Source organism: Hipposideros armiger, unplaced genomic scaffold, assembly GCF_001890085.2.
Source record: "Hipposideros armiger isolate ML-2016 unplaced genomic scaffold, ASM189008v1 scaffold_241, whole genome shotgun sequence".
NCBI lineage: Eukaryota > Metazoa > Chordata > Mammalia > Chiroptera > Hipposideridae > Hipposideros > Hipposideros armiger.
In genome coordinates, this window is record NW_017731591.1 from 181,222 (window position 1) to 325,400 (window position 144,179).

General features: G+C 52.0%; 2 protein-coding genes across 2 annotated transcripts in view; both read right to left on the reverse strand.

Moving 5' to 3' along the window:
- Positions 1-30,283: 30,283 nt before the first annotated feature.
- CNTN3 (contactin 3) lies at positions 30,284-94,619 on the reverse strand. Its single transcript, XM_019655510.1, has 18 exons — positions 94,420-94,619; positions 92,945-93,047; positions 91,955-92,139; positions 88,587-88,723; positions 87,560-87,689; positions 86,438-86,588; positions 69,761-69,888; positions 67,300-67,475; positions 57,030-57,147; positions 54,969-55,127; positions 54,722-54,871; positions 52,740-52,810; positions 51,310-51,544; positions 48,938-49,053; positions 41,024-41,207; positions 34,833-34,945; positions 34,124-34,292; positions 30,284-32,176 (listed from the first exon to the last, which is right to left on the reverse strand). Exons 2-18 carry the CDS (start codon positions 93,040-93,042, stop codon positions 32,076-32,078), a joined length of 2,421 nt encoding a protein of 806 aa, XP_019511055.1. The 5' UTR covers positions 93,043-93,047; positions 94,420-94,619; the 3' UTR covers positions 30,284-32,075.
- Positions 94,620-118,938: 24,319 nt separating this feature from the next.
- The window catches only part of LOC109389722 (uncharacterized), a 108,285-nt gene continuing 83,044 nt past the window's right edge, over positions 118,939-144,179 (reverse strand). The window contains exons 6-9 of the mRNA XM_019655506.1: positions 133,224-133,399; positions 131,842-132,011; positions 119,231-119,340; positions 118,939-119,119 (exon numbers count right to left, since the gene is read on the reverse strand). Of these exons, the coding sequence (XP_019511051.1) occupies positions 118,939-119,119; positions 119,231-119,340; positions 131,842-132,011; positions 133,224-133,399 (637 nt within the window). The remainder of the gene's footprint in view (positions 119,120-119,230; positions 119,341-131,841; positions 132,012-133,223; positions 133,400-144,179) is intronic.

The window sequence follows — 144,179 nt, forward strand, 5'->3', positions numbered from 1 at the left end:
CTGCAAAGTCCCAGTTCCCGGACCACAGCCAAGGGCCAGCGTTGCCAGTGGCCCTTTCTACGGACAGTGGTCTCAGGGCCACTCTGCGACTGTTTCCTCCACGGGCACATTTCCACGCATCCCGCAAACGTGGGGCGCCTCAACTTCTCTATTTGGCCCCTTCCTTTCATTCTAACAGAGCCTCGTGGGAAATCCCGTGAGTAGCCGGCGTCGTAGGTTGTCAGCAAATGCATTTTAACACTAAGCAGTGTAACTACTACTCTTGGGTGGAAACTGAGACGAGACCCACAGTGGATGGAACAAAACAAACACAAAACGTCCATTTCCCTATCAGACGTCTGCATGTTATGACTTATTGTGGTGCTGATCCTGGGAGGACTCATTTTTCTAGTTTCAAATAATTTGAAAAGGCAGAGACGCTGTCCTATTCACATTTTGGCCCTTGAAGCACTTAGTCTTGTTATAAATGATCAGTGCCACAGGTATTTGTTGAATAAATGAATAAAGTTCATGTATTTATATGTTTATGAATACATTTCATAAATTTATGAATACATTTATTTATTAAACAAATTTTAGCCAGTTGCAAAATGTACCTTTTGCTATTGGTTGAAATTTTAATACTCAACAATTGTTTTAAAATATTATTTTGGGGCCTCCTAGGTAACTTGTTCTGGTTAAGGACATAGATATTTTTCTTAATGAATTAATAAAAATGGGCCTTAGCTTCAAATGGAAAATGTTAAGAAGAGAGCTGGAACCGGGAAATTACTGTCTTCTGCTGGGACGATGGGTGTTTACTTTGTACGCCATTTGACTGGTAATCAGTCATCGAAAAGCCATTGAGACAAATTATGCACATTTTACTGAGTTACCAGGAGAGTTTGTCACAATACTGATCCCTTATGGCAACTAGAGGCGGATGCCAGGCATTTCCAGAAAATGGCATTTAGCTTTGGAAATAGTTTTCTTTGGACCCGTCAAAACCAAAACGTGAGAGATATTTCACGAGGGCCATTTTAAGATAGGGTTAAGTCATTCTAAGTTGGGCATTAAAAGTTAATTAGATGTCACTTTATATTCAGCGTCTACAGGAATCTCGACGCCCTGGTTAACCTCTATTCTTCCATTTAAATTTTGGTCCATCTTGTGTCCCACCCTGTCCTGGAGTCTGGCGTCCTCTGCAGCCAGACGGGGCACAGGAAGGAGGTGACAAACGCGTACACAAGCTCCTTTTAAGGACCAGGCCTCACGTCCCACTTCCTTGGAGCTTCCGTTGGTGGGATGAGGGGCCCAAGGCGGCTGGGATGTGTGGTTCCCGCTGTGCAGCCGCCAGCCAGCAGCAGCTCCACACCATGGACATGAACTCAGATGGTAGCCGGCACCTGCCTGGCTGACGAACTGCGTCACCCGGAGACACCAGCCCAGGCCGTGAGGCCACAGCGCTGAGCAGGCACCGCCAGGGTGACCGATGCAATGAGCTTGGTGGCCTCATGCACCGTCTCTGTCCTGCAGTGGTGACACGGCTGCCACGAGTGCGCTCATGGCTTTCACCGAGTGACTGCTGCACGTCCACAGCTGGCCCACAGCTGGCTCTGTGACATGGGGACTGCCCGTGTCCCCGGGTGGCACAGGGGACACTGAGGTTTATCATCATTGAGTGACTTGCCCAAGGTCACCGATCTGTTAGGCACTGCAGTCAGGATTCACGCCCAAGTCTGTGTGACTCAACAGCTGGGATGTTTAAAGGCGTTTGGGGTCCGTCAGTCTCAGCCCAGGGGCACGTGGACGCATGACGTGAGGCTGTCGTGTGTGGACAGCACTTTCCCAGTTATCACAAGCTCGTGGGGACCCTCTGAATCTTTGATGATTTTTTTCCCTAGCATCACCCCTCCCCCCACAGCTAACACAAACGTCATCTGTTCAATCTATCTCGAAACACCGAAAAACAAAAAAAAAATTGAATCATTCTTTCCATGTTGCAAATTCAGTCCGTTTTGGTATATTCGAGGTATATATTACAGTACGGATATATAATAGTATAGATGACAGTAAGCAAATACTGTTAATGCAAATCAAATTGTCACCCATTTTCCTGTTGTATCACTTGGTTTCAAATTAGGGCTTAGAAACAAAATGGAAAAGATTCATTGAGACAAGATTTTGAGTCTGTTTTCAGGGAAGAAACATATCCAAGTGCCCCAGGTTACAAGCTGAAGGGACGTGTGGCCACAGAGCAGACTTCCCGGCGACCTGAACACGTGCCTCGAAGGGCAAACACAGGCGTGAGTCCATCCCGGTAGCTCAGCCCAGCAGTCAGGAGGGAAACCGTGACAGGTTTCGGCTACGACCCTGGGAAACCTCTCTCTACAAAAGTAAAACACATGGATTATTGTCGTCAACAGAAAACTAATGCTGACGTAGTTTTCTTGAATTATACATCATTGATTTTGAGCAATTAAAGGCTTTTATATTGAAGGTAGTGAGGGATTTTCCCATCTTTCACCCAAAACTGATAAATTGTGTCTGGGAAAATTCAGCGTGAGTGACACTCTGCTATAATCAATTATCTGTAAGGTCACGTCGGAGTTTTATCTTTGACAGCGTGAACCAACTTATTCCAAAGTTCTTGGGCTGGCAAAATACTAAAATTTGGGCTTATTAAATATTTTCGTAAGAATTTTATATTTGAGATAAGCAGATAGTTGACCTTCCTGTAAAAATTAAATAAGAATAGAATCCATGTGGTCTGTTCTTGGTGTCAGTAAATAATTAAAGTTTGCTTCCACATCAGAGAAACCTGTGAGGCCCTGGAGGCTTCTGGGAGCCTGTCCCTCTGCCCTGATGTGTAAGGAGGCAGGGGCCCCGTCCCTGGCCAGTCACACTCTCTGTGGCACCTAAGGCCACGCAGACAAGGAAAGGGGACACAGGGGCTGCGCCCGCAATGTCCTGGCCCCTAGCTGACACGTCTCTTCTGACCACGGCCCACTGGCCAGAACTGGCCACGCGACCCCAGCCCCACTGCGGCAGCTGCTTTCGGTGGGGAAACAGGGTGGACGAAGGAGACAGGCTCACTCTCCACATCCCTTTTATAACCTGGAATTCTGAACCAGGTGCCAGAGTGAGGCAGTACGCGGGCCCACCTTGGGAATAATTATTATTTCCACGCAGCACTCAGCTTCCCGAGGTTTGCATTTTTTGTGGAAAGAGGCTGGAATGGCTGGGTCCTTCCACTGGCTGTTGTGAGACGAAAACCTAACACAGCTCGTCAAGGGCCTGGCATGCCCGCCGGCCGCCACACGCCACGTTTCCTCCCGCTCGGCTGCAGGCAGGTGCGCCTGGCAATGAGGGCCGTGTGCGAGCCGGCGGGGAAACCAGCCTGAACACGTCAATTACCTGCCCTCTTCCCACCTGTGCGTTCAAATAACTCCAACTCCAAACGGTGCGGAGCCAGAGTAACTGAGACAGCAAGTCCGGCCACCTGGAAACCCGTCGTGGAAGTCAAAGTCCCAGATGGCAATCCACTTTTAATAATTCACACTATTGTTTTCTTAAATCTATGTCATTTACTAGGAAAAAAATTGAGATAAGGAACGTGTCTTCCTTTTACCTTTTTTTTTTTTAAGCTTTCTGAGTCCCTCCTGGGCCCCGAGCTGCTGACACTGACAGTCTCTGCAAATGTGACACGACTGGAAGTGGCTGGAATCAGAATAATGACCCCAGGCAACAAAAACCTCAGACACTAGGATTTAACTAAATCATGTCAAATACATTATGATAAAGCAAGAAAATAGAAAAAGCTATTTTAAAACCACTTTCACCAATAAATCCTAAAACTAAAAGAAATTTCTGGTTAACCAACTTAAACAATGTCGTTTCATTACATATGGATTTATTGAGATTTCTTTCAGGGCAAATCTGGAAGAGTTTGGGACTATATCCTCTCTGGGGGCTGTTTCTAATCGTGGGAATGGATAAGTAGGAGATGGAAACATTTTAAGAGACGCGAAGTGAGTCAACATAACGGAATAAAGCGCTGTTTACAGAAAACATCAGCGCAGCCTTCAGCGATGTGACACAGAAAGCACCGCTCAGGAACTGGTGAGACGTACACTTTATAATTGCCCTGAAACCCCCTCGAAAGTTTGAAAAGATTTGGGGCTCCTTTAAGGCTACTTCAGCTACCAACTCGACAAAGGAACGAAAGCTCGAGACGCCAGGGGTTCTTCTGAGTAGTTTTCCCAACAATGACCCCAGTGGAGAAGAAGGTGCCACCTGTGTGTCAGACGGAGGTGAGGCGGCGACAACTAAAACACGGGCAGCGTGCCATCTGACCGTGAGAAGTGCTGAGCCGGGCGGGGAAGTGCGTTCCAAGGAGCAGACGGCTGGCGGCCGGAGACCAAAGATGGTCCTGAGTTCAAACAGGCGCCACAGGGAGACCTGCCCACGGGCTGGAGCCGGTGAAGCCTCTGGGAGGCGGTTCCGAGGCGTGGGGCACCGAGAGCAAATACCTAGGGGACAGTTTCAGAGTCGTGCCCTACGGAAGAAAGAAATGAACCAAAAGGAAAACTTTCCAGCTGAGAAGTGGAGCGCACACAGCCATCGCTGCGGGACTCTTGCTTAAGCAGGGGGGTGATAGGAACTAGAATAGCAGGCGTTTCTGCTAATTAATTACCAGCATAATAACCAGGCTGTCTGTGTTCCAGAAATGAGAGTTCTGACACCAAAAGCAGTTCCAACCTTATCTCGTGAGAGCAGAGTCTGGTGAGGGGTCTCAGCAGCGCCAGCTGTGGGAACATCCACAGCTCCTGCCCCGGGGGGAGAATCGTAGGGCTCAAGCCGGACGAGCTGGGGCTTGTCACTGAGTTAAAAAAAAAATTACTAGCACAAAACTAAGTATAAGAGATTTGCAATGAGGAAACAGATCTCAACCCGTCATGAATGTTAAAAAGCTGACAAACACACATGACCCAGAAAAAAGCACAGCACTTAACGGATACTTTACACAAGTCTGACTGTGCAACTTGGGCTCGAGTTGTGAGGGAGTGTGGCCGCAGGGACCCCACGGAGCCAGGCCACAGCCAGACGGCGAGTGACAGGGTGCGACACTGCACCCCACTTAGGTCACTCAGCGCAGAGCCACAGAGTGGCCCAGGGTCAGTCCAGGAGTGTCAGGAGGCGACTCCCAGGTGGTCGACAGTGGCCTCTAACAGCTGAAGTGAGAATGTCTTATTTTTGCAAATTTTACAGAAACGTGTGATGGGGACACTTAGCCAGACTGCTCCCAGGCAGGAGCCCCCAGCTCAGCTCAGCCTGGGTTTGTCTCTGCACAGCCGCTGCGGCGTCCCCACTGGACACAAGCTGCCACCCGTGGGAGGTGACAGCAGTGCAGACCAGTGTCCTGTCAGCGCCTGGCATCCATTTCAAGGACACTTATTCCGAATAAACTCAGCGCCAGCTGCATGCCATGGCCACCAGCTTTCGGGACGCCCTGGGGGGCCTAGAAAACTGACCACTGAGTGACGCTGCTTTCCCCCCTCCCTTCAGCTCCAATAAAGAGTGAACCCGAAAGCCCTAGGCCCCCACCCTCACCCCAACACCCAGAGCCCCTCTCTATGCGGAGCCTCGCGTGTGGCCCTGGGCGTGCCGCGGACACCCCGGGACCTGTGAGCAATAGGTCTGGCGCTGAGGGGACGAGGGACAGGTGCCCATGCAGGTGACCGTGTGTCACCAGCGTTTCCCAAAGGGAAGTCCATGCACCGCCTGCTATGTGGAGGCTGTGGCTTCAGGGGCCACTTCTGCTGAGCACGTTTATGTTGCATTTTATTTATCTAAATGTGGTAACGAAAAAAATATACCCCCTCCCCCCGTGAGCAGCAGAAACTGTACACTCCCTCTCTACATTAATTACATCAAAACAAAAGTGGGTCAATTTAGAAAAGATAATTCATAGCATTGGACTGGACGACACGTAGATGTGACGAGAACTATGAAGGTGGAATGAAAATAAGGAACCTGGACGTCAAGTCCTGTCTAAGCCTCTCCCCCCGAGGGCCCGAGAAGAGGCTTTTTTGCAACAGACTTGAAGAGACAGGCACAGGCTGCGTCACAGGAGACCCATCCCTCAAATTGCTAAACTATCACCGAGTTATATGGATGTGGAAACACAGCGAGTGGAAAAGCCAAGATGTGACTAAGCCTTTAACTTTTGAACGCGAGCAGGGAGCGCAGACCCCTCTGCCCCCTGAGGAGCCCAAGGTCCTGAGAAGATTAACCCCTGAGGCCCAAGGGCAGAGGGAAGGTCAGGACGGCCGGTCCCTGCAACGCCCGAGGTCACAGCCCGTCAGGCCAGGACGGGGTTGAGGCGGAGACTCACGTGGCAGGTGGGCGCGGAGGTGTCAGGCACAACCAGAAGCGCTCCTCCTGGCTAGTGTCACCGGTTCCCAGAGAGGACTGTCACCACGAAGGCCACACCACGGCCGGGACGCTCAGCCAGAAAATTATAAGAACGGCGCTCGTGAGAGATGACGTGTGTACGCGCGTGTGCGACGCGGGAGTCGGCTGATGACAGCGGCATTGCCCAGTGCTGCAGAGGTGACAGTGACAGCTCTGCAGCCTCACCTCCTGGATTCTGACTTTGGGCGTCTTTCAGTTTCTCTAAGCCTCAGTTTCCTCAAAACTACGGTACTAGTAGCTGCCTTGAAGGTTGGCTGAGAACATTAACGGAGGCGATACACCAATGTGCCAAAAGCTGTGCCCGAAACGTGATAATAAATGATAAGAAGCTGTGACATTATTATTATCCGTCTCATGGTACATTTGTTTAAAATGCACGCACCTTTCGTTGCTGACACAATAGTGGATGTGCTGCAATCACAGGTCTACGTATGAAACAGGACCCTGATTCTCACATCAGCATCTGATGAAAAGTTGAAACACGTGTCGGAATAGTTTTGAAATACGGGCACTTACTATTTGGAGGGACCCTGGTCGGGACTCTTGCCAGAGCCAGAGGAGGCGGGGGTCAGTGTTCCCGGAGGCCGCGGCCTTCGGACATCTGCCCGTCCTGCCTGTCCACTCACGAGCCTGCACAGAGGTCCTTGGGAGGCAGGATGGAAGGGAGTCCAGGTCCTACGGGGTGACGAGCGTGTGACCATCACACAGGAGGGTGGCGGCAGGGCTTGTCCTTGGAGGGGGTGAGCGCCCCCCAGGGGCCCAGGAGGCACTGCTCCGTCTTGTAGGCTCTGAGCTTGAAGTCTGAGACGGGAGCTCGGCAGGTGGCCCCTTGGCTGTCGTGGGTGTGGGGGTCCTGCTGAGGCCTCAGACTTCCTCCCCAGGGAGCTGGGAGCAGCTGACGGCTGTGAACTGTGGACACGTCCTCCCTGCTCGGAGGCGACCGGGGTCTAGGTGACGGGAGTCCACGGACGCCCCTGAAAACCAGCGGGTCTGTGAGCTTAATTAGCAAAAAGAAAATAATGTTTGTATTTACTATGCAATTTAATGTGTTCCTGAGGGAGCACATATTCTACATCACCCGTGTGTGGGTGACACTGAAACTGCTTTGATATGATCGGTTTTCTCCACCGTCCTGTGCATTTTATTTGGTGTTGTTAACATTATTCAGAGAAGGGGTGCAGGGGTTCCCTCAGACCCCAGCGGGGTCTCCGGCCCAGGAAGAGAGGGTCTGCAGGCTTTTCCCGGCTCGGGCAGCGCAGCGGCCGGGGCTCAGGCACAAACCGTGGCTCTAATGGGCCAACGAAACGGTGAATAGCAGCTGCAAACACACACAGCGCCAGCACCTTTCTCTGCGGGGCTCCCAGCCAGCGGCCCGGCCACCGAGCATCCCTTCAGTGGCCGCTGGCTCCTTACACTGCTCGACTCTCAGCCTCCGCGTGATTTGGGTTTTTTTCTGGGCTATGGGCGAGCGTCCCTGCGCACCCAGCAGCGTGTGCTCACGTCCTTAGGAGACCACACTCCCCTCGAAGGAAGGGCGCTTAGCTTGTCCTCAAATCAGGACGCGTGGCTCACTGGCGTGTCCCCAGCAGTGAGCCCGCCCTGCAGGAGGAATTCATGCGGCTGGCGCTCTGCTCACACTGAATTATTCAGTCCGTTTAATAGCCCTAAGAGGTAAGTACTATTTTGATTCCCTTTTAAAGCCAAGGAAATGATGCACTTAACAAATCGCAGAGTGGCTATTGACCGGTTCCTGGAAATTAGTTTTGATGTGCTTATGAAAAACAAGACGCTGTAGCCCAGGAAACAGCCAAATTTCCCCAAACTGACCAGATCTTCGCATACCAAGCACAGCTATGCACCGAGGCCAACCCTGTGAGCCAGGGGCTGGGTACGCGATCAGGCAGCGCCCGGCCACACACAGCTGTCAGTCAGGCTCAAAACCACAGACAGGAACCCGAGATGAGAGGACGCTGCCCAGAGTGGGGGACCCTCAGCTCACCGAAGTGTCTGAGTGGACATGGTCCCCAGTCACCTAATGCTTCCTGATGACCGACGAGGAATTCCGGCCTGGATTTCTGATGAGAAGTCCACAGTTAAACTTATGAAAATCCCTTGTATTTCACGAGTCACTTCTCGTTGCTGCTTTGAACTCTGAATTTGGTTTTGCGTTTAAGATTTTATTTTTCAGCGTTTTAGGTTCACAGCAAAATTTAGAGGAAGGCGCAGGCTGTCACACACTTGGGCTCCCCTAGCATCAACCTCACTCCCCAGACGGCACAATTATCACAACTGAGGGACCTACGTGACGCGTCACATTCGCCAAAGCCCACAGTTTAATGAGGGTCACTCTTGTTGTGCATGCTGTGGGTTTGTACAAATGTAACGACACGTATCCATCTACATAAAGAGTGTTTTCACCGCCATAAAAGCCCTCCGAGCTCTGCCCGCTCGTCCTCCCCCACATTTTATAACGCACACCATCATGCGATAACTGGCGTGCAGCCCATTTTGAGCTAAAACACGAGCGTGTGCCCCATCGTGACCGGTGTCTAGAGGCCAGCTCAGGTCTCGGCACGAGAGCAGCTTTGCGAGTGATGGTTAAATGCGTGAACGCTGGAGGGGGAGAGGTGCCCTTTGAGGAGGGGGTGCTGTCCCCTGGGCACTGCCCGCTGCCTGACACACGTTAGAACAATTAACCCTTAATCACCACGTGGTGGCAGAACCCCATTTTGCCGATAAGAAAACTGACATTTAGTTCAAGGTCGCACGACGAGCGAGGGACTGAAGCGAGGTTCAGGGCGTGACCTCCCAGGCGCGCCATACTCTGTGTCCATCTGCTCTCCTGTCGCTCAGATGAGCGGCCCTAGAATGACTGGAGTCACCGATCGCAGCATCAGCCTTTGGGACCTGTTCCCCAAGATCATACAGACACCGTGGAAAGCTTTAGATCCAAATACACGCAACAGAGGCTCACGGAGGCATGTGAGCGTGACCCTGAAAGCCACTTATGGCGTGAGGCGGGGAGAGCAGGCGCTTGTCACCCGCCTGGCCCATGTGACACGCGTCTCGTCACCTCTACTCGTGCATTTGAGGACGGAATGGTCACAGGAAAACCTGATCTCCAATCAGCCAGGAACACACTGAACCTGCTGGCTCAGCTGCCTCAGTCCCATCTCCCCGAAGCCCTGAGCCCCGAGTGTGTCCAGCTTGGGCTTTGGGCACACAAGGTCACGCACGCTGACCGAGCCCCATCTGGAGAAGTGACACTGCCGGCGACAGAGCCAGGGGCGGGGGAGTTCTGAGGCAACTACTGGGAAGCACTCGGGGGTCCACCGTTTGTGCCTTTTACGGATGCCAACGTGAAGGCTTGTCCTGCAGCACGCAAGACGCCACCACAGGAAGAAAAGAGAGAAGTCCCGGTCACTTGATCGGCACAGCCTGTGCCCCCGAGGACGGGAATGTCGCCTGGCTCTTTTGAAGTCTGTGCTGGGACCCCAGTCACCTGCTCACTGGTGAAGGGAAGCGACCCCGGCGTCCCTGTCCCCCCTCACCCCGTGTTGATCTGTCATCGATTGAGGGGGCAGCACATAGGACTTGGGGCCAGTTTATCTCCAGCATTAAACAGTAAACCTCTTCGTGGACAGGCTGGCATGTGGCACACGTGTTAACCTTCCTGTGTTAACGGGGGTTTTTGTTTCAGGCTGCAGTTTCGCACGGATGCACATCCTACGACGCTCTGGTGACCCTTAGAGATGCTTCTGATTAAGCGCTGTTGCGCTTCATTATGACGTTCCTCTCCTTAAACTACCAGATTTGATGTGTACGGCTTAATAACGCAAGCAGACACGGATGTGAGTAACTCCACAATTCATTGCTTTGCTGTTTTTTAATGCACATGAAATTTAGCACCAGTTTTGCTGGCTGGAGTCTTACATGAATCATATAAATTAGAGGGTAACAAAAGAACATATTAGCATTTGTCAGCCTAGACGCCTGAATTTCGCACTAACCATTTTAATATGTACTACAACTTTTCCACCCTCAAGTTACAAAGCCTTTCCATTTTTCAACCAACATCATAATTGAATCGGTTCTCCTTCTGCCCAAGGATAACAATTTCACAGTGACGGAGTCTTTATTAGATTCTAAGGATTATATGGTGGTTATTGGTTTTTAAAGTCACACAGCTCCATCCAGGGAAAGGGGTACTTCGATGAAACCATCAACAAAAGAAAGTTACATTTCTCTTTTGGGGGAAAATGCTTATCTAATTATTATTGCAGAATCAGCTGCACAGGCGCCTGATATGTGGTTCGCAGGAGACATGGCCACACCCTGAGGACGCTGAGTCCTGACACCTCCCAGAGCAAAACTGGCCACAAACAACGGCCCAGCTCGGTGGTGTTCTGTAGGTTTTCTGATGAATGCATTTTTAGTTAGTGTTTCAAATAGGAGTTCAGAAGTCTCAAGATAGAACCCTTTTTTTATAGCTGAAAGCCTTGGTCTGTGTCACCTTAATAATATTTTTTGAGATGGGATTGAGATCAACAACCCTGTATCATGTTTTGAATAAGTTGCATTTGATTTTTGAGGCCTGAGCAGCGTTTGGACTGTGGCCTGAAAGGAAAGCTGCAGATGCTCCAAAGCGAAGCCCTCAGGCCACACAGGACAAGCGGGGTCAGCCCCGGGTTTGAGCAGCGGATCGGAAATCGGGAAAAAGGGCACAGGTGGGTCACTCTGATGGGTCGTGTGTGTTATCAGGTCTTTCTGCTGCCTTTGGTTTCTGGCTTAAATATAGGAGCGTGAAAACAAGGGCTTCGGATCATAAAGGAAGGACTGAGGGTAAAGGGGACTCTGGAGGAAGGGCAGTCAGGTGACCTGGGGACTGCAGGCCCTGGAAAGACGGCCCAGCTGATAAGGGCGTGCAGGTGTGCGTGCCCACAACACACACACGCCCACACATGCACACAGAGTCACACACACACACTCACACGCCCACACGCACATGCACACAGTCACACACACACACACTCACACGCCCACACGCACACACAGTTACACAGACATAGTCACACGCACACATATACACACACTCATGCTCACAATCACACACACGTCAATTGGAAGGAAATAGGAAAATTAGCAGAATCAAAAGAGCAACCTCCTCTATGACAGGAGAGGTCCAGGACGGTTCTGGGTTTCCAGAGCCACTAAATGGGCTATGCTCTCACTTTCCCGTGTTAATACAATTTTCTTCTGGAAAGTGTCCCTGGATTTTTCTCAGCATCCAGCTCTTTCCACACGTAGCCCATCAGAACGTGACATTGTCTCAGCTTTGGCAACTGTCCAGGTAAGCACGTGACTCAAAAATCCACCTTTCTGAGACTTCTACAAACTACGCTTATTCCTGACACTCCAAAATCTGAACCTTAGAGATTGTATTTTCAGAGCTATGATAATAATTTATTACTATGGAAAACAAGTCCCTGAAAGTTAGCAAATATTTTGGGGGGAAAAGAGCAAAAAACCATTATGTGATAAAGTAACTCATACAGCAAACCCCAGCCACGCGCGTAGGCGTAAGCCTCACAACCAGTGTAATTTTAACAGTGAGAACACGCAGTAGCCGAAGCTGCCACCACTCAGGGTTTAACTGCACGGAAGGTCCCCACGGGAGGCCAAGCTGAGCAAAGGTCCCACCTGCCTCTCCGCAACGCGAGCCGCCTAACCTTCCGTCCCCGGCGAGCGGGGAGCTTTCCTCACATGGAAATGACCGCAGAAGCAGCGCCGGGAGCTGACACGAGCTAAGCAGTGGGGCGCTGAACTGACGTGGTCCCCGCAGGACAGGATCGACCCAGGCCTTTGACAAGGTGGCTTTCAGAGGCTGGGAGCCACACGCTGTCGTCACAGGGAGCCAGACGAGACGGCCAAGAGCGGAAGCAGCCCTGGCTGCAGGCCACGGGGACAAGCCCAGGGTTGTGGGGGCCGGGAAGGGACAGTGGCAGCTCAGGAGAGCCTGGCCAGCCAGTCACAGGAGACGTGTGGTGCGTGGAGGTGGGTCTCCAGCACCCTGTGCCACGAGGGACGCACGTGTCACCGCCCAGCAGGCCTCAGGCCTGGGCCCCAGCACAGCCTCGGCGCAGCACCCTCAAGGCTGTCAGTCACCTCAGTGTCCTTAACGCCGTGGGGCCCAGCGGCAAGGGGACGCAGGTCAGGACAGGACCACGGGCGCGGGCACGTCTGTGTGGGGTGAGCGGAGCCCGGGGGAAGGCAGTGACGTCGGGTACAGAGCGCGCCTGACAGACGTTCCCTGAAGGAGATTGGTGGCTGTTTAGTGTGACCTTGAAGGGAGCTGGGACAGGAGTCGGACTCCGGAGCGTCCGTCTGAGGGGCCAAAGCGGCCAGTGCAGCCGAGGAACTCAGGGCCGGTTATCACCGGCCAGTGTGGTTCCTACCTGTGGGCGTTTGGCTTAATGGGCGTGATGCCACCACGTCAGGCAGCCGCCTTCAGCCTCGTCTTGTGCTTGGCGTGTGCTGCCCACGCTCGTCGAGCCCAGAGCCCTCACCCCGTTTTCCTGGATGAAGGCTGAGTTGTGTATTTTGAAAATGTGATGAGCTGAAAGCCAGAGGTCAGAGGGAGGCAAGTCGCTGGAACTCGCTGGAACGAAGCCTCCAGCTCGTCGGCAACTGACCCTAATGTTCCACATCCTGTGGCTGCAGCCAATTTCACTCTACGAATAGGTGAGGGAGAGGGAGGCCCTGTTATTTTCCAGGCGCTACACCAGGAACCGGCACAAAAGTGCATGGACGTGGCCTGTCCTGGCCTCTCACGGGAACGTGTCCCTACGGAGGAGCCACTCACAGATCCGGCCGACGGAAAAGTGCTTCTTACGGAGCAAGAGGAGAGTGACTTTAAAATGGCCTCTGCTCTCTATCAAATACGCTGTCCTGAAAGCGCTTCGCGATCCTCGACGGGGAGCGTGCAGAAACCTATTCTTTCGTTGCTCTTTATTCCCTTTTGTGACGATCCGTATTACGGTCTGCGAATGCCTGATGCATCCCCTCCCCAACCCAGGCGGACATCACTATCGGGTCCCAGACCCCTCCCCAAACGAACCCCAGTGTCGTTCCAAAATCAGGGCCAGTGAGGTGAGCGAGGCTGCGTTGCAGAATCCAGCTGGTAAATTTTCTGGCGTTCCCCCTCGTGTCATCTGTGTGTGAACCTGTCAGTTCAGCACGCTAGGATTATAACCACAAAATCCAAAGCTGTTAAAAAGACCACCTGTGAGGTGACGTGTTCAGTTCCGTGTTGGCAGCTTGTCTTTGCTAATGACGGACGCCGCGGGGTGTGTGGTCCCGCTCCTGGCTGAGGCGGCTTGGTCGGGGCTGCCGGGCTCGGGGAGGGGTGTTTTCTGCTAAGAAAGAAACTGTGGGGAAGGTGGGGTTTTTCTGCACTGACTACAATTGCTGGGCGGCAGCAGCGAATGTGAGACAGTCGGTGAAAACCGAAACTCACCAGCTCCATCGTTATTTGACTGTGATAAATAAGCTAGTGACTAGTCATGGTTTTGGAATGCACGTAATCTGGGCTGCGGGACAGGATATTCAGAATTAGAGTAATGAGCCATCGTGACGGAGAGAAAAATGGAGCCTCCGAGGGCCTCAAAGATGTGATTGATCTGTGGACACGGCCTCCCTGAAGCTGGACTTCTCCGTAGGTGGAATCATAAACGAACTCATTTTAAACCAGGATTTCCCCCGAGTTATACCAGGAAAGGTGGAAACACCTTGCGTCCTGTCAGGCATCCCCAGGTGCTCAGCGGGGTGTCCCAGCATGACGGGTGCCCAGCAATTCCTTGCGCAGTTCAGTTTGGGCTCTCAGCTCTTCAACGCCGTCTGTGCGACAGCGAGTGTTTCTACATCCTTTGCCACCAACAACTTCAGGAGAAAAATTATATGACGTTTAAGTTCATTTAAAGTGGCTTGATCGGATTACTGTCATTAGTTTAAACGTACACTAACTTCCCCCTGAGGCGAGGCCGCCTTTCGGAGGCGGGGGCGCCTCCACCTCGGCTGAGAGGACACGTGCCGGACTCGCTCATTACTTCCCGTCGCCGAGACATGGAGACAACTTAAGTCCATCAGCGATGAACGGGTCCAGTGCACATGCGATGACCGTGATTCAGCCGTGAGGAAGAAGTGTGTCCGGCCGTTGGCGACAACATGGAAGGACCCTGAGGGTAGCTTATGCCGAGTGAGGCGAGCCAGGCAGAGAACCACAGGCACGGCAAGGTCTCACTTTTGGAATCTGAAATCACCAAACTCATAGAAACAGAGACGAGTGAGGGGAGCGGGGGTTCCGGGGGGCCGGGGTGGGGGAGAGGCCGGTGGCCGTCAGAGCGCGGATGTCCAGCCACAAGACGAGGCATGCCGCATGGTGACTGAGCCAACGACACTGCGCTGGGCACTTGGAAGCTGCCAAGAGTGGAGATCTTCAATGGTATCGCTGCCGCCAAGCGGTAATGATGGGAAGTGAAGGCGGCGCTGACCAAGCTGATGGTGGGTTAGCCTCTGCTTATCACGTCGTCACGTTTTCCACCTGAAACTTGCAAGTTACACGTCGACTGCATCTCACTTAAGCTGGAAAAAAACAAATGAAAAACATACACGTGCTACAGGAGACCTAATTATGGCTGAATTTCTACCCAGGACTGCGTGTGGTGGGGCGGAGGTGACGGGGGTGCGGAGGCCTCCCGGGGATTGCTAAGCATCTTCCTGACACCAGGTGACATAACCGGCTCATCCTGTTAACTAGCAAAGTGCTCTTCTTCACCACACAGTGAGTAGAATTGACAAATATAAATATTTACACGTTTACGTTCTCATATACAAATAAATATTAAGCCTCGATTACAAGCTCTTTTAAAAAATATTGTATTTGCGTGTTTAAAAGAACACAGATTTGTAGCATTTCTTCCTTGGGTGTAGTCACATTCTCTGAGAGTTGGTAGGAACATTTTTATAAGGTGCATAACACGACATATCAGCAACTAATGAAGAAGAAATAATGATGACTGCTCTAAAACAGATCAGAGCGCTAATTAGAGCATCGCAGGGATGCTGGCTGGGGGCTTCTGCACACCTGCCAGCCAATTTCTGAGCCTGGCTGTTACATCCAACAACGCACTTAATTAGGACACCAAGCAGGATTAAACAAACGCGGACGCCTGCCGGCTGTTTCCCGCTTCCTCCGCACCCACAGGCTGAAGGGAGGGTCATTCCAAGTAAAGGGAGGCGGCAGAGATGTTCCCGCAGGGCCAGTTCTGGTCACTGTCATGGAGCCTGTTTCGGGGAACGCTGAGCAGACGTGGACGAGGGTTGTCGGGGACACTGGCGGCTGTTAGATGGAGTTGGGGGGAAGGCGGTCATTGCCGGGTGAGGTTCCTCCCGAGGCCCCGTAGCCTGTCGCTCTGTGTTCAGTGGAAACACTGTCTCCCTGTGGTTTCCCCCTTGACAACTGCAGTGGGGCTGCCACCTCGTGTGCATGCACTGGACCCCCTACTTGCTGCCCTGAGGACACAGAAGAGGACACGGCCCCAGCAGGAAACGTGGCGACGCCCGCTGGCCACAGCTGGCGAGTGACCCCTTCTTACGCAGAGTGCCCCGTGGAGCCGCAGGGTCAGCTTCACCTGTCACCTGTCGCTGGCCTGCCTCTGACCTGAATTTCCGTAAGACCCTCGGATGACGCGCTGCGCCTCCGCTGCTGACGCGAGGCCCTGGAGCCCCTGCCACCGGGCGCCCTCCGTCAGAGCTGTGATTCCTCACAGCGCCTCTGACCTTTCGCTGCCCTCGGGGACCTGCTACCCGCTACTCACCCCACGTTACCGACTCAAATTTATTTCTTAAATGAACTTTAGATCTAATTTCCAAACAGCTTCCTCCCCCAGTAACAGTAGCCCACCTCAGGATTGAGGAACAGCCGCGCGGGGGGCCTGCAATCATGCTGTTTGTTGTGGTTTCCAGGGTGACTCATGAGTCTTGGAGAACAGAATACTTAGCCGTGTTCCACAGCTGAATTTATCTACAGGCAGAGCCTGTCACCAGCAAAAATAATGAATAAGATTGTGCTGATAAATTGTAAGCAGAAAAAAAGGGTGGAGAGAGAACCCATAGGTTAAGAGGATCTTCAAAGATGCGCCAGGTTTAAACAGACGCTGTAAGGCTGAATGTGTGACGGTGTGGACTCGGGTGACAAAAACCTGTCAACGGCGGCTGCTCTGAAGCCAGGATGAGGCCACTGATGGGGGGTTGGGTGGGGGGGGGCGGTGTTGGCGAAGGAGGCAGGCGCCCGGGGTCGGTGACAAAGTCTGCGCCACAACGGCCGGCGGTGGTTACAGACGGCCACCGGGAAACAGCTAAGGCGTGCACTGGCTCCGCGAGGGTCCTTTTGTGGGTGTGATTTATTTTATTATGAAAAAATATAAACAACAAGGAAGTTCAGTTCTACCCAAGAGCTGAAATGTCTTTTCTATGCGTCACGCTTGTTGCAAATGTGTCTGGGCATTTGCTTCACTGAGAAAATAGTAAAGTGAGATTAAAGAGAGAAATGAATACCTTCATAAAAAACAAGGCAGAGCAAAATAAGCACGGGGCGTGTTTCGGGGCTCATCACTCTGCACCCCCTGGCAGGGGCGCATTTTTCTGCTTCAGCCTCCGTGTCATCGGCTGGACCAGGGCTGGAATGCAGCAGCCCCGGGCGGTGCCCGGTACCAGCGTGACCTGGCCGTGTGCACACGGGCCGTTCCCTGCTGGTCTGGGGGACGTGCGCACAGCTCAGCCCCCGAGCTGCGCGAGGCCCGGGCCGGCCCAGCCGCCTGTGAGCCCACGTCACACCGGCGTCCCCACAGTGCTGAGCAGGGCAGGGCTTTGCAAGTCTAGTGATTTGGAAGGCGTCTCAACTCTTAATACAAGCAAATTAACTATTTTCTGCTGATTTCATAAATCACATAAGTGTTCATTTAGGAAAAGTGCATCTGTGAGCTATTTTCTTTTGCTCTTAACGCCTGGACAACAAATCATCACTCAAAGCCGCAATTATCGTGTTAGAATAACGCGCGCGAGGTGGGGGCGCAGCTCAATCGTTCACACGTTCAGTCCCGTGACACGTGCCTCGTACTTGGCCAAAATGGCCTTCAAATCTCGGCAATGCTGACCCTTTAAAATGCTGAGCCCAGGTGAGGTGAGGGCACGTGGGGATTTACGGTATTATTCTCTATATTTTCATACTTGGAAACTTCCATAAAAGTACCTCCAAGCTCAGAAAACTATATATTGGGTCGTCGGGAAATTCACGACGTATTTGTCTATGGTTTTCAACGCGAAAACGCATCATGACTGTCCCGACGACCCAACGCATGAATACATACAGCTTTTTGTATGTCAGTTCTACCTCAATAGTTTAAAATATACGGGATAAAAAAAGGAATACAATCTTTTAAAAAATAGATAAAGCCGCCCTTAGAAATCTCTTCTGGAAGGAACTCTGTTGAACGTGCTCTCTCTCTAGACGTGCAAGTTCCCTCCCGGGTGCAAACAGGCCACTGCTTACCAGGCGAGAGGAAAGGCTTGTCAGGTGCGAAGACTTACAATTCAAAAAATTGCATTTTCTCTGTTACTCTGTGTCTCTGAGGTTGGCCTCATTACTTTGTACAGTATTGGTCCCCTGAATGTCTTCCATTCATATCTTTGGCTCGTTTTTTTCAATAGGGTCAGTCATCCTTTTATTATTACTCTCTAAGGATTCTGTATATATTATAGGTATTAACGTTATGGCATAATACATGTGCCAAAGTTTCCTGGCTTTTCTCTAACCTTTATCATACACAGACAGTGTTAACCTTTATTCAGAGGTACTCATGCACATCTATATTTCTATAGAGACATATAGAAATAGAATTTTTTCCTTTATGCGTTCTTTCTTTGCCTTTCTACTTAGAAAAACTCCCCCTTTCCATGTATCTGCTGCCTATTTACATATATTTTCTCCTTACTTATGATTAAATATTACACATAATATTTACTATAGCATCTATTTTATGACAGTATTATTCCTTTTGGTTTTATTTGGATGCATTTTGTGAAGCAGGGGTCTAACTTGGTTTTTCCTCTCAAATAGTCAGGTGTTATTTATTCTAAAAGTAAAGGCATTGTGCAAATGCACTTGAATTACCTCCTTCATATTCTCATAATTACTAAGTCATATTCTCATAATTACTAAGCCAGGTTGCTTTCCGCACGTGGACACCTGTGTTACAGCCGACCCTTCAGAAGTCGAGAACAGGCAGCTTTCAGAATTTATAGCTAGAAATGTTACTCATGTGTCACAAACAAATGAGCTTTGAGAAAAATCAAAGAAAGAGCCTTTCTTGCCTTGTCTTTTCCACCGGACAGTAGGGAGAAGGGCCATGCAAACGGTTGGGCAGGCCGCTCTGTTGTCTCCCTCTTGTGCCCAAACCAAACGTTTACGACACCACCACCAAGTGCAAATTATGGGGCGCATAATCTCGACAATCCCAGGGGAGGGGCGCAGCCAGTGCCCTGCAGGCTCCGAGGGGGTGCCGCCCAGACTGGGCCCCTGTCACATTCGTCACATGGCTACCGGACTCTGAGCAGGGGCTTCTCGGGGCGTGGGGTGGGGGGCCCTCGAGGACGCTCCTCTACATCAATGGGGCACCCAGCACTCTGCTCCTAGACACCCCAGGCCCCCGATTTCAGGGGCCATGGCACCTCTGGCGCCTTTGTCCAGGGCCCCTCAGCCGTGAGATGACCCCTCGTCTGCGCTGAGCCCTGGCCCTATGTGGTGTGCGGGTCCTCGGCCCCCAGGGGAGCAGGAGCAGGGAGCAGGTGCCACAGGGACAAGGATGACACCATTCATTAATTGAAAACACAAAAGTACTCAGGAATATTAAAAGTGAGAGGAGACTGAGTGAAGAGAGAAAGTGATGAGCTATGGCCGCGCAAAGGACCATTTCAGCGCGTTTTATTGATTGTTACCCGTTTGCTCGAGGAGGCATTTGGGAACTCCAGAGGCGCGTGCTGTTGGTTCAGTACGAAGCCTCTAACGGTACCGAGAGCGTGTGCTCAGACAGGTCAGAGGTCACCAGGGGATCGCATGTCGGAACGTTTTCCAATTTGTGTTTTACAAAAGTACAAGGGCCATAAGCCTCCTTCTCTTGTCACATGGGCTCAGAGATCGCGTGTGATATTCAGTCAACTTAAAACCGAGCAGAGCGGTTCAGTGGAATTGCGGTCAGATAAAACAGACTGACAAAGTATCAACGTCGCGGACATATTTCTTGTCACGTATTTATTTAATAACGCCAAGGATTGATCAAAATAGTCATTCATATTAATGGTGGTTCAACAATTTATCATATAGACTGTGTGTCAAAAACTGGAGGACCCACCCACTGACAGAGGCAATCTTAGATGTGTAAAGCGGTTTGTAATATTTTACTCAGCTCTGTGATAACGGGTGTCCAAGATATGCCCAAGTGGTATCTCACATTAGTTATTAGAAATATTAGGATGAATTTGAGCCTTTTTTCCCCTAGAACAAAATCCAAACTAGTAAACCTGAGAAGGATTTGAAAAATCTCAGGTTTGTAGGTTTACACACTTTTCCTACTTCACCAAATAAACATTGTTATGCTAAAAAAATAAAACCCAAAACACCAAACCCTCTGCACTTAGAGCATTATACACTCAGTATCTGAATATCTTCAGTTACTTATTTGGAAAATAATTCAAGACTGACTTCTAACATAAACCCAGTTTGCAAAATAAAGCTTTGTGGGCGCATTAATTTGATGAAGGTAAAAATGAACTTTAGACCAAAAATATTAACTTGCTTTAAGGGGAGGATGGACTTCTGTTGACAATGATCTAAATCTAAGTGAAGAGACGACAACGTTCATCACAAAGAATAAGAAAACCTTCACGGGCTTTCGGGCAGGGATTTTTCTGTTTTGGAAAGCTCTAAAATGAGTTGGCCTGTGACTTACTTTGGGTGATCAAGAAAAAACAAAACAAAAACAAAGGAAGAAGTCACCTATTCTTTCTGCGCCCCATGGGCTTCATCTAATAACGTAGCAGCAGGTGAGTCGACTAGCCCTTCGACCCTAAATATTGAGGGGTCAGCTCTTTTCCGCAGGACCAGAGTGGAAGGCGGGTCTCGGGTCACAGCCAGTGGGGGACCGAGCAGCCCCTGCATCCTGAACCGGGGCCCTGAGACGCAGCTGGTCTCAGCCAGTCGGCCGAGGCTGCGAGGGAGAAAAATCTTGCCCTACAGACGACCATCTGACCTCGTGAGGCCTCCAGCAACAGCCTTTTCTTTTCCCAAAAGGGGGTGGCCGGGCAGCGGGTCCTTACTGGGTAACACGAATATGGGTCCCACCTCTAAAATCACACAAGCGTCCGCACATCCCCACTGCTGTCCATCACACGTCCTCCAGTCCGGCCAGCCCCGCGGAGACCTCACTGCGACAGTCACACTGACCTCCCCGTCTCCATGAATGGACACGCCGTGCCCGGCAGGATTTTTAAAAAGTATTTAAATTATACTACTCTTCCATCTCAACATTACATTGCTTCCTGTTTTACTGCGTATAAAATCCAGCTTCTCATCATGACCGTGACCTACGAGTCAACAGGACGAGGCCTCCGTCAGCTGATGGCATCTTATCTGGTCCTGCACCCCCCTTGGCTCAGGGCCAGGACTTGGTGACCGCTCTGTTGGGGAAGCCAGCACCCCACTCCCCTATGGTGAGAAACCTCGTCCTCGGGCTCCTGGCTGGGGCGCCCGCCCTGCCCGGACTCCGCACCCCGAGTCCCCTTCCCGCCCCCTCCGTCTGCTTCTTCACGCTCTGCACCCGGCTCCTGTGTGGCCCCTTCACCACCGCCCAGCTCTTCCCGGATGGGGGCCCCGCGCGTGTAGCCTTGTGTGCTGAGGGCTCCTCCCCGTCAGCGGGAGGACCAGCGTGGAGGACAGAAGGGCTGCAGATCTAAGGGGAGGACAAGACAGCATCCGCTCACTCACAACGGGATGCTTTGTAATTAGAGCCCCGTGTCCTAATTAGGCGTTTCTTGAAAACATCATGATTATAACAGGAGATTACGAGACGAGGCAGGGAAGTTGCACAATAACGAAGATTAAAAGAACCCTTTGTTTATACTAAAAAAGCACAAGGAAGTTTAGGAACTGAATGGTTTTGTTCAAGTGACGGACTTCCGGCCCCCAGTCGACAGGAGCCTGACGGGAAGCCTTCCTGTACCAGCGCTGCCACGTCGCGGTTGACGGTCACTGCCTGTGGCGCGTCTGTCCCCACCAGGAGCTGCGCCTCCCGCTCAGGCGCCGTGTGAATCCTAGACAGCCTCACCGCGTAGCTGTCAGTCTCAGCTTCATTTTGTAGAGCAGGGAATCTGGAATGTTCTATCTCCACAGACCACAGAAACGAGACTATTTCAGCAAACCGTCTGCCAGGTCAGTGGAGGAAAAGGCACTGCCCATGTCACTGCTGTGCTTGTCACCGGAGGACCCCAGTGTGACGCTGTCTCTGGCTGGGGGGGGGGCAGCTCATTAAGAGGAAAGGCGTTGCTGGCTTTCGGTGTCACTCACTCAGCAATGCAGACTGGCCTAAGAAGCAACAGGGAGCAGAGGAGACCATCTAACCGAGACGCGTCAGAAAGATCCGGAACGCCCATTCATTCCTTCACTCCTTCATTCATTCATATCAGGAACCCTCTGTTTTCTGACCGCCCACAGCGACCGAGCAGGGTGCTACCTGCCGGAGACACAAAAGTGCCCACAAGCCCCCTGCCCCCCGCACAGCGACTGTCGCTCAACTGGACGAGACGAGGAAACCAACAGCAACGCTGTGCCCGGGTGACTTCCAGGATAGACGGGTTCAGGGAACACTTTACAAGAGTTAATACAGACCTAGCTTCTGAGTAAATAAGGCGCAAAGCAAACCACCGCCAGCTGGTTTTACGAGGCAGCAGAACAGTAAAAGCACAATCCAGACATAAAGAAGGCTGGTGCCTCTTACTATACAGGTAACACAACAAGCTTTTCAGATGGAAATAGTAAAACCCACATTGCCATGAAATGCGAAAATACGTTTCTCAAAGGCTGGCTGTTTACAAAGCTATTCTGCTCCCCGAAATCATGCAACACTGTTATTTCTTTTAGACATAAAGCTGTCAGATTAATGCATGTTCTCATGCCAAACCTCACCCCTGATTGTGCCAAGTTCGCTCCTAAGTGCCACCGCCCAGCAGATGGGTTCCACTTCCACGTTCTCACAATAAACAGACAATTTTACCCTTTTCGGGCACCTACCTACATTTGATGTCCCATAATCCTTAGGGATAAAATCAGCGTGTAGACTAGAGAGCTATAAACTGTCCAGCATATCTATGCAATGTCATTGTCCTGCAAACCAAGTGACATGTATACACTGACAAGTGAAACTTAAGCATCTTTTAAAATTAACATCGCTGGACACATAAGCACCTCGCCATAAACACGAATACTCGACAAAAGCATTTCCAGTCCTGAAATATTTTTATGACTTTTACAGTCCGTCCTAGTCCCACTGTCACCCTTCATTCAAACACACGTCTCTCCCCCGATGTTCGCCCGGCTCTGATTATTACACACTCCCATGCGTAGGCTTCATTTATATTTCAGTATAATCCCTGTATTCAGTTTTCAGTCTTCTCTCCTTTCTCACGTGTGTCTATTTTATGTTCCTCCAGGTTTTCAGAGGTTGAGTAAAGATCCTCTAGCTACAGAAAAGAAGGGGTACGTAGCCAGCAGCTCGCAGGGCGGTCAGTTCCCCCGGCACGTCTGCCCCTCAGGTGGGCCCCTGCGCCCCGTGCTGGACCCACTCCAGGACGCCTTCTGCCCGCTGCTGGGTGGCCGGCGACCCCGCCTCTCCGGGAGGCGCTCGCCCATCCACCCCTCCGCCTCGAGATGCAGACGTGGCTTGTGTCTTATCTGCGCATTTCCGGTCCCATCATCGCCCATTTCATTTGGATCCAACAGTGATTCAAGGTCAGAGAAGGCAAATTGCTGCTACCTCATCAAGCGTGTGTGTGTGTGTGTGTGTGTGTGTGCGCGCGCACGTGTGCATCTGTGTGTGTGTGAGAGAGAGAGACTCAGGCAGAAACTCCTGCCTTTCCAGCCTCGGCTTGGTTCGGGGGGACAGTGACACCCCTGCCCATGCCTAGAGCCCAGCGCAGGAGACAATGCCATGGTGACAGAACAGATCTGAGGTGACACCTGAGGACACAGATTCCCGAGTGGGGAGCTCGACACCAGGCGAGAGCGTAAACCACAGTGGGCAGAGCAGGTTCTGTCACTCGGACCGACTCGTGCTCCCCACACTCGGGGTTCAGGTGACAGAGTACCGGGCACCTCTGCGGGGGGGGGGTGTCTTTCCTTCACAGTCACACTGTCCCCTGAGTTGGGAAGGAAATGGTTCTTCCTCTGAACTTCCGTGTAAGGGAGCGGCTTCAAGCCGACCGCTTTCTCTGTCGCCTGCGTTTTGAGGACACGGTGGGCTGGCACACGCACCCCCCTGTGGGGCTGCCCGGAGGCCCAGCACCCCAGCCTTCCCCACGGAGATCTAAACAAATGAGTTTGCAGCTGCGCTGAGTAGGACTTAATCTCCAGGTTTTCTTTCCTCCCGGGGGACGTTTTGTTCTCAATATGTTTCCTCTGTCAGGACAGCAGTGCAGAGAGCATCCTCATATTGCCTGGAAAGCATTTTGATGCAAATCTCACGGTTCTAAAACCCTTCAGCCTAACAGGCAGCGTTTTAATTAGAAGCATCTTTCACAGGCCTTAATCACGATGTCTGATTTCACTTCACGCATTTTTTTGGTCTTAAGAAATGTTTTGTCCTGTCTCAGAATTTTACTTGCTTTTTATTTTAGAACACGGGACACCAACTCTGGCTTCCTTTTAATTGGCTCATTAGACAAGAGCATAGCGTCCGGCCTCAGCCTGAGGACAGAGTCCAGGTGGCCGGGGTGCGGGGTGCCGGGGGCTCTGCCCGCTCATCTACAGAAAAGACCCAGAAACAACTGTTCCTTATTCTATTAACCTTTCTTAAAGGAAAACCTCAGCGGTCAGGCATCTACGCTGTCCATGAAGTGGTCTGGTACACTGTTCTGTGCACCTGAAACCAATAAAAACAGAAAACCCTCAGGACAAGCCCTGCCCATGTTCTCCAGGGCCTGGGTGACCGCTGATGTCGACACTGAGTTGTGGGGCCTGTGGATAGTCCTGCACATACTGTGACAGCCTGGTGGCCCACGGCACAGCCGGCTGTGCTCAGCGTCGCTCTGGGCCCAGGGGACACGGGAATTCCCAGAAACCACCACAGAATCAGTAGAAGACGTCACAGCCGTTCTCGCCCACCTGTCTCGGCTGAAACGCTCGCTGGCGTTTTCTGCTTGTGGGACGGTGACGAGCCTTTTAGGGAGTGACAAGTGATCGGAGTTTGTCCATGAAAAAGAAAATACCCAGATCAATGTTTAAGAAACTTCTTAAAATCGCAATGTCAAGGCCAAGCTGTTTTCACGTTCGAGTCTGACCCCAATTGTCTTCCCGCAAACACAAAAGAGCTGGGAGCCATTCCAGGACCCACACGTGTTTCACTCATAGAAACGGGAAGGCAGCTGCCGGCCAAGTGCACCCCTTTCCTGGACAGAAAGGTTTCAAAGCAACGAAAACACTGAGATCTGAAAATGCTACTAAGATGAGGGAAAAACCATCACGTTTTTCAATGCAAGTTTTTCCCTTTAAAACACCATTTAATCTCCAGGAAGGATGATTAAAACCGAATCCGAAGCCCTCAGGCCCTATGGCTCGTCCCGCGTGGCCACTGCGGGAAGCCGCTCGGGGCCAGGAGAGGACAGAGGGGGCTCTCCGGGCGGCGGCCCCTCCGACCCTGACAACGAGCTGCGTCTCCGCCAGAGCGGCACGCGAGACCACAGGGGCCTCAGTGACAGTGACACAGACTAGGGAAGGAGACGCAGCGAGTTCCCAGAGTTAAGGGGTCACATCAGGTATCACGCAGGAGGGGCAGGTGGGCCCGTTCTGCTCCCCCCACAGGTGGGGGAGGAACTCAGTGAGCTGGTGCTCTGCTCAGGGCCCCGGGCAGGTGGGCAGTGGGGGTCCAAGGACGTGACGGTAATGTCCCCACAGCCTCCCCGACCCTCCGTCACACACCGAGGGGGTGCCCTGTGGAGGCTGGCCTGCTCCGCTCTGCAGGCAGAGCTGACACCCCTTCCCACCAGGTGTCCGTCAGGTCTGCGAGCTCCCAGGCCACTCACTCCCAGGAGCTTCTGTGGGCCCTTGAAGCCCCACCTGTCCTGGCGGCTGGGGCTCCCCCACCCCCCACACACACCTGAGCCCACTTGCTGTCTCTGCGCAGAGCTGGCTGTGACGGAGAGCCTGGCAGGGGACCCAGCCTGTCTCTGTCCAGACTCAGGTGTGCGTCGTTCTACCCATGCTCTCGACAGGATTGAAATTTTCTGTCCAGGTGAAGGAAGTCTGTGAAAACGACCGAGTGTCTCCACTCTCCTGGCCTTGGAGACACCCGCCTGTTCTCCCTCTGCCTTTGTCTGGCTCAGTCCTGGCCGGCATCTGTTGTTCTCGCAGCAGAAGCCTGTCATTCCTGTGACTGGGTCCCCTGAGCTGCGCGTCAGGCCCCTGGGACCCTTCCCCACTCTCTGCGTTCTCAGCGTCTCCTCCTGCAAACGTGGGCGAACAGCAGAGCATGGCGGCTTCCTACACCAGGGCCTCGTCAGGGCTCGCGGAGACGCAGACCTGCTCTGAGGGGACGACGCTCTTCCGTGGTCACAGGAGCCGGACATCTCTGGTGCCTCGGGTTCCGACGGCACTCCCTCTCGCGCGTGGGTGGTGGCCCTGGCACCTGCTCCAAGTAAGGACCCCCCACCCCTGGGCCCCTCCTGGCCACGCTGCTGTGACTTCCTTTCACTCAGCGTAGGCCTCCCGGCCGAGGCTCAGCCGCTCAGCCTCCCAGACAACCGTCCAGAACCTTCTCTGCAGCCTCAAGCAGCCCTTGCAGTGATTCTGGTTCAGTTTAATAACCGCAGCTCACAAGGAGCCTCTATGAGGTCACAGCAGGTCCTTGTCACTTAAAGGCAGAGCGTGAAGGTCTGAGGTAACGCCCACTGAGCAGCACCCTCTGGGGAGGGTTTCTGGCCTTGGTTCGTGCCGCCGCCTGAGCTGTTGGCCCTGCGTCCTGTTTTCAGAGAGGAGCCCTCGGCCAGCAGAGGCACAGCCCTCCCAGGGCCAGGACGGGGTACGCTCAGCTCCCTCCCAGGACGGCCTGAGCGGGGACCCCTCCTCGGATCACCTGCCTCCTGCTGTTACCTGTGGGCGAGCGCCCTGGGCAGGAGTCTGGCCTTCCCGCCCCCGTCCCGAGGCCGGCGTCTGAGAGCTGGAGGAATAAGGGAACTGTGCGTGGAGGCAGATGCTGTTCCGATGTTTACTGGACAAGTGACCCTGAGGGAGGTCTCAGCATCTAGAACCCAACAATAGAGTCAGTTCCCAGACTCGGCTATCGAGTCCCCGTGAGCCACACAGTGAGGAAAGCTTTCTGGTCAGACCACGTCACCCACGCCGCCGCCCAGCGCAGGTCCTTCCCTGGGGCCCACTTAGTGACAAACACGCGTCCTTGGGGAGTAAGCTGTGTGTCCAAGCCACACGGGGAGGGGTTCAGCAGCATGGCCAGCGCTCCGCTCGGATCCACGGTGGGAGCAGACGCCGTCACCACTGGCCTGCGCGACCTTCTCCCCAGTTGGGTCAGTGTTCCCAATACAGATATCTGCTGCTCATAACTATTTCAGGTAAAATTGTATAATACCTCGTATTCGCGTAGTAATCGCATCTGAGATTTACAGCGAGGGGAGGGGGGGGGTTGGGTGTGAAAATTAAGCACACAAAACAGGAAAGCAAGGTGAGTTGGTGAAAAATTCACTAATCCAATTCAACAAATAAGTACTGTGCAGATCAAGTGAGATGGGGGACTTGCTGTGCCCGAGTTCACGGTCCCGTGGGCGCTTCGATGTGTGACGGTGGCGTTTAGCCCTGGAGGGGCTTTGGGGGGCCAGCACGACAGCCGCATTCAACGCGCCCCTCACCTCCTCCTGGCCAGTCCTGGGACACATCTCACAGGAGCTCTGTGTCTGTCACATGCTACTGTCTGATGACAAAATACACCTGCGAGTTTGCCATTCTCATGTCCGTCTTAGTCTGAGTTTTCCCAGGTGACATCCAGTCACACGGGGTCTGATGTTTTCTCTTCCCCCAGCGTAGGGACCAAGAGAGAATCGTCAGGTTCCAGGATAATTTTAAAGGGCAGAGGAAGGACCCACAGTGAACCTGTCAAATAACAGAACGTCCTTTCTTACAGATTCAATTCTGTGTCGGTGCATTTATTCTGTGTGCAAGTTCAAGAGATAATTATCACCTACATGGAAAGCAGATCATATTCTTATAAATTAGGGCCCAGGGTTGAAATAAAAGCGACTGCAGAAAAACCTAACAGTTTCAAGGAACCATATTCCAATCCGCTCACATCTTTTCTTTCAAAAGAATGCTACAATTGACTAATTGGTAATTTTGTAATTGCTGCTGTGGTTGACTTAACCTCCAATATTAACTGAAGTGCACCCAAATTATAATGAATAGCAGTACAATTTTCATTTCCAAAAAGGGTAAAATACTTCAGAAAATCATGAACCCAATTAAGATTAATTTTAAATTTAAAAGAAGATGGCATCATAAGAATATGAAATGGAAGGGGATTTTAGATTTTTTATTATTTTTGTTAGTTTCAGGTGTACAAAACAAAAAATTTGTAATATCCTAATCAGTTTGCATTTTCTTTACTTCATTGAATTATACTGTTATGTTTTCATTGAAAACGGCAAATTTATTGAAACTCAACACAAACCATCTTCAAAAAAATTAAAGAAAATATATGGTTACATTTAAACATAAAGCCTAGAAAATATTTTCACAATGGGCAAGTATTTTTCTAATTTTTGCTTAAAGATTTCAGAAGCTGGGTTCGTTGTAGCTTGGAGAACTTTCCATGTAAGAAATAGAGAATATCAACATTTGTAACAACCGAGGGAAGGCGCCCAGGTTGCGGCTCGCCGACGTGCGAGATGCCGACAAGGAGGCAGAACACGGCACCTCTCGCGGGCACTGTACGTGGCACGCAGGGTCTCGGGATCACATGGACTTGACCCTGAGAGGGGTCGAGTGTCCCCACCCCCCGCCTCAGGGGCTGCCTGGGCTGCCTCCCTGTTTTACTGCGACCTTGCTGGGGTGACCTACTGCCATTTACTCCACCTTTCCGAGCCTCGGTTTTCTCATCTGTAAAGTGGGTTTCATCACGGCACCTAAGGTTTCTGTGAGGATGAATGTCTCCCAGGAAAGGAGCTTAACTCAGAGTCTGGCACACAGAGTGGAGATATGTTATTCATCACGGTCGACGTTGAATCCCGATGATAAAATCATCTGATACCAGAATCACTTTACCTTGTCTTCTAGGAACTCCCCAGATCATCCATCTTTCTTCTCAGGCGAATGAGATTGAAGAACTACAATCATCATACAAAGCCACCTTTAATTGTTGTCTTGTCTCCCAGCATCACATATGTCCCTCCTGATGGACAGAACGAAAAGCACACACTCGCCTTTCACTTACTAACGCCCAGGGTCTCAAGGTCACTGGGGGCGCCAGGACTCATTCACAAAGGAGGGCAGAGCAGCGGCCAGGGTGGCGTTCACTGGACAGCCTGGCAACCCTGTGCGGATGACACGTGGTCCCATCTGCAGGCGGGGAAACTGAGGCTTGGAGAAGCTACGGAACATCAGCAAGGCTTGGTGGCCTCTGGCCGGTGACGGTGTCACTCCAAGGCCGTGCGACGCAGAGCGGCCCCGGTTCTGCCACGTCACACAGCACTGGCTGCGGAGAGGGCACAGGGAGGTTTTGGATTCAATCTGCTGCTACGTGACCCCAGGCCTCTGGCCCTCATGCGGTCACGCTCCCAGGACAGCTGCACACGTGTGCGCACCTGGCACAGCCCACAGGTGCGCCCCACAAACCTTGAGTTTTTCTCATGTAGGAAAATGATCAACTTGTTATTTTTTAGCTCTAATCTTCCTGACGTCAACAATAACATTTAAAACTCTTTACTAACTAGAAATGAGCCTTTTCCTAGTATATTTTTTCCAATATTTAGAATCTATTATACCACGAAGATTGTTTAAAAGCAAGTCCCTATAAGAAGATGGCAGGAGAGCTGACTCTGGGTGGTGAGCACACAACGTGATGTATAGATGCTGTTACAGACTGGTACACCTGAAACCTGGATAACTTTACTAACCACTGTCACCCCACTAAACTTTAATTGAAAAAAAAGTCTATGATGGGCTTGATAAATTGATATGAATCTTAAGAAAATGCTTGTCACAGATGTGGGAGTGGCCTCAGCCAACGATCAGGACCCAGACACCATCGTCCGGCAGGAATTCTCTGCCTCCCTCCCCGCGGCTGCAATACCTTTAAGGTCACGGGATTGTCTGAAAATGATGATTTGACTCTGTAGGGCATACAAATAATTTTTAAAATATCCTGTTAAAAGACGGAAAGACTAAAACGTTGACAGAAAAATATGACTTTCTGACCACATCGCAGTTCATCACACGCAGGCATTTAATTGTTATAAATTTTATTAGAATAATAGAAAATCATACATACAGATAACCATAGGATACACACACAGAAATTTAAAGATATTCTTTATACTTTTCAATATGAAACAAAGTACAAATCTCATGGAGATATATTGCTAGAAACACCATGAAACGAGAGAGTAATTATCTTGAAACGGAAAAGCGTTGGAACGTATCGGAATTACTGAATAATAAAAAGGTACAAATCCAAGACATGTAGCATAAACTACAGGTGTTGGAGGAAGGGTTTCCCCACCTTCTGACTGGAAGTAACAACGGCCATAGGAAGCGACTAGTTCAGGTTTTTGCCGGATATGTACAGTATATACAGACCTTGCAGAGAAACTTACAGATATTTTTCTCCTTTGTGTGTAACGACTTTATCTTAAATGTAATCTCTAAATGTAAAGTAACACTTTATGGTGATTATCAGAATTTTGTGAATTTTTATCTTTTTTGACACCTGAACTGTTATTGGTTTCAAATTCTGACATCTGTGCAAAGAAGTTCCCGCAAAACATGAAATTGGTAAGAACGAGGTAAAACATTGATTTCGGTGTCTAAAACTCAAGCTGCCGGGTTTTGCGTGTTCTTTACATATTGCTGTGAAGTCACGTCTTCTACAGTCCTTTGAAAACCACGTACGGGGAGACTGCATTGACATCCAAGTCAGCAGCGTGACCGTGGTTCTGTTACAAAGTTAGCTCAGGACGAGAAAGCCTGCCAGGCTCACGCAGAGGGACGGCTGGAGTCCCCTAAAAAGCCACCTCTGTCACTCGACACAGAGAGGGTCTCTGAATGGCATCAGAAATTGGAAATGAATTGTGTGAATTTCCTCTAAAATTTGGGTTGAGATTCAGGTCGTTCCTTATTTTCTCTACCATGTTTTAATAAAACCTGACAGCTCGTTCATAGGTGTGAAGGAAATAATTCATTTTATTTATTTTTTTTTATTTTGAGAAAGGATAAAATGTGATCGTTTCCACTCTATACTGTCACTGAATGAAAAAGGATGATCTGTAACAGCCTGGAATGCGGGCGTCAGAGCCCCACGGGCCTCACGGCCGACAGCGGTCAGCACGTTCGCATTGGCGTCTCGGCCCTGCGCTTGGGTAACCGGTCCGCTCACGTTTCCTTCTTCACCTGTTCCAGGTAATTTGTGGGCAGAGGCAGGCAGGACGGGGTTGCGGTCTCCGTGTCCCGGAGAAGCGGGGGGAGCAAGTGACCTGGGGCGCGCCCGCCCGCGGACAGGACCCCGGGCGTCACGCAGTCTCGCCACCTTCCTGACACTTCATGAAGCACATGCGCCCGCTTCCAAACAGGGCGATGTTTAAGATGGGTTTTTCACCATTTCAAAATAATACTGATTAAGCCTCCCAAACAGCGCTGTTATGATAGGAAAGTAGCATTTGGATGAAAGGGCTTTTCGACGCTAAGTGAACCCACACCACACGTGTGCGTGCCCGTGGGGACATGTCCGTCTTTATGCATAGACAGCGCTTAGCTCCTAGTTGTGACACCTACCAGAAGTCGGAAGTACGTAGTATGTAACTTTCTTTGGTTTATCAAGTATTAAGGCATTTTCAGATTCCCCTAAAAGGATTCTCAACTGTTTCTTAAATTATATTCATATTTTATCTATCAGAAGGTTAAAAATACAGAGTTAGGAAAAAAAAACATGCATTATCACTGCATTTCATGAAAGCAGGGTTTTGTTTTGTTTTTTTGTCACCAATTAACTTTCCAGTAAATGGTAAAAAAAGAGTTCCTGTCACCACAGGGCGTTTACAGTGACGAGCAGGACGATGGGGATGTAACTGGACACGGGGTGGACGTTCGAGATGGCCGACGTGGACCCTCTTGCATCCATATCTGTCAAAGACAATAAACAGTCCATTAATGAGGATTGTACCAACGCAAGGACCCAGGGCGAAAACAGCGCTTCTCGGGAAATCAAGTCCGAGCAGAGCCTCACCTGCCCTCCCTCTCTCCACCTGTCAGGGGAGCCAAGTTATCTGTGAAAACCGATGCATTTCGGTTTTCTTAAACAATTCTAGGCTTTGTTCATCTAGAATTATTTGCTTTAACTGAAACTGAAAAAAACAACTTAATCATTCTGAAAACAATTATATTCCACTGCAGACAACTTGGAGATAATTCAATGGTTTAATTAAAGAAAGCTTCATGGGATAAGAATTTGAAAAATCTGTGTTTGTTTCTATTTTATATGCTGTTAGATAAATTATGCATAATATAAAACATCATCTTTAAAAAAAGGAATCTGTGAAAGCGCCACTTTCTCAAAGATGACGTCAGGGACGGTCTGCACCGGCCTGTGCGGCTCGGCAGGTGGCAGGTGTCACAGGAAAAGCCTGCTCTGGGCTCTGCGGCCCGAGGATGCTAAGACCGTGTCCTCCGGGAAAAGGCAGACCTTCTGCGCTGAGCGGTCCCGCTCTGGCCACGTGGAGCGCCGCCAGCTCCACAGCTGCGCCGACCCGGGACAAGAGCACCTCTCGGCCATTTAATCCCATCACGTCATCGTCACCGGACCTTAACTCCTGGCTCTGCTCTCCTGAAGCCCACGCACAATAATGCCTGTGGTCTGATGGGGGTTTCACAGATTTGCATGTGGCGGAACTCAGCTCTGAGCTACACCTAGCGCTTTCTTAGAGCACGTTTGTCATTTGTTTGTTTTAGTCCAAGTGCTGCCACCTTTATGGTTCTGTGGAAAGATAAACCCCTCCCGTTTCCACGTCCCCTTCCCGTCACTTGCTAACAGTGTCAGTCATTCTGTTTCCCACGGTTAAAGGCAAAGGTCTGAACCCTGACGCCACAGACGAGGCCGAGCTCAGTGAAAGGAACAGGGAACCAGCCCATCTACGCCGCTCAGAACGACGGAACGGAGTCGAGTGGCCTCCGCCGCACAGGGGACCCCTGAACAAGGCGGGGTTCGGGGCGCCCAGCCCATGCGTCCAAATCCAAGTATTTGGAACTTATTGGCCGCCTACACCCACAGTTTCCTGAGCTCACGTGGAAAGGAGATTTCAATCCACAATTGGCTGCATCCACAGATGCAAAACCCGGGACACGGAGGGCCAAATGCACATGTATTTAAAAAACAAAAATCTGTGTGTGAGTGACTCACACAGTTGGTCAAGGGTCAACTGAACTTAAATGGAGTCTGAAAACTCCAGATTTGAGATTTAAAAGAAAAGATAAAACATCTTCTACCGCTGTCACTGATAAACTGAGAAAACAAGTCTTTCTCCCTTACCGCTAAAAGTTTAATTCCTGTAACAAAACAGGCTCAGTAGGATCTTTAAAGGAAAAGGTGTAAACCTCCTTTGAAATCAGAAAGTAAGAATTTTGTTTAAAGGTGTCTTTTGGACTGGCCGGTAATGTTAAAATGTTTTCTGTTTTGTAAAGAATTGATAAGATTCATCAGTAATTTCTAGAAGCCAAATAACTGGTATATTAAAAATAATAAAAATGGTTTGTGGGTTCAACACTGCCCTTGAGAAATGCTTAAGGGATTCATTCTTTTTTCACAGGTTATCCAAAGGCAAATTTAGGCTCAGAATGAGGGGAAATAATCAAATTAACAAAGTCCTGCTACGCATTTCTCGATGTCTTTCCGTCGCCCGCTCTCATCTCTGCCCGTGTTCTGCAGCCATGGTGAGGGACCCCCACCCCGCTTTCATCTCTTCCCCAGAACCTTCTCAGCACTCAGACAGGAAAGAGGGGAAAGGGGGGCAGACGGGCACCGAGTGGCTCCCTCTCGGGGGTCACGGCCCGGAGGTGTCCGCTCAGCCCACTTACTGGTCACTCTGGGAATCCTGATCTGCTCGCTGCTGGCCCCGTCCCCTCCCTCGGTCGCGGCCTTCACCTCAATGACGTAATCTTCCCTGACGGGCAGCAGCAGCTCGGCCGACGTTGTGTTCGTGCTCAGCACCTGCATGTCACTCTGGCTGCTGGTCCTGTAGAAAACCTGAAAAGCACAGACACGCACTGTGGTTCTGTCACAGCACTTGCTCCTCTGACGTCGCTTCCCGCTTCTGCGTCCACTAGACGGCAGGTCTGCGGCCTCCACCGCTCTCCCCACAGGCCTCGGACGAGGCGTGGACGAGCCACGGTGCAGCCATCACTCCCCGAAGTCCAGGACGTGGGAAGAGCCGGCTGGGCTGGGGATTCGGCCCCGGGCACGGGCAGAGCCCTCGGGCTGAACACTGACCGTCCTCAGAGCCACGCTTTGGTTTTAAAAGTGTGTATGGGGGAGCATTGGACGTAGCAAACTAATCAACGGAACAGACAATTCACATACATTTTGTCCAAAATTCCCCCATGAATAGAATGATTTCACTTTGATTTCTATTGAAGAAATCAGACATTTTGGGAACATGCCCTTGTAATAAAAAGCTTGCTGCCTGCATGTGAAAAGCAGGCTATAGAAAGAAACGACGTCATCAGACAGGAAGCTCACTGAAGCCGGGTCTCCCTTGCAAAGCACACACCGCCAGCGACAACTTACTTTGTACCCGGTCACGTCCGACTCGTTCTCCATGGCTCGGACCTGCTCCCAAGTCAGCAGCACTTTGGTGTCTGTAGCATTCCAGACCACGTTCCTGGGGGGCTGGCTGGGAGCTTGAAACGTAAAAGGAGAAATTCAAACAGATGTGAGCCTGAGGGACCCTTCCCACAAAACGCAGAAAGGCCGCCCGGACGCCACAGTCACGCAGGACCCCGCGGTGACGCAGTGCACAGGTGGCATTGGGGACGTGACAAAGCGACAGCTCCCTCTAAGAGGCACTTCAGCCCCGGTGCAGACAGCTCACTGGGTCAGATTCATCGCACATTTTAGGTTCACAGGGTCCCTGAGAACACGCTGATGGTGGGAACAAGGACACCCCCATCCATGGCGGCAGGGTCGCTGGGGACAGGCCGGGGGGCAGGCTGTGACCCGTTTTGACGCAGAGGCTGAGGAATTGGCAATTGTGCAGATTAAGGTAAAATGTGGGTGGTTTAAGCCAGCCCACGACGAGGGGTTGGCGACCTGGGGGGCCTCATAGCCAAGGGCGTCCAGGACCGAAGTCACAGCCGCAGACATGAAAACTGCAGCTGACTCTGCCTTCGTCTTCATCGCCCACGTTTAAATCGATTTTTGAGAAAAATAAGGCAAAACACTGAAACGTTAATGAGAGCTCCATCAGGTAATTAACGACACACTGTGGGTTGGAAATGTGGTTCCTAGTTTAGCTCCCGTCCTGGGCAGACGCCGTGGCCTCGTGCTTGGGGTGGGGTTGGGGTGGGAGCGGGGTCAGCAGCAGCACCAGCGGGGCACTGAAACCGCAGGACAAACAGGACAGCATCACCCACGTGGCATCAGCGTCGCAAGGGCCCCAACCGCGCGGACACGTCCTGCTTGGGGGTTTAGCCACAGGCTGTGAGCTGGTCGCGAGGAAACAACACGAGACTGGCCACGCTGGGCAATTCGTGACCATCACTGACCGATGCCACGAGATACCCCGAGGGGACAGTGATGCCACCCGGGCCGTGTGCCCTGTGGACCCGTTGGTTGGGGTCTGCTCCTTACAAAGCCCCTCTGACATGTGGTGACCTATGTCAGCAGGGAGCTGAGACCAGCTCACAGCGTTCTAGCTCCGGGGCTGTGCTGATGGGAAACACAAAACGGCTGAGAAACCAACGGCGAGGGAGAGTGGGGCTTCAAAGGTCTCTGTAATTTAATGGGGACTGAATTTGAGCTCTGGAGACTGGCTGCACAATAACCGATCTTAACACCATCGAACTGTACACTTAAAAATGGGTGGGATAGACATTTTTTGTCCCATGTACTTTTATCACAATTGGAAAATGAAAGAAAGGAACTAACTGAGCCGCACACGGTAGCAGATGTCCTGCTGCCCACAGTGACACTGGCACAGTGGCGACGGCCGGCGACCTCACTTAATTCTTGAATGACTGACGTCAGGTGTGTGAATGATGTAAAACGAAACACTAACTACGATTGTCCCTGAATCTAGTCAACTTCTACTTCCTTAGGGACAATTTTCCTGACTTCTCGGCATGAAGTGGGGCTCTCTGCACATAGCAGGTCCTCTTTCTCTAAAACTCACCAGAGGTATATTTCTCATTTGTGACTTTATTTTTATTACTATCCAGCGTCCTACCATCCCGTACGCAGCTCATCGGGAGCAGAGACAATGTCTCGTGTGTTTTTTTCACAGGTTGAGCCCGTATCAGCATCTGGAAACTGTAAGTGTAACATGTACAGCTGTCTGCAGAATTCACAGATGAGTGGAGGCTTCTCAGAGAGTGCGGACACTCCTACCACCTACGGTCAGAAGACTGACCCGTCCGGCCGGCGGAGCACGTGGCTCCGTGAGCTGACAGGTCCTCGACCCCGGGTCGAGTTCAGCACCATATCATTATCCTGCTTCCGCGCTCACAAAACCAGGGACCCCTCTGCTGAGCGACGCCACAGGCGGGAAACAGCACACGTAAGTCCAGCTGAGGCCTGTGCCTGGGACTCGCGTGTTCGGTTACTGTCTGTGGGCCCGTGGGTGTCAGGCACACGCGGGGAGGTGACACACACATGCAGACGTGAGTCACGGGGCAGCACACAGCCATTCGGTCCCGTGGAGAGAAATCCCCGTCCACGTGCAGGGACAGCCGGTCAGGGGGCCACTGCGTCTTCCATGTCCCTTTGAAACCAGCGTCACAGACAAAGTGGGTGCAGGCTCAGAGGCTGGACGGGAACGACGCGGTGCTGGAAGTTAGCGCGGAGGCGGCTTATTTGTTCACGGCAGTTGTTTTTATTGATATCACCACTGCTTATCTCAGTGTTCTGTTAACAGCTCTTTATGGACATGGTACTGGTCCTGTTTTCTTTTTACGTTGATTAAAGTAAAACCAGTAAGTTGATTTCTAAGAAAAAATGTCAGGTACCTCTGAGAGGCGGCCACAGAAATGATGAAACTTGAGAAGGAAGATGCAGATGGCATCTGGGCAAGCCGGCGCTCACGCACATCCGGGGTCACGGCTTGGGGTGGACGAGTGTATTTTATATATGAAATTACACATGTGAAAACGCTAGGACTTCCAAATTAAGTGCTTGAGGCAGGAATACTCATCTCATCAAGAATGTCCACAATATTCTGACTCATGTTCTTCGAATGTTTATCTTTAAAAAATTTTTTTTTGCTGAGCCATCCTGCCACCTGCTGGCAGCTCAGCGGCAGCTCAGCTCGGGCCGGGAATTGAACCGGCGACCCTGTTGCTCAGAGCTCACACTCTCGAGTGAGCCCTTAACCAGCCGAGCTGCTCGGCTGGCCCTTCGAATGCTTCTTATCCACACTACCTTTCGCTTCCTGAGGACACACTTAATGGGGTTCCTTAAGTTCAGGCCACTGATGCTGGCGCAGCTCACAGGCTGAGCAGCCATTTGGACGAGCAAACGCTCAGGTGCAAGACTGCCGTTTATAACTGTTTCCTCACATGGACACGCACACGATCACCGGCGAAAGTGTGAACATGGAGGGTCCCCTGGTCCCGGGGCGCGTTCTGCCAGCGGGGCCGCTGTGCTTGTCCTGGGAGGCGCCAGGTCCACGCCGGCTGTGAGAGCAGGTGCCAGGGAGGAGGTGCCACCTGCCCAGAGTGGAGTGACCTGGAGCTGCTGTGGCAATACTGCTGCCCTGAGGTGGGGGAGGGGCTGAGGCGGGCAATGCACCATGGGAGAGAGCCGAGACCCAGGGACGGACGGATGGACGGGGTCTTGTCTGTTAACACGCTGAGGGGCAGAGGGCAGCCCGGGGAGGGCGTGTGTTGGGCGAGGCTGGCGTGCAGGATGGGGTCCCAGTGGGGCATCCGGGGTGGGGGCCGTAGGCGGTCTGGACATTTAAGGACTTAGTATGCATGGCAGGGCATGACAAGTGACATCATGAGCGTCATCCTGGCCCGAGGAGGCTGGCGGTGGGGACAGGCTGGGCAGCACTTGACTTTTATCACTTGAATTTTTAGTTACACAAAGCGGAGAATTTGCCCCACGGACCCGCTCCTGCCACCTCCGAGCCTACAATGCTCAGCATGTTTCTTTTTAGAAGCCAACAGATTTTGTCACTGATGTGCCATCTGCAATTTTCCCTCATCAGTGTCTTCAGACAGAAGATGTTCTCGAGTTAGCTCTCTGGGTTGCAAGATACAGAAACCCATTTTAGATTAAAGAGGCTAATTAGTATTTCACTCAGAAATGGTTTCAAAAACCACGCGTATGTGGGAATCAGACACGGATGCCACGGCACTCAACTTGGACGCTTCACTGTGTCATGTCAGTCACGACACCACCGGGTCGGTGTCCTCCGCCGGGCACCCGGTGCCACGGTCACGAGTGCACGGCGCCTGCACGTTTTCAGCAAGTGGGGAAGGACGACAGTGGGTGTTGGAATTCACAGCGTTCAGCCAAAAGGAAGTACGTGTGATTACTACAGTGCTCCACGCTGACCTGCTCTGTGGGTTGCATTCACCCCGTGAGCCACCCACCACTTCATGCGTGGCCCCCAGTGCGGGCCGTGGGTCAACGAGATGCAGAAGGTCCCATCCCCGTAGAGCTGACAGCCCAGGAGAAGACGGCTGTGGGCGAACCGAAGACAGTGCTTAGAACTTGATGCCCGGGGAGAGTGGGTGAGTGGGACTCAGAGCCAAAGCCGCCTCGATGGCTCAGATGGCTAAGAGCTGCCGGTGACAATGTCAGAAACGGCTTTAGAAGATGCCGTTTTACCGGTATTTTCACATGTTTGAAAAATTACCGACATAAAACTTAAAAATCAGCCATGTTCTGTATGTACAGTCTTCGGAGGATTGGGAGTTCTAATTACCTGTGCGTTCCCCTCCACGCAGGAAGTTTTCCTCAGTGACACCCACAGGCCAGCAGGCAGGGGACAGCTGAACTGGGGGGACAGGGCTGTGCCGTTTCCAGAGATGTGACTCCCTGTCGGGTCCGCGTCACACGACAGCTGCGTGTCACAGGAGCCCTGCCCGTCGCTGAGCACCTCACCCAGGTCCTGGCACACAGTCAAGTCCTGGAGAAGCTGGTGCTAACGAGGCGCGGACGGGCTGTGGACTGAAGGGGCGGGCGGCACAGCCGTCAGGCTGTCTGTACACGGCCACTGGCCCCTTCCTCTGTGACAGGAAAGTCGCCCGACCTCGCAGGCCTGAGCACCCTCCCCCTGAAGGGACATTAGGAATCATTACATGAATCGCACTTAGCACAGTGACGGAAACGTGCTCAGTGTGTGTCAGCCATTAAAATCAGGCTCGCCATCACGGTGAGGTGTGATTTTCTGCTTTCGACTGGGCGTTTATAGACTATCTCCAAATTACAGAGGGGCTTTGCTTCTCCTCGAAACTTTACTTCACTCCTTGTGCCTGATCACGATGTCCCTGCTGATTTATAACCAGCCTCGTCCTCCTGTCTTGCTGGCCACCAGGCTCCTCGCCGGGCCTGTGATGTCCCGTCACGTGCAGTCGTAACTTCTTGGCAGGTGCTCAGCTGGAGCACTAAGTTGTCAGAGGAGAGCCAGGGAAACCTGTCTGCACATATTCCTGCCATCAGAATTTCTGATTGATGCTGTGCTTTGAATATGTAAATGTGACCTATATTTAAAACTTATTAATTCAGAATTCATAATGGGAATACCAAGCATATTTAGTGAGGAGTTCTGTACACAGAACATTTTCAGTTCATTTCCAAATCCACAAGCCCCAGGGTCTAACCCCAACCCCGTGTCGGGGATAAGAGACGGGGCAGGTCCCCCTAATCACCAGTGAAGGATAAAACTTAATCATCGCATTAGCGGGTTGCTTGTAAATGCTGCAAAAGGGATGGAGGTGCTGGCTTCCAGATAACATAGTAATCTGGTTGCCAAACTCTCGTTTCTGTAGACGACATGCAGACAAGCACGTGAATTTCTCTGGTGGGAATGACACCGGTCAGTGAAAATCCACAGCAGCCGAATCCCTATGTGCACGTATCTGAGCTTCCCCAACACAAGCCAGGACGGTTAAGTTTACATTATCGGGGTCCTGAGCCATGTTAGCCAACAAATGCTTGTTCTAATACAAATTTGGGAATTATATATGAAAACAGAGATGCACTAATGATATTGGCACTCCAGCAAAATAACTGTCTCATTCTCACATCAAGCCAGGTAAGCAAACAGTTTTCTTTCCTGAGTTAACAAATTTTGAAAATAAACTAAGAAGGTCTCTGGTCAGAGCTTTTAAAGTATCAATACATCCACACAGACCAACATCATCTGTGGCAACCTTTCACTGTACATCACCATCTTCTGAATAACACAGAAAGAAAAAAACTAAATCGCTCCTGAATCTTTGACGTGAACTTGAACTTATTCACATTTATCAAAACTCCTCAAGCTTTGGGGACTAAAAACACAAGGAAATAAACCGATTGAGTTGGTCGCATTGTAAGAGAAACGTGGAAGGACTTGCCTAAGAGCTCACACTGAGCTTTTACAAAGGGTTGCGCGGGGCTGACCTGGGGTGTCGCCCCGCACGGACATGTATGTGTGTGGCTCTGCGTGTGCAGGCGGGAGCGGGGAGGCGGCTTGGGGTCCCTTCCGGGCGACGCAGAGGCGCCGTTCTGCGCACCCTGCTCCTCACCCCCAGAGCCTCGGGTGTACGTACGGGTTTTCCTGGTGGTCGCGGTCACCGTGGCGCTGAAGGGACCGGCGCCGGCGCTGTTGTACGCCCGGACGGCACTGTGATAGGCCAGGTTGCCCCTCAGGCCACGGAGGGTGGCCGACGTCCGGCTGGCCGCCACCGTCACTCTGCTCGCCGAGGCCTCCTGTCCGCTGCTCCAGAACCGCACCTGGGGGCAGAAACCGTGACGAAACCGGGCTGGCCAGGCACCTCCCCACGCCCCATGTGGCACGGACACGGGCGCGGTGACCGGCTGTCTCACTGGTTATTCGGCAAATACTTATTAAGGACCTGCTGTGTGTTGGGTGCTTCCTTCGGCTCTGTGCCAGAGCTTAGTGAGCAGGGACTCGAGGGGGCCGGTGTCAACAAGTGCACAGGTGAGCCAGGTGCGTTCGGAGTTGGTGCTAAGTACGACGGGGTCTTGGCACCAACGTGGGGAGTGGAGGGGAACGTGCATTTTAGACGAGTGACCAGCTCCCCGTCTCAGACGCTGATCAACCAGGCCCAGCTCACCCCCAGGAGGCTGACAGCTCCAAGACTCCGCTGGACGGTGGGGAGCGTGAGCCCGTCCAGGCCAGCTGGCCGCGGGACTGTCCCACGGTGACGGCCGCCGCCGACCGCTGCGTGTGTCTGCAGAGCTGCTGCAGGGAGCAGCCGGCAGGTAAGGGTTAAACGTCAGTGCGTGTGAAAGTGTCGCTTTTGTACTTCCTGCTTGGGAATGTGGCCTGTGACTGTGTGAAGTTGTGTGTGTATAGTACAAACGTATGAAAATCGGGCAATGAGAACATTTGATAAAACCAGAAAACGTGCGGGCAAACACCACGCTCCTAACTGCCTCCGGTGTGAGCGTGACGGTCTGCGAGGCTCTGCTGGGAAGCTGGGGTTGCTCTCGAGGTGGAAACAGGGGCCAAACCAACACCAGCAACAAAACCACCCAACAAACGTCTTGTGAAACCTTGAGACCAGACAGGACCACGTGACCACCCACACAACGGCGACAAATATGGCCGATGCTGTTTCTCCAGTTTCCTTGGGATACGCGCCCTTTTGTCTAACTTTCATTTTTCAACTCTTGATGCAAAACATAAAAGCTGTGAAGTCTGTGTAGTAAACAGCTGCTTCACCATGAACGTGGTGATGGGTCCCTTCCTGTCAGTCATGGGGACAGTGGGGACATGTGAGGACTGCGACAAGCCAGCGGCCACGTCCCCGTTAGTGAGGGAACCCCACTTAGCCCCGGCTCACTGCAGGGGATGGGCCAGTGTGCACAGGGCTGTTCTGTGTTTTTCAAAGAAAGCAGTAACCCTGATTTTAATGTGAAACGCCCCCAATTTAGAGCCGGTTCCATCATTTAAAGACAAGATGTGGGCCAGAAAAGCGTGCTTGCTCACAGGCTGCACAGCGGAACTGGTTTCAGGCCTCTGAGAACGTGCACTGAGTTACTGTTTTCTTAAATGAGCAACTATTAACTCTTCCTTCAAAAATTTAGTGGCAAAGTATAAATCAGTTATGGTCCCAAATGAACTCACTAACATCACAGCAGATGAGTCTGTGCCTGTATGTGTGTGTGTGTGCTTGTGTGTGTACACATGTGTGTGCGCACACGTGGGCACACACGTGTGCATCTGTGTGTGCGTGCGTGCACATGAGTGTGTACATGTGCGTGTGTGTACACATGTACGTGTGTGCATGTGTGTGCGTGTGTGTTACATTTTACAAGGAGGATGTGAACCCAAATGACTGGGACTAAATTGAATATGGAGTTTCTACAGCTTTAAAGCATGAAATTAATACTGAAACTTAATGACATTTTAGCAAAAAACATGCACATATCTGACAGACCTCACTCACCGTAATAAAAGAAAACCACACAGAAGTTATTCATTAATTCACACAAGAATAACAAACTGTTTTCTACAGCGACAGCCACGCGACTGCCGAGGGGTATGGAGGGCTGTGAACACTGCGGGTGTGGTGGGGTTTGGGCGCCCCCAAAATGATGACACACTTCCCCGCCCTTGAAGCACTGTCGAGTTATTAACAAGAGAGACACGTAATCAATACGTACAGCAGGACGCTACGCTATCGACAGCCCAAGGCTTGTCGCCTGAGAGGCAGCATCGGGTGGGGGACAATCACTGGATTATGAGAATAATCTTGCTGAACGCGGGGACCGCAGAGGCGGGGCAGCGACTGGCCCCGCACGCTGGCCCCCGGGGCTCCGACCCACGGCCATTCTTTTCCTGCCAAATCAACTCAGCAGCAGCTGCTGCAAAATTGTTCCCAGGGAGGCTATTTAAGGAAGAACTGCAGATAATTTTCCCTGGCACCGGAGTCGCGTTTCTACGAGAATTCACAGGGAGTGTGTGAAGAAACTTGGTGACAGCTCGTGTTTTGAGGTGTTCTCAGCGCCTCAGGGATCAGGATGAGATTTAATCTCAGGTGTCCGTGCTGACAGGTAGCAGAAATATTTACACATGGAGAAAACGTGCACCGACTGAACATGATGTGACTTAACTGTTATTATATCATCTTACTCAACTTGAAAATGGAATAAAAATATGCATTTAACGAAAACAAAGAAAGCGGTGACATTAAAAGTCCCCATTTCTATACGTACTTAACCAATTATGTTCTATAAAAGTTTGCTCAAAAATATCTGTGTCAGGTTAGACAATTTTATTAAAACAGAAGGAAAAGTTAAGGCGGAAGCAGAGATGAAGGCGCGTTTCTCCTCTCCGCTGTCCTGCGAGGAGGAACCAAAGTCCCTGGTGGGGTTTCGGGGAACCAGCACGACATGGGGCGAAGGCAGGATAAGAGGGAGCTTGTGCAGAACAGTGAGTGCAGCGCCGGGAGGCGGGGGTCGGGGGGTGGCGGGGGAGAGAAAGGCAAGTGTGACAGCACAGGGACCCGCTGACAGGCCCCGGGGGACCAGCTACGGAGCCCCACAGAGGCCTTCAGACGCGCAGCGAGTGTGCAGCCCACTCGAGGGGGGACGGGGTGGGGGACGGGACAGGAGATGACAAAGGGACAGGCTGGGTGGCTCACCCCTGTCAGGTGGACGTCCACAGCCGAGAAACACAACCGTGAAAAATAACTTCAGTGACAGAATTAAGCTGAAGGCCAGACAGCAGAAGAGCAAGTGAATCCGGAGCACGACGGAGGTGACGAGAGCAAAGCCGGACACAGGATAGCCGGACAGGCCCACCCAGCGTTCCAGGAGGAGAGATTAAGCAAAAGGCAACAGGTAAAGTGTCCGAGAATCTCTGGAGCTGAACTCTGCAGGCATTTCCACGCTGTACGTCCACTCGGCGTTTAGTGGGGAAATGAAACGAGCACCCGCCGCCCAGGGGTGCTGGGCTGCACAGGCTCTCCCCACTTTCCCTGACTGCACCTGAGAGGTCCGGGTCACCCCTGAACAGAGCGCCTCTGCGCCTGGCTTTGCCCGGGCAGGGGATGGACCGCGTTTCCTGGCACAGCAGACAGCAGGGGGGCGACGCCAAGGTGCAGCCACACAGGTGAGGCCGTCCACCCACAGGGCACGGCCCGCACCCGCACGCCTCAGTGACGATGTGAACAAATGCAGGTTAAAATGCGCCACCATCCCTCCCTCCACAGACAGTCCCGCGACCTGGTAGGAAATGCACACCTGGTCCCTGGAGGGTGTCCTGGACCACAGCACCCCCAAACCCCTGGGGTCTCTGAAGAGCTAGGTGTCTTCTGTATGCGAATGAGAACCTGGGTCGCGATGGGGCCGGGGAGCCCGTGGTGCACAGGCTGCCACCACTCAGGCCCCTCCTGGTGGGGGGGCTGCGGGTTGGTCAGCGAGGCTCACCAACGGCCGGCGGCGACGGACCCTCCGATGCGATAGAGCCTCCACGACGCCCTGCCGGGGGTTCCGAGAGCTCCCGGTCGGTGAGCACGCGGAGGGTGGGGGGGGGCACGGGGCCCAGAACCTCTGCGCCCCCACACGCCTTCCACACACCCCTCTCCCTGCCTGTCCTGAGCTGCACCCTTTGTAACAGGTGGGCAAGAGCGGGTGAGCGCCTGAGTTCTGTGAGCCATTCCCGCCAGCTGGAAAAGCCGAGGACGGGGTGGGGGTGGGGACCCCATGATTTACAGCCCGTCGATCGGACGTACAGGGGGCCTGGATGTGTGAATGTGTCTGAAGTGTGTGTGTGTGGCAGGCTGAGCCCTAAACTTGGGGGGGTCTGCCGCCAACTCTGTGTACACAGCATCCGAACTGACGTGACTCACACAGGACGCCCAGCTGGTGTCACATACTCGGTGTCAGACGCGTTCTGAGCAAAGAGTAAAAAAGATTCCCTCTCATTCACCACGCTAGGCACAGCTGTCCCCCTTTATCTGCAGGGACATGTTGCAAGACCCCCCGTGGATGCCCGAAACCGCAGACAGTACCGGTTCCCACGTGTACTGTGTTTGCCTGTACATACGCACCTATGACGTGGTTCATTTACAAATCAGGCACCGCGAGAGACAGACAGCTGAGAATGAAACAGGACAGTTACGACAAAGCTGGAACGAAAGCCCTGTGGATGTGGCAGCGAGGGACCCGCACACAGCACCGCAGTGACCGAGCACTGGACCTGCTCACCCGGACGGGTACTGAGTGACCGACGTCTGGGGAGCGTCCAGCAGACACTGGACGAGTCCCGTCCCGAGGGGACAGAGTGGGGTGGCTCCAGATGCCATTGTGTTACGCACATGGCTGCAACTTAAAGCTTCTCAACTGTTTATTTCTGGACTTTTCCATGTATATTTTCGGGCCGCAGGTGAGCACACGTACCTGAGCGTGTGGATGGGGTTCTGCTGACGCCCTAATGTTTTCTGCATTGACAGCACATGCACTGCAGCCCGTGTCCCGATGAGGGGATGTGACTTTCTCTCCGGAACCGTGGAGCCAGTCCCCACGCCCGTGTGTGATTGTGGGGGAGTAAACAGAAACCCACTTGAGGAATATCAGGAATTAAAACACCATCTCTGTTCTGCCAGCGATTCGGGTTTTCCACAAACTAATGCCCTGCTCTGAGGAATCCTTATTACCAGTGCATCTGAGGCTCCACTTAATTTAAACTTAAAATGAAACGCAGTCTGGAAAAATAATGTCTTGAAAATGGCACTTTTTAGCCATTAAAGTCGAGATACTATGTCAGAAACGCCATTTTAATAGACTAGAATCATTTTGTTTATACTTACAGATTCTCAGAGACACAAATATTTCCACTTAGCTGCTAGACCAAACGCATTTAATCAGTATTGGCAGGATCGCAGGCAGCGGCGTTCTGGGGCACACACGCAGAGCTGTGTCTAGGCTTCTACATCAGTCCTGGGGGGCCGATCACCCCGCTCCACGCCAGCCCCCTCGCCCGCGGACCCTCGCTGGCCTGGGCCACTGGCAGCAGGAGGCGGGACAGGTCCTTGTCCCCCTGGGTCCCCCAGACTGAGCCCCAGGTTGGCAGGGCCCGGCCTGCCCGATAAAGGACTCAGCTCCACTGGCTCAGTCCTCACCACCCCCCACCTCCGAACTCTCCGCAGAACAAATCCTGCCTCCAACGCTGGGTGTCCTCGGTTTAGTCCCTCGAATTCATTTCTGCCTGCTTTCCACTTATTTAAACGTGCCTGGATTTTCTCACTTCCATCCTCCTCTGTACACACGACTCATTCTAGAGCGAAGTGAATCCTTTGCCTGATAGTCAGGATTAGACTCAATGTGCATGTCTCTTTTCCAGGAGGATTTTCATATTCTCAAAAACGACTCCAATAGTTGCCATCTTTTTCCATTCTCATGAAAGTGTTAGAAACTAAACACATTCTGTTCAGCTGTTTAGAACCAGAGGCCGGATGAAGGCGACGGCACTGAGCTTGGTCATCCGCACACGTTTTTAGCTGCCAAACACCTAAGAACCCCACGAGGCCTGGTAATCTGCATAACTGCACAAGTGTGGACCTGTTTCTATCACTTATCAAGGTCATTGTCCCAGATGTCATTCTTTCAAGACACAGACTGACATTTTCAAATGGACTGTGGACGCCCTGCGCAGCCGTTGGCCCGAGGGCCCCACTGCCGTGAACGTCACCGCCTGCGTCCCCTTTGTCACGCCGCCGGCATCTCGTTCCCACCCACCATTCTCAAGAAAGGACCCCGACCTGAGGGCTACAGCGCAGGACATGGAATGAGTTGGAACCCAGGGAAATCAGCGACTCGACGACTCCTCCGTTGGTTCAGAAGGAACACGAGCCTGGGTGCCAACGAGGACGTGTGCTCAGCGAGCCACTGGCACACGATCCGCCCTCACCAGGACGGGGACAAGCAGGCGCTGGGGACAGATGTACAGCCGCCCTGGAGAACCCGCCTCCCAGAGAGATGGCCACGTGCCTGGTAATTCAATCCAATGCTAACCATGAGTTTCCCTGGTTAGCATTTAAATCATTGCTGAGACCTGGAAAGGCATTGCGTATCCTGGAATAATTACTTAAATTAGCTCCGAGGACTTCCCCGATTACCACCTGTTCCTCTTAGCTTGTGTTCTTTGTCCTCACACTTACCGAGCACCCGGGAAGCACACTGTCACCGCTCACGTCCCTCCAGCACTGACTCGCGTGCCATCTGGACGGGAGGCTCGCTGCTCGTCCACAGACAGGCCAGGGGCGTGCGTTCCAACCCACAGCTGATCTCAGGGGGGGCCCCGCCGGCTCGCCACCCCGCGTCTGTCTGCTCCCACCCTCACAGCAGCACCAGCAGCCGGGGTGACAGCCCAGGACGGTGCTACGCATCCCCGTGCACCTCACCGAGTCTCAGGTTTCCTCCCAGTGCCCAACACTCAGAGAGAAGTGGAGGCCCCAAGGTCTCGGGCCCTGGGCTACGGCAGCTTTATTTCACTTCATTCTCCAACCAGGCTGTGAGTTAGGCACCGTTAGTATCCTTGTTTCATAACTCGCTCAAGGCCACCACAGTAAGATATCAAAGTCAAAACTATGTGTATTCAATCAGCACGCAACTTTTGCCCGCTGCCGTGGGCCTGATGTGACCGGTGGCACTCAGCATACATCGGCCAGGCAAGCCCGGTCCCCGGAGCACACGTACTCCATCCTAGTGGGTCCGAATGGCGTGGACTTCAGCGGACAGCAAGCTGGCACTGCAAGGGGGGCTGATTTTCTCTCATGCTCCCTGGACCCCACTTTCCTGACATGGCTGTCTGTGGCGAATTTTACTTCTTTATAGAACACCTTTATCTGGATGGCTTCCTGTCTGCTTAATTTATATATCCTGGAGCCAGCATCTCCCTGACCCACGCTGTCAGGCTGCCTCCCGCGGCTGCGGCCGGCCCTGAGGAGCGCGCACGCCACGAGCCGTCTCCGGGGTTCCTCTTGTTTATTTCTCTTAACTGTGTCACAAGCTACAGGGCGCCAGGAGTCGCGGTCTTGTCCTACGGTTTGTAAAGGGCAGAGCTATGAACAGGGTGCGTGCGCCTCTGTGTGCTGCCAGAGGGGTGCACATGTTCATTTATTTTCTTTATATAAATTTGATTTAACTCTGAATTCCATACCTGCTCAGCTGATGGGAAATCCAGCCTCTGTCACTCCTGGGCCCCTCCCCACGGCCTCGCCAAGAAAACCTGCTGTTGCAGAGATCTGATCCCACGGCACGTGGCTTCCTCTCTATGACTTTTTCTTTTCTGCCCCAACTAAAGTTATTTTCATTCCGCTTGTTGAGTTAAATTCAATAGCCAATGATAGTCACATGGGACAATGAGCTGGTAAAATTTCAACAGGAGTCAGACTTGCGCTAAGATGTAATTGTTAAAAAGACTTAGACATGAATGGAGACAAGGTGGTGTGGCGACACCCACACGCGAGCTGATTAATTTAAAGACTTACCTCATAGCCAAGCAAGTGTCCGTTGGCCAGCTTCCAGGGAATGGCATTCCAGGAAACGTGAATTTCCGAGGAAGACAGGCTCTGTGCAGACACGTGGGATGGAGCTACTGTAGGTTCTGTTTGGGAGCAGACAGGGGAACCCATTACAACTGTGGCAGTTAACTGAAAAATCAACTGAAGTTCCTATCTCAAAAAAGCATTTAAAAAAAGCATATTTGAAAATTTATAGAACATAAATTATAGAATATAACATTCTGTAAACATATTAGAAAACATGAACCATGTTGTGAAAATGGAGGCACTGATCAATTTCCACTTTTTAGGGACAGATGGCATCAGAGCCACAGGCTTCTCCTTGCTGGACAGCCTCTCCCGCCCGTCCGTCTCGCACCTCAGTCAGCTTCCCGTCTCGGCCTCCGTTCGCTCCACCTGACCACCTGTGCCTCTTCCCACTTCTCCCACAGTTCCTACCTGGGAAACGCTATGCCCCCAAACACTGTTGCCTCTTCATCGTCATCATCATCACCACCATCACCATCACCATCATCACCACCATCACGATCATCACCACCATCATCACCATCATCACCACCACCATCACCACCATCACCATCACCACCACCACCATCACCACCATCACCATCACCACCACCATCACCATTATCACCACCATCATCATCGTCATTGTCATCATCATCTTGTCAAACAAAGGTCATTTGTTCAACAAGCATTTAGTGAGCACCTTCTCTAGCCCAGGCCCCTCTTTGGAAGGTGCAGACGGTCAGAGCTCATCACACAGAAGAAGATCCCGTTGGTAACAGACAACTCGGGGGGCTTCATGGGCTCCCCTATCAGGGCACAGCTCTGAGACTCTTTCTCCCCCAGAATCTGCTTCTTTGTCAAATGATCCTGCTCCCCGGCCAAGGCCGACTGGTACCAAGACAGACTCTTGGCCCAAACATGGACCTCTCAGGATTTTTCTCCTGAGAATCACGTTGGTTTGGGAGGACAAGGAGTCCGCGGGGCTGAGGGGTCCACAGGTCGAGCAGCCTCTCTCATCAAGGCTCTTCCTTTGCCCGGCGCCGTTTTACTGTTACTTCGATTCAGGGGGAGGCCCCAGCACATTCCCAGTAAGTCCCTCACTTTTTCATAGAGTCGAATCCCTTCCTGACATTTGGAACAGACAGGCCTTTCCCCAACTCATTGGTGGTGGGAAGGATGATAACAGGCGGCGGGGGGAAGGCTGTGGCTGTCCCTCCCGCGCTCCCCAGGGCCCAGCCCCGAGCCCGGGTGTGTGGGACAGGCCGGCCCGAGAACCCCTGCCTGCCTGCCTTCTGTCCCCTGGCCCCCGATCTGGCCTCGTAATGAAAGCCCTGCAACACCTGGAAATGGGGTCTGACGGTGGCTTTATCAAGCCTCTCTCTTTTGCAAAGCTTTTTATAATACCTGTTTGTTTTTTCTGCTCAGTAGAAAAATGGGGGGTAGGGTACGAAGAAAAACTGAGTCTACTTACTGTTTTCAGGGAATGACAAAAGCGGGCCACCTTTGCCATTTGCTGTAAGGCTCAGGGGACCGTCTCTAAGGCCCTCTGTGAAGTCTCATTTCATGAGTTCGGACGGTTAAGACAAAGGCCCTGGATCGATACACTAGCTCGTAAGTCTATGGATTTTGACAAGTTTATACACTTCTTTCATCAAGCTTCAGTTTTCTCACGTGTAAATGAAAAATAAAACTGGGACCTGCATGTCACTCCTCCGTGGAAAACTCTAGGTAGTGTCTGGTCTAGAGTTTTAACTACATGTTGGCACCTGTCACTGTTATCAGGCAGAGCCCTGGAGACAGCCAATGGTTAGCCGTTTCTGAACTAAAAAACGGCAATTTCATAGGATGCTAACATGATCGGTGTTTTCTAAACAGGTAGAGTGTCTGGGGCAGGAATGAGAGAGAGACAGAATGGAATGGGTGGGGGATGGGTTGTGGATGGGTCTACACCAGCTGGAACTGGGGGACAGGGCTGAGAACCCACACACTCGTCCGCGTCCCACCCTGGGCCTCCGACCCCCTCCTGCTAATCCCCTTTTCTCAGGCACAGGAACCACTGTGAAACTCAAGACTAGGCCGCTTCCAAGAGAACCTCTTCCTCTGACCCCAGAAACGAAAGCTGGGGAGGGTGTGCTGTTCCCCGATCCCAAGTGAAGCTCAGGATGAAATCTTCATCAACGGATTCCTGACTGACTGGTAAACCCTCCGGCTAGCGGCTGGGTCTCAGGCCTCAGGGCACGGTCACCCTTTCCCTCCTGCTCTGGGAATCTAAGCACAACTTCACCCGGGGCTCCCGGGGACATCAGCTGCAGCTGATAAGGCTCCCGTACCTTCTTCTGCAGAGAACACCGTTGTCACCGGGCTAAATGGCCCTTCGCCTTTGTTGTTATAAACCCCCACTTTAACTTCATACAGTGAGAATGGCACGATGCTCTCATTCCTGAAGACGTATCTCGGGGTGTCGGGAGACGTGACCACTGTCTGGATCCAGTTGGGGACCCCAAGAGGGCGGAAAGCGACAACATACCCGAAGCCCTCGCCGTTCTGCAGCTCCTCGGGCACTGGCTGCAAAGGTGAGACAGTAAAACCCCCACACATGAGCGCAGGCGACGGAAAAGGAGTTGCCACCCCAGGCTTTCATAAAAGCCATCAGGTAATAACTGATGTCCTATAAAAAGAGGACAAAACGTACAGTGGGACAGTCAGCTGCTTTTAAACAGACACAGAGCGCGCTTTCATAGCCATACAAGGGGCTGACTGAGGTCTTCTAAAATTATTTGGATTTTTGAGCATCATATAGCCCCAGTCTGAGTTCTGAATAACAATAATAATAATAATAATTAATAATAATAATAATAATGACGACGACGTTAGGGCTGGCCAAGTGGCTCAGCTGGTTAAGAGCTGGCTTGGGACGCCAGCTCTGAGCAGCAGGGCCTTGGTTCGGATCCCACGTGAGGGCCAGTGACGCTGCGTCCTCTACAGCTGAGATGGTGAACAACAGCTCAACCTGCAACTGGGCTGCTGTGAGCGGCCGTCCAGAAGCCGGCGACCGATCTGCCTCACCCAGGAAGAGCGCAATGAAAATACCAACATGGGCCAGTAAAGCAACGTCCTCCACAACTAGACTGAAGAACAAAAGGACAGCAACTTGTCTGTTCCCTTCTCCCAATTACCCAATAAAATCTTAAAAAGTAATAATAATAATGTTCATTATACCTTGTCTCTTAAGCACAATAAAAATCATCTAATCCCTAATGTTGAGTTTATGGAAAGAAATTGCACATTGATATAATTGAGGAAAAACATAAATCTAGAAAAAAAGGAAGTCAAAACAAAGTATTAAACTCAAAGCTGAATTTGGATTGGGTCAAAAATTCCTATGACATTCCATCATGATGTCTGGGTTTTTATTTTTTCTTCAACACCTTCAAATAATACAGATAATTCCAGTACCTTCTGACTTTTAATATGCTAATTAAAACTTTTCCTAATTACGACATAAAGCGCTGGCTGGGAGGATAGCCAGGGAGCCAGCACCCACTGGTGTCAGTGGTCGTGCAGCTGAGTGGGACGCCAGATGACCTTGGGCAAAGTATTTAACAACTCTCTGCCTCGGTGTTTTCATCTATAAAATGTTGCAAGGGTGGAATTTAAAAATATAGGAACAGCGATTAGCAGAGCGAGCCCTGACGCCACCAGCCGCCAGCACTTCCCCAGAACCGGTGCCACCTGGGGGCGAGGCGGCCCAGGCACTTACATCCCAGGTTATCACCAGCTCAGACCGGCTTCCACCTCCTCCGCTGACCTCCGACGGAGGCACTTCTGGCGCTGTGCAGGTTAGAGAGACAGAGACAAAACCGCATTTGCATTTGGTAATGTGCATCTGAAAGGAGATTCGGTGTTGTTCATTTTCACCATCTGAAATAACTTGATCACTGTCACATTTTAAACCTATCTATGCATGTACGTATATACAATATCTATACTATATGTATATACAGTTGACCCTTGAACAGGGGTTTGACCTGTGTGAGTCCACTTACACATGGAGCTTTTTGGATAAACACCTGTACAGTTTCTGATCTGCAGCTTGGAGTCCGCAGATATAGGGGACGGCCGGCTGTGTGCATTGTCCCACACCACTGTATACAGGGGACGTGGGCGTCCTCATATTGTTATCTGTGAGGATCCTGGAACCAATCCTCTGTGGACACTGAGACACCTTAAGTCTTTGGTGAATCCAAAGTTATACACGGACTGTCAACTTACAGGGGTCAGGGCCCCATCTCCCATGTTATTCAAGGGTCAACTGTATATATCTTTGGGGAGATCATTAAATAATTTATATTTGCATGAAATTACCAAAGATTGAAACATACGAAAAAGAATGACTCCGTATGGAGGTGAATAAAACAGGAAAAGTGAGGCAGCGAGGGTGATGGGAAGTAACTGGTGTGGACATTGCATGTGTGGCTATTCCCACAGAGACGTAATTCTCGATTCAACACTGGCTTTGCAGAAAAATGCCCAGACTCAAATCACCAGTCCTGGGATGAGATATTCTCATTCACCCCTCACAGGTGTCAGCTTTCTCACGTACACAGAGACCTTCTGCTGAGGAGGCACCACGACGCAGAGGGGACCTAGAAGCTCCCTGCAGGTGGCTCTTTGTCTGTTCACAGTGTACCCCATATGGACAGTAGGTCCCCTCAACTATGTCATGTGAATAAGCGAATAGCTCCTTTATTTCTCATCAGACCTGGCACTAATCTGCATCATGAAAATGACTCCTATCTCAACTAAGTCCCTAAAGTGACAGAGAGGATCTACTTAAATGTCATATTAGCTAATATCCATTAATATTACAGATTCTGGAATGAAAGCCTTTAGATCAGCGGTTCTCAACCTTCCTAATGCCGCGACCCCTTAATACAGTTCCTCATGTTGTGGTGACCCCCAACCATAAAATTATGTTCGCTGCTACTCTATAACTGTAATTTTGCTACTGTTATGAATCGTAATGTAAATATCTTCTTGTTTTCCGATGGTCTTAGGCGACCCCTGTGAAAGGGCCGTTCGACCCCCAAAGGGGTTGCAACCCACAGGTTGAAAACCACTGCTCTAGATCCTCTCAGACGCCTCAATAAGGTGATATGATATATACTTTCGAACTTTCAGTTGTAATGTTAGGGTATTTTTAGAATTATAAAATAGTCTTACGGTTAACATTCATAGTTACCCCAGCTGGACAATTTTAACAATGATTCTCCCTTAATTTAACACTTGAGGGGCCCAAACGTTCCTACCCACCCACTGTTTGGCTCATGCACAGAGCTGGTGGCACCCTGAGGCTCCCCGGCAGCAGACTTCCAAATGTCATTATCCTACAACTTGTCAGCGCTCGTTAGAAATGAAACCAGCACTTCCCCTGTCAACAGAGTGGCCGTGTCACAGAGTAATTATAACCATAAGCGACAAAACCATAGTCCCTGCACAGGTACTACTAATAAATGCAGACGATAGACTAGGCTCTCGAAAATGTCACATGGCGTCAGAATCGCATTCACGCGAGTCTCCTGACAGACACCATATGGCCAGTTCTGTGTTTGAGAGGTCAGATCGCTGTGACAATGGGTTCCTGGGGCTGGTCCCCCGCTGGCCTGGAAACCAAGGTCAGGGAGCTGGAAGCCCACGCCCGGGGAAGGTGCTCACCCGTTACTCAGGAAACAGGACACTAACCTGCCTCTTCAGTTCTTACTTTTTCTGAGGGTAGGCTGGGCTCTCCCCCGCCGATTTTGTTGTTGGCTACGACGCGGAATTCGTACTCCACCCATGGGTTTAAGTCGACCACGGTGGCCGAGTGTGCTTTTCCATCGATGACCTCAGGCACTGCAGGGGCGGAAAGTCACGGGTAAGCGTCCGCGTGCCTCTGCGCTGACCTGACCTCCGCCGATGGGCGTTGTGGCACTTGCCTGCCCCCCTTTACCTGTCATGACAGCTTGCCAACCCACGGAGAAAGGCGTCCTTGCCTGGACCGAGTAGGACGTCACGGGGCTCCGGTTGTCTGAACCTTCTTTCCAAGAGAGTTGGGCTGTGGTGTCTGTGACTTCATCCACCTTCACATTTTCTGGTGGTCCCGGTGAACCTAAGGACAGCGAGATGCAAACAGTGGGATGCTCCCCCATAAACGTCATCCTCGTCTACCAGAGGGACGACCATGTCACATGATGTGGAGAAAAGGGAACCCTGGTGCACTGCTGGTGGGACTGCAGATTGGTGCGGCCACTGTGGAAATCAGTATGGAGGTTATCTTAAAAAACTGGAAATGGAACTACCGTATGACCCAGCAATTCCACTCTTGGGTATCTATCCAGAGAAATCCAAAACATTAATTTGAAAAAATACATGCACCCCTATGTTTATTGCAGCGCTATTCACAATAGCCAAGACTTGGAAACGACCGAAATGCCCATCGGTAGACGACTGGATTAAGAAACTGTGGTACATTTACACAATGGAGTATTACTCCGCTATAAAGAAGAATGAAATCGTACCATTTGGGATGATGTGGATGGACATAGAGATCATTATGTTAAGTGAAATAAGTCAGTCAGAGAAAGACAAATACCATATGATCTCACTTATATGTGGAATCTAAAGAACTGAACAAATGAGCCAACAAAATGGAAATAGACTCAGAGACATACGGAAAAGAACCAAACTGAGGGTTGTTAGATGGTAGGGACACGGACGGGGGAAAAGGGGAAGGGATTAGAAAGACAATTTAGTAGTCGCAATGTAGCCTCGGGGATGTGAAAGACAGTTCGGGGAATGTAATCAATAATGTTGTAAATATTTTGTAGGGTGTCAGGGGGTCACATGTCTTATCAGGGAGACCACTTCATAGACGGTGTAGCTGCCTGACCTCTGCACTGTACACCTGAAGATGAAGCTGAATAATATCGAATTATATATATATATATATATATATATATATATATATATATATATATATATATATATATATATATATATATATATATATATATATATGGTTGTCGGAAAAGTCATGACATTTTTTTTTCTATGTTTTTCATTGCAAAAACATGTCATGACTTTTCCAACAACCCAATGTACATATACTGACAGGATGTGGAGCGCAGCACAGGGAATAGGGTCACGGGTATTACAACAGCTCTACATGATGTCAGAGGGGCAGCAGGCTGGGGGTTATCACTTTGTGAGGGTTGTAAATGACGATTACATTGTTTTGTACACCTGAAACTAAAAAAAACAAAACAAACAACAAGCAACAACAAAACACCTCCAGCTGGTCCCGGTTTCAAAAGCACTGGGGGAAAAGCCCATTAACCTGGCAACAAAACTACCACTGTCCCCACGTTTCTGTGGTTCAATCTAAAATCTGGACGTGGAGCAGTGATTCCAAAATCGCAGCGCTCCACGGCTGCAGACAGCCTCGCTTCCCGAGGCCTCTGTTCGGCAGGATTCCTGCACCTTCCAAACTCAGCGTCCTTTCCTCCGGGCATGGTGCCTGTTCCTTGAACCTCCTGACACATCTCTGCTGTTCCCAGCGTGCTATCCGGGGCTGTTTTATTCTGGGACGCACTCTGGTCCATGTTCAGTCCGGTAGCAAATCAGCACGTTGGACAGCAGCGCAGACTGGCTGCGCTCCTCAGGCTTTCTGGGCGCTCCTGGTTCTTCCGGAAGCAGCCACACGTGCGTGCGAGCTCACACAGCACGATGCTCTTCCATTTTGAACACGATCGCTGAATTAATGACGTGCTCAAAACACATCACCTTGGCAGCAGCAGTGCAACGCTTATGACAGTGAGAGCGATTTGAAGGGCAGAGTTGAGATTTTTATTTCTTTGAATTAGCACCCATCCTTACTGTCACATTCTCGCCGGGGATTAAATCCACATTAAAATCCGTCAGCTCGTATGCCATCTCATCATGGTTTATCTTGCAGGAAGAAATGCTGAGGGAAGACTTGAAATTAAAAACCCACCAAGGCACCGCTGTTTACCTCTCACGATGAGGTCGGCGGCCGATGACACGCTGTCCACCCCGGTCCGCACCATGCACACGTACCGTCCACTGTGCTTCAGCTGGGTGTTTCTGATCATCACGTCGCCCGACGAGCTCTGTTGGAGTAAACAGACAATCAGCACACTTTCACTCTGAAAACACAAAGGGCCTTGGAGGCTGTGGCCACCAGCACCGTCATCGAAGGACCCCGTGTTCAGAGAGGCGACCAAGGTGGTGGGGCGCTGAGGACGGCTGGAAACAGCCGCAGTGAAGCCACGCAGGGCTGCGGACACAGGTTCCTGGAGCTAAATGAGCAACAAAACTGGGCAGTTACGGCTCCAAAAATAAATAAGGCAGAGATTCCAGTCTCAGAATCGATTTACTTCCACTAGGGTGACACCTTGTCTTAATCCCCGGCTCAGCATTTGCTCGCTCGTTTCCTGGTTCCAACCTCCTGGAGAAGAGGGAGGCACTGGGCACCGGGAAACACAGCAGGACGAGGGGGCATCGCGGTGGAGACGCATGGGCACCCGAGGAGCCCAAAGCCCTTTAAGTCTTCCCTACAGAATGCAGGGAAGTCAATATGAACCCCTTGGTACGAAGAAACAAAAACATTGTAAACCCTAAAAATAACAGCTTCCATAAAGACATTTGAGGGCGTCCCTGGCAGCAATTAACGGAGAAAAAAGCTCAAGTATAGGGTGACAGAAAGAGAACTGACTGGTGGTGAACACACAGTGCAAGGGACAGACGATGGTTATGGGATTGTGCACTTGAAACCTATACGACCACTAACCAATGTCACCCCAATACATTTAATAATAAGAAGAAAAAAACAGAAGCTCAACTTCCAATGGATCTTGTTTTAAAAGAATGTAATAACATCAGGTTCATAAAATGACTAACCTCAGGCCAGTTTCAGGCATTAGTAAATAATATGGGTTGAAATAAACGACTTGGTGAGCAAAGCCCTTTGACAACCGTCACGGCCTGAAACACCTCCCAGCTGGTGCGGGAGACAGTGTGCAGCGTCCATCTTACTGATGAAAAGGAGAACTGGACTCGAGGCTTCCGAGAATTCGTGAGAAGGCGGGTTCCGCCACCCCGCTTCTGGGCGACCTCCTCAGATCTCCGACGGGTGGTTCTCAGTGACTGCTTCCCGCCCTCAGGAACCTCAGCGGCCTTGGGTGCGTTCTGCGGCTGGAGCCTGAATTTCCTGAGTCCTGAGGGGAGGCAGACGTGAGGAGAGTGAGCACTGTGATTAAATGATAATCCAGAAACCGGTACGTTTGCAGTTTCCTTTTCAGCAAGTTGAACCTTTCTCTCTCTCTCTCTCTCTCTCTCTCTCTCTCTCTGGAACAGAACATGGAGTCAAGGCCCATCTTCACAAAAGCTCACTGAGAACTTGCCACATTAGAGTCTCTCGAGGGCTGGGAGCGTCTAACACATGGTCTCTGCTCCAGGACGTAGACCCACGTCAGGTCACAGGTACGTACATGTGAACGAGGTGTCTTTCCAAGTCCAGAAGGCTTGCTCAGTCAAGGTGAAATGAGATCCCAGGGCACGAGCCACGTGCAGGTGACCCCAGACTGAAAGGGGCAGGGACGGCAGGTCCTGGGGTGGCCGTGCGGCAGCCGGGATCTTCTTGTCACAGCCGGGCGTGTGGACGGGGACGGCCCTCGGGACACCGTCCGTTACCCACTAAGGCGGGACACACACACAGCTGCGACCCGGCAGTCCGCTTCGTATGCGTGTGCCCCACGGAGATGAGCGCCTGTGCTCACGGAAGACGTCCGCGAGAACCTCAGCGGCAGCACTGCTGTAACCGCTAAGAAACGAAAATGTCCCAGTGTCCTCACAACCGGCAGGTACACGAGCGGCGGGACACTCCTTAGGAAACAGCCTCCGGCCTCGGAAGGGGACGGACCCTAAGGACGTGGATCAGCACGGCTGAGCCGCAACGTAAAGACGCAGATCAGGAGAAAAGAGGACGGGGTGTCAACCTTCAGTGTCGCCAAATCTCGGCTGTGGTTACCCTTGGAAGGTGGTTGGCATGGCAACGAAGCACCACGGGGATGCCTGCAATGTGGGGTTCCCTGCTTTCAGCGCTGGTGACGGGTGTGCTCGTCCTGTGCAAAGTCACGGGGTTGTCCCCTTGCGATCTGTGCGCTTCTTGGTAGAATTGAGTGGCTGTCCAACCCCGTTCTTACTACAAATGCTCCTCTAAACGCTCCATTTTCAGAAGTGTCAGAAACAGTAATTCTAAACTCCCAACTCTCTCACCAGAATGAAGCATCTCGTAATAACCGTTTTAGGACATCCTATAATTTCTAATCAAGATAGAATTGAGTATTCCCAGGCATTAGAAACAAGAGAAAGGACGGAAAGGCAACTCCACGGGGATGTCTCCCTTACAGCACAGCCGTTCCTGCCCGAGCAGCGTCTCCGTGAAGGGTTAGCATACAATCAATTAGCAACCGGCTGTGTGCGCAGTTGGACCTGAGGGCTGGGGACCCGAGGTCCCCGCTCCACAGTGGGCTCGGCCTTCCTCCGGTGACGGCGGCTGATTCCAAGAGGCATTGAGTCGAGCGGTGAGGAAGCTGGAGGCGCCACACGCGAGGGGGCCTGCGCCGCGTGGACAAGCCGCGGGGGCCACGGGGGTCAAGGGCGCGGCGTGGGTCTCCACCAGCGGGAAGCGCGAGCTGGATGAGGGTGTCGCTGCCGCCACCGCGGGCAGACCCCAGCCGCACGCCCCCCGGACCCCGGAACCTGCCACCGGCCTCTCTGGGGGCGGCTGGCCAGCTGGGCTCTCGGTGACACGGGGCCTCACCACTGCCTCTTCCCTGGTTCCGCCCAGCAGGTCCGAGGAAGGTGGGCGGTGAGTTGGGGCCATTTGCTCGGCAAGTTGTTTTCAGTGACGGTGCTGAGAACCCAAAGCAGATGGAAGGGAAGCCCCAGGCCCTGTCCGGACACCCCGCCTTTCCCGCCAGCGGCCCGTGTGTGAGCCGGAGGGGAGGCGACGCCGGCGGATGACAGCGGCAGATGCGTCCCAGAGTCTCCCCGGTGCTTCGGAAGCGCAGGTTTTCACCTCAAAGTCTTAGTGAAGATAACCAAGGACGGGGAGGTTTGAGGTTAAATATTATATTTAACATTATATCATTATATTAAATCATTATATCATTAGCCTAGTTTGCTGGTAAAGAGCATGATCCAAAAATTTTACTGTCAGTGTAAGAAAAACAGTTAAACCAATCAGAGTGTTTATTGTAATGAAAAAAAATACGTAACATTTCTGATTTTTGAGTCTAAAATTTTAAGTTGCCCAAATACACCATTTGTCCTTAGCTTTCTTATTCATGTTCAGATTAATGAAATAGTATGCTAACATATGATACCTTGCAAAGGAAAGTGAATTTCTTTCTGAAATTGGAACACAAAATCTCTGCCAGGATGAACGACAACTCCACAATAAAAAGGCAAGTCGCCCTATTAAAAACTGAGCCAGTCACCCTGCCTCCGGTTTCTGGTCAGCACCTGCGCAGCTTAGCATCACTGCTCCGTCTTAACGGTGAGTAAACAGCTGAACAAACTGAAAAATCAACCGCTCCTCTTAGACCGGGAGGAGAAGTGAGGGCATGAGAAGACCAGTGCCCCCCAACCCGGGGACCAGCAGTGAGTACAGAGGGTCCCCATGCGGGGGGCTGTGGGGCGCCTGCCCTCCCCACGCAGTCCACCAGCCAAGGCCTGTCCACTGCAGCTCCTTTCTCCTGGCGCTCCATCTGCCTTTCGGCAGGAACTCACAAGGCAGCTCCCAGCACAGGCACCGTGTGCCGCAGATTCTGTTCACGCGAAACGTCCGAAGGCAGCTCTACAGACAGGAGGCCAGGACAGTGCTTGCCTAAGTCTGGGGCAGGGGGAGGTTACAGTCCAGGGGTGCCAGGTCTCTTTTTCAAGAAATTACAATATTCCACAATTGATCTTGGGGATGGATGCAAAATTTTGTGACTATACTAAAAAACCATTCAACTGTATACTTTAAATGGTTGAACTGCATGGTGTGTGAATGATTTCTCAGTAAAGCTGTTAAAAATACTGTAAGCTGGAATGAGTAAAAAATGATGCCATGATCAGCGGACACCATTTTCCTCCTCATTTGCTTTGATGTAATTGTTCATTTACTGGATTTATTAGATTTACTCCTATATTTGACAAGTTCCCTGTTTCTAGATGTAGTCATTGCCTTAGGCCCCGCCTCCTTTTGCAAACCAAACCAGGACTGTAAACTGCTAGCTCTTTCCGCCAATCACCATTAACTCCAGCCTCCAGAGATGAGCTGTTTTACATGAACACATCACAGATGCGGGTGAGTTCTGGTTCTGGGTGTTTACGGTCTGCTGGGCCTGGAGGGGGGCGAGCCACAGCCAGTGCAGGATGGCAGATGTTCAGGGCTCACAGAGGTTTCCAGCGGTGCTTACACGTGGCTGTGCTCGGATTTACAGGTGCCGCTGTATACACGGTCATGTTCACACACACACACGCACACACATACACTCACACACACACACTCACACACACACTCACACAGGTGCCGCTGTATACACAGTCATGTTCACACACACACTCATACTCACACACACTCACACTCACACACACACACACTCACTCACACCGCTTTGGTGGCCATTTACGGATTCAGTGGATCACCAGTAGGGCGGGTCCCACGGGGCTCCCAGTGCGTCCTGAGAGCAGCAACGCAGACAGGCCCCTCCAGGGAAAACAGTCAACTCGAAAGCCGGAGCGATGCCGTTCTATGGAAGTTGAAATTCGCTGCAAAATCCCCCTGAAGTTTCTTTAAATCCCTGTGTCTCTGCAAAGCACCTCCCCAGTGGCACCCGCCCCGTGTCGCCAGCAGCCCTGGTGCTAAGTGCTCACCCCCCCACACCCCCACGGAGTCCCACGGCTGGGGTACGTCCTCGAACCCGAGAAAAGTCTTGGAAGCTCTTAGGAAAAGGGCATGTTTTGACTACGTGAAAATGAAAATTTCATGTTGTAAATGATATAATAACCAACGTTAACAGACACGTAAACAGACTGTGAGAAGGTATTTCCAGTGAGTTGAGCTGAGAAAAACCAGCAGCTTGAATGCAGGACCGACCGCAGATCCCTGAAATTCCAACAGGAGGAACGCGCAAAGTATGGTTTGCCACGTGAGGAAGGGGAGGCCGAATTGTGGGACAGGAACGGGCCGGTTCACGCTGAATTTGTGCCTCAGGGAGGACTTCCTGCTGTGACCTCGGGAGGACAGCGTCTACTGAACAGGTGGAATCGATGAGATGAAAATCTGACAAATGCCAACCTCAACTGCATGTCTTTGTCTCTGGACGGAGTCAAGTAGGTTTTGTGCTCTGACGCACGTCTTGAAGCAGTTTGTATTTTGTGTCACTTTGGAAAGTCATTGTCAACATTGCTGGATTAAAAAAAATGTTTTAAACATTCTTTTATATAATAATCCAGGTAGCTGAGCTCTTGTGAATTGTTCTGGCTAGAAAGAAACACATAATGTTTATCTCTTTCCTGCAGAAATAATCTTGCATTTCACAAGAATCAGTACTAAGCTCCCAATTTTCTTGATTTGGAGGAGTCAGTTACAATTCTAAATCTGTCTTTAATATCCAAATTCCTTATAAGCAAACGGAGACATTCTCAATCTCATTATTAATCGGAGAAATAAGAAAGTGGTGATAATGAGATGTCACTTCTCAGCCACCTGTTTGGCAAAACTTTTTCAAAAATCAAAGAAAAAACAAGCGTGGGGAAGGATTTGGGGAACCGGGAGTCCTGGGTCCTGCTGAGAGGAACGTGCGGTGCTTCGGGCGCCTCGAGAACGTGGGGGCAGTGATGGTGCCACGACCGGGAGCTGGCACAACGTGCCGCTCTTCCTCTGAGCAAGGGCTCCTCTCTCCTCGCTGTTGCAGGTGAGGAAACGGAGGCGGAGACGCGAAGGGCAGCCGTTTGTAAGAGAACGGAACAGGTGTCAAAGCTGCAGCTCCGAGTTCAGATCTGTGACGAGGAGGCTCTGTGTTTATCACGCCAGTCGGACGCGGCAACTCCTTATGGGGTTTCTTACCCTAAACGCTCTCAGAATGATTTAAACGGATTCTTAGTTATTTTAAAACCATGGACAAATTAAAGCCTTACAATTCGCTGTTTTATTTCATCTAGGAACACTAAGTTTTTTATTGTTTCCTATCTCTCCATCCATCCATCCATCCACCCCTCCTCCATCCATCCGTCTGTCCACCTTCCTTCTTTCCTTCCTTCCTTCCTTCCTTCCTTCCTTCCTTCCTTCCTTCCTTCCTTCCTTCCTTCCTTCCTTCCTTCCTTCCTTCCTTCCTTCCTTCCTTCCTTCCTTCCTTCCCTCCTTCCATGTTAAGAAAGTATTGTACTTTTCTTTATTTAGACCTCGGTAGTTGTGCAAATTATTGTGTATTTTATCTTTTGAGGGAGCTTTGTGCCCCATTATCCTTTTTATTGGTCATTGTTGATACATGAGATAGTTGTCACTGTTTGTAAATTTATCTTGTATCCAAGTAGTTGACTGAACTATTTAAAGATTTTTCTTATTTTTGGCCAGCTGACCTGCCAGTGGTTGAAAACGGAACTTGAAGGGCAGGCTTGAGCGGTGCCTTCGGCCACTGTGCTTATGCGACCCGGGTCGGTCCCGGGGCACAGGCTGCAGCGCGTCCCCGGGCCCCGGTCCTCCGTGCAAAGCGCCCGTCTCTGCAGACATGGGGCTGAGTCGGTGACACCGTCTCACGTCCGGCTCTGTGCAGAAACCCGTGGCCGGTGTCCTCTGTGCCTCTGACGCGAGGTTCAAATGGACACGATAAATCTGAGCTCAACTGTGGGAGCTTTTTGAGCGCATGGATCTTTCCCCAAAGGTACATATTTTTTTTATTTTTATGAGTGACTACTGAATGCCCTCCATCGTCCCGAAGACGAATGGCTGAGTCAGCGAGCCTGTGAGTTGGGTTCTCCCTTTTCTGAGCTACCCCTTGTCCCTTCTAAACATGGTGCTTGCTGTCACCCTTCCAGCCTCCCCGTCACATCTGCTGCTTCTGAGAACGGGGCGCATCCACGCTCGTGCCAGGATCCCAGGCCAGCAGGCTGGAGCGAACGCTGCAATGCGCACACCCCCGGGGAAGGGCTGTGACGCGGCTGCTTCTCGTGCTACAGAAAACCAGCTGACTTGTTATAATTGCTTGTGCTTATGGGTGGCACCATCGGGTACGGCTACAGGTCCATCTTGACGGCGAAATATCAACTTCCTAACGGCACAAGTTAATAAAAAAATACCCAGGCCATGAACTAGCATGTTAGAAAAAGACCTGCACTGGCAAGTGACAGGATTAATGGGTGAAACTTCACATTTCAGGCACCCAGCTTTGTACAGGTGACTTATGCCTTCTGCGGAGCCCACGCAAAGCAGGTGCCGTTGAGCTGCACTAACATCTCAACTCCTCTTAACGCCAAGCGCCTCCGACAGAAAGCAGCAGCCACTAAACTGTCTCAGTGTTGCTTTGAGGAGGCCTGATGCATATTAAAATCAAACTGCTCTGAGTGCTGAGTCGTTCGTCATATATTTCTTTAGCTTTAGGTAAGACAGGGGGCATTGCATTCGATGCAATATTATCGATAGTTTAAAATCCCATCACACAGCAAAGGAAACCAGCGTTTCAAATAAAATTGTTTGTCTAAGAATTACAGTCAGGACAAGGGGTGGCTCAGAGTAGCAGCCGTTTCCAGATGGACAAGGGGTCTTTACTGGAGCGACGGCCCCCCCTTCTCTCCAGGGACAGACGGGCAAGCAGTCCACCCGCGTGAGGGTGCGGAGCTGGCGGGGCGGCTGGAAAATGCCTGTGCTGTTGTGGAGAAGGAACTGAAGGCGTAAAAATGGGCTTTTAATGCAATAGTGAAGGGCATGCTACCTAATGGGTTGTAACCGGGGAAGGTCTTAAAAGCCTTGAATTAGTCAGAATAATTAGGAGAACTAGAACTTCTAAAACAGAATAAGCCAGATATAGAGCATAGAAACGGTGCTGAAACTGTACTTCCCCGTGGCTGGCATCTGAGTGCCTCCGTGTTTTCTCGTTTAAAGGACCCCCTGTATCAGTTGCTGTCACAAGTAACACGGACGGGGTGGCTTCACTCCCCTGTGGCCCCAGGACTAGAAGCCCAGAGTCCGGTCTCCGTCCCCCGGCTCCGGACAGGACCCTGCCTCGCCCCTTCCAGCCCTGGACGCCTGGCCCTCGCGGCTGTGGACGCCCAGCGTCACCTCCCCTTCGTGTGGACGCCCCGCGTCTGCCCCCGGCCCTTGGCCCTGAGTCAGTGTCTCCACTCGCTGTCCCCGTGTCTGTGTCCAAACTTCCCTCTTTGTGTGAGGACACTGGTCCCACTGGTTAGGGCCACCGGCACCAGGAGGCCCTCACTGTGACGGAGCTGGGTCCGCAGCGACCCTACCTCCGCCCGAGGTCACACTGAAGCACGACGGCGTAGGGAAGACTCTTCTGTGTCACGTCAGCGACGACACTCAGAGCCACGCGTCTGGCACCAGGTGCGTCTCCCACCCGCACGTCTGACCCAGCCGGGTGCCCGCAGCTCAGCTCCATTTTGCCCCCACACCCCACAGGTGAGCGGCTCAGTCCCACACGACACCCCGCTCCAAGCACCAGGCACAAGTCTCACATCGTCACCTGTATTACTGACTGACCGAGTAGAGATCGGGGTTCCTGTGACCCCTCCTGGGGTTCAACCGTTTGCTGGAACAGCTCATAGAACTCAGGGAATCATTTATTTACATTTACCGGTTAATTAGAAAGAGTGCATGAGGACACAGACAAACAGCCAGATGCAGAAGTGCGTAAGGTGAGGTGTAGGGAGTCCTGAGTGCAGGGGTGTCTGTCCCTGTGAAGCTGGGAGCCACCCTCCCAGCACGTGGATGGTTCACCAGCCCAGAAGCTTTCCAAACCCCGCACTTCAGGCATTTTTATGGCGACTTCATCAGGTAGGCCTGATCCGTCACCATCTGCATCGCCAGCCCCTGTCCCCTTCCCGGAGGGTGGGTGACAGGGCTGAGACCCTAAGCGTCTGACCCCGGCTCGGTCTTCCTGGCAACTACCCTGGCGCTGGTGGGGAGCCCACCAGCGGGCACCTCGTTAGAACAAAGACACCGCTGTCTGTGCTGGGAGCCGGGGCAGAGAACGTCCGGGACGTTCAGTTATTTCTCAATTCGGCACTGGGACTTGCACAAATCTCTTCTGGGGGACACAGTTCACATCAAAGAATCATCCTTCCATTTGTACACAATCCTAACATGCGCACGTACCTGTGAAACATACACGTACGTTTAATAAGAAATCGCGGTCAAATGAATACAACTGAGTCGCCCATCACATCCTTTTGTCCAAAGGACGAGACCCCGAGTCCACTCTGCACCACGGGCATCTCAGCCACACAGGGAAGCCACCCGAGTCGGTGACAACAGGCCACCAAGGGCACGTGGCTGGCGACGGTGGGTTCCCAGGCAGGCGGCCCGCGGGGAGGCCTGCTCGTGTCAGCGAGGCCCACCCACGCTGGTCGCCCCTAACGGTCCTCCTCCAAGTGTCGGTTTCTTGAAATCTGTCCCTTTTGGTCACACAGAGCTGTCACCAAAGAGGTGGAATAGGGTATCAGACAGCATCTGTTTTGGGGACACACAGATCTAGGCCTGGGTCTCCGTCCCACCAGTGACCCTGGGCCAGTTTATAAACGTTTCAAGTCCTAAGTTTGTGCAGCTGTAAGGTGAAAACCCCTCTGCTGATTCAGGGCGGTTTCGAGGGTTGACGGCGCTGAGCTCCTGGCTGGACACACAGGGGATGCCTGGCAGGTGGCACTCCTTCAGCTTCGTGATGAACGTGTCATGTCAGAAATAAACGCGTGTGTACGAAAACGTGCCTTCCCACCACCACGGAGGACGGAGCCATCGTGGATAACCACGTTTCACGTGGCGGCAACGAGCAGCTTTAATGAAACCAGACCTTACAGATTAAGGTAAACGCGCCCGCTTTCTGGTAATCGCAGTAACAAAATCAGAGCATGGCAAAACCGAGAGCCTGGATTCCTCACAAAACACACATTTCTGGGGCGTCACGTACGTGCCAGATGCCTCTTTAGGGACCAGGCGTCACAGCCGCATGTCGTATAAACGGGAGGGAAGAGGCACCACTTACCCCACCGACTTTCTCAAAGTGAGCGCCGTCTTTCTGGACGTCCGTGAGGACCCCATTGAAGTACCAGGTGAACGTGATGTCTAACAGGGGGTCATGCTGCACCTGGCAGGGCAGAACGACGCTTTCGCCAACGGACACGTCCATGTTGGATGGCGCCACGGTTATCCGCGTGGGGTCTGTGGGGAAGAAAACAGTTTTAGGTACAACTTCAGCATTCTTACTCTGATGAGCGCGACGTCGACAGGCAGAAGGCAAGCGTAACTCACACGTGTCTGTAACTAAGTCTGCGAGGTTACAGACCTTTTCACACATTTTTAAACACTTTTCCTCGGATCCACAATTCTTGATAAAAGACTCATGATATCTGAATTTACAGGATATGTATGTTTAACATCGTGTCCCCTATAAACCAGTGACAAGGCTGCCACAGCCATCTCAGCTGACACAGGAAGTACAGCACAAGAGCCAGAAACCTCCAGGTTCCCCTAACTTTGAATGACAGGAAAGCGGGTTACTATCCACATTTAAGTGGATTCGAACCTCCGAAAGACTCCACAAAAGGTGTTCAGAATCGATACAAGAGAGGACTCCAGTTAAAATGTCCACGGAGGTCTGTTTTTCTTCCTCTTTGCAAATGTCCACATGGGCGTTTCTTCCTGTCGTCCCCACGTCCTTGCATCTGTCTGACCCCACTTTCCCAGGGCCGCTCCCCACTGCTGTGCTCCTCCCCATTCGGAGGTGCCGCCGGCATTGCTCTGCTGAGCCCGCTCCTGGCGGCGCCCTGTCCGGCCGCGGCCCCGGGCCCGTCTTCTCCTCGACGCACTCTGTACCCGGTTTCTCCCCACGCTGGTCGCCCCGTTTCTGGTCCTCGCGCTCCCCCACGCCTCTCGGTTCTGACTGTGTCCCGGGCAGCGCTCTTTCTTATTCTGTCTTCACCGTTTTGTTGGTGATTTTATCCAGTCTCTTCTTTGTCACGGACCCAGCTGTGTGCTCACAACTCCCCATGTTTCTCCTGCACGACTGCCCCCAAATCCCGCAGCGTACTCACTGGGTGTTACCACAGACATGGCTGCTCACCGCTATCCCTCCTGGGAACATAGTAGGGTTACACTCTTAACACGGTTGAATGCTGGCATGGCCAAGTGGTGACACGGCGGCCAATGAAACGTAGGTAGGAGAGTGTGAGGCACCAGCGGGCAGAGGCCTGGACGGACCGTGGGCAGCGGGGACGTCTCCTCTCTGTCCCGGACAGGCGGGCGACCAGGCGGTGCGGGCGCTGGGACCCTTCACTGCCGGATGAAGACGGCACGGCTGGCCCCCGCGGGCGCGCAGCAGAGGGCAAAGCTGGCCTCTTCTGTTTTACCCCAACGTCCTGGAACTGCTTCCGGCTGCCACAGCCCTGGTCTGCTGTACACAGGAGCCTGACGAAGCTCTCACACCCGACACACTCGATGGGACACCTGACCTGCCCCCACCGGTGCCACCTCAGCCTTCCCTCCACGGTGGGTGTTGCTCTCCCTGGTCACAGGCAGCCTGCGGTCGTCTGGCTCCTTTCTGTCCCCGGGAGTCACTCCCAGTCCGTCAGCCCCTCCTGACTCTGCACGCAGAACCCGGCCCTCCCGCAGCTGCTCCGCGGCCACCCTGCGGGTCAGCGTCGCCCCTGCCCAGGCGCCGATGGTCACCTGAGACCTCTCCCGCCTTCACTGCCGGCCGTCTGAGCTGCACGGAGCGGCTACGGTCATCCTTCCCGTCACCCCGTCAGTCCGCTCCTGTGCAGCAGCTGGCAGCCCCCCTCCAGCTCACAGCTGACGTCCCAGGGACCCCACTGTGCTGGTCCCCAGGATCCGTGCGTGGCGCCTTCGTCTCCATGAAATCGTGGTCTGCCTCCATCTCGAGGGGCCGGTGCTGTGCCCGTTTCTGCTGCAGCACCCCCCCCCACACTATGCATTTTCTAACTATTTGTACCTTTCTTGCTTTTTGTTCCTACTGGAAGGAGGAAAGCTCACGAGGGTAGCGGGTCACTCTTTACTGACATAACCTGAGCATCTGCACAAGCTACATCCTCAGACTTACTTCTTGAATGAATCACTGAGCAAAATACATCCACAACTCTAACTGATTCTTACTGATATCAGAGGTTATTCCAGGAACTTCGGCATCTCCAGAGACTATCAAAGATGTTGGAACAGGCAGTGTACCCCAAAGACCTGACGTCACAGGACACATGAGACAAAAGCCAGGCGGTGGCGTGAGCTGCCTGTAACCCCACCGCCCGCCCTGCCGGGTGCCAGGCAGACGCTGAGCCGTCCCCTCGACTTTCTCCCATTAAAAAGAACAGAAATGCACATGCAACACCTTCGCAGAGCCTGCCCTGCAGACTGTGGGAACATTTTTCCTTTGACGGTGAGTCCACACCACACAGCTCGTCCCCCCAGGAGTGACCCGTGAGACACGCACTCACCGGTCACGACCACGTGCGTGGAGGCATTGGCTTTCCCGAACGGGTTCTCGGCGACGCAGGTGTAGGTCCCAGCGTCGGCTTTAGTCACATTGGCGATTTTGAGTCCTCCATCCTTTAAAAAAGAGATTCTAAAGGAAACACAAATTACACCATCAATTTACGGTAGTCATTTTTTCCCCAAATAAATATAAACTTTTAATAGAAGTGTGGCCTTAAGCCAGTACTTTTAGGGTGCAAGAAAGCAGCCCCCAGCCTTCTTAGAAATAAAAATTAGAGAAAAGTTACGCACACATACTTTACAAAGCTGAGTGAGAACAGCTGCCTTTCCTGATATTTTTTACACAGCACGACTTCACGTCACACCTAGCTCGGGGAGGGCTTCATCTAATAAAGCTGCAATGTTCTCCAAAAACACACGGTGTGGCAGATTAATCACGGGTTAGCCCTAGGACTTGGGAGAAAATAAAAAGTAGCCACGAGAGATTGTCTGTTAAATTTGAAGCAGTGTGTGAGAAATAAGGAACCTTGTTGCCTTCCCTTCTGAAGCCTGGAGCGCCCATCCCTCCAGGACAGACCCAGGTTTGGGGAGATGTGACGGGCGGCGGGGGGCGCATCAGGGTGTCCAACATGCGGGACAGACTCGGGGTTCAGTGCCCGCTGACCCGTGAGGAGGCGGAGGGAGGCCTGATGGGTCCGAGGCCCCGTGAGGGTCCCGGGTCACTCGCAGCGCGACAGTCGCCCCTCCGCGGAAACCAGCCGGTCGCGAGGCTCCGGGAGCCGATGAGCCACTGTCCGCTCAGGGTCCCTGCTTCATGGGAGCCGCTGGGGACACTGGGCGACGCGGGTGGGGTGAGGGGGTGCTGAGGGGGTTGCTGGAGCTGAGGGCGACCATGAGAACGGGGTAACTGCCACTGTCCCGCCCACGGAACCCCCCCCAGCCCACCCTGGCTGTCCATCATTACTCTCCCTTCCTCTAAGTTCCTAAAGTCCTTCCTGTCCACGGTGCGCGTCTGATGCTTGAAAGGCCTTTTATCTCTTAGGACTCACTCATTTGACACGTGAGTCTCACATTTTCCCAAAGGGACGGCAAACATCTTAGGAAGATTCACAGCCCCCGAGTGACTGTGACACGACGCTTGCAAACCGGGCTCCAGGGCCACCCTCGCGCTGGGGCCACGCAGGACGCAGGGATGGTGCTGAGGACGCGGGGCTGCAGCCGAGAGCTCAGCTCGTCTCCACGTGCTGTCTGTCCTGTGTGGCAGGACTTACGGTGCCGTCAGAAATGTGCCTGGTCTGAGCTAGGGATCAAAGCTATCCAAGACACGTCGTGCGTGTGTGTGTGTGTGTGTGTGTGTGTGTGTGTGTGTGTGCGCACGCGCACACGTGTGTTCTTTCAGCAGCCTGCTACCCGCTGTCACTTGCATCCTGGTTACATCTGTGTGAGAAAGCCGTGGTGGGGCGAGCATCAGCTCACAGGGACCTGTGTGTGACCCTGGGTACAGCCACCCGTGCAAGTTCACTGCGCGTGTTAATTTTAAAATAGATCAGGGGATCTTTAAAACAAAAGGGTCTGAGGACAGGGGCCCAGAGAGCCAACCGGGGGGCACAGAGCACTGGTTTGAACGTGAGTTGCTAAGCAAAGGGAGGAAGCGCCTGGCGCCTCCCCGGCCTGTGGGAAGGCTCGGCGTGGGACTCCCACAGAAGCCAGACCCCTCGGGGGGCGGACAGGGCGGCTCGTGCTCCCCGGAAACCCCGCACCTTAGCTCCTGGGAGGACAAACCCTTTTGTAAAGCGGGCACTAGCCCCTGATGGGAACCCCACGGGAGGTGACAATGAAGGGGGCCCAGGGAGGGGGCTGTTTGGAGGAACACGGGAGCAAGTGTCACAGGAGGTAACGAGCCACCAGCCGCCACCCCCGCGTGCCCAAGCCTCGCCGAGATCCACCTTGTGCATCACGCTGCCTGAGCAGAAAGACCGTCCCCTAAGCCGGAGCCACACTCACGACAGGCCCCACCTCCCCGCGACGTCGTGTCCCCTCCGAATTCCTCTCCTTGTTCGCAGGCCTCCAGTCACACGCCTCCCCGCCATCGCTTTCAAGCCGCTTCCCGTCTGGGGCCTTTACAGAAGCTGTTCCCTGGGACTGGTTAATGTGTCCTCAGCCTTCAGACTCGCGTCACTTCCCTGAGCCTGCGGGTTGGATGAGGGTTTTCCCACAACGGAGCCTATGTCTTCTGTGCTTTCTTCACAGCGACTGCGACTGGCCAGCTGCATGTGTGTGGTCGGACCAGTGGTTCTCTCCTCCAGGGGCCCCTGGAAGCTGGTGGCGTGTCTGGGTCGGTCACACGATTCCTGGAGCCTTGACCAGCTCCCGGCACAGAGCAGACACCCAGGATGGACTTGGCGAAGAATCCGTGATGCTACGGCTTCAGGCACAAGCTCAGGAGAGCTGGGGACACAGGGCTGCCAGGCACTGAGGACTTAGAGACTTATAGGGAATGAATGCAGGGAGAGTACGGACGATTACACACATGCCCATACATATATTCATGCACATGTGCACACACATGTGTGCATGTTCCATACGTGAAATATGCATTTGCATGTATTCATCTGCATGTGCATATAAATATACACGGAACAGAGAAGTTGAGGCAGGAGGCGCCTGGATGAAGAGGTTCAGAAATTACCTTCCTGGATGAGAGGACTGAAAATGCACCATCAGGGAAGAAGTCAGCGGAGCGGGAGGGACTGAGGAGGAAGGTGGGAGAGGAAGCGGCAGAGACGTCTCAGAGGAGGGGGTGAGCGTGGCCACCGGCGGTGCCGCTGACCCAGGCCGCAGGCAGCCTGGCTGCACAGTTTTAGCCGCATGCCCCAGGGACCAGTGCTGGTCACCACATTCAACCATTACGATGAAAAGGAAAGCGCAGATTGGCTGGAGAGTTTCATACATAAAGAAAGAAAGAGGGAAGACGCCAAAACGAACGCATCGGCTCCCAGAGAACGCCAGGTCTGTCGCTGAGAACACGGAGCTGCCTGGGTGTTTTCTTCCCAAACAGGCGCTCCCAGCAAGTTCCCAGAGGCCCCCGGGCAGCCCCCAGGCTGTACACACTCGTCAGGAAGTGGGTGGAATAACTATTTCTCAACAGAAAGCTTCACTAACGCTGCCTCCCTGCAGAGATCCGAGGGAGCACTTCGTCCCACTCACTACACACGACATTGCTCGCTAATCCTTCTGGGGACACGTTTTCTGCCAACGGGCGGCGCTGACAATGTGGGTAGCCTGGCACAAAGGGTTACATGGAGATTTACTGACCACCGTTCAGAAACGCGGCGCTCCGGTGAGCTCTGAGGAACGCGCAGTTTATATCGCGGTGGCCCATTAACTCCCTGATTGGTTTTAGATACACCTTCATACGGACCCTTTTATTGGCCTTTCCTTTTGCAGTAAAAGAGGTTAATTAGTTCGCTGAGCTTGGAGCAGTCTGCGGTGAGTCTGGGTAAGTGCCGCCCTAATGGGCCAGGCTGTAATTCAGTGATGGGTCTGCATTCACGGCTGTGAGGAAACGGGCAGCTCAGAAAGCAGACGGCCGTCTTAGTAACACGGACCTGAACTTTATGATGCCGTTCGAGCACCCAGATAACGCAGTGTGTTCTAAGATGGGAAAAGTGTGCGGTATGATGCACGTAAGGCGGCATTTTTGAAAATGCTGCTTTTCCCTGCCTGTGTTCTGAAAATTACGGTCATTTATTCCACGTGAGTGTAACAGACGCGCTGCCAGTGCCCACCTGCTCGGGCAGCAGCCTCGTGGACGGGCTCCCGTGAGACCCCGGTGACTAAACTGCAGTACAGGGGGCAACAGGCGACCTGGGGTCCCCTTCCTGAGAACACGCTCTAAGAGGCGGATCTTACAATTCGCTGCAAGACGCACAGTGCAGACGTTGCAGGGTCAATAAGTCAGTCAGGAGAGCACATGTACAGCGACAGGAAAACATCAGAAAGGATGCTTCAGAGAGCCTCTAGTGCACATCCTGGTCCACGCACCTCTCGCCCCAGACGTTGGTGACACCGACAGTGCCTCGGGATATAATGCTGGCATTTCACTCCTTTAGCTACTCCTCTGTGGGCTTCCAGCTTCTAAATTCCACAGTGTTAGCTGAGTGATTTATCAGTTAGAAAATCTCCAAGGGAAAGCGAGGCAGAGCGGAGAAGACCGGCCGTTAATTATCCTCCTTGGCGTGAGCGGCAGGCAGCGTGGCTGTTTGGTCGGACACTCACGCTCCGGGGCCAGGCAGCCGGGTCCTGGGGAAGCCGGACGTGGCCCCACGCTGGAGCCATGAGAAACACTTTTCACCGCGATGAACATTTCTTCATGTGCATAACAGAATCCACAATAAAGGAGCATTTTTTCTTCCTTTCATAAAACCTTTGCAAATGCATGCCTATCACGACAAACATATTTGGAGCTAAATTTATTATGACAGTGACTCAACAGGGTTTCTTCCTAAAATGGACTCAAGTCTAAAAGGACCCTATAAGGAAATTTCCAGTTTGAGGGGCTATATAAGCTATTTATCTAATTATTACAATATTATTTTACAATATTACAATATTACTGTGTTCCTTATGCTGCACCCTACAACCCATGGTGTCAGGTGGGCACTAGATCTATTGGGGTAATAGATGGGAGGGGTTTGGGGAAATGGGTGGAAAATGGGAAGGGATTAAGAAGTACAAATTGGGGCCAGCAGGGTGGCTCAGTTGGTTAAGAGTGCGAGCTCTGAGCAACAGGGCCGCCGGTTCGATTCCCACATGGGTCAGTGAGCTGTGCCTGAGCTGAGCTGCCAACAGGTGGCAGGATGGCTCAGCTGGTGAGAACATGGGCTCCTAACAACAAGGTTACTGGTTCGACTCCCGCATGGGATGGTGGGCTATGCTCACTTACAACTAAGATTGAACACGGCACCTTGAGCTGAGCTGCCGATGGGGGTGGCGGCCGGATGGCGACTGGACTTGGAGCTGAGCTAGCTGCGCCTCCACAACTAAGACTGAAGGACAACAACTTGGCTGTTCCCCTTCCCCAATTCCTCAATTAAAAAAAAAAGTACAAATTGGCAGTTAGTTACCTAATAGTCATGAGGATGTAAAGTAAAGCATAGGGAATACAGTCAATAACATGGTAATAACTATGTTACAGGTGGGGGCTAGACTAGTCACGGGGATCACTTCTTGAATTATGTAAATGTCTGACCACTGTACTGTGCACCTGAAATTCATATAAAGTAATATCGAATGTCAAAATAAATAAAGTGTAAAAAATTCAATCAATAAAAAAATTCAACTAAAACAAACACACAAAAAAAACTATTCATCTAAGGAATTCATGAAGCCCACACAATAATCCACTTGAACATTTAAATCCTCATGCAGTAGAGTATCTGCAAAAATGATAAGCGCTCGGATGTGTGAGGTAGTGAAACAAACCCAACAAATGCATCTCTGACGGCCACGCAGACGCAGGAAACCTGTTAGAAGCACCAGGTAGGGTCACAGGGCCCCTGTGGACACCATGTTCTCGGCCAGACACAGACGCATGAGTCCAACCGTGAAAACCCAAACGTCAGCTTTGTTCCTCGTCTTACAGGGGGAGCGGCCTCACAACACCGAGTGAGGAACCGTGGGTTCCAACCCGTCACCCCCGGAGGGGCAGACCTGTGCCCCTGCACCGCTGACCCCACACGCTCTCTACCCGCTGCCCAGTGGGGACGACGGGCGGCGGGTCAGGTCCTTCCTCCAGAGCCCGGCGGGTGCCAAGGCGTCCGGCCGAGTGACCAGGCCGCGTCTCCCTCCCGGGGCCCGGGGTCAGGCTGCCTCTGGGCCTCAGCCACAGAGACCCGGCGCCGTCCAGTGGGTGTCCTCCCCGGGCACGGCAGCGCTCGGGGCCTGGCAGTGCCCGCTAAAGGGACACTGCTCCGTCTTGCAGACGCGCGGGGCTGCTCGGGGCTGACGCCCTTCGTTGGTAAACAACGCCCAGCTCCCCTTGGGAACCCTTTCCCCCCATTCTGTGCCGTCTGGGAAGGGCGCTGCCGACCCTAGCTGATGGGTGGAGACGGGTCACACAGCAGTGGTTACCAGGTGTCACCGTCACCGTCACCCAGAGGCCTTGCTATCACCCTCTGCTGGGCCCACCGCCAGGCTGGGTCCCGGGTGGGGCCAAAGCTTGCGCTTCTAACAAGCTCCCGGGGACCCCGGGGAGGCTGACGTGGGAACTACAGTTCAGAAGCCGTTTTCTGAGCTACGGCCTCTGGTCTCTCCCTCCTGGGACTTTGTTTTGTGACACAAACAAAACAGACCAAGGAAGCGGCTGGCTCCTGCGTTCCAGCAGCAGTTGCCATGACAGGGCGGTGCCGTCTCAGCTGCCAGGGTTTCTGGAGCCATCCCGCGTCCTGGCCGTTCCCACATCGTGTCTGCGGCTTATCTAATAATTCTGGGTAAGACCCTTGAATTACTTCTCCGCGAGTTTCTAAATCCCTGAAGGATACAAGCCACCGGAAGCTGGTGCCAGGCACAGCGTTTTTCCAGTAAATACCTGCCGTGTCACCTGCAGAAGAGTTTAAGGCACCCTCCCCAGAGAGGACATGGTGTCACCACAGACCAAGGAGCCCGACAGACACCTGCCCTGATGTGGAGTTCCTGCCGGACGAACGCCGCCATTCCAATTCCGATTTACTTAATTTTCCCAACTAAGTAAATTAATAAATGCCGTGGAAAACTAAATAACTAACAAAATCTTTAAGTTAAAGATGTCTTTTTCCTTAGCATTTGAATGTAAAAGGCTAGTAAATAATGTTTTCCAAAACGAAATACTTTTATATATTCAGCCTCAATTAGAGACTTTTCCAGGATTACAGACTCACAAAGGGTCAAATGCCCGCCTTCCCCACACAAAGTGCTCCAGTGTTCGCACCGCATTGAGGTAGAAGTGGAGAGAATTACAAATAGGGGCGGGAGTGCAGGACAAAAGTCCAAATAATCTGTTTGAGTTTGCTGGCGGGAAGGACTTCCGCTCAGCCAGCCGACTCATCCAGCGAACACAGCCGGTAAGCTACGGGGGGGCCCTTCCCGGCCCCGGAATGTGGGGGCAGCAGCCGTCACCCCGATCCCCAGGTCTATGCCCAGAGAAGGGCAGCGGCCCCCACTGAGTCCTCCGTCCCCCAGCCGTCCATCCATCCACCCCGACTTCTGGTAGGAGCTTCAGGGAGAGGAAGAATGTCATAAAATGGGGCACTTTTCATATTTTTAACAGGAAGCCTCAAATAGACATCGATTTAAAAAAAATCAATTTCAAGCCTTTCTAATAAATAGTTGTAACAAATTAAATAAGAAAATTATAGGTGCAGTGAAGACATGAGAAGCTATCCAAAAGGGGATGAAATCACTTCAGCAAACGTTTGCTGAGTCCTTACAACGCAAGGCGGTTTTCGAGGACACAACCGTGGCCGAGAGCCAGCGCCGACCGAGGCTCAGGGGACAGGGCCGTGGCGGGTGTGTTGCCCGCGCACAACGACCAGGGTGACCGCTCCTGTGACGCTTCAGCCCTGAGCTGCCGCCTCACCCGCCCGACTTCCACACACGGGGTCCTGCTCTCCTGCCGCCCTGGCCCTGGTCCGGACTCCGGGCTCTCACCCTGCGGCTCCCAGACACACCTGACCTCGCCCACTGCCACTGCCTGCGTCCCTCCACACGAGGGACAGAGTCACCTTTTAACCTGACCACGTCCCACGGCTGCACTGAGACGCCTGGCGACGTCCCACTCCATTTGAAACGGCCCCGCCACTTCTCTCAGTCCCCCAGGCCCCCGTTTGCGGAGCCCGCTCACCCCACTTTCTGTCACCCTCCCCGCTCTGCACCGGACCTGTCAGGGGCACCGGCCAGGCATCTCGTCCTGCGTCCAGGCCTCTGGTCTCGCCGCGGCCTCTTCCTGGAAGGCGCGGCTTCCAGTCCCTGGCCCGACCCACTGCCTCTGACCTTTTGGTTCTCTGCCCAGAAGTTGCTTTTATAACGAGGCCTTTCTTAAAGTGCCCTATGTAAGGATCTTGCCTGCCCTTCCTGGCCTAGAAAATTATCATTTCAACCTTTCTGTGTACTGTCCCTCCCTCGCTAGTGCCGCAGGGACGGACCCGTCGTGTCCGGTCTGCTCTGGCTCCCTGAGCCGGCACCGTGCTCCGCAGGGCAGAGCGACAGCCCTCATGTCCCCAGGCGGCCACGCTTCCCCGTTTCACAAGCTCTCCCGGAACCGTGCTGCTCGCCACCAAGAGTGAGCCAAATGCCCGTCCCTCCGAACCCGGGAACCTTGGGGAGTTGCGGTAACCACAGGATACAGGACAGGAGGTTTGGTGTCTTCCGAGCCGAGGCTAGCAGCTTCCGTGTTGCAGCTGCAGTAGTCACTTCTGTGTCTGTCACACGAGCATTTTGATTCCTCCTGAGGCCACCACATTCTGAGGGGACCCCGGTGGCCTGTGACCATGTGGAAGGGTCTGGGGACTGCAGACGGGCAAGCAGGGAAGACCCAGCTCCCAGCTCTGCAGCTCCGGCCACGCGCACCTGCAGTGAGTGACACCATGAGCAGTGACACCCTGTGAGCAGTGACACACCGTGGTGGCGCACCGGCCACACCCGCCTGCAGTGAGTGGCACACCGTGAGCAGACACTAGCCAGGCCTCCCCCCAACTTCCGACCCATGGGAGCCATGAGGTACGATCGAACGACGGTTTTACACCTTCACGTTAGGTTTGCTGTGCAGCCACCGCGGTGGCAACACCAGGTGGCAAATAAGTGACTGACGGGCGAACGAATGCTGCGGCGAGCAAACACACGTGGGGCGGAGCCCGGGGCTGCCAGACAAGAAAGGCTGTGACGCCCGGGCGGCGGGCGCTGTGCTCGGCGTGACACAGGACACAGCGGACGGGAGGGCCACGCGGGAGAGCGGAAGGAGCCCTGCTGCTGGGCGTGGCGACGGCACCTGAGTGGGAACCGGGTCTCCGGGTCCGAAGCAGACGCTGCAGCCCGGGGGGCCGAGCACAGGCGCAGGGCGCAGGGGGCTCCGAAACAGGCCCGCGCCCTCCGTGCCGACGGGGCTAAACGGCCCGTGGTCTGACCTCGAGACAAAGCTCCTGTTTCTTCTTGTCTTGAAAGCATATTGGCAGAAAACAAGGCGAGGGCAGCCCGGGACGATGGCGCAGGTTTCTGCACCGCCTCATTTCTTTCTTAGCGCGTCCGTGGAGGGGGCCGGGCCGGGCCGTGCGCGTGGGGCTCGGGGCCTCGGCGGGGACCGCGGTGCGAGCACAGATGTGGGTTCACGGGCGCACACTCGGCGGACACGCGTTCGCGCCGAGCAAGGGTGTGAGTCGATGTGCCCAGTGTGAGCACGAGGTTGACTGAAGTGGACTCATTAACCAGCTTCTCCACCAAAATCTCAATGCTGCCCAAACGGTGGTTCAAGTCCCCTCAACTTTTGTGATCCATAAAAACCAAATTTGAAATATGGGGTTCAGAACGGCACGGTCAAGTGCAAAATTCAACTGAAAGGATTTCAGAAACCATTTGAAAGCAAGCGATGTCTTTTAACAATATTTGGGTAGACTTTATGTATTTAAGGAGGTTTAAATAATGTAAAACTCGGTTTTTGTAAAGGCCTTTTCTCACTTCTCATCTCTTTTGAACCCAGTCTTGTTAGCCTGAAGTTTCTGAGACACACAGTGAGACAAGTTCCCATTAAAACCAGTCAGCACAGCAGGCGCCCGCTCCTGAGAGCCGCACAGAAGCCACCAGCTGATTTGATTTTCATCTTTGCAGCTACAGCCCATTGCTCGAGAGCAGGGCCCCGGCGGACAGAGAGGGACCAGTCACCCAGAGGGGCCCGTCCCGCCCTCCCTGGCTCTCGGGACGACCAGGTGTCCAGCCCGCTTTTTGCTGAGAATGTGAGCCCAGCACATGCCCCCTGACACGACGGCCAACACCTATTTCACAAATGAGCAAAGCGAGACTCAGGCTAAGTGACCCGTCTAACGTCACCGCTAGGTGGCAGGTGGCAGAGCCCTGATCTCACCCACGTCTTTCTGACTTCAACGCTTTGCTCCTTCCATGGACTAAAATTAAATCAAGAGGCAAACAAAGCTCACAGTTCCTTGTCTGACGCCATGAATCCTGTGCGTGGTCGTTAGCATACCGCATGCCAGTTGGGCATAACCGATTCATGTCAATAACGACAGGACCCGCAGCGGCCCGCGGTCGGCAGGCGAGGTCTGGGCTGTGTGCAGGGCAGGGCCGGGGGGAGGTGCTGACGGCGCCGTCCCGCTGCGAAGGCAGCGCTTGGACCTGGGACGGCGCCGGCTTGGGACTCCACTCTTCTCTTCAATACGAGCCTGATCGTCTCAGGGTGGGTGTCACGGGCTGAGGTCACGGGGGTGAAACTGAGCTGTGATGCCAGCTGCGCCCCTCAGGGTGCATGGACGCACAAGGCCACCGTGAGGGGCGGCTGGAGGGCCAAGCAGGAAGGGCCTGAGCGTCCGGCTCTTTGGGTAAAGGGGGCGACGGGAGGCAGGCAGACAGGGGAGCAGCCTTTTGAATAAATGAAGAAAAGCCGCCTCCTCGGTGATGGACAGAGCGGGGCCCAGACACGGAGAGACCGGGGAGGGGCGGGCATGCAACCCTCGCACAGGGCTGCTCTTCTCGAGATGCGAGTTCCAGCCATGGGCAGGTGCCTCGCCCCAGTGTGCCGGGGAGGGGGGGGGGGCGAGCGCCCGGCCGCGTCCCACAAAGCACGAGGTGCCGGCACCAGCCTGGCCCGGTGCCCAGTGGCCTCGCTCCCACAGGCTGCCGGCCCGGGGGCGCCATCAGTCCTGCTGCTGCGGAGCACTGCCCCGGAATCACTCAGGGTGTCAGAGACGAGGCGTCCTGGGGGAGCGCGCCTCCAGCTCCTACACCCCCACCTGAAGCTACTCCTGGTGTCAGCATGACATCGACGTGAAACAGCACGTCAAGCTTTGCTTAGAGTTAAGGCATTTACAGACGGTCCAAGTGTCCCCTTTGGTGCAGGTGTCAGTGAGTTTTAACAACAGAATGCAGTCCTGTAACCACAGTCGTGGTCAAGGTTTACGGTTCCCACACCCCAGCCCCCCGTGGCCCCCCTGGAAGGTCACCCGCCCCACCCGCTCCAGCTCTGACAAGCTCCGGCTGCTCTTCCGTCCCCGAGGCTGTGCCTGTCTCAGGAATGTCACAGAAATGGAGTCTTACAGCACACAGTATTCATTGCATTTTGAAAGGTGGCTTCTCACTAGATGCAAAAATACATTAAAATCTGGTTAATACATTTTTAAAACATTGCCTGGATTATGGCTGTCAATATTTGGGGAAAATCTTTACTATTTCTTTCTTTAAAAGGCATTTAAGTTTCTGTAGCATTAAATGCTGCATAGATCATAAACCAATTTTAACGTATTTAATTAGAAGCAATGGGCCATTCTTTGACTCTCCTCTGAATTGAGGCTATTGCAATAAAATATTTACTATGTGAAGTAACGGTATTCAAGTGAAAGATGTGTTTTTAAAAATAATTGGCTAATGCATTTTACATACTACTAAGTGGTCCAGAAAAGCTAAACATTCTTTAAACTATGCCAACAGGCTGTTTTTCCTCTCATTCCTGCCTGTTTTGCTTTCTCCAGGGTCTTGCACCATCTTGCTTCGCTTAAAGGAGAAAAAGGTCCCATTTTAATTGAAATCTTGAAACCTGTGGCTTTAACCAAACCAAGGCAGCAGCGCCGAGACGCGGGCACCCGGGGAGCACCGCCGGGCGCGCAGTAGGGGCTGCTGGGTTTGTTCAGAGAAGTTGCTTCCGATGTGTGTGTGTGGGTGGTGTGGTGGGGTGCTAGGACTTCTTTTTGTCAACACTGGGCTCAAACAGGCAAAAACTTTCCTCCATATCGACGCTGCTTATTTCCGAGTCAGCGTGTTCGTGCCGGTAACTGTCAGGCATTTACACGAAGCTGCAAGAACAGGCGTCTCCACTCAGCGCTGCCGTTCCAACAGCGTCCGAGGCCCCCACCCACGGGCTGGCGCACCCGCGTTGCTCCCTGCAGCTCGGGCCTGTGTCCGGGTCCCGGGTCCACCGTCAACTTCCTGGGGCCCATAACGGATCCAGCTGGTTTACCAACACGCAGCGCAAACCCCGCCAACCCCAAAACGAACGTCACCAACTTGCCGCCACTGCTGCTCCTTCTGGAACGCTCCGCACGTCGCTGGCTAGCTCTGCCACGCCGCCCCCGTGTTGCCTAAGCTGGAAACGGAGGATTCGCCTTGGCTCCTGTCTTCTCTTCAAATCTTTAACCCAATCAAGTCGTGGGTCCTGTGAGTCACCCACCCCGCCCTTCTCCCAGCCTTTCCTGCAGAGCAGGTGGCATCACCGCGCGGCCGGCGGGTGGAGCACAGCCTGCGCTCCTTGCCTCGGGTCCGTGCTCTGCTCTGCCACCACTGCGGCTTTCTCAACGTAAACCTGGTCTAACTGCTGCTCCGGCTCAGCTCTGTGGCTTCCCCGAGCCCGTGCAATGAGGCCCAGCTCCGTAACCGGGCTCACGGCGTCACTCACAGGAAGACCCTGCGAACCTTTAGAGCCGGATAGCAGGCTCCTCCCGTCCCTGTCCCCTTTGGCGCTGCACCCGAGGAGCTGGGGACATCAGCCATGCAAACACCGAGGCCGCCTCGCCGCCAGCGAGCCCTGGTTGTCCCCACGTCTGGGGTGCACGCTACACTCTCCGGGAAGCTGCTGGCCCCCTCACTTGGGGATGGGCCGTTCTCGGGGAACCACTGAACATCTGTACTTAATCGACTGTCACTGCCCCGTGTCACCTTCTGTGGCCCCCGAGGAGCTGAGAACAACGCGACGCCGTCTCTGACGCAGGTGAAGTCCCCGGTGCCTGTAGTCACGGCATGTCCAAGCGCCGAGTACATGCTCACCTGCAGCAGCCGAGGCGTCTGCGCCACGAGCCCTGGTGCCCGTTCAGGGCAGCGCCGCTGAGGCCTCTGGGAAGGACGCAGCCCCTCCGTCTCCCAGCCCGAGGTGCTCTCCACGTGACAGCAGAACACTGGTGCCTTCAAAACCGTCCTGTAACTCAGGTGTCTCACGGGCTTGCTCCACACGACCGTACCTGACACACAGTCACAGAGCTGCCACTGTGCTGACAGGGAGCTCACAGGCCACAGCTGTCACCGAGCTGTGTCACTCACACAGTGGACACCCAGCGGCTCGTGACACTTCTAAAGAGACGTTTAGTTCTTTGACTTTCTGGTGTGGGCTCTGAATGATACGATAGATAAATGATAGATGACAGATAGGTGTATCTCCGTATATTACACACTAAGTTTACATCTGGGCCTAATCAAGAGTATATTTCCCACCAGCAGACTCTGGGTTAGGCTACAGAAGCTTTCCTACTTAGGATAAGTTTCCTATTCACTGGAAAACCCAAGTTCAGCTACCAAAACAACGAAGAAACCCTAAAAAACGGATTAATTTTAAATCTTGCCATAAATACCCCATCGAAACTGTTTGCCAAGTACATCGACGAGTTCACTTGTCCCCACGATGAGACCCAGCCTGGTGTCTGAGCTGGAAGGCCTGTGCCTGTGAGTGGCCACAGTAAACCTGCCACTCAAAGTGGCCCCCACTTTGGCTTGAGCCTGTTGACCAAGTCAAGAGGCAGAGACATGGGACCCTGTGGCCGGGAGACCCCCCCGACCTCACTTGAACTCGGGGAGCAGTCAGGTGTGCCGCCTGCTCAGGGCCCCCCCGCAGCAGCTGTCTGCTGAGCCCAGCGGAGCTTTGGCCGTTCAGAGAGGAGCAAATGCACACCCCCAGCTCCGGTGCCCGGCTCCGCGCGGGGGTCCTGCCCCCCACAGGTTAATTCTCCCCTCTGGGCTGGTTGGTGGAGCCGGGCCTCGGGGAGGGGCCCGTGAACGGGACTGCGGCCCTTACGCAGGAGACCCGGGGTGCGTGTCCTGCTCTCTTTATGCTGTGACGACAGGACCAGAGGAGCTCGGCGGGGGAGGAACGCAGCTCCCTAAACACGTTTCCTTTTTTTAGCCCTGACTTTATACCTGAAAGTTCCCTCGTTCGTAGGGCACAGGTGAGACCTATGTAACACGAAGTGGAGGGTCCGCAGGCTGGGACGGACGGACGGATAACATTTACGGACATGAGACGCCGCTGGACGAACAGCTGTTTTCCCCTTTCTCCTGAAAACATAATCCTGGTCTCTCAGCAGGCACGTCTCCGCCAGGAAACAAGAATCCTTACTTTTCGGCCTCCCTTGCTTTGGTCGGGGAACCGAGACGTAAGGAAAATATGGGACCCACATGGGACCCTTGGGAAGATTCTTAAAAGGGATCCAGTGTACCCTGATTTCTGCCTTCCTCCTTCCTGTCACTGGGAGATGACACTGGGGTGACACTGGAAAAAGTGCCCCTGGGAGGCTGAAGCCCTCACAGCCGTCCTGGTTGGGGACGTGAGGACGCTGGCGCAGGAAGGTGAAAGGGGCCTGAGTCCCCGAAGGCGGTGACCACCCACAACCCGAAGGACCAACCAGCCCGTGAGCCAGCCACCCTCCCAACACACAGACGGCGCCTCTCAGCCTCTGTCACTTTCAACCTTTTATCCGTGACGTAACCTCATTCTTACCGATCAGTGAATGTGCGGATATCAGACGTTCTGCTAAACGTCCCCGGCGGGAGCCGTGCAGGGTAGGAATTGGTCAGTCGGCTTCATGGAGGAGGAAGCCCAGGCTTGGAGGTCCCACGTGGTTGACCGAAAGACACCAGGCGGCGAGCGGCCCCGTCAGAAATCCCGTGAGGGGCTGGGACGGCTGTGCCCCTGCGTTTTCCCACCTCGCTAGCACGTGGGAGTGAACGTCTTCTGTGCCTTCGGCTGAATCTATTTACTCCCCTTTAATTAAGACCCCACCCCTCTGCCTGCCGTGGCTTACTGTGAGGAGAAGTGGGTTTATGTTCTGCAAACCACGGATGTCCTCAGGACACAACCACGGTTTTAACGTATGCGTGCGATTGGCGTTATTTGAAGCTGTCTGCACCCCAGAAACGCCAGCAGTTACCCGGGGAGACTTCGCGTCCAGCGCAGGCACAGCTGACGAGTTTGTGACACGAGCTTGTGCTGGTTTAAACGGTCTCACAAAATCAAACTCCAATCCTACTGCGCCGCCCGTGCAGAAATCCGTGCTGCGCGCTGCCCCCTCGCAGAGCCGCCCGCCGTGCTTCTGCTCGCTGGCCATCCACAGCCCTCGGGGCCGGCGGTCCCAGGCGGGTCCCTCTCAATCCTGAAGCCTCCGGCGATGCCGGAGCCTCCCAGACACCAGCACAATCTCCCTGGTGTAAAAGCCAACGAGCTGGCGACCTGATTCCCACCTGCAGCTTCAACCATCTTTTTCAGGTAACATCACGGACTCATGGGTTTCCAGCGTAAGGACTGGGCAACTTTGAGGCCATTACTCTGCACACCCCGAGCCTGAGCCTACGTCCTGGCGTGTAGTAACGACTCACTAAATAACAGTAACGGCCAAAACTTAGGTCGCTGCCTGCCAGGTCTGACCTCCTGCCGCCTGGATACACCAGCCCTCAGCACGTGAAGTAGGAAGTGATGTCACCTTCCCAGTAACAAATGGCGACACGACACAGACAGTCCATCCCTCAGTGAGTTGGTGACAGGCAGAACGAAGACGTGAGCCCAGAAAGCCCGGCTCCCGTCTGTGCTTTTCACGGCCCCTCCTGCCTCCTCGCTGTAAATGCCCTTGTAACAACCAGGAAACCCAGGCGCCTTTGCGTCCACTGGCCCTGGGGACGCTGCCATCTCCACACTGGGCCCCAGGAACCGTGTGCTCACTTGTCACACGCGGTCGTAATGGCGCCTGCTCTGTCCTGGGTGATGGGCTGCGGGGCTGAGCGGGGCTGGCCCGGCGCGCACGCCTTCACCACCCCAGATGGAGTCTTACCAGGTGCGGGGAGGAAAACCCCTCCTAAAATAAAGGGCTCCGTGTGGGGAGCGCGGAGCCGTCGCTCTGTGTTTGGATTTCAAACCTGACCACTGTTCTCCTGGGAGGAGCCGCCACCGCGCTCCTCACACTCATGTTCCAGGGACACGCTCTGCGTCTTACGTCACGGTGAAAACCTCCATCGGTAAACACCAATGTTAAAGATCAATAAGCAAGCCTCCCAAAGATGGAGTCAGAACGCCCCGAGGGGCAGCCCCGCGCCCTGCCGGCCGGACCCCAGGCAGGATGAAGAGCGTCTCCCTGCCCAGCCAGACGCCCCCCCCGCCAGTCGCCACCTGCACGTCTGCAGCTGGTGGCCTCCAGGGTGGCTCCCGGTGACAGCCCCGCCAGGAAGCCGCTGCCACCCTGAGCTTCCCGCAGCCCCTCCTGCCCCCGTCCCCACAGAAGCGAGGCCCTCTGTCCCTTGGGCTCGCTTGTCCAGAGCGGCAGGCCCCCTGTCGTCCCCCAGTAAACCCACGTTGCTGGTAAAATAGGGCTCTTTGTTTTTGCTTTTCTAAGGTCAACAGGCGTCACGGTGGAAAGCAAGCAACAAGTGAGCGGCCACGTCTCTGGACTGAGTACCTTCCGGTGTCCGGCAGCGTGGCGTGGCCTTTCCTCCAGGACGCGCGGGCCCGGGGGGACGCGTGGGGCTTGCACTCCAGGCCCACCTCGCTGCCCGCCTGCACCCGCACCAGCCTCTTCATGGGTGTCTTTGAGAAATCCGGGGGGGACGCTGCAACGGAAGGAAGAAGAAAGGATGAGATGTCCGCGCTGACTACGTTTTTTTGAGTTGCCCTAAAATCCAGAGGCTGACTTTGAAACGGCCGTTTGCATCGTGTCTTGCCACACAAGGTGTCCACACGTGACTCACGTGTCTGACTGGTGCCACGCGCAGGATTTCACTGCTCAGAAGGAATTACAATCCCCACCACTGAGCTCTCCAGTGAGTTCTAATTCTTGAGACAACTACTTTAGACGGGAATTTCGGAAGTTGACTGGAAGTTTTAAAATGGCTCAACCCTGACTTTATAAAAGTTAAAAACCTTTATCACACACAGTTCTCGTAAGCTGGATTCGGGAGCCCCCCACACACACCCCGTTTTCTCATTCCCGCCATACCAGGCTCTGCTCTCAACCATGACGCCGGGTTTTCAGTCATTCGCAACGTACAGGGCTTTTTAGGGAAACTACCCTAAATGTGAAGAACATATTGTTTCTTCTCCTGTATCGAAAGTGCAAGAAGAAAATATTTCAGGGTTTCAAGCAGTTGAGCCTTGGCTGATTAAAGCTCATGACGCCAAATGTCAGAAGCTTCCAGAAGGATTGCGGAAGGTGAGGGCAACTCCCTGCAGATCAGCAGCGACTGGTTTGAATTTGGTTCGCGCTTTGTGGCCCGGCACAGAGAACGCCACAGCCGTGTGTTCTCTTGATGGGCGGTGTCCGTGAGAGTGGACTTGGGGACGGGGTCGGAGGTCAGCGCTGTCTCCCCAGCTGCTGCCCCACTCCCGCCCGTGGGCCTGTTCGGGCCACAGTTGCCACGTTGCCCCGGAACTCACCTAAGTGTGGGCCCTGACTGCAAACTCTGAGCTGTAATGCTGTAGACATTATTACACGTAGGAGATTAAAATGAAAAGTGAACAATTCTGCTTCTGACAAAAATGAAGAATTTAAGGAAAACGGTAAGGCGCGAGCGGGGAGACTTACCCAGGACCTTGAGCTGGGCGCTGGAGGCGGCGAGCCCGTGTTTGTTTTCTGCTATGCACTGGAACACGCCCGAGTCGGCCACGCTGAGGTTCGCTATCGAGAGCGCCCCGTTTTCAATCTGGATCCTCTCCTGGGTGGTGACAAAGGGTCTTGCATGTACGCACCATTTTAGGAAAAAAGGATCTACTGACACCCTTCCGTCCTACACAAACACTCTTCATTGCCCGCATTAGGAGGCAATCTAACTTGAACTTTAAACTTTCCCTTACTTGAAAATGTGAGGCTGATTTAACACACGAGCCACACATTGCAAGTCCTAACAACCAGCTTTCGGTCCCAAAGTACCTCAGTGGGTAAACAGCAAAGCAAGAGGAGAAACAGTACAGCCATTTCATTTTCCCCAAACGTTAAACGTGCAGACTTTAAAAACACGTACATGCGTCCAATCCCCTCCACTGGATTGGTCTCCACCATTTCAAAATAATGCCAATTAAAGATATGATCCATTCTGTGCATGAAAAAAACTTCTGGAAACACACATGTACTAAGTGTTTTACATAGTACGAAGGGTTATGTATACAAATTTGAAGAAACGTGTGACTCAATACACAAATTTTAAACAGAGTGAAAAGCACATGGCTTGCGAAGGGCAGTGACGGGGAAACACCCACCCATGTGACAAGGTAAGGAAGTCACAGATGCGTTCATTCTCCAGAGGCCGTGTCCAGGGGCCATCGGGAAAAAGGGAATTACGTCTGTATTTAACTAAAGTAAGGCTTTCTCTGATTTCAAAACCAAAACAACAAAACACAAACATACAAAAAGTACATATATCATCTTACAGACTAAATTCACAGAGGCCCCTTTCCCAGGGAACTCACGGCTGACAGCCCTCCCCCGGCAGCCTGGATGCCTGATGTGACCGCGTCCCCGCCTGCTCCTCAGAGGCCAGCCCAGCACCGGTCTGGCCCGAGGCGCTGGTCACGGCGCTGGCCGCGGGCCCGGGGGGGCTGCAGGGGGCGCTCACCTCCAGCACCAGGGCCTCTCCGTCCTTCAGCCAGCGGTACGACGCTTTGGGCTTCCCGCTGGCCTGGCATTCCCAGAAGAGACTGTCCCCCACCGCTACCTCCACGTCTCTCAGGAGCTGAACCCAGTGAGGCTTTGCTGCAACGAAAACAGAGTAAGCACTAAACGCTCTGCCCACTACGTGTAGACGGACCCGAGGCTGAGCGACGGACGGCTGTGAGCACAGCGGCTAAGAGACCCTTCATCCCCTGGTGCATGTAGGTAATGTCCCTGGGGCTCAGGACGGACGCTGCCATCTGTCGTGTCCTGACCAAGCCCATCGTGCGTTCTTTTCGAGCCTGGTGCCCGCATCCCGCTCGTACGAGAACCATCAGCAGACGGCAATGCGGGTACACTGCCCAGGTGTCTGCGAGTCGTGAGGTCACACTTCAGGACAACGTGACCCATGAGTGACCACAGATGCCGGTCTGAATTACACACTAAAAATTAACATCCGTAGAAGAGAAACTTCCGTGGCTGAGGGAAAAACAAAACTATTTCCTTCAAGTTAGAAATAACTTGATTGAACACGAGCCAGAGAGCATCTTAGTAGCCTTGGTGAGAACTAAACGAAAGCAGGGAAAGACGGATGCGTTGGTTCAATGTGAATCACGTAATTTCTTATGAAAAAGACGTAACTCCCGCAGCCTTCGAGCACATATGCAAATCATTTGTATAGAGCGGGTTTATCATTTTCACACGTTTTAGAAGATACGTTTTGGAAAATTCTCTTTACAGGCGAAAGCCACATCCCGCTTGCCCTGAAAGTCAGTCGACATGCATGCTGTGTTTGCCGGGTCCCCCTGGCGCTGCTGACCACAGCGGGCAGCTGAGCCGTCACCGGGGCCACGCACGTGGCCCGACGCACGTGATGTGAGCTGGGGGCTCCCGCTCGCGCCCTCCGTGTGAAGAGACACGTTGTCTATTTCTGTTTAACTGCAGCCCTGGTAAGGTTCTCCTTTCCCTTTCTAGCTCATAAAAATGCTTTCTTAAATAATGAAATTGAAATGAAAATATAGCTATTTAGCTTTTAGAGAAAATGGACCGGTCTAAGTTTTACCTTATTTTGTTTTTTATAGAAACAACTTGCCCATTCTGAAGTGTAGCTCAGTCCAAAAAAATCACTTCTTTCTACGTTATATAAAAACACAGTGTTTTCTTTCCGAAATTATCAGCCCAGAGGGAACTGGCCTACAAACAGACTCCACACATGAGCCCGAGACCGAGGCTCAAGTGTCCAGTGGAAACGTCCCCGTGCTCCCCACATCGCTATTCTTCCCCGAGGACCAGGCGACTGGCGGGGCTAAGCCAACCCTGAGATTACGACGGCCGCTGTAATTGTGACACCCGCCTTCGTCCATCACGGCAGATCCAACAGTGGTGGATCAGACTGTTTTCCACATGAAGCATCAGAGACGGTCCCCAGACAACTGCACGCACTTTAGAGTCGCAGGTACCTGATGAGACGGCCCCTCGTTCATTTCTCAGGCACAGGTCACATCTCGCGTTGCACTACGGCCCTCGTCTGCCTCCTCCCCGAGCACAGCGGACGGCGCAGGCTGCCTAACGAGCCTCCGTTTCCCTCGCCTTCGTCCCTCTATAACCCAGTTGTCACTAAGCCTCCTCTGCTCCATCCCTTCATGCTCCACAAAAGCCAGGAGACTCCGGCCTTACTCCTCATCCAAACATTCTCTTCGATTGCCTGACGGAGTCTTTTCTCTGTGGTTGGTTTAGGGATAAACACGCAGTCAATGGGATGTGAGGCGGGAAGTGCGAGATGTCTGGAGGAGGGACGTATGAGCAAGGACTGACGTGCTGGTCGCTGCTGGCAGCCGCGTTGCGACTATAACAGAAACTAACACACTGAGAAGGGAAAAAAACAGATAAGGGCAGAAAAAAAAATCACAGAAAAACCGAGTCAGGGCCGAGTGGAAGGTGCTGGGATGCAGCACAGCTTTGGGTTTCTTGTCCTGTATTGTTCTGTGTTCACGCAGGCCCCCCGTCCATGCAGCCAAAAGCATTCCTGCTGCTTCACACGGAAGGCAGTGTGAGCATCCTGTGTTTTCTTATAACGGGCACTGCTTACTCTGGGTCTGGCAGTGGCAGCTCAGAAAGGAGGCACTAGCCTGGCGACTTGCTTTGGGGGGGCGGCAGGCTACAGGCTCCACCCATCTCCGAATCACCCAGCAGCGGGACACTGACACCTGGCTCGCTTCCGCTGGGCGCTGTGCCTGCTAACCTACGCGGGCAACATGACGGGAGGGTTACAAACAGGATCTCTCAAGCCACGGGACCGGCTCCCATGTCGCTCCTGAGAGACCCTACAGTCTTCCAATAATACGACAAATGTCAATTTTCTAGTGATACGACAAGCGTCAGTCCAATCAGAGGCAATATACTTGCACACTGCTAGTTTTCTTGAGTGCGTGTGTGTGTGTGTGTGTGGGGGGTCACAATAACCTGTGTAATTTAATGTGTGTCTTTGCAACCTTTTTCTTCTTGGCAGCATCTATGTATGCTCTGCGAGGCGGCCCTGCCGGCTGCTTCAATTTCCAGGTCCTAGAATAAATCGAGTCTAATTCAATTTGCCTTTCAGGAAAGTGGTCAATTCCCACTAGTTTTACAATGTTTGCAATGGATAAAATGCAAACGTGTATTCACCAGGTTACATCTTCATACGTGTTACAGTGCATTTTATAAAATCGTATATTTATAGTTTCTAAACCATGCTTTCATCAAGAAACCAGTATGTTTGGATAAAAGGAATTTGAAAACAAATGCTGAGTAAAAACACAATCTACTTTTCCTACAAACGTCTGTCAACAAAGGTAACATGTTATCCTTTCCTAACCCACACTCATCAAACAAACGTGAGTGCACGTCCGAGGTGGCAGACGGAGGGTCAGGGCGTCGCCGAGAGCTCAGAGCCTGGCCTGGCGCTTTCTCTAAAGCAGACACAGTTTCGTTCTGCTCAGTAAAGGTAACTGCAGAAGATATAAAGCCACATTTTTCAGAGAGGGACGACAGAAAAGAGCTGTCTCCTGGATATGGTTACATGTGTCACAGGGTATACTTAGAAAAAAAGTGAAATATTTCATTGTCACATGAACTGTTTGAGAATGCAAAAACAATGCATGATGCCTTTCACTGCAGAATTCTACTTCTCTCAGCTCCTTCTGTGGGGAACGTTTATCCTCCTTGGACAAAATGCAGAACGGAGCATATGGGCACAGGTTCTGCTGTGACCCCGTCCCGAGCACAGCAGCACCGTCTCAGGGAACGAAAGCCTGTGCACCCGCCAGCCCGCCCGCCGGACACTCCCGGGCTCACCGTAGTACGTGAGGCGCCCTCGGGCCACGTTCCTGCCCCGCGAGTTCTCGGCGACGCACTCGTAGGACCCTGCGTCCTCCTGCTGGAAGTCGGGGATCTCAAGCACAGCGTTGAACTTCCTCAGTTTAATTTTACTGGGAAAAGGCAGCCCGTCGCTTCTTCTCCAATTAATCTGAGGTATGGGGCTAAGAAGACAATTGTCACATTGTTTGCTATTTGAAACTGAGTCTGGAAGTCTTTTTGGCTCCACAAAGTAAAGCTTTGGTTTGGAGCCAGCAAAACATACAAGGCTTGTTGTTGTTGTTGTTTCAGTGTCAGGCGTACAAAACAACATAACGATTAGACATTTACCAGCTCCCAAAGCGATAACCCCACAGCCTACTGCCCCTCTGACACGTCTATCGCTGTTACACTCTATTCCCTATGCTGCGTTCCACATCCCGTGACTATATAGATGTATTTAATTATAGTTGACATTCAGTATCATTTTATGTTAGCTTCAGGTGTGCAGTGCGGTGGTCAGGCATTTCTATAATCTAAGAAGTGCCCCCCCCCCTCCATAAGTCCAGTACTCATCTGTGCAGAAAAAAATCGCCAGTCGTCAATTACACAAACCTGATGGAAAGACTGACTTCAAGTCGACATTTTAATGATATAAATGGTGTATTTTCTTGAGTTAAATCATGATTTAGCATAGAGGTCTCACGCATACCCACTGTATTATAATATGACAGATGAGCAAGGGAGAGAAAAATAACACCGATTTAGTTTATGAAATTAGGCAGGCACCGTCATTTTCAGCAAATTGCCATTAAAGTTTCAAACTAAATTATTCATGTGCACTTTCCCGGGATTTCAGTTTTCCTCTGCTTTTGCTACAACAGAAAATTTCAGCAAATAAGGAAAAGAGGAGTCTGTTCTAAACTATCTCTGTGTCCTCCATAGCCTAATGCATAGCTCGGCACGTCAGAGTGACGGGGTCAAACTTACTTTCCAAGGGCAAAGCATTCCAGCCTCACGGTTGAGCCTTTCGCTGCCGGGAGACTCTCTGGAAACTGAACTTCTATTTTTGGTTCATATTCCCCCATCACACCTGCGAAACCACAGCACAGAGTTAATAGCGTCACCGTTTCCTTCGCATCGTCCCCTTTTTTAAAATACCACGTCCCCTTGCTCCATTTTGAATCAGCTTCTCTGCTGACTGACATCACCCACGAAGCACCCAGTAGGTGCTTTCTGAGGCCGAACTGACTTGGGCCAAACATGCAATGTTAACAAATATTGAGGAGCCTTGGAGTCGGTGAGTCGTAAATGACCGTTTCCAGCACGCTTCCGAGAAAACCCCATGCTTTTTACTTTACATAAAATGGGAGGCTTTGTATTCTGTGTTCCATCTGGATATTTCTAGTGAAACAGAAACAGAAACAATGTAGCAGGATTTGTTGAAATGTCCTCAAGAGCAGAAGTTACGGGAGGGACTTCCCTTACGGAGCCCCGTAGACACTGATCGTCTCAGACTCATCAGAGGATCCCTGGGGGAGGGAAACAGTAGCTGAAAACTGGAAGCGGTCACCTGCAGATGACCCACGGGCGGTGCTGGGGCGGCCGTGGACACAGCCCCGCTGCCAGGGACAGCGCTTCAGGCATCAGCGGGCCAGGCCCTCGGCTAACGGGTCAACCCCGCGGCGGCGCGGCCCCGGGCCCCCGACACAGCCAGGGCGGGGTGAGCGAAACACGTCTTCCTGGCTTTATTCAGGTGCAAGTGACAAGTAAACAGTGTATGTTTAGGCTGTACAAGGTGATGGTTTTTACAGTGTAAATGTGATGACATACGATAAGGTGTGACAGGAAGGCCTCAGTCAAGTTCGCACACATAGCATCTCACAGATGCTATTCTCAGTTAATTAAAAAAATGTTTTTTTGTGGTGAGAACACTTCACACCACTCAGCGAACCCAGCACACATGCAGTGCTGCTGGGGGTGTGGGATGAAGACGCGTTCGTCACAGGGCACAGGCTTTCAGTGATAAGTGACTTCTGTGGAGCTACTGTCCACACGTTTTCTTCATTTTTTTTTTTTTAAATAGAGATCATTTTTAGCCTGTAACAAACTGCCCAGAGTGCTGAGGACCTCAAGCTGGTGGAGGTCAGGACAGACGGCTTTGGGGACACAACTGGGGCCCTGGCTCAGCGGTGCCTCCTGCGGTTCAGCGTCTGCTGTCACCACCGTGAGACGCTTACTGATCTGCTCTGGCTTCTGCACATCACGAAGCTGGTCCTGGTGAAGCCTGCGTGTGGGGACCTCTGGTTTATGGGGCCGTTTTAGTCACTGTGTCATAAATCACTTTTGTTCTAAAACAAATGAAATGATGATTCTTCAATTGAGACACACTTCGCATTGTCCCCCACTTGTCTCTGCTTGCGCTAACACGTCCCCTTAGAACTGCGCCTGGAATCATGTCTTACCATCGGGACGCAGCACCAAAGGGGTCGGCGAGCCCAGCTCGCTGGCGGCTGTCACCGCGCTTGTCACCACACACGTGTAGTTGCCCACGTCGGACGGCTGCACCTTGGCTATGTAGAGGTGGCCCGTCTCCTGGGAGACAAATCTCCGACGGTCTTCATCAACGAACGATGGGTATTCGTTGAAGATCCACGCATATGAAAGTTCTAATGAAACATTGGGAAACAAGGAAATTCCATTACTAAGGACGGTTTGCCACAGTGCAATAGAAACGCACAAAAGCACCTGACTGCAGTGAGGCTGAGTGCGTCTGGGGGCGGCAGCGGAGAAACGGGCGTGACACGCGCCGTGTGCAGCCTGTTACAGGGGCTGCTGGCCAGCATCCCGTGCGAGCAGCGCTGTCACCGGCGTCGTGTGGCCATTCCAGGTGCCTCCTCCAGGCCACCCTGGCCTCAGTCTGGTCCCTTTCATCCGCTCTCCACACCACACGTCCCCTGATCTTTCAGAATGACGCTCCCATCACGTCACGTCCTGATATACACTGTCACTCAGTTCTCAGTGGCCTCGGGAATAAGACGCGACCGCTGAACTTGAGTACGAGACCCTGCGTGGTGCAGCCCCGCTCCCAGCCCGGTGGCCTCGAGAAGCCCGCGACGCCCCCTGCACCGTGATGTCCACGTGCTGCCCCCAGGCACAGGGTCTGCGATGTCCCGTTCCTCTGCCCCCGGCCTCTGCGCCCCTTTAAACTCCAAGCCCCCTCCCTCTGCTACCGTAACCTCCAAACGCTCCTCCACGCGCGGCCCCAGCATCAGAAGCACCTCCTCCGAGGAGCCCCCTCCACCCTTGTCCCCGGGTAGGAGCCGCCAAGCAGCGCAGCAGCACACGGGTCCCCTCGGCCGTGAGGGCCAGCGACTCAGCCGTCCGCCCACCATCGGTAAGCAAGCGACGCCCACAGCCCATCACAAAGCAAAGCGACCCAGACATCCGGCCCTCAGGAAGCGCCCGCTGAGAGAGTTAAGGATGAAACCAGGCTGCTGAGCGCTTCCCGTGAGAAGCAAAGGGGAGTGTTTTCTTGAACCTCAGCATCAAGGCACAGGACCGTCCTCAAAGGGGTGACCGCGTGTCCGTGGGGACGAGGGCTGTTCACACCCTGCCCCGTGGCAGGTGGCCCTGGGCTCCAGAGCCATGGTGACACCCCAGTGCGGGGGCCGTGGCCAGCTCGGCCCGTCCGCCTTCCCGAGGTCCCACCATCTTTCCCAGACGTCAGACCGGACCCCCAGCCTGAGGCGCCCTGCGCCCCCTCGCCGCCCCCTCGCCTTCACCCGTCTCAGGCACTCGGTCCAGCAGTTTGTTTGAGTCTGATCCTCTAATGCCACCTTGGGGGCAGCTTCTCAGAGAACCTGAAAGCACACGGTGTCACTGAAACTGAGTAACAGGGTCTCTTGCGTATTTAAAATGCCCCCCCCCCCCCCGAACCGGAGGAAACACCTTTTCTCGCCGACCTCCTGCCACATAGCTGTACCGCTCCCCAACCTCCACAAGATGACCCCCCTCACCTCCACCCCAGGACCTCCAAATACTCAGGCGGATTCCTCCAGACAAGTTGGCATCCCCGAGTAAATCAGGGCAGGCCCATCGAGACCCCCCCAGACAAAGAGGACCCGTCACCCCTCATGGGACCCTCAGCTCCCTGGGCCACGTTACTGAGCAGAAGCCCCAACTCTCACAGCAACTTGAAGACCCAGTGGAGAGAAGCTGCTGTCTGCACGGCTGTGACCCTTGCATTCTTCCAGGATTCAGGGTGACGGGGCACACGGGCCCGTCGTAGAGGAACAGGGACAGCCCTTCGGCTGTGGGCTCCATCCTGGGACAGCCTCCCAGGGCAAAGCTGCGTGTGAGCCTCAGGGCAAAGCTGCGTGTGAGCCTCACAGTCACACGGTACGCACACAGCGGACACCGCAGGCTTGTCACGGCGCCTTCTCGTCACACCCTGACAGGGAGCGTGTGTGATTTTAGCTGAAAGCGACGACACAGCCTAACCAGGGACGTGGGGTACAAGGACAATAACACAGCGGCCCCCACTCCTTCTCCCGGGGCCTCCACGCAAAGTCCGGAGGACAGGTCTTGGCCTAAGGACACAGCGACGAACTCCGAGGCTCTGAGCTGGAGGAACGGGAGGAACAGGGGAAGTTGGAACAGGAGCCACTCTGGGGCTGTCCCCAGACGGGACTGCGACTCGGGCAGCTAACTAGAGGCAGAGAGCTTTAAACGCACGTGTGAAAGCGTCTGGGCCTGAGACGCGCGGGCAGCGGAGTCACCCCCGGGACAGGCCGCACCCCGATTCCCCAAGCCTGTGGATGTGTCACCTGACACGGCCAGAGGGACTTTCCAGGTGTGATTAGCTAAGGTTGCTGAGCTGGGGAGAGGACCCTGGGTTATCTGGGTGGGCGAGGTGTCATCGGAAGGGTCCTTAGAGGGGGAGGTGGGCGGCGGGTGCAGGGAACGTGAGGACAGGAGCGGAGGTGTCGTCGGGGACGGTAAGCATCTGACGATGCTACGCTCACGGTTTGAAGATGGGAGAAAGGGTGCTGGGATGAGGAGTACGGGGGCTTCTCGAGGCTGGAAAAGGCAACAACAAACAACAAACTAAACAACAAACCCGGGCTCTCCCCTGGCCGCCGGAGGCACACAGGCCCGCTTGGCTTTTCGCCGTGAGACACTGAGTTTGGACCTCCAGGACGCTGAAAGGATAGACGGTGCTTTAAGCTGCTGAACTCATGTAACTTTTACAGCAGCAACAGGGAAGTAATATGACTTTGCAGATGTAATTAAGGATCTTGGGATGCATCTGGGAGGACAAAACATAATCACAAGGGTTCTTATTAAGAAAAAAACAAAACACAAGGGAGAGAGGGGTTGAGGAGATGTGGCCGGGAAGGCAGAGGTCTGGGGAGGCCCAGGGCTGCCCACCGGCTCTGCAGCCCCGCGGGGGTGGCAGCAAGAAGCCACAAAAGCAGGCGGGAGGACTGTCCCCCGGAGCCGCGGGGGCCGCGGCCGCGTGCCACCTGCACCTGAGGTCAGCCCCGTGGGGCCTGCGCTGGACACTCACCTGCAGAACTGAGATAATAAAGTTGTGTTGTTTGAACTGCTGAGTTGTGGCAATTTGTCACAGCAGGAAGCAGATGTAAAGGACAGTGACAACCAGCAATTGAGTGTTTACTCAGCCCAGGCCAGCGCTAAGCGCCGGAGATGATATTTCCAAAGAACAACAAACAACCAGGCACAAAAAGTTTGAGAAGGAGAGGGGTTCTTCACCGGAAACGCGTGAGGGAGGCTCAGGGCTTGTATCGCAGGATTAGAAGATGGATATTGGGGGGGGGCTGTCATTCCAGAGGAGGCGGCAAACTGCAAGGGCCCCGAAAGCAAACGAGTTCCTGATGGTTTTGTACAGACTCAGGCCCTGAAGATGCTCGGAGAAATCCGGCCTGTGCTTGCATGGCGCCCCGTCCTGGGGGGCTCGGACCGACATCTGCGGTCCCCGCATCGCCTCTGCACACGCGTTCTCACTGAGCCGAATGTCACACTTAGGTCTTAGAGGGAAGACGTGTGACGGCTGTGATGGCTGAATGGTGGCGTCACATGCACACGGGGTCGCTCAGATCGAAACCACGGGCGGGTGACAGGGTTTCCTGTATCTGGAATGAGGTAGAGCCGCCTGTGGCAACACTCGCAGGGCTTATTCTCGTCAAAACCTGTACTTGCGATAAATGTTAATCGTATACCGCAGCATAAAACATACCTCAAATCAGCATTCTTTGGAGATTTTCCACGTAGGTTTATGTGCGATGATAAATGCAGAGCTGAAATAAAATGATTTTCTCTCCTCAGACAAGCCGGGCTTGGTGCCCCCCTGGTGTAAATCACAAACCCGTTATGCCCAAAGCGCTCGGCCACTGGGCTTGCCACTCACACGCATCTTAGGATCCGGGAGTGGTTTTTATTAGCGAACAAGGGGGTTTACCCATCAAAGCCACAAATTAAGGGAATGGATGACTGAGCCGCTGCTTTCTGAAGAGGAATGCATGAGGAATGCCTTCTGTTCTCAGTCACAACCCTTCCCGGCGTCAGGCCCGTCAGCGGGACGTGAGTAAACGTCACCTCCGGGTTTACCTGGAAATGCATGAATACACACGGCTCTGACGTGTCAGGGGTAGCTCTAGCTCCACCATGAAATTCTATTATGAGGGAGATTTAATCCTCAGCGTCGGAATTTTCTAGAAGAAATTGTAGTTGGGCAAAATTGTAAAGTAACTGTGGCCATTTGCTGGGGTTCCAACTGGGAAGCTTGGCCTCCTGTAATAGGAGACGCTGAGTACGCAGGCGGCTGTGGGAGCTGGCTGTCCCTTAGGGCCGTGATCGCCGATTCACGCAGCCGGGAAGGGACGTTTGCCGCCACACTGCCAGGCGGCAGCGCGCTGGCCGGGGGTCTGGGGCACAGGGCAGGCTCAGAGCTGCAGCGCTGGACGCGGCTCAAGGACCCGCGGTGTCCGCCCCCGTCACGCCTGAGGGGTGGTCCGAGGCCGGAGGCCAGCAGAGCACAGGCCGGGTCAAGCCCTGTCTCACCTGCCTCGTCAGCCAAACCTGGGGAACACACCCCCGGCCAGGCTGCCTTCTGAAGACGGGACAATGTCCTCGGGCAGACCCACCCTGCAGGGACGGTGCCCCCAGCTCCTGGGGGACGTGACGCTACAGTGACGACCCTTGTGACGTCCCCAGTCAGCGCAGTCGGGACTTCGTCTAGGAGACCCTGGGGGAAGAACACGTTTCTTCTCGGCTGCCTCATTTTCATCACAAAAATGTCTTTTCTTGAAGGCGTTCAGAGCCCCTGAAGATGTCAGAAAGCGGTTTTAAGATATTCGCTCAAAGCTGCCATGCTGATGGCGACCAGGAGTTTCATGGCCAAGACCTGCTCCTGCAGCTAACACCGCTCGGAGCTGGGAGTGGGGGGCACAGCGTGGCCACGGCGAGTGGGGGTGCAGACCTTCCGTCCGCGCCAGCCATCACTTATATGGAGCAATGGACACTTTTTATGACTTCAGTGAGAGCCAACCACGTTCTCTTTGTGACTGCAGTCCAGGAGAAGCTAAAGACTCGCACAGCCTCGGGAGTGCTAATTGGAGCCAATTATAATTTGATTGACCTGCCTTGCTATTAAAATAATATGCAAAATTTACACTGCCCTTGCAAAATGGAAATCTCCTTCAGCGCCAGCGAGCTCCAGGAAGCCCACCACTTAATGCGAGCAAGGGCTGCTGCGTTTGGGCTCTAACTCCCACATCGACTCTCAGAAGCTCATTACAGACAGGGCCTCATGGGGCTACAAGCGATACAAAATAGGTCCGCAGAGGACCCAAGTCCGCGACGAGACACGTGAAGTCATGAAGGGCTAGTGAGTAAAGGGACAGCGTCACAGGACCGTTGTCCCTCCCTCAGTGCCTCTCATTTTCTTTTATGGAAATTAAAACTCTTTCTTTAAGGAATGTCATGAGGGCTTGATACTTCTCTTCTTGCCATGTGGGTGATTTAAGGCAGAATAAAATGGCCGTTTTCACTGGTAAACAGAAATGAGGTTATCAGCAGCCGACGAAGCCCTCCTGGCCAGTCAGCAGGGTGTCCTGACCGGGGGCAGAGAAGCAGCCCTCAGGCGGCCGGGCGTGAGCGCCCCTCCCCGGGCACCCAGGGCACCTGCTGCTGCCGACCACCATCAGCACACGGAGCTGCTCATCAAAATAGCCCTAAACACCACCGAAAAACACTCTAAAATGGATCTCTGCCATCTCTGAGCTGTCTAACTTTTCTGAATGATAGATTTAAAAAAAGGGGGCGGCATTATTATAAATTATACTATTCGTAGAGTACATCACCTGGGTGTTTCTTTTTAAAAACTATTTAAATATTTGATTGTGGCCTGAACTGTCTGAAACAAACATGATAACAAAAACCAAAGCCCGAAGAAACCAATAATCAAGAGCAATTTGCATCCTTCCGATCTGCGGGGCCTGTAACCGCCAACCTCTCCAGGCACCGACAGGTGTCCTGCGGGTTTCACGGCAGCCTCAGGTCCAAGTCCAGACGGCAGTTTTGAGAAATCTGATCGATCCGGGTCAGGACAGCTGCACTTGGATTATTAGCTCGTTTGTCACACGGAATGACACCCATGTTCCTCCTCCGCCACCTTCACCCCTGTCCACCTGGCTACGCAGGCGTGTCCGGGGAAACCTGTCACTCTACCTAACGCTTTTAATTACCAGGGTCCCATTCTACAGGCCGATGCACTCAGATTGACTGAGTAGCTATGATGCCACTGATTTTAGAATTTCAAGATTTTAAATGCGACTTAAAAGGTCAGTGCAAAAAAACCCTATAGCATATGAATACTTGGAGGTTCTCCTAACTGTTTAAAAAAACAAAGATCCATGGAAAATAGCTTTCACAATGTAGTCATACAAGAATGTTCATTTTTATAAAAACCTTTCCTTAAAAAAGTTGTAAAATGCATCTTAATAATTGCACATATTTTAACAAGTGCTTCCTGATAAGCTGCATTCTAAGGGGCAGCTACAACTGTCCTTGGATACACAACACATTCCCACCCTTCTCCTGCAGATGTCTCCCAGCTGCCCACCCGTGTCCGGCAGGGAGGTGGACCCGCCCTGTGGCCTCAACCGGGGCCGTCCTGTGGTCCCTACGGCAGAAGCCCGGGTGTCGGGAGGTCTGTCCTCTCCTCCCGTTTAAGAGAAACGCCACCCGACTCTTATTCGTCTCTTAGGTTTTATCAAAGTTTTAATGGGATGACTGAAGCTAATTCTGCTGTTTCCACACCGGGGACCAACATGCGTGCTGGCGGCATTTGTCACACACAACTGATTAATTTTTCAGTTTGGACTCATTGTCAACATGCAGCTTCAACAGATTTTGTGTGAAAGCTACTGACGGGAGAAATTAGGTGTTTGAGTAGATTTCTGATTATTAAAATTGTGGACCCGTCCCTGCGATGCTGTAGATTAGGGTAGAGATTTGCAGATACAGTGTGTGGAGTTACACTGGCTTTTATATTTAAGGAAAGACTAAGTTAAATTCCCCGCTCCCAACCTTGTCACTGTTTGGGGAGTAAGTTTCACGCACGGCTCCGTAAGAAGTTTCCTAGTTACAGCGAGAACACAGGCTCCCCTGCTTTCTGGCGGGCAGCACGGGCCTGGCTCGTACAGTCTGTTCAGACACCGTTCTGAACACGGGGACGTGACGGGTAAGAGGGCGGAATCCGTGCAGCCATCTACAGAACTTCCCGTGTTGAACCTGACCGCTCAGCAGCCCCCAAGGAACGGAGCACACCGTGCTGACACGCCTCGGAGAGTGACAGGAACACAAGGAGATCTAAATTGTCGTTCCAAGCACTTCGAACGTCCAGAAAGTGTATTCGAGAAAAATCTCAATAACAAGAGCGAGATTAGACCTTAGGCGATACGACACCTCACGGAGACAACTCAGGAAATTGCTGCCTCCTCCTGGAAAAAGCAAAATAATAATAACACACTTGTTTCATTACACCCGTCTGTGGCGAGAGTCGCCTCAAATTAATACAGAAATGAGTCTGTACAGACGAGGGGTTTGGGTTAAATTTGAGGCCAAGCTGTTCTTCCCACTTATGAAGTCAAAACTCAAAGGGTAGTAAGTTAACAGCCTTAAAACAGGAGAAAAGGCCTCGGAGTAGTGGGGACATTACGGAGTCTCAGAAAATACACAGACTTCCCAGATGTTAATTAAGCAAATGGCAGCCTAACAACAGTGGGGTGTTGAACCCACACACCTCAAGGCTCCTGGTGTGCAGACGTGGGTCCCTGACGTGTTAAATCCCACACAGGGCTGAGCGGCGAAGGGCCACCGTTTGGGCAACTTCATGGGCGTGCATTGTGTTGGGACATGGGACAACCGATTACAATTTGTGCGTCCGGCCAACAGAAGATGCACAATGATAAGAAAAACCGCAAAGAACAGGAAACTGCGGAAGGGGTATTTATGTATCTCTGGAGAGAAACGAAACTGTCCAAACGTTAACCAGGAAGTCTGTCTCTCTTTTTAGTCATTTGATTTGAGAAGACAGCGTGGAGCTAACAAAGCTCGCGAGAAGCAATTTTAGGCATTTGTGATAAGTGTGACATCAGCACCCACACACGGGCAGGGCCCTGGTTCCCGTCTGCTGCTCCCCGGTGGCTCTGGTGGCTCTGCATTGTCAGGGGGTCGGACTTCAGCCCCGAGGGACGCCGCGGTCACAAGCTGCCGGGTGTGCGGAAGAGCTGCGAACTCGCGGAAAACCGCCTGTGAACGCAGGGCTCTCGGGGTTCAGTGAGCAAATGTGGGGAGAAGGCTTCATGTGCGATGGAAATGAAATGTGTGCTAACAGGACTATGACAAAGGGGAATCGTATGACATCTAACGGTCAGAGCTGAGTAGCCTGAGGAGGCTGCGCCACACAGCGCGGCACACACCTGGGGTGCCGCTCGCCCCGAGAACTGGCTCTGTTCTTGTGTCTCCTGCTGGACCCTGAGAGCAACAGGGGCAACAGCTGGGCTGCTGTGAGGGCTCAGGGGTGAGACTTCCTGCGACCCCAGCGGGGGCAACACACACGCTGCAGAGAGCAAGGCAGTGGGTCTGAATCCGTGACCTGGACTCACCAGTGTGCTGGGCGGGCACTCTGCATGGCCTCACACACACACACACACACGCACACATGCATGTACACACATAGACATATACATACACACAGGCATGCACATACATATACACATATGTGCGCACACATGCACACACACACACACTGGGAAGACCCTGAGAGTGAGCAGGGCAGACCGGGGTCGGCCTCCCAGTGGGCGCACGTGTCTGAAGCATCATGGACGTGCCTGGCGTTTAGAGCGCTCTTGTAAGCTCTCGATTAAAACCAGGACCCAGGGCTGGCCGAGTGGCGCGATGGTTAAGAACTCGCTTGGGATGCCAGAGGGCCCCGGTTTGGATCCCACATATGAGGGCCAGTGACACTGCCCTNTTTGATTTTTTTATTATGGCTTCTAGCAATTCAGCTACACAATAAAAATACATACCCACAGGCCTGCGTGCTATAATAGTGTCATAAATGGCACGGCCTCCCCTCAGGGCAAAGTAAATATGAGAACTAAATAGCCAGAACACACAGCCCAAGGAGGAAAAGATGGGTCCTCAACCGAAACTCCACACGGAGGCCCACGTGCCACAGCAACGCGTGGGTTGCTGCTGTGGTTTCTCCGTGTGGGTGGGTCCGGGGCCAACTACCAGGCAGAGGCTGGCACAGGTCCCTCAGTGCAGGTAAGGACTCCTGTACGATTAAAATCAGCCCAAGAATGGCGGTCACTGCCCAACAGTTCAGTTTGGGGAACACTGTGCTGAGCCACTTAAATGAGTTTCTTCATGCAGAATGAGCCAGAGAATTCATACAAAATCTGCACCAATAGGGCTGCTAAGGTGGGAAGGGTGTTCCCGGGTCCCGAACGGATGGGACCAAAGAATCCTGCGAGGAACAGTTTATGGGAAACGGTGGCAGAGGCGACAACAGGCTGAGCACATACGTGCAGCTGTGCAAAATGAAACCAGGGGAATTCTGTTCACGCTGCAGTTGAGGCTGGAGAGCACGAGTCGGAGGTTGCGGTCCCGGGTTGTTATTGGAAGACATTAAATGCTTCAAACACAACCACTGGTGATGAAGATAGAACTTGCCGTGACAGCTTTATGAACCCCTTGAAAATATTTCTTTGGGCAATTACAACAGCAGCTCGTACTTTGAGAGCTACAAATATAAAGGAGTTTGTGGGCGTGTTTTACTGTCGTCCTCAGAGTTGTCCCTGCTTGGTAACTGCCAATGACACATACATTTTTATTCTATTTTAATTTTGCTGGAACTATTTGATGATGCAAATCGGCTGCTCCGTGTTGAGCATACGGCCTGGTACGTGTCTGTCTTTGATGCCTCAGCACCCCGTGCCCTAAGAATGTGCTTTATCAGCACTGACTACACAGATTCATGAAGGAATCCATGGATTTCATAGGCGACGTAATAGAAATCTTCTGGAGTTTATCTCTTTTAATTTTCCCAAAAGCTATTTTTTTCCCCCACTTTCCAAAAAGGTATTTTTCCATTTTCCAAGACCTAATTATTTTTCCATTTTCTGAAAAGCTGTGGCCCAACGCTACGGATGGACTGAGGCACAGATGCTGCAGTGAGCGGCGGGGGCAGCGGCTCTGGTTTCAAGTGCAGCTCTATCGTTATACAGCAAATACGTCCGTCCACCCTGTGGGCTGGCGCCCACCCTGGGGTCTCACCCTCCCATCCAGCCCATCGGCGCGGCACCCACAGAGTCGAGTTCCATTTTCTCCACAAAACAATTACCTAGTTTTCAATACCTGCTCAAAAAGTTAATGCAGATCTCACTGCCCAGATGATAAAGTCTACAGTCCTGGCCCCAATGCTGGCATTCGTTCAACAGGCCCGCCCGCGTATGCGGCGTGTATACACGCCGATGTGTGTACACGCTGATTGTGTGAGGCACGTGCCACGTCCCAGCTACTGGGACAGACGGCATGGCCTGCCACTTGGCGTATTTCTGCTTCTAGAACTTTACTTCCGTCCACCCTTTCCTTTCAACTTAAGTCTACATATCGGAGGGTCTAGTTAAAATTCCATCCTATCTGAGGGACACGTTGTCTGAACGTCCTGGACTCTTACAGTAACTGTGCTTTTGGTTGGTCTGTCCAGGACCACGGCTGAGGGCCGGCTGTCCTCCGTCTCCCTCCTGCCCCCCGACCCCAGGCTACACTCCTCGGGGACAGTGGCTCCCTGGGGCAGCGCCGTCCGTTCCCGCCACAGCTGGCCTCACAGCCACCCTCCAGCAGGCTTTCTGCAGCCCCAGCAGGACCGGTTCTATTTGTTAACACAACTGATTACGCTGGTTACATTTTCTGTTGAAATTAAGTTGATAGAGAAATACAAAACAGTTCACAAAATATGAGTAGGAAAATAAAGGGGCTGCTATTTAAATAAAAATAAAAGCTTTTGAAAAACTCAATAAATTTACCCTCCCTGCCCCAAAAACCAATGCCAAAATTCAATGGACTGTTGGGAGGAAGATGACCATAAAAGCTTGATAATATAAAATAAAAATCATTAGACTATTTCTGCACACAGGTTGCATCAGAAATATTTTTATAATTATCACATACATTCAAAGAAAGACAATCACTGGAAACCACANTTACGCTTGGGACACTGGGGACGCCATTACAAGGTCATCAGTGTCCCTTTATCCCCAGGACATGGAAAGAAGGGAGAGATAACAGTTTTGAGTTTCCAGGAATTCTCAAAAGGCATTTAAACCTGGGCACATCCATAAAAGGATCCTTATTCATTTCATAAATGTGACTATTCGTTCTACTGATGTGTACTGCCCGCCTGTGACGACCAGTCGCAGACCAGCCAGGGACCCGACTCTGTCCTCAGGCTGCTCCCCGCCAGCATGTCGGGCGAGCGCTGGGGCCGTCCCAGCATCCGGACAGGACACCTGGCCCTGCCCGCTCTCCTGCGCGAGCTCGGTCACTCGCCTGCCCATCACGGCCCAGGTTGTTCAGACAGGGAGCCCCGCCTGAGGACATTCGTCCTTCCTCACCCACATTCCCACCTGACCCCCAGTCACCCCGACCTCCGTGCCTCAGAATTGACAAGAGGACCGTATGGGGTCAGGTGGGTGGGCACACATCAGGCGTCCCCATTCGGGCCGCTGGGACTGGCCCACGGGCCTCCCATCCCATGAGAAGCGGAAGGTCTTTCCAGCCCTGCATCACCCAACAGCTCGTGGAGACACGGCCGTGTGTGTGTCCAGCCAGCCAAGGGTCCCTGCCGTGCTGTCAGCGAGCGTGTCTAACCACGAAGGGCCTTAAAGGTCGCGCCGGCAGAGTCATAAGCTGGGAGAAACTTCATCCAGAGAAGACCACTCAGTTCTATTTTATGCTGATTAAAAAGTAAATCTACACGATTTTGATGCCTCCTTTCTAGGTGGAGTTGTAGCCATTATTTATTTTGATTTACTGAACCTCCCCTTTCTCTCATAAGAAAACCCTGTTTTCCTTTGGAAATGATGCTGTTCTCAGCCAGGTGCTTGCCGGGAGGCGGGGCTGCACTGGGGAGAATCTTGCGGGCAAAGCCAGTCCAGCTAAACCGGCAGCGGCTGAGCCGTGGGTGCCCGGTCCACTCGCAGCATGAAGGCCCCGGGCGCCGGGGGTGGCTCGGGGCCACCCACGTCCCCACAAGGACTCACTAGGACAGAGGAGTCAGCCCAGAGGGAGCAGTCAGGAGACACAGAGACACGGATCGTCTGAGGGACGGGCTGACCACGGGCAGGGGGTCGGGTTCTCAGGGAGTGGCGCCCACACAGAGCTCAGGGTAAAAGACTGTTTATCAGAGATCGAACCTGGGGGTCAAGGGGGCGGACACCGCAGGGACAGGCGAGGGAGAAGCTGGGTTGTGATGTGGTCCAGCCGTGCCNCTCAGGTGCTGGGGACACGCGCCCCGCGGACGGGGCTCAGGCTTATCTGGCCACTTCCTGCTGATCAAATACACTCCCATCGCGTCCATCTGCGGTGCCCTCTGTTCCTTCCTCTCCTTCATACTCAGATTATTTAAGGAAAGGGCCGTATTCATTACAGAGAAATGGCATTCTTTATGAGACAGACTGTCTTCCACATGTCAGCATGCACTTTATGAGTAAATCAACGAATGAGTAAAATAGGTGGAGGGGTGGATGGGTGGATGGAGAATGGAGGATGGATGGATGGGTGGATGGGTGGGTGGATGATGGATGGATAGATGGATGGATGGATGGGTGGATGATGGATGGATGGACGATGGATGGGTGGATGGATGGATGGATGGATGGAGAATGGAGGATGGATGGATGGGTGGATGATGGATGGATGGAGAATGGAGGATGGATGGATGGGTGGATGGGTGGAGAATGGATAGATGGATGGATGATGGATAGATAGATGGATGATGGATGGATAGACGGATGAATGGATGGAGGATGGTGGATAGATGATGGATGGATGGACGATGGATAGACAGATGAATGGATGGAGGATGGTGGATAGATGATGGATGGATGGACAATGGATAGATGGATGAATGGATGGAGGATGGTGGATAGATGATGGATGGATGGATGGAAAGAAGGCAGGGAGTGGGGAGGGGTCAGTGATTATCTTAAATTCAGTTTCCACGTTCGAGCACTTTGGAGAAACTTCACGTTTGTCATCCCATCTCCATCTGCAGCGGGTGTGCTGCCCTCAGACAAGTCGCTGCAACGCACGGTCCCTTCGGAGATGCAAACGTTTCCCAGCACTGAGGCCACCTGAGAACGCGCCTGTCTGAATGCGGCTATGGATTCGCTCATAGTTTGGAAATGTCAGTGGTCTCCAGCAGTGACCTGCACAGACCCGGCTACAGCCGTGACAGCTGCTGGCCTGCAGCGCACAGCGTCAGGGTGATCCTCCGGGGACAGGCGTCTTCCTCAGCAGCCTGCCACTCGCCTCTCTGTCGTCACAACGTGTGGTGGCATCGGTGGCATCTGCGATGTGACTTTCAGGTACACCCTGCTTCTCCGAGACGCCTCTCCCAGTGACCCGGGAGCCACAAAGCACATTGTGCCGACGAAGAGGCCGTGTGTTCTTGCCCTCAAGTGGCAGAAAAAGAGACTGCTCTAAGCCCGATGAATCACAAGCACGTGCGGCGGAGACGTGCGGGTTAAGCAGCAATGTCTGCCTGAGACAGGACGGCGTNCGCCCCACGCCCCCGGCCCCCACTCTCCGGCCGTCACCTGCAGAGGGCAAGAACCTCGCTGCAGGGCTGAGGACCACTGAGCCCTGCCTCCTGCCGGGACACGCCGGCGACTCCAGGAAGCTAGTGAGCTTCCCGGCTTACCAGCACTGGGCCAAGAAGCCTCAGATTCCGCATTTCAGCCACGGGAATGCAAAATAAATCACACGCGTGTATTTGTAAGTGGCTGGCAGTATTAACATTTTGGTGCCAAGAATGAACATTTCTTGTTTACACTGGATATCAGGTGTGCAGCTCCTGTCTCTGAGCTGTCAGAACTCATAAACGGAGAGAAAGGTCAAAGGGTCCCGAGGGACAGAGCGGCGCTGAAAGGTCATCATGATGGAGGAGAGGCGGCCGCAAGCCTGTGTATGTCAGCACCTCGGGCATCGTTGCTCTTCTCGGTGGAAAGGGAACACGCCTCCCGAGGAGACCTGATGAGCACGGTGTGTCTGGCAGCGCTGCTGAAAACGACTCCGGTCAGCGTAAGCCAGCGGTGGGCCCCTTGTCTGGAGATCAGCGACTCTGGGTGACGGATGGGCTGGTTTCCCCCGCAGACAACACGAGCCTGCTGCGGCGACTGTGACAGACGCAATGTGACCCGCACGTAACTACCCGCATTCACAAAGGGCCACCGGTGTATTAACGAGTCAGAGCAGCCGCCATGTTCTCCCCCGACCCCCTAAGGACGTCGTGAGGAATCCAGCCCTGACTCAGCAGGTGCCCCACAGCCACGACGAGCGGGAACAGGTTGCGGCCACGCCTCCTGCGCACCGGTGGGGACCTGCCCGCCGTCCCCTGCCTCTTCCTTTAGAGTTTGTTACTATAGAAGCCTGTCCCCGAACTACCCACACGGGAGTGCAGCGCCTGTCCTGGGAGAAGCAGGGGTCTCTCCTTGGAGACGGGGGTGGCACAGGCGAGGGCTACATGCTCATGCTGAGCTCCCCCCGCAGCCGTCTCCAGCTCTCAGGGCTCCGGCTCAGCCGCGTGGGGAGCCCCAGGTGGGAGCGTCCTCGGGGCTGAGAGACAACGCCGTGCACGAGAAGCTCTCAGAGCTGCAGCAATGACACNTCTGCTTTCTTACTTCAGTTTGGCTGAAAGCGAACCCCCAAATGTGTGCTGACTCATCCCCTACTTACAAAGCCTCCCCAACAGGCGAGGGGCGCCGAGCACACTGGACAAACAAGACAAAGGGGAGACGGCTGCGTCTCCTCCACGTCCGCTGCTCAGCTGGACCTGACGGGCCTGGACGTGGGGTCATTTCCACATCCATCTCCCTTTGACTCCAACACCAGCTTTTCCTCCCAATGGAAACTAAAGCCTGTTTTATTTTAACAAAACCTTCTTTTTTTCCTAGTAGAATTCAACATGTTTTAAAAACAACCCAGGAGGCTGCGTGCTGTAGCAGAAAGCAGGATTAGCATTGTCAGGAAGCCTGCGTTTCAGGACGCCTGCCCCAGACCGCATCCCTGACCTACGGACGTGTCTGTTTCCTCGTCTGTAAAGTAAAGAAACAACACGAGATTCTTCTGCTGTGTTTCGAGCCCAGCACACAACTGCAAAATACCGACTTGGTTCTGAAACCGCAGTTTGCTCCAGACCTGCTGACTTTTTTGCAGGGATGTTTGTGGAGTTGGGAATAGAAGTGACAGAAAGCTGACTACAAACATGTTTCGTATCCCGACCGGAGAAGCCGCGTGACTAGCTCTTGCTCCCTGTGCTTGTGGAGGAACCAAACATAAGAAATCTCCCCGTGACCCAAACGACACCCTGAGGTGCTCATCACAGCTGAGTAACGGCAGCCGTCCGAACAACCGGACCGGAGCCAGCAGGGCCGTGAGGAGAGAAGGGCCGTGTCCTCAGACACGACAGGCTCCGGATCGCGGCAGGAGGCAGGAGACCCCTGTTCTCCACGGCGACGGGAAACGGCCGCTGTCCCTGTCCCTTCTGGGAACACGAGCATCACCCAGAACCCACGGCACTCGTCAGCGTCCAGGAAGCTAGAAAAGCATTTGGGAAGCCATGTAATCTCCCACATACCAGCCCGACATTTAGAAAAATAACATGGAAGTGGCTAGGTTAAGTGTAGCCATTTACACAGAAAAAGGCGTCGTTTATGCACAAACAGCAATTTACTGAAAAATACTGTGATTTTCATGTTAAAGATATATACATATTAGTGAATGTAAAATTTCAATATTCTAACATGTCAAGTTTCCCAAAATAATATGCAAATTATCAGGTAATTCCAATCAAGATTTTAAAATTGTTTCAAATGTGATGAGTCTGATCTGCTTTTAGAAGGATGCATGCATTTGAAAGATAACAATGTTTTCTCTTTTGGCAAAATAAGTTGTAAAACAGGGAACCTGCCCTACAAATTATTAAAATATGGAATTGAAATAGGTGCCGCATTTAAAATATTACAACGAGCTTCAGAAATAAAAGCCTCCCTCGTCTCTGTGCGGTGCTTTTCGTCCAGTTTTCTTCCTTAGAAACCTATGATTTTGCCGAAAGGAGGAAAACCACGAGTGCATGCAAGTGTGCGTGCAAAGAAAATAAACAGCGCAAATGGGACAGCTACATGATTTCTCATTGCTAGTAATTATTCTGTTTCTGCCAGAGGAAGAAAGCAATAAAGAAAAGATATATAGGAGCATTTTAGCAGTGAGCATGTACTTATTAATTCTTTTCAGGCCTAAAATGACAACTCCACTTTGTTACACTGTATCTTGGAAACTATAGAAAAGAATAAATGAAAATAGAAGTTCTTGTTCTAAGCAGCCTGTTCTCAGACCTGAGGGTTTCAGGATGACGGACGGCGTGGGAGAGCTGAAGGGTCCTCCATTCTCCTTGCAACCGCACCAATCTCAGCCTTACATTTTAGCATTAAGCTGGAATTTGTTACATTTTCCTACATAACGCACAGGATAAAGCCACGCGGAACTTTAGGGAAACGGTAAGATGAGGAAGGCACACACGGGCATACCTTCTTTCTTTTTTGTTTTTTGTTTTTTTAGCTGAGCCATCCTGCCACCTGTTGGCAGCTCGGCGGCTGCTCAGCTCGGGCCGGGACTCGAACCGCTGTTGCTCAGAGCTCACACTCTTGAGCGAGCTCTTGACCAACTGAGCCACTCGGCCGGCCCATACCTTCTTTCCTTGCGTTTGCTCTCACATGCTTTGCACGCACGGAGTTTTTTTTACACGTTAAAGGTTTGTGGTGACGCTGCATCGGCCAAGGCTGTGAGCGCCATTTTTCCAATATCTTGTGTTCACTTTGTGTCTCTATGTCACATCTCAGTAATTCTCGCAATCTTCCAAACTGTTTCTTTGTTACTGTATGCGTTATGGTGTCCTGAGGTCAGCGATCTTTGATGTCACCATTGTAACTCTTTGGGGACACCGTGAGCCACACCCGTATAAGATGGTGAACTTGATGGATCAGTGCTGTGTGTGTTCTGACTGCCCCACCGGCTGGCGGTTCCCCCGTCTCTCCTTCTCCCCGGGCCTCCCTGTTCCCTGAGACACAACAATATTGAATTTAGGCCGATTAATAACCCAAGGAAATGGACATCCCACTGGTCTTGCAACTCTGCATTACACAAATTCTTGGATTTAAGACTGGGAATACTTCCGACGTGCTTCTGGGGGTCTGATCAAGCCAGGGTTTAAGAGGAAAACACAGTTCTTCACCCAGCACACACGCTGAGGCCTTTCCTAAACGGTCCCTGAGGAAATCCTGCCGCTGGACCCTCTCCCGGGACCGGGACGGCGACAGCGTTGCTCTCAGAGGCCTCGCAGGAATGAGACGGGCCAGGGCGGCACTCGCCCCCAGCGGTGCCCGTCTGAGCTCTTTCCGCTGCACTCGCACCAGGAAGCATTCTGTCCCATCCTCTGGGCAGGAGACTCACGTGTCAGGTTTATGTTTTCTCTCCAGAACATTTGCTACTGGAATTCCCAGGCCCCCCATGTCCACTTGCTTCCGACTGGGGGTCAGCTCTGAGCTGCTTTCCCGACCACCCGACCTGACCTGACGGCTGGACACCCACCGGGTTGGATTCCGCCCCGTCCGTCCTTCCCGGGGAGCCGCGCGGCTGTGTTACGATGCTCTGGCCACAGTGAGCTGCGTTCAACAGTGTCTCCTGCAGGTCAGGCGAGGGGCCTCACAGACGCCGCCAGCCAGGAACACACGGCCCCGTCGCATCAGTAAGAACGAGAAGGAAGCCGTGGGTGCTTCNAAAAAAACACAAAAAAAAACAAACCAAAAACCAGGACCCAACGCGGCCCCAGGCCAGCCCCGCTGTGAGCCAGGCAGCCTGGGCGCCTCCCCCTGAAGACGGAACGACACTCTCCCTGCACGGGGCGCTTTCCTGGAGTAAAATGTGACATGAACAGAAAAGCGTTTACCATGCAGGTGTTCAGAACCATCACTTCTCTTTCCCTCTACTTTTGTCTAAACTTTAGAAACAGACTCAGCTCAACTATTTTACTGTCTCAAACTGTGCTCGAAACGGCTGTGTCCGGCCGGCCGCACGTCCATGGTGACGGGTGGTCGGCTGCCTGGGGGCCAGGGGCAGCTGCTCCCCCTGCCGTCCTGCCCGCTCCCCGCTGTGCACAGAGCAGACAAGCCCAGGGTCGCTGCTCCTCACGCAGCTTTGCGTTCCTCGCTGTGTGACCCGCACTGGCCCGAGCAGCACGGAGTGCGTGCACCATCAGCGCCCGGTGACCTGAATGAGCTAGTTACACTGGAGGGGTCTCAAACAAAGGCGGCCAGCCTGCGTAGGCCTGGCCGTTCACACGAGTAAACATTTAGAGTGTTTTAGATGAGATTTATAAGTGGATCCTCAAATAGCCAGAAGTAAGTTTCCGAGTGATGTGTCTAATTAACAGTTGTCAGTGGATTTTACACAAAGGGAAGATCCTCCGAGTGAACACAAGGCTCTTCCTTTCTCCTTCAAAGATCCCGTCCCTTTCCTTTCTCTTTCCCGTTTGTTTATCTTCAGACGGAAGGTGTTTGTAATGCCCTCCGCTTAGCAGACGGGGACACCGGCGCTCAGAGCTGCTTTCTCCGGCACTCGCCCCTTCCCAGCCGAGTCGCTGCACAAGTGCGGTGCCTCCCGTCACTCTTGCAATTAGAATCTGCCCCCTGGTAATTAACGCGTTTTCCCCAGCCTGCAAAATGTCCACCCTTTGTCGTGTTCCAGTGTGGAGAATGTCTATTTCAGAAAGACTTATTTTGGAAGGTTTTATAAGAAATTGCAATCGCAGGCCATGGTGACCATCACTGGGCCATTTTAGGTTTAAAAGTATAACTGTGATCAATAATTCCCTGCAAGCATAGCAGCACAGGGGCCCCTTTCTGGGTGTGAACTCCTGAGGGATAGAGGGCTATGTAGGCACTGAGGTCGCCACGCATGCCATGCCAGGCGCCCTCTGCGCAGGAGGGCACAGCAGCCCTGGGCGCCCCGCCTCCCAAAGCCTACTGGGCGTCACCGCGGCTCACACAGCTGGTCGTGGACGTTCCGGCTCCCGGGAGCCGTTTCTAAGATCCCAGCAGCGAGCATGGTGCTTTAAGGGCTGATCTGCACACCCAAGCAGACGGTAATACAGTGTCTGAGTGAGTTTGTGGATCAATGTTTCATATCAGTTATGAGATCAAAGCCTGGACCATGGGGCGTGGAGGGGGGGCTGGCGTGAGAGGCGACCCGAGGCAGGCGGGGCCCTGTGGCAGCATCTGGTCCTTGGACACGACTGTATCTGTGGAAAGCGAGCGGCCGCTGAGGGCGTGGAGCAAGGGGTTGCGTGGCCCTAAGTGCGGTGGGAATGGGGCTGCAGGAGGGGCCTGGGTGGGAGCGGACATCAGGGAGGAGACTCCCCGCCAGGGCGGCAGGTTCCAACCACACAGTGAATCGTAAACATGGACAGGACTTTGCTCACAGAGCCTCGGGCGTCAGGGAAATAAGCACAGGGCTCGTGTGACACTGCCCGGCCGTCACCTGTGACCACAGGCTTCACACCATCTGCCTCCCAACAACGTGTGGGCACAGGAGGACCATGGGTCACAGGGCCCTCGGTGGCGGGGTCAGGATGAAAACCAGGTTTGAGGACGCAAACCGATGCGTGAAGAGGACGGGACGCAGACGGAAGGGCTGGCGGGGGCGCCCAGCCGGCCGGGCCGTGCTCCCTGCTGTGTCAGCGTCTGGTTCTCATCAAGTCGTTACAGGAAACAGGAGCCTGTGCCAGGGGACGCGGAGAGCAGCTTCCTGGGCTCCGGGAATGCCGCGGCCGCCTGTCCGTCCTGTCAGTCCTTCCACTCACGGATCCACGTGGCTGGTTCTGCTGCTCTGCTCCCTCCCGTGCAGGTCACCGACACCGCAGGGCGTCCTCCACCGNAGGAGGCCCGGGTTTGACACACACATGATCAGGGCGAGGGCCCATGCGTGACACAGCTGCAGAGGTAAGTGACAGCTCTTATTCGCGTGTGAGGGCTGCCCTCAGCTCTCTGTAGCCTGTGTCTTCAGTCAAAATACACTGTTGCAGGGTGCGTGCCGTGTCTCCTCCGTGCCCACCTGCCCCTATCCTGCCCAGAAAGGGGGCATCAAAGCCCACAGACCTGCTTCTGTTTCGTCCCCACGTCCTGGGCATAAGAAACAGCGCTGTGCATACCCTGTGTTAAGAGCATAAACAGAAGTTATTATATGACATCAGTGAGATCTCCCCTCGCGCACCCTACGTCAACCGGCACACAACACCACTTTACGGCCACTGGTGGGAGACGGACAATATCTCAGATCACTACTTTGCACAGCTGATTTCTGCTGTGCTGCTGAAGATTTCTTCAATTATTAACTTAAAGCTTATAAACCAAGCAGCCAGAAAAACAAAAAAGCGGCGAAATATAATTGTGGAATTTTAAGAAATGTGTGTATTTCCCCCTAATGTTAACACTGGGTCAGACTTACTGGGTCAAGCACATCAATTTCAAAACCTTCATAAACAAACAAATGTACGTAACACAGAACGAATGGAAAATAATAAAACGTAACACCTGTAAGAATAACTGTTGTTAATTTTTATGAGGTCTTAAAAATATTTACTGCAGAAAAAAAATCAACCTAATATAAAGTTATTTAAGAAAACAAAAGTGTATATTATTTTGTCATTTTAACAGCATTCGCTAAACTGGAGCATAACAGATGGATGTGCTTACTGGGAGGCCCTGCTGTTGCCATGGAAACGCCGATGCCGTGTGCCCTGAAACGCGTGTGTCTGGGTTTCTCAGGCTAAGCAAACGAGCGGGTCCATGATACTTGTTCTCTTTATAAGTGATACGTGAGGTCCAGAATAAGCAAAGGCCGAAAGGGCGACTTTGCTCCAGAAACACGTGACACCTGAGGCCAGGTGACATGTGGCCCCACCGGTCCAGCAGGCCCCACCTTCCGCGCTTAGAGGGCTGGAAGCAGGTTTCAGGGTCTACAGTTTAACTCACGGAAACGTATACAGGGTGGAAAGTGGCAAGGACGACTGTGCTGATGCAGAGGGTGACGTGCAAACGGGGCACATGTGAGGACGCTGCTGTTAGGACACAGGTGACAACGTCCCCCGTGGGCCGTCGGAGCTTCTGGGCCGCTTCGTTGATGGAAAGTGCCCGAAATCGTGAAGCTGGTGGGGGAGACGCAGCCCACCCATCCTGAGTTTCTCTCCACAAACACTCCTTAGGCATTGAACCAACGTGATGAACTGGCTGTCATGCTCCTAGGAGGTGTTTCCACACACACACGTGCGTGGGCTAGAGCCTGCCTTCCTCACCGCTGAGTCTCCGCGCTCCTGCTCTACGCAAGTTCATTGCCTGCTTGGTACATCGTCAGGTGGGAGGCTTTGGCACTAAGAGGTTGTATGGGAAACAGTTCTGAATTAGGGCTGTGGAAACAGGGTGGGACCTCTCTCAGAGATGACATTAGGTGAGTGACACTGCTTGGGAATGCTGATAGGCAGATGAAAAGTGCTAAAAGTGACTGGAATGTCTTCCCATGCACGTGTGTCCAGAGGGACCTGAGCCCTGCTCACATGCCACGTCCTCAGGTCCTGACCTGCATGCCATCGGGCACTGACGCACGACACGGGCCCGTTTGAGCCAGCTCTGAATTCTCCCACTTCCTCTCGGCCCTCCTGACCCATCCACCCACCTCCCCCGCCAGACCTGCGGGATCACACCTCAGAGACGGGCTGTGAGACCGTGTCTGAGGGCTCCGTACCCCTGGGAGTGCTGCTTTCTCGCTCTGTGACTCAGTTTCCCCATCTGTGAAACCGAGTACACTTACCTGGACGGCCCAGAAAGGTTTTAACAACAATCAGCAACAAAAACGACATGTGCAGCTGTTCTGTGCACCAGGCACCCTAACTGCTCTGAGACACAAAATATCATCACAGACAAGAGATGGACTCAGACTTGCTGACAGGCTGGCCTGTGGGGTGTATTTCAATGGGCAGGGGGTGTCGTACTGTAGTGAGGGGGTTGTGTGCAAGCTGCCGCCCGTGTGTGTCTGTGTGTCTGTGCACATGTAACTATGTTCACACGTGTATCTGTCTGTGCATATGTAACTATCTGTTCACATGTGTGTGTCTATGTGTACGTGCATACATAACTATCTATGTCAACATGTGTCTGCATGTATGTGCACATATAACTATATGTTCACACGTGTGTGTCTGCGTATATGTGCATATATAACTACATGTTCACACGTGTGTGCGTACAGGGGCACGTACAGTCAACGCTGGTGTCCTGAGCCTCGGAGCTGCCCTGTCCCCCAGAGAAGCCATGGCCGCGTGTGACGGGTCAGGACTGGAATGTGCTGTAACTGGATTTCAGAGACCGAGTAGAAGAAACACAAACTATGTACCTCACCTCACTCATCAACTTTTATGTTGAGTACACGTGGGGATGGAATTGAGGCTACACTGAGTAACTGGAACACACTATCCACGTTCCTGCCGCGGTTTCTCCTTGCTTCTCCGGGTGGCTCCCGGGAGACGCTGCCGGCTTTGGACTCACCACCTCGAGCACAGGGCTGCGGAGCACTTTGCGTCTGGAGGCCACACGCTCACACGCGCATGGCAGGGATTAGGTCGGATGGTATGGTCCCGACTGTCAGACAGACAGACGTGCATGGCAGGACACGTCCACGTGCCACTGACGTCTTCCACACACACGTCCCCCACCCAGGTCCCAGCACACGTGACGGCAAGATGAGTCCTTTCCGAGTCCCAGAGCCACTGGCCTTCCCGTGTGATACTCTGAGTACGTCAGCCGCGCCTTTATTAGGCCCCTGCAGCGTAAGAGGACACGTCTCAGTGCAGTGCCTGGAGGACAGTGTGACAGCAGGGGGGACGGGAGCCAGCAGGGCTGACGCCATGGTGAGGGCTGTGGGGGACAGTGTGGGGCCAGCACACTCGGCCTGAAAGGAGGTTTCTGGGGCCCAGAGAGGGAGCGGCGTGGACAGGGCCGCTGTCCGAGCTGTGGCCCCCTGGGCAGCCCTCGGGGATGCCATGCTGCGAGCTAGCCCGGAGAGACCTGGTTAGTAAACACGCCCCCCCTTGGCGAAAGCCCCTCAAAGAGCCAGCTGGTCAGGGGACCCTGTGACGCCCGCACGGCTGTCCCGCAGCGTGCCACGGGAGGACGCTGGGTGTCCAGGCTCAGGAGGAAGACGGGCAGCGCAAGAGGACTTTTCATTGTTCGGAACGACATGCTCACCAACTGGGGGATGAAAGGGACCGGCAAGTACACCAGCTGTCCCCAAACATGTCACCGCGATGCCCGTGGAAGGCTGGCAGTTTTCCTCCCAGTGATGTCGCAAGAATACTCTCACCACCCGTCCCATTTTCAAGTTCAAGATTTACAATCACCTTTCTCTCTTTGGATGAGCCATGCGGTTTGCTGAGGTAAGTGTCCCTCAGGCGGGGGGTCATGAGGAGGTCTATGTCACGATCCTTTTTTTTTTAAAGATTTTTATTGGGGAATTGGGGGGATGGGAACAGCCCTGGGGAATTGGGGGAAGGGGAACAGACAAGTTGCTGTCGTTTTGTTCTTCAGTCTAGTTGTGGAGGACGTTGCTTCACTGGCCCAAGTTGGCACCATCATTGCGCTCTTCCCGGGCGAGGCACATCAGTCGCCGGCTTCTGGACGGCCGCTCACTGTGGCTGCTGGCCGCTCACGCTGGCTGCTGGCTACACACGGTAGCCCATGGCAACCCACAGCCACAGGGGCTGCAGCCTACGCCCAGCGACTCATGGGCAGCCCAGCTCCAGGTTGAGCTGTTGTTCAGCTTCTTAGCTGCGGAGGGCAGTGTCACTGGCCCTCATATGTGGGATCCGAACCGGGGCACTCTGGCATCCCAAGCCAGCTCTTAACCAACGCGCCACTCGGCCGGCCCCTAGGTCATGATCCTAACGTCAGGCTCAGGGAGCCTCTGGCCCCCAGGAATTCAATGGCTATATGTGAAAACCGCGGACGGTTCCACAACGCAGAGAGGAAAGCATCTCAGTAGGTCATTCTTCCAGCCACGTGGGCTCAGTCATCCCGGCAGAGCCGTGTGGACACCTCCCGGCTTAGACGCGATGAGCCACGTGGCCGGCTGCCCGCTGTCATTTTCTGCACGTGGCACTCAGCCGGGAACGGCTGCTCTGAGGCTCTCCGGGCTGCAGCTCTGCCTTCGGTGCTGCCTGGGGCCGGGCCCGGGGTTTCCAGGCAGCTGCTCAGAGGACAGGAAGTGGGGAGTCCGGCGTCCAGGTGAGCAGAGAGGAGGTTTGCCTCCCTCCTTGTTGTGTGTCTCACTCTGAAAACACTGTGACCGCAGCCATACCAGACACGGAAGCGCTCCGGCTGCACCCCAACGGCACAGGTGACGACAGGAGCCCTAGACACTGGGTACGTCTCGTGGCCAGGTACAGGGATGGGGGCGTCGGACGTGGCCTGGGAAGTGGGGAGACGGCGACGGCGTGAGTACGAATGCTCTGCATTCTGTCCTCCATGTGTGTCATCCATTACTTCAGCACATGGCATCAGAAAGCGAGGCACCTGGGGGAATCTGACAAGCGTGCGACGTGTAGAGTGAATAACAGGCTCCGAGGGCAGGGTGCCACCTGCTAGCCTGGGCGGCTCACACATCTCAACCTCCCTACACACAGCTGAGTTCTCAGCCGTAAAACATGCAGAGCAGGGACACACATCTCTGCGGTCGTGGTGAAGGTGACCTGGGACGTCCTCCAGCGGCAGGACGGACACTAAACATCAGCGAGTGTGCAGCTATCGGACGTCTCTCAGTGCCACACGGGCTTAACAGGAGGCCCTCAGAGTCACCGGGGCGGAGCCTTTCACCACCATTGTTCTATATCTTTTGCAAAACATGTCTTGCTTTCTGTCACACAGTATCAATCCCAGGTCCACCTCTGTCTAGTTCCAGGAAAGGCAGCTCCTGAGAACTGTGTGTTTCTAGATCCAAGATGAAAAACTGATAAGCCCACGCGTTCCCTTTTGGCTTAGCCATCAGGACACTGCCCCGCTGTTAGAATCAGCATCTCCCCGGCGTGTCTAATCCTTTTCAAGGGTCTCCGATTTTTTTCTGTGCATTTTCCTATTTCATATTAGCTTCCTTCTGTAAGCCAAGCCAAGTCTTTTCAGACCCCGTTAAGGGTAAACCATAAATATCTATGTAACATGCAATAAAATTGATGTAGATTCTTTGTGGCAGCTATCTGTGCCCTCGCTGGGGCCATTCCATCGCCACTGACAGTGCCACAGGAAAGCAAGAGAAAAAGACCGAAAATCAAGTTAATTATGTTTAGATGAGGTTCCGAGTTTTAAGTAAATCAGCCCATTGCAGTCAAGGGTTTAAATCTGAATTATTTATACTCCCTTTTACAGCACTAATCTCTTTAGTCATCTGAGCTCAATTAGAAAGAAAACCAGCCATTACTTTTAATAGACAGAAGAATAAAACCCCCTTGGGTTTATGCTAAGCAGCGGGGAGTGCGTTTCAGGGGAGATCCCAGGCCCCACCCCTCAGGGGTCTGATGGTGCAGGTGGGGGCGGGACTCCGGGGCTCTGAAGTACAAACCGCACACACGATATCAATAGGAATATAAAATAGTTACTCCGGCTAGCACGTGGAGGGCCATGCACTCTGCAATTTTGCATAAAGGGGTCGTCTACCTGATAGGAAGAAAACCTTCTGACACCCTCATTCATCATTCAAAAGTCAGTCTGGGTGACTGAGGTCAGTTGGATTCTGCCGGTTACCAAAAGCCACGGGGCGCTAACTGGCCTTCTCCCAAATACTGAGGCCGGTAGCTGCACTGTCCCGGCACAGTAAGCCAGGGACCCGGGGACAAACAGGGCCCCAGGACCTCACATTCGGAGGAGCGGTACTGGCCGTGGCCATCGCGCACGGGCAGTGACTGAAAATTCTGGCCTCACAGGCAGCTGAACTGGAAATGTCTCAAAAGCGTGTGTTAACGCGAACGGCTTATTTTATAACGTGTGTGTGATCGTGTTGTCACACAGTCATGTAATAGCGAGCGAATTGACCATGCTGTCTGTCCCTTCATCCTTATCTAAAAAACGGAAACAGCCCTTTGCTTGCAGGCTTATGAAAATGAAGTGACACAGGCTTTCAGGGAACGGCAGCTCTACGCATCTGTTACTTTGGTGGGAAGGGTTTGTAGCAGCTTTGTAACTGTTTGAAATATATTTTAAACGTACACAGTTCTTGATACACAGTTAGAAAAAAGTCTTTGAATGTTCCAGTTATCAGAATATAGGAAAAAAAAATGTCAAGAAAGGTTGTCTCAGAAACACTAAGAAAAATCTCATGTCTTATTGGCAGCAATATGAATTGGTATAACTTTGGAAAGCAACTCGAGAAATTCCTTATAATCTCCGTAGAAAGGGCTTCATCACAGCACTGTTCACAAAAGAAAAAGGCTACACAGAAGCTTAGAAGATTCTTCATAGAAACCACTACAAAGGGCCCGGCTCACCTGGACCCCTGGGCATCGGAGCCAGGTGGGGCCCAGGAGTGTCTGCGGCAGCAGGTCCGGGGTGGGGGGCGGGGGCGGGCAGGCAACCTAAGTTCCCAGGTGAGGCTGGTGTTGTGGGTCTGGGAGCCCCGGGAACCATCTGGTCTGTGCTGTGGATTTCACACAGCTCGGGAATCAGAGCCAGTGGTTCTGACAGGGGACAAACGTCCACTGTGCTGAACGGGGGACATGAGGCTGGACAGGCGGTGACTCCTTCACAGGACCTGCAGCCATAAACTCCGGGGTGGGTGGATGGGGGTGGGTGCCTGGCAGCCAGCTGCTGGAGGCACCCTGTCACGTGGATGTATCACGTTTTACACGCCCACAGAATAATTCTAAATGGAGAACTTTCTACTGAAAAAAAAAAAAAAAAAGGAGGGAAACAATTTAGGACAGTTCAACTTTCATGACTTGATTTACAAAAGCCACCACTCTCCTTGCCAGGAGTGCTTACTTAAAAAAAACTGCAGTTGGGCCAGCTGAGTGGCGTGATGGTTAAGAACTGGCTTGGGATGCCAGAGGGCCCCGGTTCGGATCCCACATATTAGTGCCAGTGACACTGCCCTCTACAGCTAAGATGCTGAACAACAGCTCGACCTGGAGCTGGGCTGCCGTGAGTCGCTGGCGATGGTGTAGGCTGCAGCCCCTGAGGCAGTGGGTTGCCATGGGCTACCGTGTGTAGCCAGCAGCCAGCGTGAGCGGCCGTCCAGAAGCCAGCGACTGATCTGCCTCTCCCGGGAAGAGCGCAATGATGGTGCCAACATGGGCCAGTGAAGCAACGTCCTCCACAACTAGACTGAAGAACAAAACGACAGCAACTTGTCTGTTCCCCTTCGCCAATTCCCCAGCACTGTTCCCATCCCCCCAATTCCCCAATAAAAATCTTTAAAAAACAAAACAAAACTGCAGTCACGTGAAATCTGAAACCTGGGGAACCCCAAGGCCAGACCCACTCATGGCTCCTTGGCGACGTATTAGCATTGTGTTGCATTAATGGGCTCAGAGACAGCGGGGCAGATACGAAAAACGACGCATTTCTTTTAGAGCAGTCAAGTGCTGTACGGAAACAGTGACAGTGTCAGTGCGGGGGACAGGTGGGACCCCAGTGAGAGACAAGCTGCTCGCTTATCCTTAGGTGGCACCGTTTGGAGGAAGCACCTGGTTCACACAGGTTTTGGAAGCGGGAAGGAAATGGGCTGAAACAGTGGGGTTGTTGAGCATTTCTTCAAATAGGAAGCCAGTGACTGGTGGGGAGTCTCACTGCAGCGAATTCACATTTTCAATGAAAAAAACGCCAACTTTCTCAATTTTCCTTGTTATGATATTGGTTAAAACTTTTTTTGGCAGATGAACATGTGTTCATTTCATCTAGCTGAGAGATTGAAATGTTCCTTTTATGCTGAAATGCAAATTACTAGGAAGATACTCCAAGGAAAAATAAAATCTATTTACCACGAAGTTTTTTACATATGCTCCAGAAGCTATAACAATAAAGCAAATAAAACATTCTGAAGACCAATAAACAAAGCTCACAAAGTTTCTTCCATGGATATGCTACGATCTGTTAATGGTAGTGTTTATTTTAATATTATTAAAATCCCACATTTAATAAAGTTCTATTATTATATAAGATTAATATTCTAGTAGTTAATGGTCTATTTCATTTTAATGTTATTAAAACCTGATATTTTGTAGAGACTAATGATAAACAAGGATTTTTGAGGGAAAAATGAAGTCACCATTTCATGTGAGACTGAAAAAAAACCAAAAAACATATTTTGATTGTTTCAAAAGCTGAAAGCACTGCAAACAGGTAACAGTTTTCAGAAAACGACTTCCCATTAACACAAGCTAAACATTTAGGGGCGGCCAGGTGGCTCAGTTGGTGAGCGCGCGTGCTCTTAACAACCAGGTTGGTGGTGTGACTCCCGCATGGGGTGGGGGGCTGCACCCCCCGCAACTAAGATTGAAAGTGACGAGTGAACTTGGCGCTGAGCTGCGCCCTCCACAACTAAGACTGAAGGGCGACAACTTGACTTGGAGCTGAAGGGTCCTGGGACTGTTCCCCAGTCAAGTTTAAAAAAAAAAAAAGACAAGCATTTAGACTTCAGGTATGTACAGGTGTCACCATGCGTGTCACGGGCACGCCACGTGAATGTGCAGCTAAGTGGCCCCGGTTTGCCTCCATACTTTATCAGCTCTGCGCTCACAAGGCAAGTTGCCTCCACTCTTTGTGACTGTGTTCTCACCAGTAAAACAGAAATAACAGAATGACGTCATTTACCTCAACCAGGTTACACAAGGCATACCTCCCAGAAACTTCCACCATTCCGACTTAAATATTGTTGGAGGAGGAAACGTTATGGACCCATTTCTACTTCCTTTTTAAAATAATTAAGGCAATGAAAAAATGTTTACTTTGATTTCTTATGTGTGAGTCATATGCACACTTGCCATTAAACATGAGAAAGCTTTTTTTAAAAAATGAGAAATCCTTTCCATTTAAAGAAAGCCTGATAGAATAAAAATTTCATTAAATTTTCAATGCCATGACTTGTTTAAGAAAATATTTCGCACGGCTCAGAAGGACAGATAATATATGACAGCAAACAAATCGGAAATATCTAAGCAACTAAAAAAGGAAACGCTGGGATAGGAAACAGTAATCAGGAAGTCCTACTTGCTTATATTCAGGTCACAAATTTCATTCTGAGCTTTCTAATAATTATCAAGAAAACAAACATTTGGCTGGTTAAATAATTCACAATGCCCAGAAAGGTTTTTTGTGTGTGTTTTTTTAATTCCGCAGATGAAACATAACCACACCCGACACAAGACAGAGAAAAGGAGCCGTACGGGTCCCCACACAGGGCGTTTCTGGGCACCGCGCAGCCCTCACTGCCACCTGCCCAGGGCCCAGGAAGGTCGGGGCTCAAGGCTGCTGCTCTGGCATCTCCTGTGAGGGTGACAAGCTCACGCCGGCTCGACCACATGACTCAGCATCTCCATCAAGACGACAGGAACATGGAAAGAGGCATTACCCGCGGGGAAAACAGGTGTGAACTAAAAGCGTCCCGGGCACATGGGGACACATGGTCACCCTTGCTGAATCCATCGGTAAGAGCGATTCTAGAGACTGAGGCAGAGGCCGGTGTGTGACGAGGGCCGGCACACGCCTCTGCCGAAATAACACATGTCCCCCCACTTCCAGTCAGCAGCGGGGCCCCAGGAGACGCGCCTGCCATCAGCAGTGCAGGGGCTCATGGTGTCAGCAGCTGGAAACCTCGGGCCAAACCCGCTGCCACCTGTTTATGCTCAGCCGGGGAGCTAAGAATGGTTCTTACATTCAGCTGAAAATAATCAAAAGAAGAATGCTGTTTTGACGACACGTGAAAATTAATGAAACAAAACGTGCAGTGCCCACAATGCAATTTCATTGGGACAGCCGCATCCACTCTTCACATTTTCCACCACAAAGGGACAGCGGACCAGCGGTGGTGGGGACTGCACATCCTGCGGAGACGCTGGCCTCTGGGGTCCCATGCTGTCTGGTCCCACTGACGAGGCCTCCGGCAGAGGCACCGCTGTGGGCAGAGACGCGATCGGGGTTCCCACAGGTGGGGGACAGGGCACGTCTGACTGCAAAGGGGCGGCCGGAGAAAACGCCCTGATTAGCGCTGTTCATGTACCTGTCAACACCCATAGATCCATCCAGAGAATGGTGTGAAGGAACTGTGTATAATTAAGGAAAAAACAAACATACTGGTCTGTTTGTTTCCGAGCCCCATCGCCCCATCGCCACACAGACTGAACAGATGAAAGCTCTCTTTCCAGTCTGTTCTCTCCCAGCTGGCAGCTACAGACCACCTGGAGTCAGTCCCCAGTCCCGATGCGGGAGCTACCCTCCACCCAGCTAGGCTGCTACCCCTTCTCCTCCTGCAAAGGAACACGAAGCCTTTCCACTCCCCGGATGCCCCGCGACCCCCGTCAGGCCCCAGCACCTCCCTCCCTGCCTCCTCCAGGTGTGTGAGCCCCGGGGGCGGGCTCTCTTCACCCCCGCATATGCGCCCAGACCCAGAGGGACCTCACTGTCTTGTCACTTATCCTTCTTCCTCACACGTGATCTGTGACCAAATTCTGTTATGTCGAATGAGGACCCTTTCCTCCTGGTTTCCAGGACGTAGATATTTATCCACCCCCTCATCAGGCGGCTAGACAGTCTTCCAAGGGCGAGGCTCGCCCCGCCCCACGCTCTTGTCTGCGCCCCGTGCTCCCCGCTGACGTCTCTGCAAGCTTGTGAGAGCTGTCACCTCCGCCTTCCCCTCCCCCGCCCCTGTGAAGTCTGGGTCCCCCCATCACAGCGTCCGCGTGCTGTTCCCTCTGCTGAAACGCACCCCTCTTCCATCCTCTGCTCATCCCACCGTTCTCAGCTAACACCTGTCTTTGACCTTGAAGGTGGCTCGCTGGAATGGTCCCTTATTACCTCCCATCACACATTTAGTTATTTTATAAAGTCTGGCTTTTATGTTTTTCCTGGAATACGTTAAAGCAAATCCAAATGAACTGATTTACTTTAAATCCTGTGGTATTATTTGTAACAGCTCTGACATTTTCATTTTCCATTGTCATAAACGCTGTCCCCTTATCACACACACAGTTTGCAATACTTTCTCTTAGTCTGTAGGATATCTTTTCATCCTCTCTCCCTGGTCTTTTGTGAAGCAAAGATTTGCTTTGTTTTTTTTAAATTTTGGTGTTGTCCAATTTATAAATTTTTCTTTATATGGATCATGCTTTTGGTGTCAACGCTTATAACTCTCTAGGTAGCCCTCAAACTCAAAGACTTCTACCTATTTGTTAAGTGTACAACACAGTTGTTGGACATTCATTTACCTTACGAAGTGGTCACCAGGATAATCTAGTGCCCACCTGACACCGCACACAGTCATCATGACATCGACTCTATCCCCTATGCTGAACGTTGCCTAAAAACAACACAAAACCAAGCAATAATAATAATAAAAAAACTTGCTGGGATTTTGTTGGGAATTGCATTAAACCTACATATCAATTTGGGGAGAACTGACATCTTTAATGTAGTGAGTCTTCCATCTTCCAATTTACGACCATGGTATGTTCCTCCATTTATTTAGGTATTCTTTGGTTTGTCTGATACACAGTATAAAATTTCTACATAGAGATGATATAGGTGTTTTGTGTATATATACCTAAGTATTTCATTTTATTTGGAACAACTGCAATTATTGGGTCTTCAGAAAAGTCATGACACATGTTTGCGACAGATGGCACTGGTTCATTTTTGGAAGTACTAGAGTCATTCACGTCTATGTTATTGCTATGTCATTTGACAGCTGACAGTTCTAACTTCATTCTAAAAAAAATTTGAGCGATTTGGTTGAGTTTTGTAGATTTTATGACAAGTTGAAGATGGAAGACCAAATTGACATTTTTGCCATATTTTCCTGTTTTACTTCCATAAAAGGAAGAATGCACATCAAGCTTGGAAAAGTTGCATAAAGTTATGGTGACAATGCTCTACAAGAACGTCAGTGTCAACGATGGTTCACGAAATTCCGTGCTGGTGATTTTGATCTCAATGACGCTCCTCGGTCAGGGAGGCCCACCGAGGTTGATGACAACAAAATAAAGGCATTGATCGAGTCAAACCCACATTACATGACACGAGAGATTGCAGAAACATTGAACATCCATCATTCAAGCGTTCACAACCACCTGAAGAAGCTGGGATACATAAGCAAGCTCGATATTTGGGTTCTGCATGAGCTCAAAGAAGTTCATTTGACGGCATGTATAAACATCTGCAATATGCTCATTAAACATGAGGAAAACGATCCTTTTTTGAAATGACTGATAACTGGTGATGAGAAGTGGATTGTTTACAACAATGTGATTGCAAACGGTCTTATTCCCGACATGATGATTCGCCTCAAACGACATCGAAAGCAGACATTCATCAGAGGAAGGTTATGCTCTCAGTGTGGTGGGCTTTTAAAGGTGTCGTGTTTTTTGAGCTCCTACCAAGGAACCAAACAATAAATTCAAATGTGTCGGCAATTGGACAGTTTGAACGAATCCATCATCCAGAAACATCCAGAGCTTGTTAATTGTAAAGGAATTGTGTTCCATCGTGACAACGCGAGACCACACACAAGTTTGATCACCCGTCAAAAATTATTGGAGCTGGGATGGGATGTGTTGCCACACCCACCACACTCGCCTGACCTTGTGCCATCAGACTTCCACTTATTTCGCTCCCTTCAAAACTTGGTGCATGGTATGACGTTCAATTCAGATGAGGCTGTGAATCAGCACCTTGTTTAGTTTTTCACAAATAAAGACATATTCTTCTATGAATGAGGAATTATGAAGCTCACTGAAAGGTGGCAAAAGGTTATCGAACAAAACAGGCAATATATCATTGATTGATCTTTGTTCTTTACATAAATAAATGACCTTTGGAAAAACATAGACAAAATATGTCATGACTTTTCTGAAGACCCAATAGAATTGTGTTTGTAATTTTAGTTTTGACCAGTTCATTCATTATCATATAAACACGTGATTGTTTTTGTGTGTTGCATTTCTACAGACTGTGCTGAGCTCACTTAGTTCCAGGAAATTTTTATAGATTCCTTGGGATTTTATATGTATCACCTGCAAATATAGTTTAATTTCTTACTTTCCACTAGGCATGCCTTTATTTCTTTGTCTTGCAGTATTACAGTGGCTACAACTTCCAGTCCTATGTTGAGTAGGAGAGTGAGACAGACATCCTTGCCTTACCTCTGGTCTCAGGGAAAACGCCTCCGTCTCTCGCCGTAGCATGTGACGTTAGCTGTGCGCAGGAGACGCTGTTCAGCAAGGGAGGCAATGACCTGTGTCTCTAACTCGGTGAGAGGGTCGCTCATGAATAGGTGCTGAATTCCTAAACGTTTTTCTGCATCAGCTGGCAGGGCTCATGAGTTTTCTTCTGCAGCTTGTTGACAGGATGTATTTACACTGCCTGGTTTCGTCTCTCACAGCACCTGAGTTGACGAGAAGTCAGCGACCCAGACGAGGCCCCTCCTCCAGCCCTGCTGGCTCTGACCTTGAACTTCCAGCCTCCAGAGCCGTGAGTTTATGCCCCTGTCGGAGGTGTTTGCCGGAGCAGCCCATACGGACACCGGCCAACGAGCTGTTTGTTTCATTGACATTTTCCCGCGCCTTTTTCTTCCTCTCTCTGTTTCATTCTGTTTATGTCATTTATTGGCTGACGGGAATCAGTCATTTGTGCTGTTGAAGTGATTACGGCATGGTTCAGATTAGTTGCATCTCTGACTATAACTTTAATCCCCTCAACTGGTGGTTTGACCCAGAGGCGTGGTCAGTTGTGCTTATTCATTTATCTATGTTGGGTCACCATTCTTCAGAGGTGGCAGGCACTGTGCACTTTCGATGGCATCAAGCCGAAAGGCACCTAATTCTGCAGGTCTCTTTGGGGATGACGCTAAAACTGACCAGAGGTTCACAGATTTTCTGGTTTCCAAATTCCATTACCTGAAATCTTTCACAAAATGGCAATTTCACTTTTCAATCCAACTTGAAAAAAATCCAATTTCACTTTGCATCCAATTTCCATCATATTGTTGGACACTTAAATTATCAGGCAATCACTGAGATGACGTGACGAAAAACAAAGCCAAACCCTGGGAAGTGGGCATGGTAGACACTAGTATTAACGGGGGAGGAATATTTCCATGGCGAGCGATTTCAGAAATGGTCAATTCATTAATCAAAATTTTCTTATTAAAATCATTTTTGCTACTCAATTCTACTTCAAAACTACAAGGAATCAGACAATGAATGTTTGTACATCAGGAAGGCATCCTGTCCCTCAGACTACCCGTGCCCGTCAGCTACGGTTTATCCTCCTGAATTAGAATATACGGGGACAGCACGGCCGCCCCTTATGTTGTGGTGAACTTGCAATTCTTCCCCCATGTTCACAGGAAAACGAAGATTCTGACTGCTGAATAAACGTCCCAAAGACCAAAGCCCTGCTCGCTCCGTCTTCTCAGCTGTCACAGCACCTTCCGTGTTCCTTCATGTGGACCTAAAACCTCAGACTCTCGCTCGGGGTCATCTTGCGTTTCGGTTCCTTGCCCAGGTCCTCAGGTTGAGTCTATCACGGCATGTTTATCATGGGAAACGACTTAGCCTCTTTTCCCGCTGCTGCCACCTGGCCTCCTAATTAGCCTCTTCATCTTTTCTAACCTCTTCACCTCCAAACCATTATGGGATCCCACCGGCTGAACATCCTAAAGCGCACGCTGGGTCCTCTTGTCAGCTCTGGCATTGGCCACCCTCCACAACCTAGAAATCAGGTCTCAAATTCCACACGACAGCTCGTAAGACCTGTGCCGCCCAGTCTTCTCACCATTCTCCTGTGTGCACAGTTTACTCAGAAACAATGATTCTGTTCTAGTCACGTGTCTGGTTTCAAAAAGGACCACTGCCTAGAACACCATCCCTCACAATCAAATGCGGTGACAACACTCACCTTTAACTGACCCGTGTGACACAGGCACCAACAAATGCCCCCGACGGTCAGCCAGCAGGCTCCCCGTGGGGGCGGTCATGGTGCGGCCCTGCTATGAAGCCTGGGCATGCTTCAGGAAACCGCGCCCCGGGCCACCTCCTCTCCAAGATCTTTTCTGACTCTCCAGACCCCACCGCCCTGGGCAGAAAGGCACAGGTCACAGCATTTCCTTTTCAACAGTCCCAGGTAAGTAATGTCCGCTTCCAGGCCGCAGACGGCCTGAGGTCAGGAGCTCTGGGTTCATCTCCGATGCCCTCGCTCTCCCCGGGATAAAGCCAGCCTCTGTTTACAGGAGGCTCCAGGTTTTGAAGTCCAAGGACCCCTGGCACCTAGGAGTTCGGCTTTCATACCCTCCCTGACCTTGGTAACGGCCCCTGCTCCGTGCCCGGGTCATGTCCTCCCATTGGCGCCTGCGCTTTAGTCCGTCAGCCGGGGGTCCGTGGAGGGCACGGGGCATGTCCCGCTGCCCCATTTTTCGCACAGTGACCGGCATGGAGAACTTGGTCAATAAAGGTATTTAATTGAAATGAAGCCTCAAATGAGCTCAGCAATCACTGGTTTATTGAAGATTTGTAACGACTTGGATTCCTCAGGTGTCGGATTTCTCCGAGGCTTAGATGTAGCTCATTGGCATGTTGTGTGTGTCTCTTTTTTGCAACCAGATGGGAACCCCATGAGTTTGTGCAACATCCCCTTCCGAAAGAGAGCTTAGCATCTGATTATCTGCTGGTTGGTAACAGCAGTATGGACAGACGTGGACGTGGGTTAGTGGGAATGTGGGAGGCGAGCGGCAGCGCTCAGGTGGCAGGATCCCGGCAGCCTGGGAGCCAGTGAGGCAGGGAGCTCGGGCTCCTGCGGTGACAGCCTGGTCCTCGTCTCACGACAAGGCCGACTCCCTTCCCAGATGCCACTCAGAGGAACGGCTTGGCTTTCTGGCTTCCGGATTTCCTACACAAGGTGTCAAATGACTCCTGCAGACACATCTCACCTCAGGAACAAGAGTATGTTAGCGACGGTCCATGCTCCCAGTTTGATGCTGTTCTGGCCGGTTTCCTGGTCACGCGAGGAAACCCTAGAAAGCATGGCTTGCGTTCTCGTTTGCTCTGAGGTCCACCTCTCCTGGGGGCCTTGTGTCTTTCTCGCACCTTCCACCATGTCGCTAAAGAAATATGCTACTGTCCAAAGGACCTTGTCAGGTCCACCGGCTTCTTTAAATCAAGCCGTATTATACAACTGTGGAATTTCACAGCACAAATCCACAGGGAAATTAAATGGTGGCTTCTGGCCGAGGGTATATGCACCTGGTTTTACTGTTTCTATTGTGTGATCCTGGCAACATTTTAATGGACATTCCCTACAAGTCCTTGACAAGCTCAGTTTCCTAATAAACCTAGCTGAGCTCACGTGCTTCCCACCGCTCTCTCTTTTCCTAGAGTGAAAACCTCTGCAGAGGTGAAAGCACGGACTCTGGGTGAAAAGTACAACGCCAGGCTTTAGAACACGGCTCTCTTCTTCCTAGCCGTGTGACCTCAGGGCTGTCAGACGGTGAAACAAGGTGACCGGGTACATGACCGTACCGGCACTGGGCAGGCCACAGAGATGCTCAGAAATATTATTTATCATGGGGACATCGCAAATGCACACATGCAAAAAAATCGTAAGATCTGTGCTTTTATTAAACTTCTCAGCTGGACGTGCTCTCCACTGGCCCCTCATAAACGTGGCTGGGGACGCAGGCTGGCACATCCTGGTTTCTTCTTCGCTGAGCTGCCTGACGTTGTTCACAGGTACAGGCACTGGTGCAGCCACGAGGAGACGTGCCCCACGACAGCCTGGAGCTGAGGGGCGCGTGGCAGCTGCCAGCCCAGCTGCCCGCCCCACAGCTGCCCTTCCAAAGCGTTTATTAAGAGCTCCCAGACCCAGAGGACAGTGCGCGGGATTACGTGCTGGGGAGAAAATCCATTTGATATTTTAAATCTATATTGCACAACTGTTGAATTTGAAAACAAAAATCCACAGGGAAGTGGAACGGTGGCTTCCAGCCAATGAGTGTATGTACCAGTTTTACTGTTTCTGCCACATGCAATCCTGCTAAAACTTATAAACAGACATTCCCTAAGAGCCCTGACAAGCTCAGTCCCCAATCAAACCCAGGGGGGCCTTACAGGCTCCCCACAGTCCTTAAGAGACAGCTGCACACAGTAGGCCATCAGGAACTGCTAGCTAGCTTCCAAACTTACTTCCCCTTCACTGTACCACTCGGCGAATATAACAAGTGCATAAAATGGCCCCGCACAGGGTACGGAGTGGCGTGCAGACAGGCGGGGGTGGGGGGCGGCGGAAGTAAATCAGGGTCTTTAACATCAGCATCACCCTCACAAGTCAGTTACAGGCTGTGCAGACTGGCAGGAAACACACACACACACACACACACACACACACACACACAAAATACACAAGTAAAGCAAAGGAAGAGAGGCTACTAAGATGAAACAAAAAGTAGAAAGTAGTCCAAGGGTATAGTGGGAAGATAAAAACTAAATTGGGTCTCTGGTCCCGACTCCAAATTTGCTGGTGAAACAGTGTGATGTTCTCAGGTTGGGCCATATGCTCACCGAAGCCCAATTAACATGATACCCAGGTGGCTTCAGAGCCGGGCCTCGATTTGGGGGTGCGCTGAGGGTCATGGGGTACGGGCTAAAATAGCAAAGGGGGTCACAAGAGGGCACATTCTTTTCTCCTCTTTCTCACTGTCTTTGTCCTTAATATTTTCAGATTTATCCGATGTAATTCTCTAAGTTAAATATTCTTCCATGGCAAGGACCTTGTCTGCCAATCTCTCCATCCTTCCAGCTCCAGCAGAGCACAAAACAGGGTAGCCGCTCAATCAACATATTCTTAACCGGGTTCTTTTTCCACCCCTAAACAGAACCTTTACAAACAGTAAAATGGAAACCTCCCTCTCTCTCTCTCTCTCTCTCTCTCTCTCTCTCTCCCTCTCTCGGCTCTAACTTGTAGCGTACACAAAGATCATAAAAATCATATTGCGTCAACGTATATACTCAATAAACAAAATCCGTGTCTTGTTTTTAGCCCAAGACGACCGCACAAATTCAGCTCCATATTGTTAAGTGTTAGACGTGCAAATAGAAACTTACAGGCAAACTGGAGTTTCGCTTCCCTGCTGACAATGGTCCCCAGCGAATTTGCAGCGAAACACTGGTAACTTCCCGTGTCCCAGTCCCTGTTGGGGTTCATCACCACCAGGTTCCCTCCACTCAATTTGTAACGATAGTCCAGGCTTGGATTAATATCACTTCCATTCAGCTGCCATCTGTAAAAAATGTCAAGTTTGCCCCTTTTAGTATATTTGTAAAACAAACAAACAAACAGAAAACCTACATTATAAAATCCACTTTAAACATCATCTCACGTATAAATAAATGAAAGGTAATGAATATATTATTCAGTCATTGCATAACTGAAGCTCGGATATGCCCCAGTCCTTCGTCAGGTTGAAGAGCAGTAGAAACTACAATGGGGCAGCATCTACAAGTTCACGTTTCTCCACGCTTTTCTGAAGCGGTGAGAACGATCAGGCTGTTCGCTCGGGGACATGAGGCTGGGTCCGTACAGGCAAAGACAAGTGGAAAGTAAGGTAATTATCTCAGCCACTCGGGCCTTTCTCACGCTGCCAGCTGGGGGAAAAGTGCACATTTCTGTGATTTATCCAGACTGACTGAGCACATTTAATAAGTTAATTGGGTAAGCGCTCAGCGATCCATTTCCATTTGTCCGGGTAAATACCTGTCCCCAAGGCATTCTCCGCGGCTCTGCGCCATCACAGTGCTATTGACTCGGGGGACACGGTGGCAAAGGCCCCCAATGCCACCCACAGGGTCGGGAACAGAAAAGGCAGTAACCCCGGGGCCATATTTATCAATGGGAAGCCGAAAGGAAAAAAAAAAGCAGCTGGCTTTTAGACAAAGAGTTTTTCAACAGGGAAAGCAGCAGTTTTGAAACAGTAAGCCTGCCTCGCACACCTGGGGGGTTTCACCTTTAAGACTCATTCGTGTCTGACCGTCTCCAGGCCACTCCCACGGTAAAAACGGAGCCTTCCACCCCTGAGAAGATGTAATTCTTCTAATAAAATGACACCGCTACGTGTTCTATAAAGTTTACAACCATCGTCTCCATTGCTCTTTCTAATAATTTTGGGAAAGCAGGAGATATGAAGCCCATTTTACAGTCGAAGATTGAAAAAAAAGAGCTAGTGAGATGGCAACAGTCCCATAAATGTCAACTGTCTGGAGCAGAAGCAGTGCCCATTCACTCCAGCCCAGAGTTCTCTGCCGTGGGCCGCCTAAAACTGCTGCATTAATATATGAAATATTTAACCTGGGCATATTACATGCCATGAAAGCACAGGAAGGGTTAGAATGTGGACATTGTCACGTTTCAGGGACTGTGCAGACTCTTAAAAAGGAATATTATACAGCTCCGAAAATTGTATGAACTTACATAAACACGAAAAAGTCGCACACACTGCGACTAATAAGAATCCAAAATACATTATGCAGTTTCATACAGTTTACATCAAGTTTTAAAACACAGCAAGTCATAGTAGGACTGTTCTAGACATTTTTTAAATGTATTAAAAAGATAAACCTCAACTTAAGATATTTTCATGCTCTCATGGAGAGAGTGTGGGATGTGATTAGGGGACAAACACTGGGAAATTTAGCTTTTTGGGGTTTTTTTCCTTAAACTGAGCAGCGGTTACAGGAACCTTCGTCATTACACTTGATGGTATGCCTATATCATTTTCTACATCTGAAATAGCGCACCATGAAATTTTAATGATGGTGACTTCAGGAAATGAATAAATTCATAAGTTTAGTCCCTATTGCTCAAAGAAATCTTTCATCATTTTGCTCCTTTTTGAAACCAAGACTTTCTTGATTTTTCTTTCTTTGTTCACACACAAATCTCGTCCGCCTAAAGCACTATTTCTCCTGAGACCACAATGAAATTAAGGGCAGCAACTGGGGGCTCCGGGTCTTTTCTCTCGAGCTTAAGAAAAACAAAATTACAAAGAAACAGAGCTGTAACCTTTCTCGTTCGTGGCAGATCCCGCTGCCGGGTTTTGTTTTGCTCTGTTTATAGTGTAACAGGCTTATGATCCTTCCCGGGGCAAGTCTGTACTCGCAGGAGCACTTTGGGTCGCTTCCTTCTATTCTGATGTTAATTCTGCCTGTAGGGTTTGGAAGTGGAACCACAGCACATATTAACCTTCTCGCATCTTATTCCCCCCCAAATCCTAGAACTATAGAAACTCAAAAAGAAATGCAATAAAGGACACTGATGCACCCACATCCTATCTAAGCACTCTGTCCTCACGACGTGCAGGGTGGCCTGAGGCAGGCACCACCACCTCGCGACCGGCGTCCGGGAGTCTGGTGGGCCCGCAGACCCTCGGGCCCCCTCCTGGACCTGCCGAGGCAGAACGGGTGCGTTAACGAGCGCTCCGAGCCTGTAGCAGGAAGGACACCCCAGCTGGAGAAGGGCTGGTCTGCGCCGTGCCCCACGAGCCGGTCGGAACGCGCTCAGTGTGGCCTAGTTCATGCTCAACACCTATCATCAGAAGCCCTGCCTCCCTCCCCCGCTTTCTTGAGACAAATATGCCTCGAGAACCTGCGTGCCGGGCCATTTTGTAGTTTCTGTGGATGTGGTGAGCCAGGGCCCTGCCTTCAGAGCTTCCTGTCTGTGGAGACGTTTCCCTGGTTCCTGCCCCCACCGCCATCTGGTCCCCAGGTCCCAGCCGCTCCTGTCACGTCACAGCCCACGGAACGCAAGTGGGATTCAGAACCAAGTGCTCCCTGGTTTATGGGGAACTGACCCGTCATCAGCCGTGTGATCATGAGTGAATGACTGGTCCCCCGAAAGGCCACTGTTCTCCCGGGATTGCTCCGTACATTTAAGTAGACAGCGGACGCCACACTCTTAGCTCCCAGGAGCCATCCTGCAAGCCACTGGGGGGGCACCTGTCAAAGTGGGGGAGGCGCCCTCGCGGGCTGCCAGCCTGTCTGCCCACTTCACCCGTCCCCACCCCACCCCCCTCAGCGCATGTGGTGACGCGCGACCTGCTCCATCCCGCGCTTCTGGACACGTGGAAGGAGCTGTCCTCCACGTGTGGCTTGTCCGCCTTGTACCTAAGAATTCAGCAGAACGTGGGAAGACACGTGCCGCGCTTGACCTTCAGAGAACAAATCTGGGGGCGGATCACAAGTGGGCGGGTGGAATTTTTGACCTGTAGATCGTGTGTCAGTTACTGAGCGATTTAATGTTTGCAGTGGCGAAAATTCCCCTGAACTCCAATCAGGAAAAATGCAGTGAATTCAGTTTTGAATGGAGTATTCTCATGACAAAGGGCACCGTGTTTCCGTGACCTGCAAGGTTCAGTCTGTGTGGGGAAAACAGATCTCAGCTCTGCAGCTAGGAGGTTCACGGCCTGACGAAACACGCCGGATGCTCTGTTGGAAACCCGTGTTTCTGTGTGGAGCTGATCAATAACAAAGAAATAGCGGTTTTGTGGACAATTGTAAAGCCAAATAAAATGCTTTTCCTGCCTGTTTAATAGCTGGAAAGATATAGGAGCTCATACAGCAGGTGGGAAAACACTTTATTTCAGTAATTGTCTCAGATCTAAAAGCCATCGCCCCAAAGTTTTGACTAAAGAACCAAAATAGAGAAGATTTGATCCACTCACATAAATGGTTCTTCCTTTCCCTCAGTCTTCATCTTACAGACAGGCTCCCTAGATGACTTCACTACTGAAAAGGCAAAACGGCTCTTTGAAATGCGTTCCTCCTGTACCAAAAGCAGGGGGGCATTTCTTTTAGAAAACTCTCCCGAGCTGTGGTACACTTGAAATTCCTTGAATAACGTTAATTTTCTTTTAACAAAGCAATATAATTAGTTCTGTCCTTCCTAATACAATTCATCATCAATGAACTCGTCCCCGGGTGACACAAAATTTCTCAATATCTCAGTAAATATTGTTTTGCCTTTTGCAGAACATATGTGAATTCAAAAGGGTTGTCTTTGTTTAAACTCTGAAATGGATAAGCCATTTCTGGGCCTGGGCTTCCAAATGTTATTGTATCCTGAGAAAATAGTGTATTAAAGTTCCTAACGCAACCTACTCACATTCAGGTCTGATTCGTAAATATTTCTGATATTTCGTCTTAGAAGCAATAGTCAGGAAAACTGATGGAACACTCGTAGTCCTTTCACCAGGTCCATGTCCCATAAATAATCTACAAATCAGGCTCATTTTTCTACAGTAAATTACTATCCAACATGGAAGTGCCCCCTGAATGATGGCTGCAGAGTCACCGCTGAGGGCGTGGCCGTGGCGAGTGCTCAGAGGCGCCCTGATATGTGATCTGATGGTGCCCTCTGAGCTCTGTCACCACCTCCTCATCGCTGTCCCTACCGGGGCCACCCACACGGTGAACAAATCTCCAGGCAAGGGAGCTGATGCATGACTCCTGCCTTTACTAGTTACTACGGATTCGCCGCACTGCTTTAGTGGGACACAGGGAACCTCTCCCCCAAACCACACGAGGACAGAGTCACAGCGCCAGCCATGACCAGCAGTCTCCTTGTCTGTGTCACTTCGGGTGCCAAGCCCTAGGTCTCAAGGTTACAGAATGTCACTCTTTGACACTGAAAGTAACAAAACTGAAGATAAACTGAGTGACTTCTGGTAGTTTGAAAATGATCCCAGGATATAATGGACCCCATAGCAGATTGTGTAAAGTTACTGCCCCCCAGGGTGTCTGCGCTATTACACAAAATATGTCAGAAAATGGAAATAAAAAGAATAGTCTAGAGAAAGAGAAGTGTTACCTTAGATTTCAACATAAAACAAAGCAGAAAGAACAAAACAATGTACTAAAATTGTGCGGGGATGGGACTGGCTTTGGGAGATATGCAGACGCTTTAAATCAACAGGCAATGCTTTATTTGGGCTTGACAGGAGAATGAGTAATTTAATCACAGAAGCAATTTGTGGTTTTAGATGCGGCTTCGAGTTAATAAGCAAATGCATTTGTGTTGAGATGCAATGTTTGTTAATATGTTTACTGAAGTGATGAGAATAATTGCAGCCTTTGAAAGAATGAATGTCTGAATTTGCATATTCAGTACTTTCCCCCAAAATAACTAGTTAGGCTTGAGCAATAATTGCTGAAGATATAAATGAGTTAAGTCGTGATGCTGTGTTTTTAAAAACTGAATTTTTAGATTGTCCTTTATGACTTAGATTCCCATTTCTCATTCACCGATGCATTTTAAACATATATTTTTAAGACACACACAGAGATTGGAGCTTCGCTGGAATTAGAGACGACTGCTCAGTTCAGTAATTGCAGCCCCATTCACATTGATCAGATTGCCTTAAAACTGTTCTGGGAAAATCCCAAAACATTAATCCGAAAAAATGTATGCACCCCTATGTTCATTGCGGCGCTATTCACAATAGCTAAGACTTGGAAACAACCGAAATGCCCATCGGTAGACGACTGGATTAAGAAACTTTGGTACATCTACACAATGGAGTATTATTCAGCTATAAAGAAGAAGGAAATAGTACCCTTTGCAACAATATGGATGGAACTAGAGAACATTATGCTAAGTGAAATAAGTCAGTCAGAGAAAGACAAATATCATATGATCTCACTTATACGTGGATTCTAAGGAACTGAATGGATGGGAGAAGTGGATGGAGATAGTCTCAGAGACACAGAGGAAGAACTGAGGGTTGCTAGTTGGGAGGGGGTGGGGATGAAGGAGAAGGGGAAGGGATGAGACAATACAATTGGGTAATTGTAATATGGCCGCAGGGATAGAAAAAGACAGTCCGAGGAATACAATCAATAATGTTGTAAGTATTTCTTAGGGGGCCAGATGGACCCATGTCCTGTTGGGGAGTCCACTTCATAGTCCGTGTAGAGGCCTGACCACCTCACTGTATTTCTGAAACTGATGTTGAATAATACTGTATGTCAACTATAATTATATATATACATATAACCTCGGGACATGGAGTAGAGTGCGGGAACGGATTCAATGGAATTGTAATAGACAAGCATGATATCGGGGGTGGGAGGGCAATACATGGGGGGAGGGGGGTTGTTACTGTGTGAGGGTGAGAAGGATAACTATTGCATTGTTCTGTACACCTGAAACTAACAATAAAAAAAAACAAAACTGTTCTGAGGAGGACGGCAGAGATGCTCGCCGTCCCTGCAAGCACTCAGCTCTCCCTGGTAGCAGGTCCGTCCTTGTCCTTTGAAGAGGCTGAACCTCATGGGGCTGCTCAGAACACTCCCTCAGGCCCCACGACACCCAGGGGGTCATGTTTCCTCCTCAGCCCCTCACAGAAGGGGGAGAAAACACAACGAAAGGAAGTATTTCTTCTCCTGCCATCTTAACCGCTAAGATCTAACCTCTCCGTTTCTCCCGGGTGCGGAGTGAGGACAGTGCAGCTGTGTTTTCATGTTCTCCTGACACCCTTGGGGTCCTTGGTGACACTGGCAGGGATGCTGCCCTTTTGTGCAGATGGTGTTGTGGGGAGGACATGAGTCAGTCCGAGACTCGCAGCCATCTGTCACCTCATGTCGAGCTGTGTCACAAGGGAGCCAACACAGAGGGGCCGGCGCAGCCATGAGCACATCCTGCAGAACAAGCTGGGGTGGCCTGTGACCTGGGCCCCGCACGGCTGCCCCGACCCTGCGACGGGGTCCAATCCCAAGCGCCTCCGTTTGGTTTCCTCCCTGTTAACGCCCATGATTCGTCACTTCGCCAGCTGACCACTGACGACCTGCGTGGCGTCTGGGATGTGGGACGCGGGTCGCACTGTGGTCACCTGTGAGATGGGCCCTACACTCTGAGAAGCTTCACAACACAGGAAGGTAGGGTGGGATGGACGGATGCTGGGCCTGGAGCCGGTGCTGAGGGTCCTCACGGGGCCCGGGGACAGACGGGGTCGACGCCTGCTGACTGGCCTTGGACTGCAGGCTGGCTGCACCTGCTGAGGTTTCAGTCACTCCCGCCACAGGGCACGGCGCGGCTCTGAGTGGCTCCCCGGGGTGTGGGGACACAGCTCATGAGCTGTACACTCAGGGTGCTGCACGGAGCTGGGCCTGGGAACCAGGTGGACGATACCTCCTCAGGGCCCTGAGATATCGGAGGACAGTAACGCAATGCCTGACATGGCGGCCAGATGCATGGGGGACAGATTACGTAGAGTCAAAGTCACGCTTAAAAAACGTCATACTGCACAGAACACAAGGTACATTACTCATAGTAGATACGTGTGCTGCACTCTGCTTACGCCGCCTGCATCTAGCGCAGAGGGCACACATGTGACACGGACAGCACGCATCTGTCATGCGCATCACAGCCAAACACAGAACCTGCGTGCCATGTGCAGTGCTACATGGGGGTGCAGACAGGAAGCAAACAGGTGCCTCCTGCATTTGCGCCCCAAGTCAACGGTGAGCAGTCATCCGTGTGTCACTGTATTTCCCTTTCTCTCTGCAGTGAATGCACTGAGTGGACGCCAGGAAATCAGTATATATATATATATATATATATATGGAGGTGACTCCATGTAGGGGACCACAAGCCAGAGGGGAGACTGCCCCAGGAGACCCGCGCTTAGCACAGCATTTAGTCCTGACACTCGCAGATCCGGGTGTCCTCACACTGCTTCTGACAGCAGCTCATTTGTCCTGGGAGCTGCAAGGAGGACTCCTGGCCACTTCCTCGTGAGGAGACAAAATGGAAAAGCATGAGCAGAAGCGACTGTGGGTTTGCGCTGGTCTGGCGCGCTGCTGCCCACAGAACTTTCTCGAAGGACAGACGCGTCCTCCTGCGCTCCCAACACAGCAGCTTTAGCCACAGGAAGGGCCCACTGTGGCTATTAATGTGACAGCCCTAGGTGTCCAGGGCCACGTCTGGCCACCAGCTGCCACACTGGACAGCACGGCCCCTGCGTCTGGAGCTGAAGTAAACGCTGAGCACAGCCCACAGGGCCACATCCAGCTTTGAGGCGTCTTCTCTTCACATCACATGTAAAAAAAGCAGAGTCAACGCCAGAAGTGGAGATTCCAAAGGGAGAGCACTCAGATTCCAACCATGTCTTGAGGAGCTTTTGGTAACTCTGGACCAAGTCCTGCTGGTGACAGTCGGCAGGGGCGGAGATGCGGCCACGACCCTGTGCCGGGCTGCGACTGAGCTGGCAGAGCGGGCGTTGTGTACCGTGTTGCATGCCGTCCGCACATGTGTCTGCATGCTGTCTGCATGTGTTGCTTGCTGTCTGCACATGTGTCTGCACGTGTCATGCAATGTGTCTGCAGGCAGGTCACCTCTGTACGTTAGCGACTCGCCTGCTCCCTATCAGCACCGCCCACTCTACCCATTTTAGCCCCAATATTGTTCCTTTAAAAGATAAATGGCATCAGGAGAAATGACCAGAGTTGGTCCTATTTCAGGTCTTTCAATGAGCAAATGGGGGGCGTTTGTGAGCCTACAGGAGGTCCAAGGAAACCCTTTCCGTTTAAGAAAACATCAGCACTTCCTCAGGCCACCCCCTTTCAGCATTGCCGGCAATTAGGAGACTGAACACTGATTAGCCTTTAAACAGAGGCTGTGGGGCTCCAGCGGGGAGATGCAAGAGAAAGACTAAAATCCCCAGTTCATCCCAAGACAAGTAATTTCCCGGGAGCGTTTCTGAACTTTTGGATTTCTAAGCGGGCCAATTAAGACTTCTTTTTGCCCAGGGGATACTGACAAAGGCAAATAAATGTCTCCTGTGGGGAGCTTGCCTCAGCCCACAGGGAAGGTCTGGGCTCCCCAAGCACCCTGTTTTATGAGGCTCTGAAACGATTCCGAGTCTCGGGAGCCTGCTTGGGTTCCATTACCTGCTGTGGTTTCACAGGACGCCCTCACTGCCCGCCTCGGCGACCATCTAGGGTCTGTGGGTCTGTCTCCCTGCCCGCTCGCGTGTAATAATAAATACTTACAAAAACCAATCCTTCCTCTTATTTCATGTAGGAAAATCCTCAATGATATCACATATTTATAATATTTATGGGTAACCATGAAATGATAGTAAACACATAACAATAAGCAAGCATATTTTCTTCTGGAACATTTAAACAATAACGTAGACTATTATCTGGACGAGCCGGGGGAACCAGGCCACAAGGAAGGCGGAGTCTGTGCCGGTCACGCCATCGTGCGAGCCCGACTGTTTTATGCCCGCTCCCTCCATCGGCACATTCGACGCAGGGGGCCGGAGGCACGGGGTCGCTGCTCGTTATGGGAAACGCTGATAATTTCATAGTAAAAAGAGGGTCCCTGGCTTTTTTACAGACTCAATTTCTAGGGACGCTAAACCTTCAATTTAAGTGAAATTTTATATTGGTTAGAAGTTTTAACGTAAGAAAATCTTCCCAGCTGTAATTAAAATGCTCCCTTTGGCTACAAACCAAGCATTTTAAACGCTACCTAGCATGTTAAATGTCTTCATTTATCAGACTTAAAACTGATTAATCAGTTTAAGTCACATCTCCTAGCGTCAGTTATGGATTTTGTTTAAATTTCAACGTATCACACCCCAGGCCATGTAACAAAACATACGAAGCACTGTGCAAATGGAAGCTTTTTCATAAACTTTGTTTTATCCATGATCATAGGTATGTTTAAACACTTACTTTCTGGCATTACAATAAAGACCTGATACACAAAGAAATAATGACAGCAAGTGGCTATGTCTGGGTTTCTGAACTCAATACGTGCTGTTTGCTAAAATTTCACAAACATGACTAATCTACTCATTTAGAAATATACTCCTGTACGACTAAATCTTGTATCTTGACAATTTTTCAGCTGAACACATTCATCATCAAATTATTCAGAAGGTAAATGCCAGGAAATATAACTCAACTGAGAACAGAAAAACAGCGCACACACGAGTCGGTCATTCGTCGGATTCTCTCTCATATTTACGGTCAAATCTGAAAGGATCATCTTCCACTCCAGAAAGGAACAAATGGCTGCATTTTAAAAAGTGTTAGAATCTCCTACAAAAATGCTGGAAAAAAGGAATTCCAGGAAAATGTTTTGTGAAGTTGGTATGTTGACTTTTCCCCCAAAAAAGAAGATATTTCCAGGTGTTGCATGTGCTTCAGTCTGATCAATTAAACTAGATCATAAAATACAGCTTCTTGCATTTTAATCATATGTTACACTTTTCACATTTTTATATAGAGAGGAAGAGGCAAAGAGAAACTTCATCCTCTCTGCCAGTCCTGGCCGGTAACCCGGAATCGTGCTGCATAAAGTACACTGTAGGTGCCCAACACACAGGTTACTGAATATTGTCGCGAGAGACGGAGCTTGACTTGTTCCAGATGCAAAACGCAAAGCTCGACCTGCTCACCCAGCGCAGACCCAACTCAGCCGAGTAACGGCGGTCGGTTGGCTCTGCTGTTTACCGGGTTAAAACAACAGCAGGGGTCCGAGAATCCACACTGCTCCTCGAAACATTTAGAATTGCATTAATACAGGCTGAAGTCCGCTTGCTCTGCGGGTTACAGAAAGGTTTCGCCCAACAAACTAATATTGTAAACAGTTTTCAAGACAAATGCTCACAGCACTCAAAGAACACGGGCTCCAGGAGCCCCCAGCGCGTCCTGTAATAGCAGCCACTCCTACAAAAGCAGCAGTGCTCCTTACAAATAATTCATTCTCCATTAAAGTGGGTCCCCTAAGCACCCCAAGAGTAAACATGTTAGTCCTGTGTTATTTAATAAAGTAAATACCCACCCATCCAGCAATCCACCATCATCCCCAAAATGTGCATATATACTTTTATCTTACAATGACAGTTCAGATTTTTATTCTTCTTTTCCTTAGAACTTTCTGTGATGTTTGAAGGTTTTCTGTGACTAGGTATTATTCATGTAATCTGAGAAATATGTACTTTCATGGAAAAAAATGTAATAATAAACATATTTTTTCTTCAAAAATAAGTAAAA

Coding starts and splice junctions, on each gene's coding strand:
- CNTN3 (XM_019655510.1), bottom strand. CDS start 93,042: ATGGGGGAATATGAACCAAAAATAGAAGTTCAGTTTCCAGAGAGTCTC. Junction 87,690..88,586: donor GAGAGGCCCTGGTGCTGGAG/GTGAGCGCCCCC, acceptor GTCACCACCCAG/GAGAGGATCCAGATTGAAAA. Junction 32,177..34,123: donor CAGGATTCCCAGAGTGACCA/GTAAGTGGGCTG, acceptor TGTCTTTGACAG/ATATGGATGCAAGAGGGTCC.